At 42.5% G+C, this 141,486-nt stretch overlaps 3 protein-coding genes, 2 long non-coding RNA genes and 1 other non-coding gene across 9 annotated transcripts; 2 read left to right on the forward strand and 4 right to left on the reverse strand.

Annotated features, from left to right (window-relative positions):
- The first annotated feature begins 2,341 nt into the window (after positions 1-2,341).
- On the forward strand, positions 2,342-42,657 carry SLC7A10 (solute carrier family 7 member 10). The gene is made up of 11 exons (XM_068202495.1): positions 2,342-2,473; positions 24,549-24,753; positions 30,871-31,022; positions 31,751-31,876; positions 32,814-32,967; positions 35,005-35,128; positions 35,224-35,327; positions 36,351-36,447; positions 39,917-40,066; positions 40,321-40,498; positions 42,318-42,657. Exons 1-11 carry the CDS (start codon positions 2,380-2,382, stop codon positions 42,458-42,460), a joined length of 1,527 nt encoding a protein of 508 aa, XP_068058596.1. The 5' UTR covers positions 2,342-2,379; the 3' UTR covers positions 42,461-42,657.
- LOC137481048 (uncharacterized) lies at positions 8,851-12,215 on the forward strand. The gene is made up of 2 exons (XR_011003272.1): positions 8,851-10,433; positions 11,390-12,215. It is a non-coding gene; the product is annotated as an uncharacterized lncRNA (long non-coding RNA).
- On the reverse strand, positions 11,828-15,174 carry LOC137481047 (uncharacterized). Its single transcript, XR_011003271.1, has 2 exons — positions 14,506-15,174; positions 11,828-11,924 (listed from the first exon to the last, which is right to left on the reverse strand). It is a non-coding gene; the product is annotated as an uncharacterized lncRNA (long non-coding RNA).
- Positions 42,658-51,665: 9,008 nt separating the features above from the next.
- Positions 51,666-78,234, reverse strand: LRP3 (LDL receptor related protein 3). Of its 2 annotated transcripts, none has more exons than XM_068202496.1 (7): positions 77,762-78,234; positions 72,774-72,821; positions 64,420-64,558; positions 56,012-56,220; positions 54,641-55,727; positions 53,369-53,501; positions 51,666-52,497 (listed from the first exon to the last, which is right to left on the reverse strand). In XM_068202496.1, exons 1-7 carry the CDS (start codon positions 77,826-77,828, stop codon positions 51,691-51,693), a joined length of 2,490 nt encoding a protein of 829 aa, XP_068058597.1. In that variant the 5' UTR covers positions 77,829-78,234; the 3' UTR covers positions 51,666-51,690. The 2 variants fall into 2 exon arrangements, with proteins under 2 accessions (XP_068058597.1, XP_068058598.1); XM_068202497.1 differs by lacking the exon at positions 77,762-78,234 and adding an exon at positions 76,066-76,087.
- Positions 78,235-104,297: 26,063 nt separating this feature from the next.
- TRNAT-AGU (transfer RNA threonine (anticodon AGU)) lies at positions 104,298-104,371 on the reverse strand. Its single transcript has one exon. It is a non-coding gene; the product is annotated as a tRNA-Thr (tRNA).
- A 15,247-nt stretch (positions 104,372-119,618) lies between these two features.
- GPATCH1 (G-patch domain containing 1) lies at positions 119,619-134,771 on the reverse strand. 3 transcript variants are annotated; one of them, XM_068202500.1, is made up of 20 exons: positions 134,640-134,771; positions 133,378-133,512; positions 133,094-133,179; positions 132,548-132,708; positions 132,095-132,192; positions 131,904-131,962; positions 131,330-131,575; positions 130,395-130,542; positions 129,600-129,679; positions 128,384-128,588; positions 127,293-127,580; positions 125,365-125,546; positions 124,898-125,025; positions 124,509-124,642; positions 124,012-124,181; positions 123,153-123,360; positions 122,324-122,434; positions 121,731-121,855; positions 121,075-121,220; positions 119,619-119,907 (listed from the first exon to the last, which is right to left on the reverse strand). In XM_068202500.1, the coding sequence occupies exons 1-20, from the start codon at positions 134,710-134,712 to the stop codon at positions 119,886-119,888; spliced, it is 2,805 nt and encodes a 934-aa protein (XP_068058601.1). In that variant the 5' UTR covers positions 134,713-134,771; the 3' UTR covers positions 119,619-119,885. The 3 variants fall into 3 exon arrangements, with proteins under 3 accessions (XP_068058601.1, XP_068058599.1, XP_068058602.1); XM_068202498.1 differs by having other exon boundaries at positions 123,153-123,363; XM_068202501.1 differs by having other exon boundaries at positions 123,153-123,363; positions 134,677-134,762.
- Positions 134,772-141,486: the final 6,715 nt, after the last annotated feature.

Here is a 141,486-nt window from a genome sequence, read left to right on the forward strand (position 1 = left end):
CTCCAGTGCCAGCTCTTTTAGCCTTGTTCAAAATGCACACAAGGTGAAACTGGATAGCAAGACAAAATGCTTTAAGGTTCCTCTGCTTTTCACAACTTTAATGGTTTCTTGACTACCTCTCCTAAGGAGAGATGTCTGGTGCCTTTCTGTTAGGTTTTTCCTTCTTATTACTTGTTAAATCAATATAGTCACTTAGTTTTTCCTCTTGGCTTTCAGTAAGGAAGAACAATTACAGGACAAAATATTCCTATCAGCAGGCAGAGTACACACAGGTACAAATATCTAGCATTTTCCCTGCCAAAGCCCTCTAAACTGGCCAGAATATTTTTTTATAAATCCTGCAGCTACTGATCTGTTGATTTGAAGATAATTAGAGTTAATGGAATTCCAGCATTTATTTTCATCATCCATAGCCAGCATGCTCTGTTGCTCACTCATCAGTCCAAGAGGGCTGACTGGGATTTCTATCTTCCTTACAATACCACAAAGATAATACACACATTTCAGAGCGAACCAACATTTTTACCACAGCCAAAGAAAACAAGCAGAGTGACATCCTTCTAAGTGTCATTCATTTAACAGATTGTGTGGTTTTTCTGTAAAGGTTAATTAAGCCTAAATTCCATTAGGTTCTTGAGACTCAGTAGAGTTAGAAACACCATTCATTCACATATTTCTTGACTTTTGTACTTTTTTAACAACGTTCAAACTAATTTTTTTAGCTTTTACAAAAGAAATAGACTATCATAGAAAACTTTCCCAAAATATAGTACAATGTCTGTATAAGGCTAACATGTAGAGACTTTCAGCAGTACCTACTAGAATATACATGAGATGCTAAGAAACAAAGCTATGAGGCAATTAGGGCACCTAGAGGAAACACCTAATACATCAGGTTACTTTTGAATTCCTGAAACTTTGTTTCCAGTCTTTGCATATATTTCGTAGTCTTTAAAAGGAAAACACTAGTACTGTTTAGATAGTCCAAAAAGGAACCCCTCTTGTAAACTTTCTTATAAAAAATCACATAGTAGTTCAATAGAAGGACAACTTATAAGTGGTTAGTGATGCAGTTCGTTCAGAAACAGAGCAGTAGATCAACTTAGGAAAGAAGCCTCAGCCTCTGAAAATCAGTAAGCCTTTCTATAAAAGCAGCATAATAAAGCAGAAGTATAAAGTAAAATCACAATTATCAGCTTTCTATGAATAATCCACGGATTTTCTCAAAAGGCTTACCAGTTGTCAGGTCATACTTTTCATTGTAAAGACAAAGAAAATCAGATTGATGTCACCACAGAAACCTCCCAACTTCCTTCACTGAGGTGAAATCCAGAAACCCTGTTCCACCCCGCCACAACCAATTTCCACTGCCTCACTGTCTGCCCCACTGATGCACGTTGTCAGTTACCACATCATCTTCTTAGGAAATGTTTCTAACCTGTGCACTTTCAGACCTGCACGGGGGTCTTAGCTGAACATAGAAATGGCCTCAGGAAGGTGTTCATCTTATAAACGAGTAACGAACTAGGCATTTCCATCAATAAACCCTTGGCTGTTACAGCTTGAGAGAGGAGCCCCGGATCCCAAGCTGCGATTTAGCTTTTTGGTATCATATGAGAGCAGACTTCATTCATTGACATTCTTGCGAAGGCAGTTTGTTCACAGAGCAAAAGATTTGCCGAACGCACATCCCAGCATTTAAGCTCCATCCCTGTGTGAGGAAAGGAAACGTTTCTTTCCTTGAGCTGCCCGGCAGATAGCCCCAGCTGTAGCTCGTCAGCAGCCGCTGCCGGCCGGCGAGCCCCGCGGGCGGTGGGGCACACAGCCCCTCAGCCCTCAGCCCCCGCGGGTGCGAAGGAGCCGGTGCAGGATCCCTTCACAAGTGTCAAACAACGCGGGAAGAAAGAGCGGAGAAACTAACGCAAAAAGTACGGAAAACAGCCAATCTTGGGCATCCTGGTTTTAACTCTGGCAGTACCGATGACAAGCAATAAAATGCTTGTTCTTTACGTTATCGCACTACCTCAGCTTACAGAGCCCCAGGGGAGGCGGTCGCCTCGGAGCCCGCGCGGGGCCGGCTCTGTCAGGGGGCCCGGGCACGGCGCCAGGCTGGCTCGTGGCGCCGGGCAGGTCCCGCTGCCCGGCACGCCGAATGCCCGAGCCCGGCGCTGAGCCCTCGCCGCACAGCGCTGGCTCCGCTGTCCCCGCGGCTCCCTGGGGACACGCCCGCAGGTGCCGGGGGCGGCCGCGCCCCGAGTGACGCGCGGCCCCCGGGCACCGCCGCCCTCAGGGGTCCCGCGCCCCCCCGGCCCCGGCCCCGGCCCCGGCCCCGGCCCGCGGGGCGGCGCATGCGCGCGGGGCAGAGCAGCGCGGGCAGCGATGGCCGGCGGCGAGCAGCGCGCGCCCGGCGGCCCCGAGCGGGTGGCGCTGAAGAAGGAGATCGGGCTGGTGAGCGCCTGTGCCATCATCATCGGTAAGGGCGCCGCTGACAGCCCTCCCGCCCGGCTGTGCTGCCGCCGCGGCGGGGGCTCGGGACCGGCCGGCGCGGGGACAGGCGGCGGTCGGCGATGCACGGCTCCGCGGGCAGGTGTGCGGCACCGGCGCGGGGACGGCGCGCTGCTGCACGGTGCGGCTCGGCCGGCGGCGAGCTGGGCGGCGAGTGGCTGTGACACACGGTCTGTGCTGAGCTGCCACTTGGAGTAACCCCCTCTGCCCAGCCGTTCAGCTGAGCGCCAGATCGTGAGGTTTCCTAAAGTCTTTTCCCGGTGCCCGGTGAGCTGCTGAGGCTCCTGCGGCGCTTATCAGGCTAAAGCAGATTGATCCGTTTGTTCCTCAGAGTGCAGGTGGCAGCGTGGCTCTCGGAAGGCACTCGCGGCTGTCCCGGGACCCGCAGTGGCTGCGGCGCCAGCTGGCAGCGGTGCTGTCCCGCAGCAGCCATCGCTGGCAGCGCGGTCACCAGCGGGGCTGAGCCTGCCGCTCCCGTAGGAGTCAAACTGGGAAACTGGGGCACGGTGTGCTCAGCACTGTCCCTCGCTGCGCTCCCTCACGGCCGCCTTGGCGCTGGAGGTGTGGGGGCAAGCGTGGGGAGGGAAGATTTGCCCCGGTCAATAAAAGCAGCCTGTACTAACCCAGTCAGCCTGAAAACCCCGTAGGAAGACCCAGCCGTTCCTGTCACCAAGACATGGGGACAAGACTCGCAGTGACAGTTGTGTCAAGGTCCGTGGCAGCACCCATGGGAATACACTGTTCAGTAGCAGAATTGGCTGGGACACCCCGAATGTCTCTGTGATTGATGTCACCAAGCTTGAGGAGGAGGAGTAAACTGCATGCTTCCTATAGGTGATCATGATGCCCTACTGCAATTTTATGGTCTTTGTCATCTATGCCTTTATGTCCAGTGTAGGTGGATACGGTCTTGCAAAAAAAAATTTAAAATTCAATGCCATTGAACAGGATCATTGTGAGCAAGGCTGTTAGATGAAAGGAAAACATTTCAGTCCATTCCCATAGTGAAACACTAAAACCTGTACCTGCAGTTTTTGGGTAGATGTGTTCTTCATATCCAAAGGTACCTTTCTTTTGAATCCCTCAGCATATTTAAGGGGAAAATCTCGGTTCTGGATCTCAGTGGAGCACAGATGACCTTGTGTTAGAATGAAGAATTGAGTGCTGCACATTGCTGTAGGTAAGGCACTTCCAGGGTTAGGTATTCTCTGAGTTGCTATTGGCCATAGGGAAGATTTATGGCATCTCTGTCATTTGTTAGGTATTACAGAATGGTACCTTGAGACTGCTACCTTTCTCTCCCAGTCAACCTTTCATCAACCTTATTTGCAATATCCTGCAAGCAGAATTAATATATGTCATGCCTGTCCAAAATAAATCTTGTGAAATAGCCTCTCATCTAATCAGGGACATTTGAGCAGGGAAAAGCACTGACATTTATGATAAACTGTAGTACTCTCAAGTGGTCTAAGTGTTAGAGAAGGTTATCTGCTTTGCCACATAAAGCCTAAAAATTCTTCTGCAAATTCCCCCATATTTTCATAGAAGACATTTGAAACACAACCATAGGATCCTGTTTTTAGTTTGATTTGTTTGTGTGCAGATGCATGAAATTACATCACGTATCAAAGTCTTCTGTAACAGAGTGGTATGTAGTAGGAATATAGTCTAGCTTTGTAGGTGTCACTGCATAAAACATGACAGCCTCAAATCAGAGGACACTGTAAATTACATCAGACTGGCTTGCAAGCCATTGTTAAATGAAATCTTATATAAAAAATAAAGTAGTTGATCCAAGTTGATATTAGGCAACCAGTTAACTCACAGATTTTCTGTTTGATAGAATTTAACATAGGCGAATGATTTATTTCCAAGTGTTTCAATAGCATGGAAAAAGCAGATGCAGTCAGTGTGTCAAGAGTCTGTGGAACAGACCAAAGGACAGACCAGGACTTTTATGTCAGCCATTATATTGGATTTCCTGGTTTTGAGTGGAGGAGGGAAACCCATTTCAGGGGTTTAGACACCAGATTCTGATGCATCCCACAGCAAAGTCATACTGAGAACATACTTGAGAACACCAAGAAAACCAGAAATCGCTTTTGAAAAAACCTCATCTTGCTCTGTATGGACATAAGGATTATGCTTTCTTATTTTTCTTTAAATGTTCTTGCAGGTACTGAAAATGTATGAGCATATTTTTATATTATCAAAAAGAAGTTTGATGCTGTGATCTGCCAGCATTATGCTAAATGTTCTGGTTTAGCTGACTGTTCTACAATTCTAATCAGCTGCAGGATGGATAAAAGAGAATTATAATCTTCTAGTAATTAAGAAGAGGAAACATGAGGCAGTATTTGAAAAATAATGTAAAATACGAGTTTATAAATGTGTGATTAATAAGTTTGTGGTTGCCTTCTATACACTAACTCTGCTTCTTTAAAATAAGGTATTATATATGAGTTGCAGAGCTGGGGAGTCAGATTGTGCTGGGGAGCACTCAGAAAGCAGTGACATGGAGTGAAAGAGAAGGCTTGGGGCTGGGAGCACCTTTGTCACCATTACACTGTATTTGAGAGTATTCCAGTGATGGCAGGATGTAGTCTGTAGAATTTGCAGTCTCTTAGTACTCCATCAGAGTTGCAACCAAGAGAATAAAAACAGCCTCTCTGGGTACATCGCATCATCCAGGTTAAACATGCCATGGCTGTCAGAGCTAAGGAGGGGCTCAGCCTGTCCTGTGGATATGGGGCACATCCTGGTTCAGGGAGCAGGGAGGGCACAGACAGCCTGTATCCTGCCAGTTGTCCTGAAGCTCCCATACCCTGTGCTAATCCCTGGAAAACAGGTCTTCCTTTTCAATCTTCTCGATGTGTTTTGAATTGTAGGGCAATTTTCTTACTACTTTTGCAACAGAGGTATTCATCAAAACAATAAATTGCTATGCTGTCTTAATGCACTCACAAAACTCATCCTTTCAAATGTTTATCCTCCTCTTATAGAGGTTTGAAAGGTTTTGCCATAAGAAATATCATTCATCTAACAAAAATCTATGCAGAAAAAACCCCGTAATAAACTACAACAAATTAGGAATATGTCTTTCCTATATCCACCCCACAGAACAGTCTCCTGATTTCTTCCAGCAGCCTAACTTTTGTACAACAGAAGTCTATCTTTCATTACTTCATTTATATTTTTAACTTGTTTACAAACAAGCCTGATTAGAGAAGAAGGCTATTTCCAGTTTATTTCACACTGAGGCAGAAGACAGCTCTTCTGAGTATCCTGATGTAAATACAGGTACTAAAGACAAAACCCTTTAACTCTAAATAGAGACTGGTAGTTAATGACTGTGAAACTGAAGAGTGTTTAGTAGTAGTAGCAAATCTTTCTGGCAATTCATCTCTGTCACAGAAAGAACACTTTTGGAAAGTGCCTGAGACATGCTGTAGAAGCACCCAAACTGCTCTCAGACGTGGTTACGTACAGTGAAAACAAATCTCTCATGGGCTCCAGACATTAATAATCTAATGCACTCACATGCACTGCAAATCAAGCTTGCCAATACTTAGATGAAGTGATACAGCTTAAAAAGTAGTGACATACATGTGTTATTATCTCCTAGATAATATCTTATAGATAGTATATCATGGTTTGAAATGCACACTAGATTTTATTTAGCAGACACAGAAATCAATGCTGTATTTAATTGAACAGTTATTTTATGCACATGCACATGCTGGCTTTACATCTCACTTGTAGAACTGTGTATGTAATTAAGATTATTGCATGTATATTTTCTTAGAGCACGGGCTTCTTAGCTATACAGTGCCTTCCTTGGAGTCTTGCCTGTGTGGATAAAAAGCTAAGTAAGAAGTTCCATGACTTGATGTAATTTCTATCACATTCCATTGTTCTTTAGAAAATACAAGAACTAGAAAGTGCAGGCTGATTAATGTCTTATACCAGCCTTGTTCTTTGGGTCTGGACAACAAAATTCACCATTCTTATATTAGAAATGTATATTTAACTATATACACAAATTGTATATGTAACACATGTTAAAAGGGTTGTTTGACTGTTTAATACAGATCAAGTAACATTATACAAAACAAACAGTTAAACACTCTTAAAACCTTTATTTGTGTGGTTGTAAAACTGCATGAAAGTAGCCATAGGGTCATACTAGCATTATGATGAAATCTGTTGTATACTCATGAATGATTTAATATCAGGTTATATGAGACCTACTAGAAGACTTACAAATTCAACTACAATGAAATATGTCAGCTAAAACTAAATACATCTCCTTATTTTGCTGAGCACAGGCAGTCAAGTTATCTGCATCAGCTGACTTGGCATTGTTTAAAATATGCTTGTGGTACTTACTCCACTCACACACAAATTTGATGTAAGATCCCTTATAAACTGGTTCCTGATTTAGTAACAAAACTATATTCAGCTGACCAGTGAGCAGTATGTTCAGTTTTTGCTGGTTCTGAAAGTAACTTTCTGGAATTTATCTGTCCACACTGCCCAGGGAACAGCACAGGCTTACTTCCATCCTAGCTGACATCAGTCAGCCACCCAGTGGATGCTCTCAGCAGAATGCCTACAAGCTGAAAAGCCTCCTTCCATCAGAGATGCTTCCTTAGTCAGAGTTGTCCTAGTATGGAGTGCAATTTCCTGCCCACACCATGGTAATCCATCAAGAAAACAACTGAGTCGCCTTGGTTGTCATTATATCTGCCTGTCATCATACTTACATACAAATAATTGCATATGCATGTACCTGGAAGCTTTTATTTGCATAAATATCACTTCCAAGTGCAGCACTCCAGTGTGATTTTGCCTCCTTGTCAGTAACAAAAAACCATTTGCCAGCCTTCCTGTGTGTCAATTAGCTGTCTCCTTACTGCTGTGCCTCCTGCCATTCTGACACCCCTTTAAATCCCACAGATAGTCTTTGTTGGCAGAAATCTAGGATTCAGCAAGCTGCTAGCTTAACACTGGGGAGAGAGGACATGTGGAACTGGGAATAGCCTTTATATTCCTCTTTTTCAAGTGGAAATGGATAGGTATTAATACACAGTGCTTGCTGTATCCTCTCTGGTCATGTTTCATGTGCCACCATTGCTTAAGTAGACTGGGTTTTGGTCATTGAATCAGATCCATCTGTTAATCAAGTAACATTTCAAATCATTAGGAGATCATTACTAGTCAGACCCAATGGACTTCACTGGAGTAGTACCCAAGTTACAGGACTGCAGCAGAAAGAAAGATGTATGAAAAAAAAAAAGCAGAGAACCACCACCTACATTACTGGATGATTTTTCCTGATTTCTGTGATCCTGCCTGGAGTCACAGAAAACAGTGTTGTTGCAGCAAGAATTTTCTCCCTCTCTGAATCCGTGCGAGAGCATTTCACTCTTATAGCTAACTGAAGTTTCAGGACACACTTTTGTTTGGTGACTTGTGAGAGTAATACAGATTACACTTCAATGCTTCTCTCTCAAAAAAAATTGTTTCTAAACACCTTAGAAAGGAGTCAGCCTTCCTTATCTTGCACGCTTTGCTAACTAATATTTTGAGCATTTAGTTCCACATGGAACTTTCTGATGTAACACACAAAGTATTTACAAATGCACAACTGTTTTTTTTCAGGGCAATAGTTCAGGATCGAGCTCTGGACTGCAGAGAACTGTAATTCAGTATCTTGTCCTCTCTTAAATGCAAATTATGGTTTAGTAAAGTCAGCAGTCAATCTTTGAGATAAATGGCACATATTCCTTATTAGTGAGAAACCACAAAAACACTTTTGAGAGCCTTGAGAGTTTTTTCCATGTAGCTCAGAGGCTTAGGCTCAGATTCAAAACTACTGAAAATTACATGTCCACATTCTAGATATACATTTAAGCTGATAAGTATCCATAATTTAGTATATAGTACCCAATAGGAAAAAGGGTTCATATGACTGAGAAAGATCCAACCCTGCATTTGGAAAAAAACAAAGCTGGAGATCACAGAATTCACAGAATCACCAGGTTGGAAAAGACCTTCAAGATCAGGAGTCCAACCCAGCCCCACCACCTCAACTAAACCCTGGCACCCAGTGCCACATCCAGGCTTTGTTAAACACATCAGGGATGGGGACTCCACCACCTCCCTGGGTAGACCATTCCAGAACTTTATCACCCATTCTGTAAAAAACTTTGTCCTAATATCCAACCTGTATTTCCCTTGGCCCAGCAGTTTCCCATCCAAAATGCAAGTTGCATTTATGGCATGATATTCTAAGGGTGATACCATATGCCCACGTTCTTCTGTTCCAGCATACAGTTCTCCATCACAGTTGTTAGGGGTAGCGTTGCACTTGAGTTTAGGGAGCTGAAAAGGAGCTGCAGTTTCACTTGAAAGTAAAAATCATGGCAAAGTTCAAATTAAGGTTGGTAAAAATTCAGGGAGATTCTGCAACTTCTCTGTGCTAGCAGCATACCTCTGAGACTAAACTGATTTACAGAGGAAGTCTAAAAAGGAGCTGTAATTAGAAATTCCTGGCAGAGGAAGAGGGGGGAAAAGAGCCCTAAAAGCCTTAACTTTATATTTTTCTTTACTGAATATTTCTGGAGAAAGAAAAGGGGTTTGTTTGTCCACAAATGTGCCTTTCTGCTGCAGTCTGTATCAAGGATAATTCAGCATATGAAGTTCCACATGTACAATATGAAGAAAGAAAAAAAAAAGGCTAAATTTGTACTTTTCTGCAACAATTGCCACACAATTCTGTTTCCAAGTCATTAGCTATCAAGTATTCACTGACTGATGGTTTTGGTTTGAGTGGGTTTAGTTTGGGTGAGTTTTACTAGTTTTTGGGGGTTTTTACCTTCCTACCTTGTAAAAAAAGTAGAAAATTCTGATTGAGACACAGTGACTGATCACAAGGCTGAAGCAATGAGCTCTGTGCAGTGAGTGCCAGGAGTTCAGATACCCTACAACAGAAACCCCTTCCTTGACAGATGAACTAACAAAGGTAGCATCCTTTGGTAAGTGTCTCTCTCCTGATCTGGCAGTACAGTGCCTGCTTTCAGCAGTGCCATAAATCTCCACTCGTGTTCCCTTTTCCTGTGCCTTGCAGCTCATTTCCTTCTAGCATAATGTAGCCTTTTCTGTTGAGAAAGTCTGCTCTGCTTTGGCAGGCTCACAACAAGCAGAAATGGTTTGGTGGAGGTTTAGTTTTTTTTTTGTTTGCAGCTTTTCATGTGCCAAACTTTTCCTTTTGAGACCCTGTTTTTTGTTGTACTGTGGGGGGAATCTCTACTAGCTGCCACACTTTTTTGTCATCTTGATTGCAGCATGATAAAATGAGAAGGCATTTGTCAGTACTGAAGTGCCCCAAATATAAAACATCCTAACAATGATGTATTCTGCTGGTCCTTAAAACCCCAGAACTCTCCCAAAGAGTTCTTTAGCAGATGTTCCATGGCAAAGAGCAGGGAGCCAGCAATCCAACATTGACTGAGCATCTCAACACCCTAAGTCCTTTTAAAATGCTTGTATCCCTCTCTGTATAGTGAGAAAGCATAGAGAATATGCAAGCCCTGTTGTCCTGCAGAGGAGAGATATGTGTAGTGACAAACACATTTATTCACATCAGCCTCCACAAAATCTCTTTATGCAGTATTAGTTTATTCTCCTAATGTTTTCTTCTGGCTTTTGCAAGTCAGGAGTGAAAAGCAAGATTTGAAGAGTGATTGTCTACAAACTGTTCCCATCTTCAGGAACTTGCAGATGCTGTTTTTCTGATTGCAGGGTAATGGATGAACCAGTGTAGTGTTAGGGTGAGCTGTTTAAATTCTTGCTTTTAGACATGGTTCATCATCTCTTGCAGGCAATAGAGGCAAATTCCACTGGATCTCAGAGCAAGGAAAGTGGTGAGGGCCACACTGGTGATGTTTAAGTCTGAGGGATTTCTGTATCATTGAGTAATGGAATAACCCCTGGTACTGAATTGCTCTGATTGATTTAACACTTTCTTTAGAATAGTACCAAAACTTACAGAAAACTAAAATCTTTTTGCATCTGAAAATCAAGTTGAATTCTTTTTTATCTGATTCTTAAATAATGGCGTAATCACACTTCAGATGTGGGACCAAAATATCAATAGTGTAAACCATACCATTTAAAATCAGTAAAACTTTAGAAAGGTTACTTCTAACTCCAAGAAATAGGTCAGTGATCTGGATGAGTGGCAGTTTTTCTGCTGTGAAAAACAATAGCTCTTTCATCAGTTATATGAAGCTGCTTAATCTGGATCAGGCCAAACATCTTAAAATAGTATACCACAAAAATTTAGGTTTGAACAATGTAAGGGCCTTATTTACATCCACAAATACCAGGAGAAACCAAGTTAAGGAAGAATCTCATTCTGTTGAATACACTGGGTCAGAGAGCTAAAATCCACAATGTTAATGTGATCTGTGGCAATGAATGTCACAAGGCTGCCCATCACAAAATTTCTAATTCACATGTAGCACTGGCCAACACACAGGCACATTAATTATTGTACATTAACTTTGGGTTAGAAAACCACACAGGGATGAGCAGTCAGTATAAAAAGTTGCTCTTTTGCAGAGATGCATCCAGACAAGTGGAAGACAAAAGTTGAGGTCTGAATATTGAAACGCCTTCTCTGTAACACAAGGAGTTTTGTGAAAGGCCATTGCCCTTGTGTACACGTATATGACATTATAAGCTACAGGTGTGACAAAAAACATCCTTACTTGGCTAGTCTCCCAGTTCCTCAGTGTCTTCCTTGGTTTTGCTGTTAAAGTTTGTAACTATCCTGAGAGAAGGAGAAAAAGCTAGTAGCAGGTGCCACATATTACAGGTTTTTAATGGTACTATGCTGTGAGATTGCTCCTGGTCAGGCCCCACGAAGAAGGCTGATGGATCCAGAAGAGTGTTTCTTGCCTCCCTGCCCACCTATGCCTTGGAAAGGATCAATATGTGTTTCTCCATAAACCTGAAGATAATGACTGCCAAGGAATGAGGACTTACAGCTTTAAAGTGTGTGCTTTTATATCATAAAAATTCATCCTTTTGTACAAAACACACAAGGGATCATTTTTTCTTAGGGAGTTGCAAGAAAAAGACTGATAAGAATGAAAATGTGGGGTTGAGTTCCTTGTCTGGATTATTTCAAAATTCTTTAGCAGCTCTCCTGAGAGCTTAATAGGACAGGATTTACTTGTTTGTTTTAAGGGAGGTCACCTCTGATTATATTTCATTTTGATTTCCTCGTGGCTTATTTTTTTCTCTGCCCAGATTTTGTCCTGTTTTGATAGCAGACTTATTCTTTGGTATCTGGGGTTTCAAGCCTTGTTTTATCACTAATTTAAAACAACTCAGATAGTTCTGATGTCCTGAAAGGGATAAGAAACTGTATCAGAAATGTCATTCTAGGTCTCCGTAATACAAGTTTATTTTTTTCTGATACTTCTAAATGCAGTCTGAAAACTTGAAAAACCATACATTTTGGAAACATACATAATCAAGTCTTTTCTGAGAGTCTTGAAAATAGTAATAGCCTTAGTTAGTACAAAAGAGTAGAGAGTATCCAAGCTTGTTAAGCTTGCAAACACTGTACTTTGACTCAAGTAAATTTAAAAATAGCTGAATCAGTATTTTAAAGAATAAAGGAAAGAAGTGTTTGATTCTGGTGCTGTCCTCACATGCCTAACCTTCAGCTTGAAAGGGATTTCCATGTGTGTGATAGAATTAAAATATTTGTAATTAAAAAAAAAGCTGACAAAAAAGCTGACAAATCACATTTTTTGTACTCCTGTTAGTAGATCTTGTTGCAATTAAGCCATTTCTTATGGTAAACTCTGCCAGAAACCAGTAGGACACAATGTCTCCATGTTTTTTGGTTGTGGACAGGGCCAGTTCCCTAGCAACACAGCAAGATTTAAGGAGACTTTACAAAAGGTGCCCAATCCTGTACATATTAAAGTGCATGCAGAAGGAATAGCTCTCCTTCACATGTTTGTGCTCCTGACAGAAAATTAAAGTCCCTTTTCTTAACTGGTTCCCAAGTCCCTCAAATCCTACTGAAGGCAACAGGAGTGGAGGACTTCATTGCCTCATAGGCTTTAAATTAAATAAAAGCAGCTAGCTGCAGAACACATCAATCCTTTATTGCCCACATACCTGTGTGAGGTTGGCAGTCATTTGAGAATGAACCTCACTGTGTTCAGCTTGCACAGCAGACAGCAATGCCAACAAGTGTCATCTGTTCTCATTAACTGAATTAATAGGGCCAGTCCCATTCACTCATTTTACAACAAATCCAAAGATGAATATACTTGTCATTGACCAAACATAGCCAGGGGACAGGAGCAGCATCCTGGCTGCCCTTCACAGCAGGTGGGGATCATCCTCTGTATTTCAGACAGGGAAAGGGGCACACAAAGGGCAAAAGGAGCAAATTCACTTCCAGCCACCAACTCACAGACCCTCCCTGAAGAGAGGTCTGTGCATATAGCATCTATTGAAATCCTTTTGTTTCCCTTTGAGGCCTTCCAAAATAGTCTGAGGAGCTCTTGGCTGAGAGTTAGCTGCTCTGAAGCACTACAACTGAAAAACCAAAAACCAAGGAGAAAACTTCTGTGAAGTGACATTTATAAAGAACAGGCTTCAACCATAAGTCTGATACTTTAGGAAACTAGGGAAGGCGAAAACAAGGCAGATCTCCAGTCTCTTGCCAAACTAGACCAGAAGGTGTCAATTGTAACCTGGGTCCCATGCACTGTGATGGCAGGGATGTTCAAGTCTGTATTAACATCTATTTTGCAGGACTAGCTAATTTAATTCTATGTTTCTGTGTACTCAAACTATTCTCTGAACATGTTTTTCTGTACAATGGGCAGGAGTGACATTCTTTTGATGAATTTTTTTATACAGGTGGTCAACTGCTTAGATAAACCTGTTACATCAAGACATCAGTGAGCAACATGAAGCCTTATAATTCTGAAAATACTTAATTTCAAAAGATAGTTGTGATATTTGCAAATACAAGATTCATACATGCGTAAGAATATTATATAGCAATATTGCTAACTCTTGATCATATTACAACAGGTCCGTAAATTCCCAGATCAAAGATATTTAAGAACTGCAAGAAAAGCTGCCATTTCTTTTGGAAATCCAGGAGTTTCTAGTTCTCTGCAGTAAAATTGTCTAAACATGTTATTTAAAATAAATTATATATTTAAAAATAAAGTTAAGATACAAGTCAGCACTGGTTCTAAATACATGAGGACAGCAACCCAGCATCATAAGTGGTGTCTGTCAAAGTGTATACTGGGCTGATAGGTGTTTGTAAAACTCATTTAAACTCATGTTGAGCTGTTTACCAAAGTGCATTTTGAGTTAAGTGCAAGCTTTAAGTCAGGTATCATTGTGCAATAGCTGTGCATGCCCCAGGAAGCATAAATACCTTTTTTTTTTTTTTGCTTTTAAATTCCACCTCAGTTCATTGACCATAGCCTATCTTTGCATTCCTTGATAAAACAGAGATAAAGCCACTTAGAGATGTAAATGCTGAGATTACCGTGCTAAGAGGCAAAACTAACTACACAGAATATGCTAACACAGATTTACAGCCAGAAGAATGTAAACTTGAGAGCTTGAATGATTTCCCTTTAAGAAGGTGTGAAATCTGCAACAACCCCAAGCTTTGCTAAGAAGTTCATGTCTTGTTTACATCTGCATCCAAAATAAGGTTGTGTAAGATCCTAGGCAATAGCAGTTCTAAACCAGTCTTTCTTTTCGATAACATAACATGAGCTACAACACAACAGTTGATGTATTTGGATGATTTGTTACTGCCATTTTCATATAGCTTTGTTTTAAATATGTATTGTCAGGAATTTCAATTCAGGAAGGCACTGTGAACATTTTAGCCTTTTACTGTTCAGGGTAATACTGAAGAATAAGCTTTACCTTAAAAGTTTAGCATTCTGAAGTTCCCATTATTCCCCTTCAGAAATCAAGGATTAAGTGATGCCTGGTTTAGAGATGCTCTTAATGGATCCCAAGTTTGCAGAAGCTGTGTAAGCACAGTCAAAAATCCACCAACTAGCCTGAGTCTGAGGTCACTTTTGCAGGGCTCACCTTTGTGGAATCAGAGCAGAAGGCATAAAACCCAGTCATCTGAGAGAAAATCAGAGGCAAAGGTGGGAATTAGGTTTTGCTTTATTTGCAGTTGAGCAATCAAGTTCAAGCTGTGTTTTTTCTCCAGAGCTGCTCATTCCTGTAATGCTGCCCCATAAATCCCCACACTGTCCCTTGGTGGTGCAGAGCACACATGGGTTTTTGGCAGCCATAGCTGAGGGTTCCAAGGACACCAATACATGCAAACAGAGTTTTAATTTGCAAGGAGGAGCATTTTTCACAGCAGAAAGCTGCAGAGGTAAGCAGGGAGTGTGGAGCAATATGGGGGTCAGAGAGATGTGCCAACTTCCAGGTTGGTTTCTTCCTCTAGAGCCTAGACTTGTCTAACAAAAAATCCTTCTGTGTGCTGTGTAACTCTCCAAATTGCATCCTGATGTTTTATTTAATCTTTCTGATTCGGGCAATGACACATCCATGAGGACTGACAGCTTTCAGGAATGGACAGCAAGAGGCTTTCGCTCTGGAAAGCTGCTGATGAATTTTCCAGACTGAATAATCTGTTCACCGTGATCAATCACAATGAGCAAAAAGAATAGAGTTAGGGGGAGAAAAAAGGAAAAAAATCCAGCATTTTCCAGAAAACAAATTATGCTTCAAAGATGGTGCAGGGGTCTTTACCACTGGCGTGAGTAGGGCTGAAGAGCGGCTGCTAAAAAGCTGTGTCTGTCATGTTGTCCTTGTCTGAGGCACAGCACTCCCTGACACAGCTGAACTCTTTGGCTGTTTTTACAGCTGAGTTGGTGAGCTTTACAGCAGCATTTTGGAACTGCTTTTCTTCTTGGTAAATACCAAAAATGATTGCAGGTGTAGAGGGCCCTGTCAGAGCGCTCCCAGAGATGTAGCTGTCACTTGTGGGATTTCTCAGCTGAGGGACAAACATTAAATCAGCTGAATGGGCTGGCATCTGCCCCTTAAGCCACCACAGAAGGACCAATCTCCACTATCAGTTACTTTCCTTAAAATCAGAATTTATCAGTCAGACAGTGTCCTAGAGAAGACCCCATGTCCTCCAGCATGCTTGCAGGGCAGAGCTTTACACACTGCCCATTTCTACATCAGGGGATTTTAAAAACACATTTCTGCCATTTGCAGGTAAAATTGCAAGTCAGGATATTGACATCCAGAGAGCACAGAAACCAGATGTTGGACAGGTAACAAGGGCCAAAACAACATAAAGCTGCAGTGTTTACAGAGAGCAGTCAGTGTGCAGTGCTGCACTTTCTTACCAGGGCAATCCAGGCATTATCAAGGGATCCTCCATATCCCTCTCACAACACCAAGGTAGGTTTGGCATTCAGTTTCTCTCTGGAAATTAGTAGGAGGGTTGAAGCCTTCTCTCCTTGGCTTCAAGGGTCACAGTATCTCTTTTATGTGCTGAAGTCCCACAGTCGGGGGCGGGGGGGTTGAGCCTCTGTTCCCCATAGACCCAGGTCCCACTGCCAGTGGGGATGCAGTGGGAAGCACCAGAAAGGACTGCTCTGCAGCTGTCTGTGGGCTTCCCTCATCCTTACCAGGCAGCACTGCCCTGCAATAAACCTGCTCTAGGTCCCTGATGTCAAGGAATAAGGCCAAAGAGGAAGGTGCAATGTGGAGCTCAGCAAAAGTGGCAGGTTGTAATCCCCTCCTGGCACAGCTGTACCGCTGCACGGACTGCTCTGAGTGCAGCAGCATGTGGGAGCTCACAGTGGGAATATCCCACTGAAAAAGTCACCCAGTCCCCAGGAGAGGGCTTTTCCTGATGTTTCTGCCTTATCGTTGCAGCATACAGAGAAGGGCAAGGGAGGCTGAGGTTTCCTCCTCATGGTAATGAAATGCAGCCCACATACCCCAACGCTGGCAAGAGGAGAGGAGAGCAAGTCAGAAGTTAAGGAAGTAGAGAAGTCAGACCAAGTACAAGAGTCAGAACAGAGGAGCAGGAAATAAAGCGGTGGACTGTGTGCCTGAAAAGAGGAGACAGAGCCTGCAGCCTGTGAAAGGATTAGCAGAATAAAAGGCGTTTCAGTTTAGAACAACAACAAAATCCTATCATACAGGCTTTAACTTCTTCTTTGAAATAAACACACTGTAACAGTGTTACTCGAATAAAACTGAGTAAAACCATGTACTAGCAGATATCTGTCATCTTTATTATTTCATGTGCTCCTAGGAGGCCTGACCCCAGCACCTCCTGGCCATTTATCTGCCTTAGTGCAGATCTGTGTTCTGCACACATCACCTGAATGTTTGGTCTCCAGCGGGCCAGGACTGTCACTGACTGGTAGGGACAACCAGGTTTCACTCTCAGTTGTAGGCCCTGCAATTTTGGACCAAAGGACAAAAGGATTTGTAAATTCTTCTGTCATACCTAGTGTATGCCCACATACATACTCAGGAGAGCATGAAGCTTGCAAGCCAGAGAATTAGATCAGAGGTTCCAGTGCTGGTTTTGGTTTTTGGAACATCTGCATTTGACTCAAGTACTATAATGAGACTATCCCCACATCATATCTCCTTTAGTGAGGTCTTTATGGTACAGATGTGCCCTTTCTGCAAGTAGGCAACACATGCCAAAGGAACCTCCTTTGAATGCTGTTGTATTTTGTGAATACCATGTTACCAAAAGAGAGGCTGAAAAGTTTCCTTGATTAAGTTTCTCTTGTTTAACCTGCTCCTATTGAAGAAAAGTAATTGACAAATTATCACTAATTTTACAAAAAGGTAGGAATTTTAAACCACCACGTTTCTGTGAGTTTAAGCTGTTGGGTACTTTGGCAGAGGTTGGATTGCTAATTGCCCGAGCTTGGTCAGTCTCCTGTGGCAGGCTTCAGCTGAATAGCAAAGCACTGCAGTGCCATAAATGCATCCTGCAGGATTAGAGTACTGCATTCCTTTAAGGCTGCCTTCCACTACCAGTGGAAAGGGAATCCAAACAAACCATCATCATTAAGCAGTTTATATACCTTAAGCCAGAGCCAAATGTGTGGCTTACTACTTTTAAAGAACTATTCAAATGGCTCCAGATATATTAAAGGTCCTGTGAAGACTGAGGTTAGAACAAATTTACCTTGATTGCTCTTCTCTAGATTGTGATTTTTTCATCTAATTGCAACCCAGCTGCCTAACACACTCCCAAACTCACAACAATACAGCTGGCATGCACAAGTTGTATCCACGTGCTAGTTCTGTTTATCAGTGCTCTTCACAATTTAATAAGTCTTATATTTTCTTAAAATAACAGATGAGGAGGAAGAGGTTGTTCTCTCTCTGGGGAAGGATACATGCCATCATCCTACAGACTGCTTGATTACTAGGGAGAACAGCCACCCAAAAATTTGGCACCCACAGTAACAGTCACTAAAATTCAGGATAAGAATGATATTCCATCCTTGCCACAGCTCTTCAGGTTCTCCAGATAGCAGATATTTCCAGTCCATTTCCCACCAGATGGGCAAGTCTGCTTTTTCCCTGTCCTTCATGCAGCTGGGTGGGGCACAGCTGTGCCTTGCTGAGCAGATATTGATTTTTAATATATAGAAATTTAAATTATTTACAGCTTTCCACAGTACCTCATGCAAGAGCAAAATCTAACCCTAATCACTGGAACAGGCTGTTGCACACCTTGAAAGGCTGCAACAGGTATCATTAGTGAAGTTATGCCTGAAATATTTACTTTCCTTAACTCAGTTTTCTGTTCTGTCCACACCTTCATTGTTAGAAAATTTTGGTTCTTCAGGCCCTCATGAACAACACCTGCATATTAGTGCTCAGAAGGTAAATTATTTTCTTTGTACATCAGAAATTCAGGAAAACACTTCTGTCAGTATTTGAAGCAGCCTGATTTTTTAAATCTTTAAAGTTGTATGTAGTATAATCAGATTATAAATTCTTAACACAGTAAAATCCAGTTGGAATGCTAGAACAGCAGTTTATAATGGTCGGTCATGTTCTTGCTTGCTAGGAATTTTAACATAAATATTTGAAGTCAGGTTTTAAGTTTGTTTAATTTTGTTAAATACTAATCCCTGTAGACATTAAATTGTCACTGTTATTTTTACAGCCATTTTTGAGGGGGATTTTTTGGAAGCATATTAGCAGAGCAGCCATAATTCATTTTCCGCTGATACAGAAGTTCCATTTTTCTGCTTGCACATGAAGTTAAATGGTTATTATTTTAATGCCAGGCTTTATAGATCCTTTTATTCTTTATCTGTTTTTCATTAAGAGTTTTCTGAATGCTATTTAAAAGCAAAAAACCCCAGGAAATTGCATCAAGTACCTTAACTGCCACATAGCCTAAATTCACGTTTGACTAGAGGTTAAGAAAACGCACTTGAAGTGTTTGACAGTTTTAATTCCATTGAGTTCCTACAGCCTAGCAATTTTTTAGACCTATTGTCTTGATTCAGAATTTCATTTAGTCTTTGTATTTCAGTAGGAGGAGGGGACACTTATAATCCTTGCATTGGATGCTGCACTTGTGTGGTGCAGGCAGCTCCTCTCCCGGCACGTGGCTAAGCCAGAGCTCCAGCTCAGCCAGGGCAGAGAGCAGCAAGTTTATTTACTGTGAATAAACAGAGTCATTGGGACTGTCTGTGCTGCCACAAAATTCCCAGTTTGCACCAAAATTATGAGCTTTAACTTCTTGACTGGCTTTGTAGCTGTGTCATGGCCCCAGTTCACAAACGGGCAGTGGCAGTCAAAACCTGTCACTGACATCCTCAGCTGGGAGTGTTTAACTCCTGGCAGCCAATTAACTGGCAATTAGCTGTACCAGCAGCTGCTTCATTTAGCAGATTTCTGCTACATACATACATAAATAAATATCCATGATGAGTTACCTCGTCACCATTATTGACATAATCCACCTCATATTTAATTTGGATTTAAAGTTTGTGAAGCACAATTCCTTTTGATTAAACTTCTTTGTTGCTGTTGCCAAACAGGATTCTCAATTCTTTACAATATTTTGTACTGAAAAAAGATATATTTATTTATAATTCCTAGGCAGGATGAAAAGCTTCAGTGTTTGTTTGTAAAAGAACTTTTTTAAGCAGTGACACAGACTGTCATCCTGTTGGCCTGGGTAATGTCTACCTAGATGTGGGGGTCCTGAGAGGATGTGAGAACTTTTTGATTATTATTCTATTCTCAGTGAAAACTGCCTGTATCTATTGTTGAGGATACAATATACCAATATATCAAGAGAGAGCTGTACCCGAAATCAGGTTGGTCTCAAACATTTACTTTAAGAGAAAAAAAAATCCCATTTTCTACATCTTGCACACATTGACACCGAGTAACGGGTGCCAGACTTGCCCTTCATAGTAAATATACCCAGACACGTACTCAGACCATCTGTCACAACTGCAGCAATAAAACTCCCACTCTACAGTTGGGGATATCATCTTTGATGATGCTCACTACTGTGGTTGAGCTGTCTTACTGGTTCCTCTTGTGATTCAGTAACCATGGGATGCGGCTCCACAGCAGCGCTGAGGGCAGCAGGACACCCAGCTAACACAGGCATTGCCCCTGCCTGCCTTTGAGCATCACTCCTCCCCACCTCAGCTCCTGCACTGGGTGTGCAGTGCCATCTCCTGAGGACAGCCCTCCATGAAAGCAGGAGTCTGGCAGGATGCACACTCACGAGCCGTGCACAGTTCTTTAGCCTGCTATGATCCTTCACTGAACAACTGCTCACAAAATGATTTACCTGACTGTGGCCAGAAAGAAATAAAAAGGCACAGAATTTCTTTGTTGTCAATACTTCACTTTGTAGGGGAAAGAGCTGCTTAGACAAATTACTGATCCGTTCAGGATTTCAGATGTACAACAGATCTCTAAAGAAATGTGCATGCAATAAAAAGGCATGAGTGATATTTTTCTTTGCTAGCTATACAGGAAATTGCTTGGTTTTACCCAAGCAAGACCAAATACGGTCTCTACATATAATAAATCCATTTTTACAGAACTGATGGATACTTTCAACCGGCTGCAAGATCCACTGTTTTTATGGTCTGTGTGTATTGTGTGCTGCAGATAAATAAAAATGCCCTAAGGATTTTGCATACTAAGTGAATATGCCAAGTATTACCAAGCTCCTTTATTTTCTCACAAGCACAGGGATACTGTTTTCCTTCAAAGTGCAGTTCTTGAAGTGTTATGGTGAGAATTCAGCTTTTGTTTAAGAAATTAGTTTCATAGTTATATTAAAAGACATCAAAACCCCATACCCACATTCCCTCTCATAGTTCAAAAGCCAAAGGCAAAATGAAAACACTGGATTTTTCAATAAGCCAAATGTCCTAATTTTCACATCATTACCACAGTTCCCAAATGGTTTAGCTCTACATGGGCTGCTTACCTCAGAGCAAAACTACATGCTGCATGTGTGTGACTGGTCTGGGAAAGCCATTCCAGGGCCAGGTCACAAAAGATCCTAACCATAATTAGATAAACAACCGGAGATTTGAAAGGATGGGGGGTTTGGCATTCTCTTCACAGAAAACCAGGTTTGGGATCCACTGAGGCAGAGATGGAGCATGGCTGACAGGAGAGGCTGGACCCACTTCACACCCATGTTCCAGCAGCTGGTTTGGGTTCACCTGACCCAGGACCCACAGGTTTGGTCTCTTGGGCTGAGCATGCAGCTCACAGAGGACAGGCTGGGCTCCTCATCTGCAGCTCTGTCTGAGCTGGAAACAGCCAGAACTTCCTTTGTTTGAGGAGAATACTTTCTGGCTGCAACTATCTGCAGGAGCAGGACAAGGACCCGACAGCCTTCTGGATGGTTCTGCCATGCAAACATTCTGCTAATTTTACTACCAGCACTGCTGGATGTGTTACTTGACTGGAGAGATAAAAAGACACAGACATTTTTTCTTTTTTTTTTTTTCTTCTTTTGTATTACCCTCCCCCATTTCCTATTTTTCTAGTATATGGAAACTGCTCTCTACATTGTCCCCCCCCAAAAAAAAAAATCGTGATGCTGGATAAGATCTCAGAAGTGAAATATATATTCCAGGATATTTTGCTTGCCTTCTGACTCATAAGGGTTGGTAACATGATTTTTAAACAAAAGCTGAGGTTGTCATGGTATTTTTTATACCAACAATTCCATATTATTGTGAAAAGGAGGAAAAAAGGCAACAAACAGTAAGAAACAAGAGATGACAAAATATCATGCTATGTATGGGAAAGAGTGCATATTGCATTTTCTCACCCCTACAGCTGCTCACCAAATTCCCTCCAGTTCCTGCTGACCAACACCTCCTGAAAACTGCTTCTCATCAGGCACTTTCTGACGTCTTAATTTCTGGAGCATTTCAGTATCTCCACCATACCTATTTTTAAACTTGTCCTATACCAAGTGAAGTGAAGGTACTTTTTGGGCACATTTGCCACATTCATGGCAGATTTTCATACGAACATTTTGTTATCAGAAGGGGTGTAGCACTTCCACTCCTACTGATACAGCTTTTGCACGTGTTGTGAGTGCAAAGTAATATGAACTATATCGTGGCTTTGGAAGACAATTTTGCCTTATTCTTTATTCATTCATGAAGGATATGACATTTTTTAAAATTATGATTCACTACTTAATTTACAAAAAAAAATTAGTAGAGTTTGTGTGAAAGAACCATCCAGAAATCTGTCTGGTCTTTGTCCTGCTCCTTCAGATAGTTGCACCCAGAATGTATGCTCCTTAAACAAAGAAAGTTCTGCTGTTTCCAGCTCAGACAGATTTGCAGACGAGGAGGACTGCTTTGGCAGTCTTACCATAACAGGAGGCCTTCATTCTAAGCCACAGACATCCCCTCCCTGCAGCCATTTGGATTTGAGAAAGAGCCCTGCTGCCAGTGCCCCTCACTGCCCAGCACCCAGGCTGCCAGGGGCGAGCCATGCCCCTTCCTGGGGGCAGAAACATGGAACACAGACAGCTCTGACAATGCCAGGTGCAAGCATTCAAAAACCACGTCAGTGACTGTTGATTTAGCCCGCACTGTGCCACATCAGTGCCACCACCTTCTCCCTGCAGTTACACCTCAGCAGGAGCCAGCTCTCTTCCCTGGGCTCATCACAGCATGGTCAGATCACACTGCTTCCCGTGGTGCTGCTGATGCTTGCCTCTCCATTCCCCAGCCTTCCCACCCTGCTGCAGGTCTGTCCATCCCCCACAGCAGCTGAGTGGACGCAGAAAGCCCAGCTCAGCCCCTGGCCAGCACAAAGGCTCAGGGGAGCACCCTGCCAGCACCCCGAGCACAGCTCTGCAGAGATGCTGGAACGTTGGGTTTCTTGTCCATTACCAGTTTGAGGGATGCCAGGCTGTGTTTGGATTTCTTCATGTACAGACAACATGGAAAGGTGACCCAAGGGGTAGGGGTGGAAACTGAGAGCCTGTGGAAGGGTGAGCATTTGCATCTGCTCTTTGCTGCCAAAAATAGCAGCAAACCTGAGCTAAAGTGAGCAAGGGTAGTGAGCAGGAGGAGGTGGCATGAAAGGAGCCAGCAGACCCTTTTAGGGGTTATTCTGTCTTTGGGCATTTGTTAGTACTGGAGTGGCCATAAAGGAATATGATTCCATCCCAAAGAGGCAATGGAAACCTACAGCTCTATCTTGATAAAAAACAGTATGTCTGAGCTTCAGCATGCTCCCCAGAATACCACCAGCTCCTGCCAACAGTGCAGTGTTTTCAGGTACGTTGATCTGTGGAAGGGCAGGTGCACAGGTACGTATGCTGGCAGGTAGCAGGTATTTTTATGGGGCTTTTATCACTTAAGGTCTTTCTCCATCTGCGTGAGTACAACTGTTAAAACTGCAGCACACAGCAGTACCAAAGGCTCATAAGGCTTCCCCTCCAGACCCTTCCCCATCCTCGTGGCCTCCTCTGGGCACTCTCCAATGGCCTCATGTCCTCCTTATGCTGTGATGGCCCAAACTGCCCCAGCACTGAAGGCGAGGCCGCCCCAGCCCAGAGCAGAGCAGAGCAATCCCCTCCCTGGCCTGGCAGTGCTGGGCCTGATGGCCCAGGACAGGGATGTCCCTCCTGGCTGCCAGGGCACTGCTGGCTCAGCTCCAGCTGGCCACGAGCAGCAGCCCCAGGTCCCTTCCTGCAGCTGCTCTCCAGCCTCTCAGTGCCCAGTGCACCGCAGAGCCAGGGCTGCCCCGTCCCAGGGGCAGAATCCAGCCCTTGCCTGAGCCAAACCTCACATGGCTGGGGACTGCCCTTCTCTCCATTTGTCTGGGTCTCTCTGCAGGGCCTCTCTGCCCTCAAAGGAGGCAACAGCTCCTCCTAATTCAGTGTCATCAGCAAACTTCCTGAGATTACTTCTTCAAGTACAATCTTAAATCCATCTTTGGTGGCAAGCATACCTTTTGGGCCCATCGTTATAGACAATGCTACTCTTTTCTTTTTTGACCTCCCAAACTCCCTGAAAATTTGCCTTATCTTGTTCAAATTCCTCTTAGGAGTGGATGAAAAATCTTCATTACAAAGTCACTTCTTACTCCTTTCAATAATACCCTTGGGCATGGCAGGTGAGAGCAGGCACTTTTGCAAGCTGAGGAAGTTCAGGCCAGAAAACTCATGGATCCTCAGCTGAGACTTCAGCAGAGCTGAGCTCACATTTACCATCTTTGATTGCTGATAAATGGCAACACTTCTTCCAGGGCATAATCAGACACAGTGCAATCATGCAAAATCTGAAAGAGGGGCACAGGGGTGGCACTGCTGAGTTTTTTGTTTGAGTGGGGCTATGTTACCTTGTTTTGAATAAATAAAAGCCAACTATTTACTTTCTTTTGCCTGACTGCTAATGTGTTGTCCTTTGCAGGTAATATCATTGGCTCTGGGATCTTTATTTCCCCGAAAGGAGTTTTGGAGCACGCCGGCTCGGTGGGACTGGCTCTCATTATTTGGGTGCTTGGTGGCGGTGTGGCTGCCCTGGGCTCGCTGTGCTACGCTGAACTGGGAGTCACCATCCCCAAGTCGGGAGGGGATTATTCCTATGTCACTGAGATTTTTGGTGGGTTAGCTGGGTAAGTACCTTATCTCTATAAACTAAGTTGAAAGCACATTTATATTGTGTATTGGATGTGGGAAAGCCATCTGACTTGGAAGAGACAACATTTGTCAATAAAAATGCTTCAGCAAAATCAATCTTTCTGTTCTCTGTTAGAAATACCAAATTGTCCCTACACAGACCTCCCAGTGCTGTTTTCTAAGGGAAGGTGACAGATCCTTTCACTGCCCTCACTGCCTCAAAGTCCGTGACAGAAAAGAGTGATGCTGTGTCCAAGTGATCTTCCTGTGTGCACGTCATGAATGATCAGTGCCTTGTGCTGAAGAGCTTTACCCATCAGGGAGGCCAGGCTGCTTACCAGAAATAAAGCAAAGCTGCTTGACTTACTGTACAGAATCACCAAGTGTTGTAAATACAGAGAAGGGGGAATGCTAACTCAGGGAAGGGTCTCTCTTTGAAAATAATCCCAATGGAGTAGTGTGGCTGAGTGAGGAAGGGACAAGTGAGAGGAGGTTATGTTTTTTTATTTGAGTGTACACTTTTTCATGTATTCAACACAATAAATTAAGCTGCCAGCCTGTACTCATAGACTGTAGAGAAGCACCAGAATGTTCTGAGCAGCTCTCTCATTGTGAGTAGAGAGGCCATACCACATGCTGGTGGTTAAAAAAAATAAGCACCAGCACAGAAAACTAGAGAAAGAGTAAGGAAAGAGCCCCCACCAAACCAGAGTATTCCTTCTCATGTGAGATGGAAAACGAGCTTGTAACAGTTCAGCTGGCTGCTGAGCAAGGACAAATGAGAACAGGCATAACACAGGCAGTCTGTCACCCGTCCCAAAGGCTGTCCTCTCACGCCTGCCTCAGCTCAGTGCCACACAGGCACTGGGCACAGCCAGCTCTCCAGGCATGCCTGCTCACAGGTACATTTCTGATGCTTGTCAAACTTCAGCCATTGCCTTATGCTGGCTCATGAAGTCTGTGTTTGTTTAGTTGATGGAATCTCTCCTCTGACTGCTTTCCTGCTTTGCACAAAAACTTACCCTGACATCACAGAACAGATGGAGGAAACAACAGCATTGGCTTGGCAAACCAAATCCCAGCTCCACTGAGGTTTACTCTCTCATCCTGCTTCCCCAGGACACTGCAGCAGGCAGGCAGCAGCTTCCCCATTGCCTGCTGACAGGAGCAGTGTCTGCAAGCAGCCACAAAGGAACTGAGAGCCTAGAACCCCGCAAAGTGTCACAAGTCCTATCCCTGGAGCACCTCTGTGAAGGAGGCCAACAATATGAGAGTTCCACAAAACCAAAGGAATTGTGCTTTCTAGGGGAGAAAATGAAACTACATAAAATCAATACAACTAAAATTTAATTTAATTTAATTGAAATCAATTTAAATTGTTCCTCAGCTCCCTCTGCCACATTCAGAGAACGTGCCTGGTCCCTGCAAACACCAAGCTATGCAGCTGCTGTAACAAACCACATACCAGCTGATTGATCACTCCCCAGCATGGGGACAGTCTCACCTCCCAAGGCAGGAAATTCTGCTTGGGCAGCACTCACTTGGTGTCCAGGCTTGTAATGCACAAGCAATATCAAAAAAGCACAACCTGTCACCTGAAGGGAAGTAGTGCTCCCATCCTTCCTGTGTAGAGACATTAGCTCTTCTGTCAAGAAAAGAAATAGTCCCACTATTATGACAAAGGGTTGCATTAGGTAAAAGCCATCAGGTAGGTTTTGGTGTAAAAAGGGGGACTTGGGTCATATTTTCCAGTAAATCCAAGCTGGGATTGTGCCCTGCTGCACTTTGCTGAGCCACCACATAAAGGCTGCAGCCTTGGGGAGCTCTGACAAACACCTCCAGCTTCCCCACTTGGGGAGTGCCCATTCAGCACTGGCAGGTGCACAGGCAGCCTGAGCTTAAAGGGGCCTGCACTGTCTCCCTGGGATAAAAACCACTGCTGCTCTCTTTTGATTTAATCCTTCTACAGCTGAGTACATCAAACAGCACACGAAGTTTTAGTGCACCTGCCTTTCCCATGCATCTGACTTTCCCAGTGACCAATTGGATGTTTTGGTCTATTCATAAAAAGGTGTTTGTTGTAAGAGCACCTGCTGTACCCACCCAGACCACAACAACTCCACTTCTGTAGTCTTGTCCCTGTCTCCCAAAATACTCCCATTTATTATGTTTTCCTGCATAGAAAGGCACAAAGAAATAATATTTGGTTGTGACAGCCATTGGAGTACTACATGCCCCAGCTTGTGTCTGGCAGTATTGACAGCTGGATGCATAACTTTCTATAACTTTTTATTACAAAAGCCACATTGCTAGGTGTGCTGTAAGGAGGTGAATGGAATAACAGAGGCAGGGCCATCTCCTGAGCTGGCAGGAGCTGTGGCTGCAGAGCAGCAGCCCTATCTCAGCATGAAACACTGAAAAGAGGTGGTGATGGCAAACCTTGGCTGGAGACAAGCCTGAGCAGAGACACTCCCCAGCTCCTCTGGCCAAGGGAGAAGAAAGAGGTGAGGAAGGGTTCCAGTATTACCAGGCTCCGGTCTGGTACCAGAGAAAGACTCCTGCTTTCCTCTCTATTTAGGAATAACTTTGGTTTTAAACAGCATTTGTGTGTGAGCACACACACAAACTGTAGGGAATGTGTCACAGCCGTGCTGCAGGAGCCCTCGGAGCACAGCTCTCCTCACATGCATGTGGGCCTGCAAGTCTGAGTCATAAAAAGAACATTACCCCAAATGATAAATAAAGGCCTCAATAGGTATTCTCGCAGAAGACAATGAATAAATTCAGCTTCATGAAAAGCCCTCCAGTGAGTTTCTGATCCATACAACTCCTCCTGAATGCTCAGCAGGAATGCTGCAGCTAGCACAGCTGCTTCACCAGCTGAGCCTGGTGACTGGACACACACCCTTATCAAAATCAGTCAGTGGAGAGTTTTCAGCCAAAGCTTTGAGAAGTGTCATTCTAAACTGCAAGTATAACATGCTTCAAATGTACTTCTAGTTTTTTTTTTCTCATTATTGTGAAGTTTTGAATTTTCCAAAGGCAGCGAGCCTTTCAGCAATGTAGGATGGCATTAACAGTGTTCAAACTGGCTCCAGCGTAAACCAGTTCAGTTTTTCCTGAACTGTACCGAGGTGAGTTGTACTACAGCACCTGTTTCAAACTGTTTTCTTTTGCTAATGATGCACAAGTAGGGTACACTGGAATTTTACATTTTCACAGGCTGCTTTGAATCATTAACATATCTAATTCGAGATCCTCGAGGAAGTATAGGCACATCCCAAATAGATATTTGAGAACCAATTTCACCAAGTCCACTCAACTATTTAGGACTCAGATGAAACCATGTTTATTTCTTTCCACATGTGAGGAAATTAGTATGAAAAAAATTCAGTTTTGGTCCAGGGATGACTGGCACTTCACATGAATGCCACACCTTCCCAGGGGTAGCAGATGGCTCCACTCTTGGCTGTTTCTAAGACAGGGGGATGGGCTCAGAGTAGACATTATCTCATTCATATACACACTGATGGGACTGTGTGCCATTAACTTCAGTGAGCTTTGGATCAGGCTCAACAACCAAACACAGCACAGGCCATCCAGCCAGTAGCTAGAGCACAGGCAGAGAGGTTATTTTACCAGCTCCTTCACCACCAGCACGTGCAGGAGCTCAGATTTCTCATGCAAACTCCAATGTTCAGGGAAAAAAAACTAAAATAAAACTAAACTAAACTAAACAAAGGAAAAAAAAAAAAAAAACAAAACCAACCAAACCCAACCAAAACCAACCAACCAGTTACATCTTCCTTTTTCTTTACATTCGGCTGTCTCAAACCTGTTATGAAGATCTGATCACTTCTCAGCTAGCAACAAGAGAAGATTTGACTTCTCTTATTTTTGTGATCACAGCTACTGAGTGACTGTGAAAGGCTGTATGGTGGAGTTCCATCTCCATCTCCAGTGCTGTAGCTCAGCCCTCAGGGCAATAATTCTGCCACTTTCCATCTGAAGAACCAAGTAACTCCAGGTGTGCCATGCTGTGTCATCTCCACACCATCTCTCCACAAGCTGTTTTCCCCAGGAACAGCCATTCCCAGCCAGCTGGGCCTCCAGGTCCTCACCCTGCCCTGGCAGCTGCTGGCACTGTGAGGACATGGCATGTGCCAGCGTTGTCCCCTGCCCCTCACTGCTGGTTGTTCAGGGGTGCGAATGTGATCTCAGTGACCAGCCTGGAGATCTTTTTCTCAGAAATAGGTTTTGATTAAAACTTACCTGGAGAAACACCATAAAAGTGGGCCTACACCTTAGGCAAGCTTCCTTCTTGTTTTGCTGCCAACTCTCTTTTGAGCTTCACATTTGGAAGTGCAACTTTGTCCCCCCACTGCTAAAATTATGCATTTGCTTTAACTTGTGTTGCCAATCCTGCATTTCAGTTCCATGACTGTCATTAATCCATTCCATCAAACCATGTTCTACCCAATACCAGCTACACCACACTCCATACTACAGCACAGAAACAAGGGCCAATTTTGCCTGAAATAGTCTTTTCAGTCTTCTCCCCACTGAATTCTCCCCTCAGTTCTCAGCCTATGTAATTTGTATGGGTGAAGATAAACTTGACAGGGAAAAACTGCTGGTAGCTTCTGCAAAGGCCCTGCCAGTCAACAGCCACACAAAACACCTTGACCTCAGGCAGCACCATCAGTATCCTAACCATATTCAGCAAATTGTTCTTATAGTCTTTAGGTTCTATTTATTCTTCAGTATGGACCAGCTGAGTTAACTCAGCAAGCAGGATCTGCAGAGCTGTCCCAAGCTGGGTCCATCATCAACAACGCCAATTAGCACAAAGCAATCACTGGAGAAAACTGCTCTGAACTACAATGAAAAACATTAGAAATTGGAGGGGGGACCACCCCCAAAACAGATTCACACAACAAAATAAAGAGAAATTAAAAAACTACTGAGTTTGTTGTAAAAAACTACAGTGGCAGCTGGAAAGGTTCCCAGCTCTTACGTTGGTCTGGTTCACCAGATTAACTGTGGTAGCTAATTAACTGCCCCATACTTCTCAGGAACAAGAAGGCAAAGTGAAGGATAGGACTGAGAGACATTTTCCACCTCAGCTGAGGAGCACCCAGCAAGCAGCTCTCCCTCCAGGTTATTGACACAAGAGAGAAGCTCCCTCAGCTGTGCCAGATTCACAGGGCTGGAAGCAGGGAGCACACTGGGTGGGTGCAGCCCCTTAAAGAGCAACCTATCTAATATAGAAATTATACTGTCTTATTTGGAAATATCATTTCAAATCCTCATTTGTGTCACACATCCCTGCACATTATATCTGTGCATGTATGTGAATGAAGGACTGTGTGTGTCTGTGTGTGCATATACATGGCAAGAAATCTTCACTTTCTTGCAATGACTACTTCTCACTATAGAAATAATAATACTTCAAATATTTTAAAGACTAACCTGATCCACTGCTGCCTTTTAAACTTTTTTTTTTCCTTTGCACAGAATGAAAAACCAAAATATCTCACACTTTATATTTGCACAATACCTCGTTGGGTGCAATGACCTCCAGCCACAGCCGGAGGCAGGCAGCCAGCCCAGCTGTGTGATCCATCACAAAACACTGCAGCACTCATCTGCCCTGGCCTGGGTCAGAGAGCCAACACCAGCGGGGACAAGAAACCCCCACCAGTGACCAGCAGGGAGCTGGTACCAGTCCCAAAAGTACAGCTGCTGCCTATGGCTGCAGCAAAAACCCTTTACAGGTGCCTGCAGTGTAGGGACTACTATCTGCTGTGGTGACATGTCAGTGCAGGAGCAACAGAGTTCCCTTCACCTAGACACAGAGTTAAATCAAACCATGCCTGCTGGCCATCATCCTCACTCTTCCACACATTCCTAAACCGTGCTTTGCTTTACAGTGTTTCATTAAAATACAGATTGTGCTGAGAACCTGGGAGAAGGGCTGAGGAGAGTCACACTGGCATGTGTGAGCAGGACGAAGGTGCTCAGCCCTGACACGTTGTGCACAGCTGAGCCTGTGTTACCTCCTCCAGCACAGCACCAGCGCTGCTCTCTTGTGCTTTTCCTTGTCTTTCCAGGTTTCTCCTGCTGTGGAGCGCAGTGCTTATCATGTACCCAACTAGTCTGGCTGTCATTGCACTGACCTTCTCAAACTATGTCCTGCAGCCTGTCTTCCCTAACTGTATTCCCCCCTATAATGCCTCCAGGATCCTCTCCATGGTGTGTTTACGTAAGTACTTGCTTCTTGCACACACACAGATCTTGCCCTGCTTTTACAAGGGACCACTTGAGGGGCCACTCCAGCCAGGCTGGGGTCAGGACCCCAACTCCAAAGGCCAGTGGGGAGGTCCCAGGAGAGGCACTGTGACTGGTGCGGGATATTCTGTCCCTTTCCACTTGCCTGCAGCAAGTGCAGTGGCCAGGAGGGAGGCACAAAGGCACCTGAATCCCTGTGGGTCCAGGGAAAGTGGTGGCAGGTGAGCATGTGGGATGGGGCAGTGCTGCAGAACCATGGGCACCTGGCACAGGTGACCACCACCCTTTGAGCCCTTCCCCTTCCTATCTTCTCTCACATTCGCAAACGTGAGTGTGCAGAAGGCAGCGTGCAGCCAGCTCTGCTTTAGCTACTTCTGGAGCTGGCAGAAGCAAACCTGAGCTGCAGGACTGAAGATTCGCTGTTTCTGTGAGGAGGCAATGATCCCTGCACACTGGGCACTGCTCAGGCACAGTTCTTGAGCTGGGGAGAGCCCCAGCTGGCAGCACCTAGGGGGCTGATGGCTGCCAGGGATGCCCCTGCAGCTGGGAGTCTCCTTGGGAAAGGCAGTGCTCCTCCTCACCCTCGTTACTGGCCATGCTAGAGCTCCCTGCAGGAACATGAGTGTGGTTTTCAACATTTTGACTGTATGTTCTTAAATAAACATAATTTCATTTCACTGAATTCAGTCTTTTGCTCTCCAGTCCTCCTGACGTGGGTGAACAGCTCCAGTGTGCAATGGGCAACGCGCATTCAGGACATATTTACAGCAGGAAAACTCTTAGCCCTGACCCTTATCATTATTGTGGGCTTCATACAGATCTTTAAAGGTACTCTGTGAGACAGCTCTAACATTGGTATGGTACTGTTGATAGGCTTGATTTTTCCCACTTACTGCAATGTTTCCTCCTTACAACCTGACCTGAAGGCGTGCTGGGTTTTGCCAAGCTGTGGGATTGCATACTGACACAGCTGTGGAAGTATGACACACAGGAGAAATCAGCTCTATCCCCTTAAAAAAAGTCCCTTTCCAGCCCACCTTGTAGGATTTGATAGAATAAAGGAGAGCAGCTCACAATGTTTTGGAATAGTTACTTAAAATATTTAATCTGTTGTGCATTCCTTGAATTCCAAGTGCTTTGGATGTCAAATTAATAAATAATGCTTTGCCTAGGGCAGGAAGATATGTGCTTCATTTCAGGCACTAGTCCAATTTCCTACAAAAAGCCACTTATAAGATTAAACATAGGTGAAAAATGTCTCGCTGGTTCACCAAGTTATTGGAAGGCCAAACGTACAAAAGACTTAAAATATTTTTTTCATGTATATGGTGAGTCATATAAAGGATGAAGAAATATGACATGTACAGAGAGCAGAAAACTTGTTTTCCCAGTGCTGCTAGTCTTAGTCTTGACAAATCTTTCAGGCCCATAGACATTTTATTTTCAAGAATATCTACTAAACAACACCAAACTCTGGTAAAAGAGAATGGCATTAAGAGCAGGTAGGAATTTGCACTGCCAAGGATCCCCCTCAGCCAGTGCAGGCTGACACAGGGTCTCATGAGTTCTGGTGAAGGGTGCCAGGAGAGCAGGAGCCCTCACCAGGACACTGCACAAAGCACTGCAATCGCTATGTCAGCCCATGGTGACATGAACAGCACGAAGTCTCAGTTCTAATAAAGAATAAAAAGCAAAAACTTATCTATTTTAAAGTGTGTGAGGTAGGTAGACATGGCCTAACATCTGGCTTGCACTCTCTATGCAGGAAACTACAAAGAGTTGACACCAAGCAATGCATTCAGATTTTGGATGACTCCCTCCGTGGGGCATTTAGCATTAGCTTTCCTTCAAGGGTCCTTTGCATTCAGTGGCTGGAACTTCTTGAACTATGTAACAGAGGAGCTGGTTGATCCCTGCAGGCAAGTATCCACTTCCATGGTGCTCCCCTTGAAGTGCTGAGACGTTGGAGCTGTCTGGTAGTAAGAGTCATTTCATAAGAGGCTGCAATGTCGTTCCATGTCTGTGGGACTGGTCTTCCTAAAGGAGAGAGAGTTTTGTTTAGAACAGATAGCAGGCAAGTTACAGTATTGTAAATGCAGGTGAACTCGGTGGGGAGAAATGCTGATGTCTGACTCCAGTTCAGAAGGCTGAATGATTTCTGTATTATAACTATACTATAATGCATTAATATACTATTTAAAGGAGATACTAAAATTACATACTATTTTTTAACTACTATATTTAACTCACTCACAACTTGTGACCTTCTCTCAAGAGTCCAGCCACAGGTGGATTGGATTGGCCATCAGGCTCAAACAATCCTCACTAGAATCTAATTAAGTAATCACCCCAGGTAAACAATTTTCTAAACACATTCCACACAGGAAAAACAAAGAGTAGAAATAGAAATTGTTTTCTCTTTCTTCTCTCTGTGCTCTTCTATGAAGAAATCCTAAGAGAGAGAAGAATGTGTCTACCACATTACAGAAACACTGAAATTAGGTATTAACTGAATCAAAGCAGCCTATAGACAAAGCAGTATCTTTATGTCACTATTCAATCATATTCAACCTTCCATAGCAGAAAATTAACCATGGATGAGATACCACACAAGTATCTACAGGAAGAATCTTCTTTGTCATAAAATAGTTGAATTATCCTGGAAGTTGCTTTGCTTTTTCACCCAAAGCTCTCCCACACACACCTGAAGGGGATGATTAGTAGTGCAGTGAAAGAGGCACTCTCTGCCCCAGCAGAGAGAACTGTGGGCACCAGCCTGCCAAGGCAACTTTCCCTGGGTCACTGCTGATCCTGGCTATGGGAAGGGCTTGGAAAGGATTTATCACAAGCAGGCTGCGAAGGCTGGAGGGAAAGGGAATTTTAGTTCAGCAAAGCTCAAATGTTTCAACATTTCTGAGCTAATAAAGTGGAATGGCAAATGTCAAGAGCAGCTCTTGGAGCATTAGTTACTTCTGGGCATCCAGTGCACACAGCAATGAAACAAGAAGAAATGTAAGCTATTACAGCTTGGATGGGAATGAATTAAAGCTACAGCCTTACGAGCATCTCTGCACACCAGTGAGTGGCAAAGTGTGTGCCCAGAGATCTTGGCAGGAATAAAGAAAATGTGGTCATGTGTTTCCTTATTAAATAACAATATTTTAATCGGCCACCATGACTTCAAAGCTCAATAATAAAAAATTTATTACTTAAGTAAGGTAAATATGGCCTTAGTTGAGAAATAAAGAGAGAAGGGAGCAAATGGCCTTTTTATTTTTTTTTTAATTATTGTTGCAGCCTTAGTGGAGAAATTAAAGTATTAAAAAAAATTGGATAACCAAAACCACTTCCTACTTTTACTAAATCTATTCAAATTCACAGGGTTAAACAGGCTTTCTAAAAGCTTTTTTTCCAAGTGTGACACACAGAGAAAAATGCATTATGTTAGATACAGAACAGCTCAGGTGTCCACCTCTAGGAAGGTCTCTGGGTTGGAGATCAAGTTCATCTCTACTACTGTAAACTGTATGACCAGACCAGGTTTAGGGTACACAACCGGCCAGGGCAGCAGCTGAACAACAGGATCCCCTTCCTCTTCAGAGCAGGTGAAAGTAAAGCAAAGCAAGATATTTTATTCCACCAGCATTGCCTGTACCCAGGGCTTTTGGGAAATGGATGTTTCATTTTTCAGTAACAGTCTGTCCCAAACCCAATCAAGAGCCCAAAGGGATCTCATGGTATCTTTGTCCCCTGGAGCTCCCTGCAGACACGGCATTTCATTTTAGCCTTCTCTAACCTGCAGTGGGTCAGAGAGCTGGTGGAAGCTCTGCTTCCCTCCAGAGAAACAGCCAAGGAACCCACCCAGCTGAGTGACCACCCCGGGGCCCTACACAGTTGTCGTGGTCTTGCTGTGCATGATTGTGATTTCTTATCTACCCTCCTAATTCTTTTATTAGGAACCTACCTCGTGCCATATTCATATCCATCCCATTGGTGACATTTGTGTATACGTTCACCAACATTGCATATTTCACTGCCATGTCTCCCCAAGAGCTCTTGTCCTCCAACGCTGTGGCTGTAGTAAGTAAAGCATTCCCTGCATGTACCAAACACACTTTGATTTCAGTGCTGTGCTTTGCAGTGTATTTCAGTTTCTCTGCCTTCTGTTGCTTTAGACATTTGGTGAAAAGTTACTGGGCTATTTTTCCTGGGTTATGCCAGTCTCAGTGGCCCTATCTACATTTGGAGGAATAAATGGATACCTTTTTACCTCATCAAGGTTAGATGGAGTACAATTTTATGAACATTATCTAATTTGGGGAGGGGCTGTTTTAATTGCATTTGCTAGAGAAATGCTGGCTAGACATTTTGGATGTTGTAGAGCATGAGTTTTTGTTGGGTGTGTTGGATACAATCAGTTATGAATTATTCTGTTTCAAATCAACAAATGTAATATTGAATCATGAAATTTATTGCAAATTAATCCTCATGAGTTATTTAAAGTGTTTGCAGGTGTGGAATAATTCACAGTAAGAGCCAAACACATTTTTAGCATGGAACCAAAATAATTTTATATTGATAAAGTTCCAGTAGCTCACAGCTAAATTGTGCTTTGCTCAAGGAGGAGTTTTAGGGCCTGGTGCTGTACTCAGTTACAGGCATTTTAATGCTGGAAAATCACCTTTCAAGCAAGATGCTTTGCATGCCTACTGCTGATAGCTGGGCCAGAACCTGTGAAGTCTGTAAGATTGTAATCAATAAAGTCTGTTTATAATAACTGACCTGTCTGAATTTAATTAAGAAATTATAAAGTTTTTTAAGGAAGAGCTGAAGTACCTTGGGAAAATTATTTATTCCAACCCTTTCATGGGTATGATGAAATGTAACAAAACAGAGTGCATATGTAGCAGGCTATACACTTAAAAGTGAAAATCTAAGGCATGTTAAACCTTATCCAAACCCCTTTTGCCACTGTAAATACCCACACAACCTTCAGAGTATTCATCCCTCGCTGGGTAAAGAGACAACGCTGGCCAGCAGATAGCCCTTGGAGGTATTTTGGCATCTCAGAGCAGGTCTGTTCCCAGGTGACATTAGCTGTTAAAGGCCTTGTACACTGCAGGGTTTAGTTTAAATGCCTTTCCCCTGGGGACACAGTCTCTAGCTGTCTCTGCAGCTGCAGCCACAGCTCCTTTCCATGAGAAGAGCAGAGCAGGTGGTTGAGATAAGAGGTGTTATATGACTAGGGACTGGGAGGCTGTTGCACACCCAGTGGATTCATCATTACCCTTCTTATTTCCAGGTTGTGTTTCTCTGGTGCTCGGGAAGGCCACTTGCCAAGTTTGCTGGCCATGATCCACGTCAAGAACTGCACGCCCATCCCTGCCCTTCTCATCTGTGTAAGTTACTATCCCTGCTCTGTCACCGCATAACCTGCTTTTAGAAACACTAAACCACGGAGAGGTGAGCTGGAAAAGCCCTTGAGGGGTGGTTTTACCCCAGAAGAGGATCAGTGGGTCACCCTGAATGGCAGCTGGTAGGTGCCAGCTGAGCAGCTCTATCTGCCCCAGAGAGAAGCAGCCTTCAGCCTCGGAAAAAATTCCTCCTCCTCCTCCCAGTCCCCTCCGCACCTGAAGGGGTTTCCCTCATAACCTGAGTTGCAGATTAAGTCATTAACTCTTGTCCTGCAGCAAGAGACAGGGACTGGCTTTTGAAACAGAGATACTTCATTTAAAAAAAGACAAGCTCCTTAGACCAGTGCTGCCTGCTTCCCACGAGCATTTGAAAAACTCCATGGTCACTAATCCCACTCCAGCAAAGCTGCTTTAGGTCCTGCCCCAAAGCCAGAGATATGGTGGATCCCAGGGAAAGGACAAAGTGCTCCTAAAATTACTTTCAACAACCAAGACACCTTGTGAGGAGGAGCCAGGCAGTTCTCTGAGGGCCACAGGTATTTCTTTCCACAGGCCAAAAAATTAAGCAGGGACAATGATTACACAGTGGCCCTGAGGCACATCAGGCAGGTCCCCTGCAATGGGCCAGCTGCTAGGAGTGCTGGGGATCCAGTTCCTGGCGTGTCCCCATGGGAAAAAGATCCCCCTCACTTTTTAGACAGTATAAATTTCCACAGTACTACTGACTTAGGGAAGTTATTATTTGAAACAAAGAGCTTTGTATGCCTTTATTGACAGTGCCACTGGAACGTGAAAGGGTTTTATTACAGTGGCATAGAAGATGACAAGGAGGAAAATTATTCGTGCTGCTGCTGTCCATGGCTGCAGGGCCCAAGGAGAGGAATTCCCCAAAGGGCATTTGCTTGAGATCTTGGCTGCATCAATGGCTGCCAGCTGCAGATTTGCCACTGATATCAAAACTCGAGGGTTTGACCCCAGATGCACTAGAAAGATGCATGTTTACAGGTCTCCTGGCTCTAACAGCAATTCTGGCACCATACCCCCATACAAAATTTCACCAAATAAGTATTTTTTCCACCATAAAAAGCTCATTCTGCTTTTATGACAAAATATGCATTTTGTTGAGGTTTTATGGCATTCCTGGGGCTTAATGCCCCATCACAAACATCTCGTGCATTGCCCATTGAAGGTTTGGGGTAAACTGCCCTGGGCAGCCGTCATGGGATGGGATCCTGCATTCCACAGGGGCAGAACTCCTTTGTCCTTAAACATCCATCAGCTGAAACAACAGCTGAGTGTCAGAGGCTGTTTCTCTGTGGAGCAGCCCCAACAAGAGCAGCCTGCCTGTCGAGCCTGCTGATCCATGCCATGCCATCCCCCTCGGATCACAGCGCAAATCACAGAACCAGCATGGCATATTAAATCATCATTTGAAGTGTTTTAATGCAGCTCAGTGCACATCAAATGCTGCTAGGAAATAGCTGTTTCTTAACAAATAGAAAGATACTAATAGTATAGTGTAGGCAGCTACAACAGCAAACAGGGCCACAATTTAGGCAAACCTAATTAATACATCAGGTTCCTTGTCTCTTCCATTGAATCACACCGAGCTCTCTGAAGAGAAGTATTTTGTACATCAAGAAAGGCTATTGCAACACTACCAGTGAGACCTTTATTTTACTGATTTTTACTCCCAAAAATCGAGGGGCCAAGCTAAATGTAAAATTTGGACTGCAGTTTTTTTGCAAGATGGTGGGGAGTGGCTGGCCCCCTGCCAGCCGTGGGGCTGTGGCCAGCCACCCCCTCTTCAGCCACCAGGCACTGGGGGTGGCACCCGCACTGCGAGTGGATATGGGTATGTTATGTGGCAGCAACACAGGATGGTGCCCAGTTTTAAATCCATTGTGTGGTGAGACAGTTCAAAGTGTTGAAATCCCCCTGCCAAGCCTGCAAGTCTTTGAATAAGGGAACAGAGGGACCAACGGGGATGTTTGGCTGTGGTGGTGCTTAATTCCTGGTGCTGGAGGTGCAGAAACCTTCCCTCCTGGGAGGAATTTACTATCAATTCAGCTAATTAAGAAAAAAGGGACAGAAGCACAAAGGGAGCCTGGATCAGCACAAACCAAAATCTTGAGTAATCTCTGGATGGATTTGGATATTTAGTTTCCCTCAGGCTCTGGGCACCAGCAGACAGTGTTCACTGGACTGGTATTTCATGCAGGTGAGTGCTCAGTCCCTGTGGTACCAAAGAGCGGGTGAGGGGCTTGAGGAGCAGTGCCCTGGCCCCAAGTCAGCTCCCCTGGGTCTACAGTACTGATGTCTTTATTCTGGTCCTAAAATCACAAGCTAAAGACACAAAAAAAAAAAAAAAGCTAAGACACAGGTGCTAAAATGGAGTTACCTTTATAAGGATCCTGAGGTGCACAACTCGCTCGGTGGAAAGCGACGAAGATGCACACGCAACGTGAAGTGCATGCAATTTCTATATGTTCAGCAGATTAGCATAACTGACAAGAATCCCCAATTAGAGGCATAAATGATGAGGTAATTCCCCCTCAGTTCAAACCTTTCTGAATTTCTGCCCCCCCACAATAAGATAGGAACTAAACTTTGTTAATGAAAATGAGTCTTGGAGAGCTAGTTTCAACCTTGGCTTCCCAGATAATCTAAACTTGGACCCCCAGCTTGGAGTCATGGGGGAATTTATTTTGTCTTTCTGTCTATTAGAGTAGGTAAAAAACTAGCTATGAGTACTTTAATATGCCACAGCACTACAAATGTATGTGTACAGAATATATAGAGAACATAAAAGCAAAAAAGGTGAAAATCAATTCCCTATCAGTATTAGGCAGACATGGAGTTCAAAAAAGCAAACAAAACCATGGAAATGTCCACCATCCATCTGCCAGTTTCCAAACATTAGTAATGCTCATAAGATTCATGACAATGACCAGCTGTGACATGAGCCAGCACGAGGAAGGGCAAACTTCTAATTCTTTATAATATACAGAGCACCTGCAACAACATAGTGCCTGAAACACAGCATGTTAGGTCTAAGAAACCCTTTCACCTGGAGTCCTCACCACAAGGTTCAATAGCTTTTAAAATACTTCACAGAAAAAGGTGGAGTGGGAGCTTTGCCAGCCTTCCCAGCCCTGCCTGCCTAGTCATGGGCAGCAGAGACACCTTTGCCAGCACCCCAGGGTATTTTTAAACAGACCCTCTGGTCTGTGGCTTCAGCATGCCCCAAATCACCCTAAATATCCATTTAGCCCCAGCCCTGGTGGCACAGTTCTAGGATAAGGACCAGAGCCACAGGAAGCAGCACACGCCCAGCAGGTGCCATAAAAAAGGGGGATTTTTAATACTTTAACTGGATTTTTGCTTGGTTTTGGTGTTTTTAAGCTACCTTTTCTAGTAATGGCTGAAGAAGGCTGTGCTCCTCTCTTTGCAGTGTTTGGCCACCCTTATCATCATGCTTGTTGGAGACACATACACGCTAATCAACTACGTGTCCTTCATTAACTACCTCTGCTATGGAGTGACCATTATAGGCCTGATTGTTTTACGCTGGAAGAAACCCAAAATCTTCAGACCTATCAAGGTGACACTGTTGAAGCTAAATTTCTTGGCTGCAATAGGGTGGGGTGGGAACACCTCCCAGACCATGTCCCACAGTGCCATTAGTGTAAAAGAAGGATACACAGGCAGCTCTTGTGAATGGGCAGATCTCTTGTTGGGATGGGCAGAGAGGACAGTGGTGGAGGGAAGGGGGACACTGGGGGCCCAGAGCCCACCACAACCACTCACCACTGCTGCTGCTCTGCAGTCATGCTCTGCTCTGCTCTCTCCTGGTAGGTGAACCTCCTCATCCCCATCACTTACCTGGCGTTTTGGGCATTTCTGCTGGTCTTCAGCTTGTACTCTGAGCCGATTGTCTGTGGGGTTGGACTAATTATCATTTTAACTGGAGTGCCAGTGTTTTTCCTTGGAGTCTACTGGAGAAATAAACCAAAGTGTGTCAATAGGCTAATAGGTAAGCCAGCACTATGTGCCTCCCTGCTTAAACTCGGACACACTGGCACCAAAACAGCCAGGAAACTGCCTGTAGGAGGCTGGCCACCACTCTCAGCCACGGGCAGCCCCTGGGCACAGAGTGGCCAGGCACTGCTTTGCTTTGGGCAGATGTTTTGCACACTCCTGGGTACATTTGCCTCCTCTCATGCCTCTGTGACCATCCACTTGGCTTGCTGACAGCAGCCTGTCCCAGCAAATACACAGGGGTGTCACTTTACACACATGGAGACTAAATGAGCAACCACAAAGAGACTGAGGAGTTTGTGTGACCTTTGCCCTGCCTTCTTCCACCGTGCCACCAGCACTGAGCACCAAGCCCTGTGTGACATGATGAACTATCTCATACTCCCATGTTTCTTATAAAGACTTACATTACCCCTCATATAAAATTGAAACTGCAAATGGTCTTTTATGTTTTGGTTGTGCTTGATTTTTAATCACTTTGCTCCAAGGTGAGGACTTTCAAACAGGTCCACTGCAGCCCTCTGCTCTCACTGGAGGGTTTCTGTCAGCTGCCCTTGGCTCTGCTGCCAGCAGCTCCCCATGGCCAGTGGTCACAGCAGCCGGGCTGACACAGTGCCAGGAGGGCTGGCAGCCACCCCATCCCAATCCATCCCATCCCAATCCATCCCATCCCAATCCATCCCATCCCAATCCATCCCATCCCACCCCATCCCAATCCATCCCATCCCAATCCATCCCATCCCACCCCATCCCAATCCATCCCATCCCAATCCATCCCATCCCATCCCAATCCATCCCATCCCATCCCATCCCATCCCATCCCATCCCAATCCATCCCAATCCATCCCATCCCATCCCATCCCATCCCATCCCATCCTATCCCAATCCATCCCATCCCAATCCCATCCCATCCCAATCCCATCCCATCCCATCCCATCCCATCCCATCCCATCCCATCCCATCCCAATCCATCCCATCCCAATCCCATCCCATCCCAATCCCATCCCATCCCATCCCAATCCCACCCCATCCCATCCCATCCCATCCCAATCCATCCCATCCCAATCCCATCCCATCCCATCCCATCCCATCCCATCCCAATCCCATCCCATCCCATCCCATCCCATCCCATCCCAATCCCAATCCCATCTACCTGCCATGGGCAGCACTGGCAGCTCTGTGAGGGGCTGGGGAAAGGTGTCCCTAAAGCTGTCCCGTCTTTAGCTGTCCCTAAAGCTGTCCCGTCTTTAGCTGTCCCTAAAGCTGTCCCACCTTTAGCTGTCCCTAAAGCTGTCCCGTCTTTAGCTGTCCCTAAAGCTGTCCCGTCTTTAGCTGTCCCTAAAGCTGTCCCACCTTTAGCTGTCCCTAAAGCTGTCCCACCTTTAGCTGTCCCTAAAGCTGTCCCGTCTTTAGCTGTCCCTAAAGCTGTCCCGTCTTTAGCTGTCCCTAAAGCTGTCCCACCTTTAGCTGTCCCTAAAGCTGTCCCGTCTTTAGCTGTCCCTAAAGCTGTCCCGTCTTTAGCTGTCCCTAAAGCTGTCCCATCTTTAGCTGTCCCTAAAGCTGTCCCGTCTTTAGCTGTCCCTAAAGCTGTCCCATCTTTAGCTGTCCCTAAAGCTGTCCCATCTTCACTTGCCCCGCTCCAGGAGCACTCTGCTGACCGGGCTGGAGGGAGAAGGGCTGGAGGGGGCAGTCAGAGGGGCAGCAGGGCTGTGCAGCCTCCTTCCCGCGTGGCACTGCTCCAGCATCACACATTTGTTAGAAGAGCTCAGGCGCCCCATGAAGCACCACTAACCCCTGGTGATTGCTCCTTGCAGAGTCCCTGACGTGCTGGGGGCAGAAGCTGTGTTTTGTGGTGTACCCTCAGTGTGGAAGTGCTGAGGAGGAGGCCTCCCCAGCCCACTCCTGGCGAATGGTGAGCGAGACAGCACTGAGGAAACAACAACAGCGTGGCCTTTGAGGCTGAAGTGCCTTCTTGTTTACATGCTGATTTTTGAAAAAAGTTTTTCTGGAAAAAAAAATTGGTTTAGAGCACCAATAGTGAAGCTCATAAAATGAGCTACATCCCTTATGGTCTCTGTAGCTTTTAGTTATTCCCTAAGAAAAAAAAAAATGAAAAAGAAAAAAAATGAAAATAAATAAAATGTAAAATAAGGAGCTGGTTGGTTTTTTTTCCTGGCAGCGTCCTTGCTCAGCAGGGGAAAGCAGCACAGACACAGCTCTGGAATACTGATTGTAGTCACCATGAGGGTCCACCAGAGACACACAGATTTAGGCATTTCAAAACTAGGGCAGCTCCCAACACAAAATCAAAGTACAGAAATCAAGAGAAAGCAAGGAGACCTCTTGCTGTCCCTGGGTGGGGGGAATGTCCACGAAGGCACAACCCAAAGGATCACCCCTCCACACACCTGGAGCAGCACAGCATCCCCAGCCCAGCTCCACAGAGCAGTGCAGCCGGGGCTGCGCCGAGCACGGGCGCAGAGGAAAAGCCACAGCACCAACAACCAACCACCTGAACCACTCCAGCACCACTCTGACACAGAAAGAAGCACGCTGAAGTAGTGATCTAAATCTCTAGCACCTCAGCTTTGCAGTGATCTAAATCTCAAGTGTCTCAGTGATCTAAATCTCAAGTGTCTCAGCTTTGCAGTGATCTAAATATCAAGTCTCTCAGCTTTGCAGAGCTCTAAATCTCAAGTGTCTCAGTGATCTAAATCTCAAATGTCTCAGCTTTGCAGTGATCTAAATATCAAGTCTCTCAGCTTTGCAGTGATCTAAATCTCAAGTGTCTCAGTTTTGCAGTGATCTAAATCTCAAGTGTCTCAGTTTTGCAGAGATCTAAATCTCAAGTGTCTCAGTTTTGCAGAGATCTAAATCTCAAGTGTCTCAGTTTTGCAGTGATCTAAATCTCAAGTGTCTCAGCTTTGCAGTGATCTAAATCTCAAGTGTCTCAGTTTTGCAGAGATCTAAATCTCAAGTGTCTCAGTTTTGCAGTGATCTAAATCTCAAGTCTCTCAGTTTTGCAGAGATCTAAATCTCAAGTGTCTCAGCTTTGCAGAGATCTACATCCCAAGCCTCTCAGCTTTGCAGAGATCTAAATCTCAAGTCTCTCAGCTTTGCAGTGATCTAAATCTCAAGTGTCTCAGTGTTGCAGTGATCTAAATCTCAAGTGTCTCAGCTTTGCAGTGATCTAAATCTCAAGTGTGTCAGTGATCTAAATCTCAAGTGTCTCAGCTTTGCAGTGATCTAAATCTCAAGTCTCTCAGCTTTGCAGAGCTCTACATCTCAAGTGTCTCAGTGTCGCAGAGATCTACATCCCAAGCCTCTCAGCTTTGAAGCAGTGCTGTAGAGGTGGAGGGGTTCCTGCACCCCCCAGGAACTCCTGCAGGAAGCTCAGCCTGATGCAGGTGCCAGCTGGGGAGGAGGAGACATGGAGAGGGCTGCAGCAGGCTCACAGTGCAGCTCAGGGAAACACGGGAGAGGACCCTGATGCTCCTCCTGCCTCTTGACCTCTCAGGTGCTGTCACGCTGCTCCAGAGACCAATTCCTTTTCAGCCGTGCTCAGCCAAGTAACAAGCCTGAATCACTCACACATCAGATGCTCCTTAGAAAGTGTTTTGCATATTTTATTTGTGCCATACACTAGGAAAAAAAAAATCTCGTCCATGCACTTATTAATATATAGAGAGATTTGCTGCTGTAGCGATATGGCCACTTTCACACCAGGGAATCTTCTGAAAATGCAAAATGTGAGAACAGCTCTGAGCTACTATTCTTTCACAGTATTTGAAAACAAAACCTATCACATTCAGTAGCCTTGGCAACAGCCATCTGAATGCAATTTTAAAAGTATCTTTCCATGGCCCTGGCACAAAAAATTATGGATTCATCGTCTCAGTTAATTATTCAGAAATACTTTTGCAGTATAATAATAATATCTATATATTGAAATTCTATGAATCTCCATCTTTCAGATGGTAGACACTAAAGAGAAACACAGCTTACATACTTCTCTTTGTATAAAGCTGTAAACTGTAAGAGATTAAAATACATATTTAGCTAGAAAAAAGGTGTGGTTTTGTGTATATATATGCACACATGTAAATAAAGCACATTTTAAATAGTAGTATGAATATACAGTTTGATAATGGAAATTATAAATATTCAGCTTGCTTTAAAAAAAAACTGCAGAGCAGACCTCCCTGTGGCTAAGCAGCACCTGAACCTTTGACTAATGTCAGAGGCTCTCATGATTAAGTCTCCTTTTCCATAGCTCAAAATCCACTTTCTGAGGTATAATTTCCAACAGATTAATTCTTCCAATACCTTTATTACCTAGTGGGAAAACTAAATGTATTACAGCATCAGAAATACCGCTTGCTTTCAGAACTGCTAAGTTTTGGCATGGCTTTATTTTTGTTTGTTTAAACAATTAAGGTATGGAAATCAGCCAGCAAGGAAACTTTGCAGCTCTTGTGACAAGTCTGTATGGTAATGAGAAAAGTAATAATAATTGTAATAGTAGTAATGCTGCAACAGCTACCAAGGCTTCTCTTGGCTGTTATTTGAGGAAATCAAAAGCAAAATTAAAGAACAAATTCCTCCTAATTGTTAACTGAGTTTGGCTCAAGTTTTCCCTGGTTATACTGACATGCTTTAAAAGTAACAACATTTGGCCTTAAATCAGAAGGCTTAATTTAGAACAGGATGATTTACTAGACATCATCTTTGAATTACATGCCAATCCCCAAAAAGCGTTCCACAATGTTTCATTTTTAGGAACAGCTTCATCTCTGCTCCCAGCATCACATACATTAAAGGCTTTGCAAAGGTTAGTGCCTAATGTGTAGAATTTCTAACCATAAAAATCAATGTACAAAATTAGAAATTCATATGCTAAATGAAATTTAGCAGCACACTCAATCCATATAAGAGAGATATTTCCTAAAGAAAAAGCAGCTAGGCCCAAAGGAGGCATAATTACTGGTATTTTAAAGCTCACTGAACAAAAAGCCTTGAAACAGCTGACACTATCAGCATGTTGAGAGCACTGTGATATTTGATACAGAAAGGCAAGCTGTTTCCAACAGAAAGGAGTTTAAATAAAGCTTGAATAGCAATGTAATACTACATAAGCCTATATATTACGTGCTATTATATTTATGTAGCATAAAATACTAGGGGCTGTAATGCAGAAAATACTCTGGGGAGTATCACCTGTAAGTCAGCCTAAGGCAAAGTCAGTAAAAAATGGATTGGATTATTCTTACCTGATGTATCACAGGATTGAAAACAGTGGCAACAGATAGATCATCACTGTGCCACGTGCTTTGCAAGACAGAAGTGGAGAAGATAAAATTCCAGGAGCTGAGTGGGCACTGTTGGGAAGCACAGGGAGAATGAGGCAGAGCTACTTCTGCTGGCTTGGCCACCGTCAAGCGTTTTCAAAAACTTGATAAAGGAATTGATTGTCTTCCATTCACATTAGTACATAAACCAGAAGAGTTTGATCTCAGAAGGACCAAGGGATGAGACTCACAGAATATTCTGAGTTGGAAGGGACCCACAAGGAACATGGGCTCCAGCTCTGAATAAACAGGCCCGCATGGGGATTGAACCTTGGGTTCAGCACTGTGCTGTTTCAGTTCAGAGCCTTCCTCCAGCTGAAGGACAGATGAGTCCCTGAGTATTTAACAGTACACCTGACCTGGGAGCATCTCTACAAAACACGTATCCAAAAACATGCAGACAAGGTTCATTAGCCACACTCCATCACCTCTGAAAGCACAAGCCCTGATGCTGGTGGCCCCAGGACAGGGGCTGGTGGCCCCAGGAGAGGCCACATTTGCCTGGTGAGCTGCTGTGGTGGGCTGGGGAGCCCAGGACAGAGCCACTGCCACAGCCCAGCTCCAAACAAGCTAATGCTGTGAGAGAAACGTGCTGAAGAGCTGAAGTTAAACAAAATAACTCATCTTCAAAGGAAAGGCAACAAACGAACAACCAACCAGCCCCCAACAGACATGCTGTCCACACTTCACATTTGGAGGCCTTTGTCAAGGTATTTCTCATGTTTCACTTACTGTTAAACCTTGGGAAAAAATCATGTGGTTTCCAACCCCTTTGTACCAAGAACCAAATCCAAAATTGCCACAGTTATTCACCTGCTGAGGAGTTCTATGAGAAAGAAAATTGAAGGGTAAACTTTGCTTAGAATTTGTCTTTTCCTAAAGCTTTAGAGTTCAGAGAGTTGTGTGCCATCTCCACTTCTAGCTGTGAGCACAGGCAAAACAAACTCTGTGTTTTAAACCTCCTGTCCTTGGTCCTTGACACCTCTCACCAGTGCTCTATCTCCAGTGAGAAACTTCTGCACTTGGAAAATGGAAAAGGAAAATCCAAGAAGATTAGAAAGTGAGTAAGAAGATGCTGAGAGGCCCAAACCAAATTTGTCGTAAAGTCCTGCAGTAAGACACAGGGATAGAAGGGAGGGAGATCCAGAGGGCATCATAAAGCAGGGAACACATAGAATGAAAGGGAATAAAATGAAAACCTCAGCCTCACCTCAGCCTCAGTAACCATGTAACCCCCGCAGCCAAGAACACAAGAGCCAGCATCTGAAGAGGGAAGAAGATCTCACTGAGCTGTTTGCAGGGGTGACAGACTGACAAAGGACAGGACACAAGGTGTGCAGCCTGCAAGGCTCAGGTTCAGACACCTATTTGTACTGGATTTAAATCCTAGCACTTGCCTGGGAGACTAAAACTCAACTTCTGGCCAAGTCCAAAAATCCTTAATAAGCAGTTTTTCGTCTCAGAGAAAGGTCTGATTGAAAAGTACCAAATTCCCTTCAGGCTTCTCAAGTGTGCCCCTTGGTTTGTTTGAAGAGCTATCTATTGCACTGCACAGGCTGTCAAAACACCTGCTAACACTCAGGTACCATGTACGACTCTATTTCCATCCCATGGGTTATTCTCATTTCAGCCTCACATCAGGGTATGATGGTATGGTTTGAAACATTAATGCTTCTGCCACTGTAGCTGAACGAGCATTTCATGGCAAAACAAAACAAAACCAAAGCAAAGTCCTTCTGCTAGGCTAGAAGGCAGGATCCCTCTGCATCAAGCTGGGTCCTTCCATCCTTCATGGCTGCAGATAAACCTGGGATCATCATGAAGTCTGTCCAATTCTCTTCAATAGAGATAAAGATTTCCAAGTCTGCGAAACACAGTCAGCACAAAATAACTCAGCCTTCACCTTCTTCTGAAAAAAAGCAGGACAGAGCCAGCAGTAGCTCAAAGATATGGGAAAAGAGAAGCATCAGCAAAACAAGCATTGGCCTCAGAAAAGGGAGAGGCTGTACTTCAGGAATAAATTTTTAACCACCCTAACAGTCGTACACTTCAGGGTTTCTTTTTTTTTTTAGTTGGGAAATATGCATATATACATACCAAGGGCAGCTGTATGCAACAGTGAATTTCCTAGAACCAAGAATTCACATGTATTCTTTAAGAAGTGATATCCCTTTGACCAGCTTCAGCTACCAGAAAAAGCAGATGACAAAAAACCCCCAGAAATACAAAACCAAACCAAGCCTAACTATACCCTCCCCCAGCAAATTCATGTCCACACATGCAGTCATGGCTTGACACGTAAGAGTCTGAGTCAAACTAAGATTGTGGGGGTAGAGTTCAGGAATCCTCAAGCTTAGGTGTTAAGAGTGACAGTCAGAAACCTACAGGCTCTGGGCACGTCATATTTTATTAAAAATTAAGAGATCCAAAGCAAGGCAAAGCACAATGATGCCCAGCATCTTTCTTGCTTAGTATCTTGCTCAGTCCAGGAAGCAGCAGTAGACACTGACAAATGACGCCACACCTGAATCATATGCCTGCACACACACTATGGTAAAATGTTGTAATTAAATTAATATATATAACCCAAATTAAAAACAAACAAAAAAGCCAAAAAGCAGAGAACAGAAATAGAGAACAAGTATGCTTAAGGGATGTTGCAGAATAATACACAAGCTGGAAGGTACCAGAATTCTGAATAGAAATATTCTCTGCTTTAGCAGCAGTAGAGAAAATATGAAGGGAATCGCTCTTCCCCTTTATGATCCCTTTATTAATTCTTTTTAAACCAGTAGGTATTCTCTGTTCAGAGGGTTTTTTTTAGAAGGGGGGTTTTTCAGAAGGGTTGTTTCAGGTTTCTTTTGGCTTGCTTGGGACAGGGGAATTTTGTACCTTGTATCAACCAAACAACTTAAAAACTTTGTTTCCTGTCTACAAAAATCTTTAAAGAGTGCAGAAAAACATTTAACAAAAATTTGAACAAGTTCACTAGCTGATTAACTTAAGGCTGTATAGACTTTTTTCGAATTTTAAGAAGTTCTGAAGACAAGGAGGCAGTTTACATGAACCAGAACTGAGGTGCCTTCAAGGATGGTTGATTCCCTGTTTAGCACTCACGAGAGATGGCAGGAGGGCAGACACACACTAAGGCAGGCTTTGTGATTTATGCAGCTATTGACACTGCAGGGCACTGCAGTGCACCTCTCTGTGCTCACAGTGCAAACACAGAGATTTGTTCTGTAAAATTCACTGTGAATTTGTGGCTCTTGCCTTCCAGGGGGTGAGCTAGCAGAGAAAACTGCCCTGCAGCATAGAGAAATCAGTGCTCACAAAGAGCACCAGGCTTGTATTTCTCATCGATGCAAAACTGTATATAGTCCAGTAATGAGGGCTGTGAATACTTCTGCATGGTTCAACATCAAATTTTCACTAACTTGGATTTTTTTTAAGTTTTTAAAAGGAAAACCTTCTCAGTAAAATTTTTACTGAGTTACCAAATGAATCAATACACAAAATATGTATGATACACATAAGAAATAATCTTAGCTGGTCAGGGCTGCTCCCAAAATACAGCAGTACTCTGAAGTACATATTTCAATTTTATGAGCCTTATGATGGTGATGGTTTAAGGCATGGCATGATCAGCATTATTTTATTATAGAAATATTTTTATGTAACAGAAATAAATATACATGTATTTCTAAGGTCCTTCATATCTACACAATATAAACCTTTAATTTTTCTCCTAACTATACTAAACTACCTTACACATAAAAGGCTATGGATTTAAAATTATCTGTAGCCTTTGATGGAAACAACTACTCTGGCAGTGCAATGACTACAGTATATGGCCTTGCAAAACTGGAATGTACCCAAAATGTTTACAAATGCTAGGAAAGCAAGATCTCTTTCAAAACTACATTTTCTTTGATGAAATGAGTTCTGATCACAGAAGAACCTGGAAAAAAATACTGAGCAGTATTTATTTAATGCAACTACAACTCTTGCTATGCATTTTGCCACAAGCCCTTCCTGGTATTAATGCCCTTAAGAATTTGAATCTCCTAACTCTGGAATGCACAGTATGAAACCAATTTGCAATAGAAGAGGAAAAAAGAAATCACTTCTGTTTAATCTTTCTGTAATACATTTTAGTAGGCCAAAGTCCTATTCCTTCTTTTTTTCAAGGCACTCCCCCAAAGAGAGTCCTAATGAAAGATCCAGGGCAAAATACAGCCCATTTAAAGGAAAAAATCTTTGACACTTGGATGTAAACTGTTTACTGCAGAAGTCTGTTTGCCTGTACAGCCAGGAAAGTCCTGTAAGCAGCAGAACTCAGGCCCACAGATGCCAAATTTCAGAAGTTCAGTTAATAACACTGGACTGCTTGAATTCCTGCAACAACAAACAGGTTTTGGAGCACTTGGATATTTACAGAGCAGCAGCAGCATCAACTTCCTGGTTATGTCCTTTATAAAGCATTTTTGTGTGTCACTGGTCACGGGGAATTGAAGCAGAGCTCCTGTTAGAGTAGGGAGAGTCTGGCCACCACCCTAGCCATCACAACAGGACCAAGCCATCACACAGCAGAGTTCTGGCATTCTGCCGGGACTCCTCGTTAAGCAATGCCACCTTCTTACAGGTAAATAACTTGCTTACTTTTAAATACACTCTAAAAAACAAAAAGGCACCACTTTACATTTAAGTGTGTACAATCTACACAGGATCAGCTTTAAAAATGGCACTGATGTATTTCAGTTCTTCATAGAAAAAAAAATAAAAAAGCAAACTAACATTCTTTAAAAATAAAAGATAAATACAACCACTGGCTTATACATCTGCACTTACGTAGAAGATTTACAAGCAAATAAAATCTCTCTCTGTGTGAGACAGATTTTATTTCAAAATAAACCATAAGTCTGATCCTGACCAAGCGTTCAGTGTTTCCCAGTGCAGCCCCAAGGAGCTGTAAAGCCTCAGTGTCCTTCAGGCACACTCAAAGTGGTACCAGCATACTCAAAGAGTCCCTGGAAACACCAGGGAGGAGCAGACACAGGGTAGAGAAGGAGGAAACAATTCTGCAACACTCCCAACATCGCCATGAAGAAAATGCAACATATGACAGTGCAAAAAAGAAATATTGCTGCAACTAAGATTCAATGCACTCCACTTATACTGAACACTGCTACACTCTCATTACAAAGCTTTAGTAGCTAAAACACCTGGTTTCATTCTGGGTATTCCATACAGAAACTTTGGATTTAGTGGATGCTTTAAGGTACATAGGGCCATCAAAACATTTCTGAAGTGAGCAAAAGAAGTGAGCAGTTTCTATAACAGAGGAAGCTATAAGGGATTTTAATTCTTCCTAAGCATGTTTAATTAAAATTATTAAATTTTAATTAAATTATTATGCCTAAAACGACAATGTTATTTGTAGCTTAGTACTCGGAGTTACAATGACTGGTGTCTGCCCCAGATTCCAACAGAGTTCTCTAGTTCAGTAAGACCACTGAAAGGCACAGAAACACTGAATGCAGAGTACAAGTACAAAAGAAATACCAGAGGATGGAGATGCCTCCAACCTGCAGTGACACATTCCTGTTCTCCTAGCCCCTCACATCACATACTGGCCTACTTTTGCCCCACTGCAGTTTCAGGAATAGCAACAGCGACATAAACTTGTCCCATTTAGCCTTGTACTGCACTCACTGTGGCATTAAAGCACACTCATTTTAGAGAGAAAGTTGGGAGCACAGACATACCACCTGTCATCGAAGCGCACTGCCACAAAAACAATGAAGCTACAAAATGTACATGGACAAAACAAAAAATTTTATTAGCAAACAAGTAAAGATTCATCATCACTGGTATTGTTTTCAGAGAGGGAAGTAGATGACTGTAACATTGGCACTTCCACAGAATGGCAACAAGCTGCATGAACACCCAAAGGCTCCTCCTGGTATGAGTTAGGGCAACATTGGTTTTGTCCATTCACTTGGATATGAACATTCATAGGGCTGTCTGGATAACCAGACTCCCACTTTTTTAAGGGTAATCTACATGGATCTTCACTCAGTGGATGACTTCCACTTAAACTACTGTCCTCTGGGACAGTCCTCCTGGATACTGACCCTCCATGGATCGTTTCTGTAACACTTTCAGATAAAGGATCTCTGAAAGCCTTTCCTGTATCTGCCTTACTGGGCTGCTTAAGCTCTCTGTCAGAGTCAGCACTTAAAGATTTATTGGTGTGTCCAGCCTCAGGCTCTGTATGTGCTGCTGTGCAAGTATTCTGCTGGAAGATGTTGGAAGGCGATGGCTCTGTCGTTTCAGTCTCTGGCTGCAAGCTGCTACATCCAGCTTCTTGTGGGCCCCTGGCTTGGCCATTTGCCTCTAAACTAGGTCCTTCTGGGGAAGGGGGGGGACTCCGAGCCGCCCCATCAGCACTGCTGATGATTCCATCACCCAGGGTAGTCTGTGAGGTGCGGGCAGGTGTCAGCAGGGGGATCTGTCCTCTCACCCGAGGTCTGTGGAAGAGTCTGCTCCAGAGCCTGCCCAAGCGGCGCCGCGAGGAGCTGCGCCGGGACGAGTGGCGTCTCATCTGCCGCCGCATGGCTGTCCGGATGTTCTGCAGCACAGAAGCCTGCAACACACAGGGAGCAAAACAGCATTTCACACATACTCTAAGGATTTCTAAACCCTCTTCTCCCCACGAATATCTCCACTTTGCCACAATACTCAGACTTGATCCCTGTGCTTTCTTCTTAAAAGTGTATTTTCTAACAAACTATTTGAGAACACCAAAGACAGCTCTGCCTGTACCAGAAGACTCTCATAGATTCATATAATGGTTTGGCTTGCAAGGGACCTTAAAGATCATCTCATTCCAAATGCCCTGCTGTGAACACCTCCCACTAGACCAGACTCATCAATGCCCCATCCAACCTGGCCTTGAACATTGCCAGGGAAGGGCAGCCACAACTTCTGTTGTGTTCTGTTTCCTTTATGAGTTTCAGCTCTGCTTGTCTGCCCAGGAAGTTAATTTTCCACTGGAGTAACACACTACAAGTGCTTTATCACATTAGGAACTGTATCTCAGATGGCTTGCCAGCGTAATTTACCTGTAAATGAAAAACAATCATTTTGGAAAATTAAGAATTTTCTAAAAATCCTGCTAGAGACTTTATTTTCTTATCGTTTCAGGTGCATTTACAGTTTCAGCTTGAAAAGCCCTTTTCTTCTATTTACTTTGTGACCTTTCTCTCTGTCTCTATTCATTCTGTCTTGATATACAGCAAAAGTGTTTATCTCATTGCTGCTCCCCAACAACTATATTAAATGTGTTCAAAACTACCGCAGCAGGAACTGTGGCTATTCAGCTCCATGTAACACATACACATTTTTATATTATTTCCATGTAATTAGCACAGCCACTGAAATACAGTTCCAGATTGACTTTATCTAATTTACAGTAGTTTGGCTGCTGAAGTATTTATTGGCACGTGTCTGCATACTTGTGATGCGTTGTACACAGGGAAGTCCTCGACGGGGGGAATAAGTCCTTGTGCAATCAGCTGTCCGTAGGAAGGTGGAGCTTCCCGCCGCACAAACTCTGCCTCCAGTCGCGTCATCTGAGTCTCAAATGCTCTGGGAACAGAACCAGAGAGAAAACAGAAGTAACAGTTTGTCCTGCCTCCCTGACACTAATCTATAAAAGCACTGCCAAAGGGCTCATGCTAGGAGTAGCACCACAAACCTTCCACTAAGCTCCATGAAAACCTTATCAGGTTGCAAAACCAAACAAAAGGACTAAGAGTACAGGGTATAAACACAAATCTATCAAACCAGCAAACTCTCTAGTGCAGTCTCAGGTTGAACTGTGGCAACTGAAGTTTTTACAACTGCATAACAACAATAACTGTTGTGGCATTAACAGCAGTAACTTGTTCAGCAAGGGCCCAAAGGTTATTTTTGGAAAAGACATTAAGTACTGGAAACAATCACACAACAGGGGCAGCTTGCAGTTGCAGAGAGGTTTGCCAGTCCTGCTGGAACAGAGGAACTGAAGTTCCCACCTTAGCACAGCAGCTCTTTTGCAGGTCCTTAATCATGCAGATTTGATCAGGAGAGAATGTAAAGCTCGCTGTTTAAAACACAGTGCCAGCAGCACAGCACAGAGCTGGTGCACATGATGAGATGGGAACCAGAAAGTCCCTTATGACTCCCACAAGGCAGAACCCCACTTCTCACAGGCAAAGAAACACACACACACACTACACCTAAAATGAGGCATACAGAACCACAGGAAAGGGGCACAGCTTATACCATGGACAACTCCCACTGAGAACAGGCCCCACCATAGCAGGACATCACTTTAAGCAGAACTGAGAACTGGAGTACTTGGGGAAGGGTGAAGGGTTATTCAATTCAGATTCAGTGAAGCCTTCACTGTAGCAGTTCAGCATTCAGTTTTTGGCAGGGGCAAGAGGTTTGTTGCAAGGGGATGAGAAGGAAAAGGCAGATTAGGTTAGAAACAGATTCTGCCATACCGCTCAATAAGCACATCCTTCTCACAGACCACAGAAGAGCTGATATTTCCACTCACTACTTCCAGAAATCTTCTCTAAGCCTAATGCAGTGACTACTATTTAGCTGTCATCAGGTCCTTGGATTTGATTTCACAGTATTTTGCAAATTCTCTGGTTAAGAATCAACTTTCTTTTCCTTTTAACAAAATGGAAAAAACCACCACAGCTATGAAAACATCAACAAAGCAAGACACTTACCTGTACTCCCTGGTCCTCAGAGAATATAATTTAAATGCACAACCCAGTGCTATCACTAGCAGCAAGCCACACACGAGACTCCCAATCAGAGCAGCTGTGATGACCTTCCTGGGAACAATCACCAGGCAGTTACGTTCATCACTTCCATCCTGGCAGTCTTCTTGGCCATCACAGCGCCAAGTCTCAAAGATGCACAGATTTGTCCCACAATGGAAATTTCCTGGCTGGCAAGTAAAGCAGTTTTTTTCATCTGAGCCATCTGGACAGTTCTTCTGGTTATTACAGCGGTCAAGTATGGAGTAACAAAGCCCGCTGTTTCCTTCACATGGGTATTCATTCTTCTGGCAAGCAGGACAGTTCTCCTCATCCTTGCCATTTGGACAATGCCACCAGCCATCACAATGCTGCTTATCTGTGAAACATTCCTCATCACTTCCACAAGGGTGCTCCCAAGGAAGGCAATAGCCTTTCACCTGATACGTTGCATTGAATCCATGGCCAGTGCTCTTGGAGCGGGCATGGTACGAGACAGTGAGCTGGCCCTTGGATGACTCCACACTCACTGAATGCCTATTGTTGTGGTGTGAAAACGTCTGCATTAATTTATCACCTCTCTCTCCGATGCCATCATACACCTTCACATAGTCATTGTAGCCTAACTGCAAATCGAGCTGCAACAGAACATGCCGATTATCCTGGGTGTCCACATACCACGTGCAACGAAGGTCTGACCTGCTGTGGTCAGCACGGAATAAGTCTGGGGAAGCAAAAGATCCATAAAAATTACCCAGCCTTTTGCCACAGGAAAGATCAGGACAATTATCTTCGTCCGAACCATCACCACAGTCTTTAACTGAATTACATCTCAGCTCGTTCATCAAGCATTTGGTGGAGTGCGCTGCGCTGCACTGAAATGTTCCTGAGGGACAGATGCTGGATGGAGGGTCTGTTGGAGGGACAGTGCAATTCTTCTCATCTGAGTTATCACCACACTCATCCATGGAATTACACTTCCAGGTACTGGGAATACACTTCCCATTTGCACAGTGGAATTCATCTGACTGGCACACAGACTGACCTATCTTTCCTGTGAAAGAGGACAAAGAGAAAAAAAAAACAGTATCAAAAACTTCTGGAACTATCTGAAATCACTTTTCAACATCTACTACCATGCATGTCACAAGCTAATTAGTCAGGCCAGTACACTTCAGCAATACAGTCAAAAAGCCACATGCAAATAATACCAGTGTTATCACCAATACTTTACAGTCATCAACGGCCCAAGATGCTTGTCAAAAAAAAAGTACTACTGTCTTCCAAGTTTTGCCAGAGAGAGTATGACGTGAAGCCAACGAACCCATAAGATTTTACCTCTAATATAAGAAAGGCGAAATCCCTGAGCCTGTCCTGAGCTTGATGCATCTGAGTGAAAAAATATCCACACATGGTCCCTTGCAGAGATGAAAGATGGAGGTATGGAAGATCCACACACTTTGTACTCCTCCCTCTTGGAAGATGGGCCAATCATCAACCAGTCTACTGCACACTTCTGAGAGTCTTCCAAATCAAAATTCTTGAAACTGTTAAGAACAAAAGAAAGCACAAGTTACAAAGAAGACATGTATCTGGAACAAAACCTAACAGAGAAAGAACAAATTCTAATGACCGAGTTTCTGCATCAAGCAGTGCTGACATAAAGGTATCACATTCAAAGACAATGAAACATATACCACCTTGAGTATACAGAAACAAAGCACATCCTCTAATTTGGAAAAGCACCCATCTCACAAGCATAAACATCATAGCAAAGCAGCTCCAAAAGCTGAAAGAATGAGTCCTCTTTTACTCAGTCCTTAAATAAAACTGCTTCCTAAAATACAGAGGTGAGGAAAAGCAAAATTCCAGAACACATTATACAGAAAGATTAATTTCAGCAGTCATTTCCAACTGTAAAAGCTATGATACTAGGGATGACAGGGTTGACTACTGTCTTGGAAAAAGAACAATAGGAAGCAGTACAAAGGACCCTAAAGGGCTAAGTATGAGAGACAAATCCACTCTTCGAGCCATGGATGGGCAAGGAGAGATCAGGAAGAGAATAGGGGTGGAAATGGAACCTAAAATCTAACATCATTATCTTTAAATTCAAAGATTAAAATATTCCCTTTCAGGGAGTGCAAATGCAGAGCAAACAAGACTGTAACACAGTCAAATTTCTAGCCCTTCTGCTGACACAAGCCAAGTGATTATCCAATAGCAGCTTATCTGGTGCAAAGAGGAGCCCTAACTGTTTGCAGAACACTGAACACAGCTGGATAATATGCCCTAACCTGTGGCTCGAGAACCATATGTGGTATTTGTTCTCTGATGAATTAGATTGCATTTCTGTTCAGCAATCTGCAATGACAATAGCAAATTGCAGACTGCACAGAAAAGCATACTCATTAGGAAAGGGCACACTGTTCAGAACACTTAGAAATGAATTTTGGTCCTTTTCTATGTAACTCAGCTACACCAAATTAACTTGATAGAAGTTTGTGCATACTCCATGCAAATATCTAGACAGAATTTTCAGAAAGGCAGAAAAGCTGTTGCAAAATACAGATCTCCTTCCCTAAAGGATTTTTCACAAACATCAATGGCAAATTCTTTGAAAAAGATACATGGAAAAATAATTTTCTGATATCAATGTGTATTTACAAATGGCTGTCAATGCCTGCCAGATTTTGACCTTTGAAGCTGAAAGGGAAAGAACAGCAACCATGTAAACCAGCTAATTAATTTAGGCAGGAGACTCAGCCTACCCACACCTCTAGGTCCTGCCAAACACACTGCCTTAATAACTCTCAAAAAAATGTTATCAGCAAGAGCATGAGAAGTAAGAGAACACTGAAAGTGATAAGTTAAAATGGAAATTAAGAGATGACAAACAACTTATGTGCAAGGACAATCCATCCAGAAATGTCCTTCCTCTTCTAACTCCTTTTCTCCCACCAACCTCTGCGTGTCTTCCCAGCTGTGAAGAAATATTCCCACAGCACTTAATTCTTTGCTATAAGCAATTCTCATCAAGCAAGGAAGTTTTAGATGACTGTGCAGCCAAAATAAAAAGATTTAAGTACTCAGCCATTCAAAGATAAACCAGAGTATTTCTGTTACAGGTGTTCTGCATAAAATGCTCTTAATGACCAAGAAGTGAACAGCCACTGCATCATGAAAAGGAATTATCCAAAGCCATCAGGGAAGCTATAGATACTCACATAAAGTTTGTTTGTTACATGAGATGTGAGACAGCATTACTGAGCTGCCACATCAGTTTTGCTTTCTGTAACTCATTTTGGCACCACACATCATGTAGAGTTTCTCTCATCTACTTGGAGGACTGTTCATAGGAATTTTTTTATGAAAACTTTTTGAATAAGTGTTAGAAATACCCATCTGCCCAACAACAGAAGTTTTTAAGAAAAGGGAACAGGCACTAAATCAAGAAACAGAAACTCAAAACTGGGAAGGGGGGTGGGAATGACTAAAAAATTTCTGTTTGTATGTTAGAAACAAGTTCATTTACTACATTTTTTGATGCTGTACTGTTGTAGTTATTTTAGATGCACCATGATGAACCTTAAAGAGGCAAACAAATTGTTCTCCTATCTTACTCAGTTCCCAGCACTCCAACTGAGTCCCACAGCCACTCACTTTCCTCGCTCTGCTGAAAAGAGCTACTTTTGTCTATCAAGTAAATAACTCAGCCATAGCACGGTTACACAACACAGACTGCACAACCCAAGGGGAGAATTTGCCTATACAATAAGCTGTCTATAACTTACTTTAAAAAGTACTTCTTTCTAGAAAAAAAATAAAAAAAGAAAAAATTTTAATACTTTCAAGGAAGAGTACAGAAAAGTCAGCTACATGCACATACCTTGTTCACAAACTCCTTTGCAGATGACAGAAATACCTCTCAAGAGCCTGCATTCATGTACAATTAATATCTTTTACTTGTACCTTGGAAGTCTAGTATTATACATTGCTAATAAACAGCTTTTTTTGTTTGTGGAAAAGGAACAACCTTTAGTTCCAGCTTCCAATACAGAAGCACAGGCATACAGAGGATAACTGATTTTCCTCAGTGTCACTTCTGGATCTCAGACAAATTCAGAGCAGAATCCCACACTTCTTCACTAGCAAATCCAAAACTTCAGTCATAGAGTACAAGGATGACAAGGCAGAATAGGCTTGCAAGGAAACACTGTGTTTAACAGATTCCTTAAGAACACCAAGCCTCTCAGAGATACACAAGTTACTGAAAAAAAAAAGCCTTGGTATTCAAAAAGGGCAATACAGAATATTCACAAGAACAAATTCTGTTATAGAAACAAACATCTTAATCCCAAGTGCCTAGAAGTTTCAAACACAATTTCTCTGTGTATGTTCTAGTTCTAATGTGAAATTTTATGTGTAATAGATACCACGGCAGTTATAAAATTTCTTCTGCTAAGAGTCAAAGCAAAGTCAAAGCAATTACATTCCCCCTTATGCAAATTAATCAACAGATGTATTTTCAACAAACTTTCCTTTGATTAAGACAGTGTCATTCCATTTCAGCACCCTTTTAAGTTATACTGCCCCTACTAGAAGCAAATTTTTCCTCTTTTACATTGATGGTGATTTTACACAAGACCAAAAGCATGATATACTTGAACAAGCCCTCACCACAAAAAACACTACCTTCTAAATAAAGATGAAAACAATATGAATTCATATGTTTGCACTTGTAATTAGATAAAATTTGGCTTTACTTCATAATGCATTTGTGACAAGGTTTTGTGTTAGAGGTTTCTGCCATTCTACTCTGACATTAAGTAGCCAACTGATTTTAGCCAAGACTCCTGAATGCTGCACGCAGCCTCTACTGCTTTAGTTCTTTCATCATCTCTAATTAGATCTAGAGCTGCTACCCACAAAACATTTATTTATTCAGCTGAGCTTTCTCAAACTGGAATGCAAATTTTTCTATCAAAAGGGTTGAATGAGTATTGGTATACAGTGGAAATACAGGAGAAAGACTTGTGCTTGTACTGCTTGTAGGACTACACAGACACTGTACAGTCTTTGGAAAAGTACTGAAGTCTGTAGTTACTGATCTTGAGGGAAGTCTCAGACCTTTCGTATCAAAAAACTACATCATTTTTTGTGACTAAAACAAGAAAGAGGAGCCATACTGAAACAGAGGGTACTCATATGTAACTCACATGTTAAATACGTAAGCCATCCACATCTCATGCAGCACCAGCCAGTACCACAGTATTTTTAAATATCTTGGGCAGGGAAGCACAGGATTTGAGAAGAAAAGCAAAAGACAGTTGTGCTCTGTCACTAATCCTCTCCAGCAAAGCTCTCTGACAGTTGTGCAGGACTGGAACAGGGACCCAGGCGTCCATCCTACCATGCAAGCTGCAGGGCACAGGGTGTGAAAATCCAGCCCTTGCACTCCTCAACTACAGCCTTACCCCGCTGCAACCCCTGCTCCAGACATCCCCCTGCACTTCCAGAGCAATGCTTCCAAGAGCTTCACTTCCAAGCAATGCTCCCCTGCTTTGGCATCTTGGCACGTGGTGATAAAGGGAAGGAGAACCTGGCTTTCCTCCAGGTTTTTTTTCCTCTCCACAACCAGAGCACACAGCCCTGGCTCACAACAGGGCAGGGAGAGGAAAAGGAGTAAAACATTGATATCTCCAGCACTAGAACTACACTGTAAACAAAATGCAACACCCATCACAGAACATCCTTTAAAATGGCCTGGCCCTCAGGCTGCTCTCACTGCTATCTGTGGACCTCCAAAACAATACAGGAACGTAGGAGGAGACTGGTGCACAAGATCAAAATCACTGGACAAATTTTGCAGGTTTTGTTTCTCCTGAAAGATGCTCTTGAAATGTCTCTTCCACATTTTTATACAGAAGTACAACAATAGCCAATTAAACTATTTACTGAATACTGAAGGTATTCAGAACATGAGGATCAGAACAACTCAATGTGAACTGAGAAATGCACCCCTAAATCTTGTTTTTACTGAATTCTGCAGAAATCAGTAAACTCATCTGATTCTTTTTCCAGTGCATGATACTGAAATAGAGGTTACCTCCAACAGTGAGCAGACCTCCAGGAGTTTACAGGAAATTACAGTATCAGTCATAGATATCATTTTTTGCCTATGTACTCCCATGAAGTAACAGCCTAAATGGTATCTTCCTATTATCTATTTTTACATTGCTGGAAAGTACTTCGTTAAACCAGACTACCACAAACACACATTAATAACCTATATATATGAGAAAAATGTGCTTCCTGCAAAACTAATGCTTAGCAGAGCTTAGTTTTTTTGCCATCTGCACTGAAAGGAACAGTAGCAGCTAGGGAAAAAAAAAGTACTTCTATAAATAATGTAGGGAATTCTCTACAACCCTTTCAGTAATTTAGGCACGAGGGACTACAGATTAAAGAGAAAGAAAGCTTTCTTAGTAACTGGGAAAGGACAAACATGGGATGCAAAATCTGAATGAAAGCAATTAGCAAATAAATTTTAAAAAGTAAATGTTCAATTTGGCCCTCTACACTCATTTTAAAAATTGGAGAAAAATATTATGGATAGGTCAGTAAAGCACAGTCCCAAAATAAAACCAACCGACCAATTAAGCAAGAAAAGTTACTTCTATTTGCCAACTTCTCACAGAAAGTGCAGACTGTGAGCAACTGATGACTTAATTGGCTCATTAAAAACTTCTGCTTAACCACTGAAGCACAAGGACCTGAAGTCAGGAATGCTCTATTCTACTCCCAGCTCCCAAGCACCAGCTAACTGCATAACCTTAGATAAGAGACACTGCCTAGTACGGGCTATTTCTTCAAAGGCTGAGCAAGTAAATGGCTATTGTGAGGTTGTCTCCAATTACTGTCAAGTTCTGAAACACTATGAGTTTGGTAAATAAGCTGTGAAGCAGTCCCATTAACTCTTCACACAATTACAGACCAGCAAGAATGTATGAACAGACCTCAATTTAATGCAGGAATTGAAACTCAAATGGTATCTGACAACTTCTTTTTTCGAAGCCAGTGTTATGAATCACTGAAGTGAAAGCCAATGCAGGTGATCCCCTCACCTCAATTAATAAGAGACAGCTTGTGTGGGTCACTAAGTAGACTGCTTTTCAACTCTGATCTTGAATTCTGAATATCAAGAACATTTTACTTGCAGTCCCCTAAATTCCAGTAATAAAATAATAAATTTACACTCCACCCACACCAGGGTTAATTACAACCATCAAGTAACAGCAACTGCTAAACAAAAGTTTCTTTCATCTTTTTCTTAGATATGAGGAAGCATAAATCTATTAAGCCTGTAAACGATGGTACAAAGGCAATTACTGCATATGACATCTTTATATGATCTTACATGGTTTTTTGTAATCCTCTGTGAAAAGAAGCATAAAAATAGAAAAAATGGGTGGAAAAATCAAGTCGTTTCCAAAACAAAAACTAGCAACTGAACACCTGAATTTAAAGAGACATAACATAGTCCTGAAAAACAGAACCATTCCATCAGACACAAAAACCTGAAAGAAAGATCTGAAATATGCATATAGAGTGGTATAAGCACAAGGAACATATACTTCCTGTTCATAGGAAAGCTACCTCAAGGATTTCTAGAAAGTAAACTACAAAGCAAAACAAAGGGCGAGGAAATGTGAGGATATGAAGAAAATCAATATACACATGAAAGACAGACATTAAGACACAGTTTCTAAAGGAGATGGCCACAGAAGCCATCATCTTACATACACAGGTGGATCTGGCCACTGCTCTACTGAAAGCTGCTGAAAATAGGTTGATAAAGAATAACCACCAAGTGCAAACAGTTTAGAAATAAAACATATTTTCAATTGCAATTTTATCCCTTAATGACTCCTGCTGTATCTCATCACATATATCTCTTACATAACACTGCTGTCTTGTTGTCAACAAGAATTCAAGATCAAAGGAGTGCATACTTTGTAACACAACCACAAAGGAGATGGGGGCTTTTTTTGAAAACCTTCAAAATACAGATGTTAGCACAAGAACTGTGTTTGATTTTCCTAGGAAAATTTAAAAAGCTACTCTTATGCCCTTACCAGCACATTGCTAGAATAAGAAGCATATCCAAATGGAAAGCAGAAAACGTGTTTGCATTTGAAACCTCCTAGCCTAGGTAAGTCAGCTCCTTTTTTACATCTTTGGCATTGCAAGGGCAACAGCCTTGTAAGCAAATCTTCAGATGCTGTAATATTTTGCATTTCATACACTGGAGTGAGTCATTCCAAGTACATTTATAGTCACAAACAACACCAAAACACGAGTCCCGGGGATGTAAACACGTAGTTTCTATTGTTTGCAAGTGCAGAGGAGGGCAGGATATGGCTGTGCATTCAGTGATAGAAAACAAACCCATTGAGAAATCTTTCAAGTCATACTGCTGTGCATACATTGAAATTGTACACACATTATTACCAGTTGCCACACTCCATGTTCCTTTGTTTCTCTAGCCTCTCTTACAGTCACACTTGCAGTAGGGAGTCCCAATTCCAGCTGGAGCTCTGAGACATTTTCATAGCATAAACTGTAGCATTATTTCTCCAGAGTCAAGTCCTATGTCTCATTTGTATGCTTTCTCAGTTTCCAGCAAACTCTGCTTTGAAACAAATTCCCCACGTCCAATGTAATGTAATGGGGTTTAAAAGCATGTTTCTATTTATGAATTTCAAATGCTGGCAGGTATTTACTTTCAGTGAGAGTTCCTGTTTTGAACTACGGATGGTGGAGCCTTCCTATTATTTCATCTGTGGCAGATTTGTTTTCAATTTCTGAGCATCTGCAGTTGAAGAGGTTTTGCAGTCCTTTTAAGCAGCTGAGCAAAGAATGAGCAGATGGTGTCAAATGTAACAGCACTAAAAACCCCCCAAAAAAACTTTTCCTAGGTTTTATTTTTTAAGTAAGAAATTCTTGGTTGATGAAGGATCCTACCACTAGCCCAGAGAAAATTAGGCACATTCACAGTATGCTCATATTATACCCTAAACCTTCTTAACAAGGCATTTGCAGTATATTTTAGTCCTTATTGAATAGCATTTTTCTAGAATTGAGCTGAAATTGTACCACAAATGCTAACTATTATTTGACTTGTTGGAAATAAATATTAAGCAGAAAAGCATGTGTCTTTTGGTAAACAAATAACAATAAGCAATAATTATCTTCAACAGTCTATTAAACATAGTACCATTTTGGACATTAGTGAAAATGCCATTTTTTCTCCAAGAATTTTACATGCCCACTCAAGCTGTTCCAGGTTTTATAGTCTTCACCTACTCCTATTTATAAGCAATGTAAAGAAGGAAGAGGGGACTATATAATGTGAGTAAATATATTGCTGTTTCCCACTCCCTCCAATGTCAGGGGTATATGAAATCTCACACAGGCATTGTGAAGATAAATACTTTAAAAGACCACAAGTGACATCTGTAATCACAGATGTCAAAAGTAGCCTAGAGAAACAAGACACAATGAAGCATTTTTTAAAAGAGAGAGGTGCCCTATCTGGAACCATGTTCCAGTGCAAACAATTTCAGCTTTCCTTGATCATCCAGTGGCTCTGAAGACAGCCTCACATTGGTGTATCAGGTAAACGCACATTTTGTTTTGTTTCAGCAAAGCAATCCTTTACCTCCACAAATACCAAACCATACCTAATTGTTATCATATCTCCATGATCTCCTTGGATGTACCAGCTGCAGTTTATGGCTGGAGGATAGTTGGATGGCCAAGAAGGACTATAGATGACTCCCCGTCTCTCTGTGTGCTGTTCCAGTTCTCCACTGCAAGCAGCTGTTAATAAGGGGAGAAAAATAATTCTGTTAATGCTTTGCCTAATCAACAATTCATATTGGCTTCAAGAGCTTTCATCACTTCCTGGAGACTGCAGACATATCAGAGTCAACAGTTTTATCCTCTTAGTCTTTTCTTCCCTGCCCTGTTTTTTAATTAAGACACCCACAGCAAGTGTAGGTAAGCATAACCTGCATTTCAATGCAGGACCAATCGATAACCTTGTATGAATCTACCACAGGCTACAATCAATATTACTGCATGGATCTGCCAAGAGGATGTAAGACAGAAATCCTTCTTACCAGCCCCCCAAAGCCTAGGTAGGTCACCCAGCAAGTGAAAAAGATCTGTATTAACTGTAAAGTAACTAGCAGCTCATTTTGTTGGAACATGTTCCTAGACATGTTGTTTATTCTCTTAACCACATGAAGAGTTTGTAAGGGTTAAAAAAATACCACCACCCACCACACCCCCACCTCTCCCACAAAAAAGTAAACTGCAGTTCAGTTTTCACTGAACATTACTGAAGTACTCTAAATTCCTTCTGAACCCACATAGATGGGAAAAAATTTCAAGACAGGGAAAGGAGCAAACGAGGCCAAATAAAGCTCAGCATTTTCAAAGCACATTTAGTTCTTCCTATGGAAAACAGCAGGCTACATCAAATACTTGTAATTTGTAATTAAGCAATCCAAAAATTAAAATTAAATGTTCCAAGGACAAGTGTTCTGATAGGAAAACGTACTCCAAGCAGACTACAAGAGGGAAAATTCTCTGTAATACAACAGCTATTCTGAATATTCTCCAAAAATATTGTTTAAACTATTTTTAAAACAAATTACTATCTAGAGCATGACTTGCGGACTGCAGCTGAACATTTCAGTTTTGACAGAAGCTCACATTCTTGTAGCTGAAAAATACAGCAAGGGAAAAAAAAGGTTGCCTATACCTTGTCACCTCATACACATTCAAATACACTGCATTATAAATGAGAGATTTACAGGATTGTTTGAAATCCAGCCACACAAGTACACCATTTCCAGTTCCCAGCTGGGATCAGATTTAGCTGCACTGGAGGGATGGAAGGAAGGAGTACCAGCACAGCTACTTGGCTGCAGTCAAGTCAGGCGGGCAGGGCTGCCTGCAGAGCTCCTGGCTGGGGCTGGGCTGCAGCACATCCCCTCCAGGAAACCAAGGCCTGGCACTATTCTGTTCCTTCACAGTAAGCACTTTTAAAGTCAGAGCCACAGAATACAAAAAGCATGAGGTGAGTAACTTACCTGAGGCAAAAGATAAAAATGCTATTACTTTTACTCTCCAGGTAGAGCATTCTGCTGAAATACATGTATATAATTCCTACTAGTTTCAAAGGCCACAAAAACATACAGAATACATAAATACATGAAAACATATTTTTCCAAACAAATATTTTGCAGTAATGAAGTTACAAAAACAAGAACATTTTTGTTATCACAATTCTAAAACCAGAGCGGCTCCATGCCCAATGCTGGAAAATACTGAGCTGCAGTTGCAATTATAGAATTATAAAAGCAAATGTAAGATCCACAGGACTTTTCAACTCCAGTTCTCAGTTTCTTTAGGTCTAGAATTGTGCTCCGCCACATACTTGTTACTGCACCAACATATCACAGTAGCAGAAGAGGACCAAGAGCTAGCAAACACATAAAGGAGCTTGAAAGGCTGTATTTCCTAACTGCCAGGTTAATAACACTTCAAAATGGGAAGGAAACAGAATCCACAAGGTGAAAGAACAAATACAGAAGACAGCACTACCCAGAGGCTTCCAGTAACATCTGTGCAAATATTTCTGCTGCCCTTGTACCGTATTATGTTCTGGATTAATATTCCTTATTCGTAGTACTTGCAATCAAACAGAGTTAAAATTACACAAAACTTACTTAGTTTCCATTCTGAGGAAGTCCCACTGACAGGCTGATGGCTTCACATAAGCACTTCCATTCACACATCCATCAGTGTAGTTAGGGGAGCTATTATTCTCCCAAATACTTATTTCTCAGTTTTAGGAAGTAATTACTTCTCAGTTTTAGGAAGTAATTACAAAGACTCTGAGCAATAGTTACTTAAGTATCCCAATCTTTTTGAATTAATATCACTACATATTTTTCTTTTGGAATAACTTAGTTTCCTAATGTAGAGGATCTGCTGTAACATCACAGTTCAGGTCTTCAGTGAGAAATGCTTTTTCTTACTAACACTGCACATCTGATATAAATGTGAGGCAAGAAAAAAACAAGCGACAAAAGAAACAGATTCTTCCTTTCAACAGAAGAATTGTAGCTCTGCAAATCTAAGGACACAGCGAGGAAAGGGCTGCACTGATACTATATTGCCATTTTTGGTGGTTCATCTGACAATGGCTATTGCTGCCAGTACCTTACCACGGCCTTATCCCCTCTGACACATACCAAGGTTTTCAGACTTGTCCTACTCAAAATCAAAAGGACAATTGCTTAGCTCTTGCAAAGGGTTCTGATTTGAATGGACCACAAATCTGAATTAGTATCTGCTTCGGTTTAAGACAATTTAAAGGAGAAGCCCCTGGGTCTAGCTATCTCCCTCCAGGGGTCCAAGTAAGTAATGAATGTAAGTAGATTAAGTGAAAAAATAACCCTTTACTAACAAGCAGAACAGCAACAATCAGAAACTGTGGATGCGACAATGCAGTCCGGGAGAGAAACAGATAACTTTCCCAGGCATTGTCCTGGGGAAGTTATGGGAATCTCGGAGAAATGAATTAAAACAATTCTTATCTCAAGCCTGTACACTTGGTGTTTGTGAACATGTGGAATGTTGTACATCATGTTTATGGACAAGAAGGTGTCGTTCCTAATTAAACCAATTGTGTGAGGGGTGTTGTTTGAGAACCAGTCAGGTTTTCAGTGAACGATCCTGCCTATAAATATCTGAAGTTCCTAATAAAGTTTCACTTCATGCCTCCTGAGTTTTAGAGTCAATGACATTGCTTCTCACCGTTCCTAATCCAACGACGACAAGAAACAACAGCAAATAACGACTAAATACAAAACTGCTCAACCCTGTGGACTGCCCAAAACAAAAAGAGACCCCAGACAAAAACTGCCAGGCACAGCCCCCAGGGTGGTGCCCTGGATTTCCAGCATGCGGGTCAAAGGACAGAGGGGGAAATGGGGTCAGGCTTTTCTCCCCCGCCCCCACTCCGTTCTCCTATCTCTCACTTGGCTTATCTCCTGTGGGCTGGAGCCCTGACTGAAGTTCTCTGCATTCAGGGGGCTGCAAGCTCACGGAGGGAACTTGTCTTGCTGGAGGCAGGGGCAGTCAAGAGAGGGCGGCTGGGCTGGATGCCCCCGGCTGGGTGCGGCCAGATGGCGGCTGGCCGCGGAGCGGGCTGCCCTTTTCTCCCGGCGCGGCTTCCCATCTCCCGACACCGGGGGAGGGGACGGGCCGAGCCTAGGGCTGCTGGCTGCTGCTTCCTCTCGCCGCCGGACCTCCGAATTCCCCAACTCCAGAGGAGAAAACACCGAGCCTGCGCCTAGAAACGGCGGCGCTGGAGCTTCCCTCAGCTCCGTTATCTCCGAGCCCGCCACCGCGAGGGGCAGAGAGGCTGCTCGGGCAGCCTTGGAACTACACGGGTGCCAAAAAAACGAGCACACAGCACCCACAGACACACACACAGCACCCACAGGCACACACACACAGCACCCACAGCACCCACAGGCACCCACAGGCACACACAGGCACACACACAGGCACACACACACAGCACCTACAGGCACACACACACAGCACCCACAGCACCCACAGGCACACACACAGCACCCACAGCACCCACAGACACACACACAGCACCCACAGCACCCACAGGCACACACACACAGCACCCACAGGCACACGGACTGGCACACACAGCACCCACAGGCACACACACAGCACCCACAGCACCCACAGGCACCCACAGGCACACACACAGCACCCACAGGCACACACACACAGCACCCACAGGCACACACACAGCACCCACAGCACCCACAGGCACACACAGGCACACACACAGCACCCACAGGCACACACAGACACACGGACTGGCACACAGCAGTCAGAGACACACGGACTGGCACACAGCAGTCAGAGACACACAGACTGGCACACACAGCAATCACAGACACACGGACTGGCACACACAGCACTCACAGACACACGGACTGGCACACACAGCACTCACAGACACACGGACTGGCACACAGCACCCACAGACACACGGACTGGCACACACAGCACTCACAGACACACGGACTGGCACACACAGACTGGCACACACAGCACTCACAGACACACGGACTGGCACACAGCACCCACAGACACACGGACTGGCACACACAGCACTCACAGACACACGGACTGGCACACAGCACCCACAGACACACAGACTGGCACACACAGACTGGAACACACAGACACACGGACTGGCACACAGCACCCACAGACACACACACACACCACTCCCAGCCATGGAACCCCAGAGATACAGGAACGATTTTTGGGCACAGATGATTACGGGGTGCACCATCATTACAAATAACACCAAGACAGTGTTGCCAAAACATAATTACAGTGTTTTAACTATATGCCCACGGTCCCCTAACCTGTCGGAGCAACATGGGGACACACACATACACCCCTCCCAAAACTCCTATAGTGCTTACCCGAACCTCACTTAATTGCCTCATGTTTTTGCTGCCTTTTTCCCCACCAACGCTCATTACTACAGGCCTTGCAAACATCAGTCGACCTCCTCCCCAAAGCAGTCGCCTGCCCCTCCCCTCCTTGTGCACTGACTGCTGCAAGGAAGAAAAGGTGAAGTACCCCAGCACAGCTTTCAGCAGCTCTTTTCACACACACAAATTTTGAAAGAAATACCTTTACTAAACACAGCCTTCAGTGTTGAAAACAAAATGGTAAAACCACACAAGAGCAGAATTTTATACTGTTGGGGCTTCAATATTATTAAAAAGGTCCCAATTCCCTCCTCAGCTCCTGGCCATGAAGTCTGCAAAATCACACACATGCCTAAGTACTGTGTCAATAAGTTCTTAGGGCTTCAGCGTGACACTGTGATTCCTTAAGGAAAAAAAAACAAAAGCCTGTTCAAATTGCCAAAACATCTAAAGGAAAGGGAAGTTCCTAAATAGAAAGGTAGAGTCCTGGATTCTGAAGACCTTATCATCAGTGACAACACAAAAGAATAGCAGTGATAACACTTTCTCAGCAATTCCACAGCCTTTCTGCACAAACCTAGAAGAAAAGTGAAATCTAAATTCACTAGAAACTCCAAACTGCTTAAATTTCTCAAATTTAGCATTACTGAAGAAACAAAAATACCAATTCCTGGATTGGCCAACCAACCCACCAAAAATCAGAGATGGTGCTTTTTAAGAAAAGATAAATTATAAAGGCAGACAATAATAAATTTATTCCATAGTTAAAAAAAAAACAAACCTTAAACAACAACAACAAACAAACAAGCAAAGAAAAAGAAAACCCCAAACTTTAAACAAATGCCAGAAGAGATCTGAGTTCAGACTTTCTGTCAAGAGCACATAAATCTTAATGAGGCTTTCTGTAACAATCAAATGGATTTCTTCTACTGTAAACAGCAGTAGATTCCCTCTTCCAGATAAGTATGCCACAAATACGTGCAATGACGTTTCCAAAAACTTTACATTAATAATATTACTCTTATTTTTGCAAGAGCAACTGTAATAAAACAGACATTAAGCTTCACAAAAGGATGGCACTGAAGGTACTATGCTGTGCTGGAATAAATTTTCAGACAATCCCAGACAAAAATAAATCCTGCAGCTTCACATTCTTCTGCACACATCCCAACTATCTGCTGCAGGATAAAAGATGTCCTGCACTTGCCACAAGGAACCTCCTCACAAAACCAAGTGCTTGGCAATACACATTTCCTCACGTAGCTGTCTCAGAGTCGGCAGGAAACCCTCCCCAAGTTCTCACAATGCTCCCTCAAGGAGGGCTAGCACACATGGTTTAATGCAGATCCCTTATGCCTGTGGAAAAAGAAGACTCAAGGCTCCCCTTTGCTTTGCTCAGTCTCCAGCTGGCTTTTTCTGCCCCTGACCAGACCAGTGAAGGCAGAGTCCAAAGGTTCCACCTACAGATGTGACAAAATCTGAGCTCACACTGCTCGATCAACAGACCGACCTAGCTTTCTGTGAGCACAGGTAAGAGAAGCTACACATGGATGGATCCCTCTGCTGCAATGACCTTTGTTGATCATTTTTATCCCAAGCTCCAGTTACACCATCAGGAGACAAGGTAACTCTAAACTGTATGAAGACAAGAAAACATGAAGGCTACAATGCTCTGAGGTTTCCAGCATACTTGTGGAATAAAAGCCAGATGTTACAACTCTATTTCTAGTGAAAAAAAAAGTGTAAAAAGCAGCAGAGCCAACTGGAAGCACTTCTACATATTTTAGGCTGGGGCAGTATCACCAGTCTAAGTGAGCAATTGTGTAATTACTTAATTTGCACTCTGTAAACTTATGCATCATACACAAAACAAATGCCAAATTCCATCAAAAGCTAAAGAACCATCCAGGCAGAACATACTAAGACATAAATGACACTCTGTACTTTTTCCAATGAAAGAATGGAAAATTCTGTGCTGCAAACAACACATCTCCTGCATGGTTTATCCACGCTTTGTCTAAGCTTAATTCAAGCAGGTTACCTAATCATAAAATTACTACTTTCTCCTGATTTAAACCTTCTCTCAAGCCCCAATTTTGACTTGAACACTCAAGCTCAAACATTATTCGATCTACTGTCCTAGAATTATTCTTCTGTTTTCCAATATCCTTTCCTCCCATCTCTCTTATTTGCTATTTTCAGTTTTAACATAAGTTGCAGCCTCTCTGGGAATAAAGTACATTTACACGTATGACGGTAGACTGACAGTCACAAGGGGGTCTTCATCATTAAGAGGACCCTGACTGCAATATTCCCATAATGTCAGTAAGTCACAGCACTGCTAGAGAAGGAAATTACACTAAGTGCTGTGATTCTGGTTGAATTTCCACACTGACATTCATGACACATTTTTCATATTCCTGTTTTAGCTTCTTCAGGAATGAGCCACTCTCCCTGACTTGGTGCTCTCAGGCACACTTCCTAAACACAGAGTTTTCTCCTAAGCATACCCAGCACTACGAGACTTGGTGCTCTCAGGCACACTTCCTAAACACAGAGTTTTCTGCTAAACATACCCAGCACTACGATCTCAGCCTCAACCTTACAGTTTTTATCTATCACAATGACAATGATGCAGTCTATAATCCTGTTGTGGTTTAAGCCCAAATGAAAATAAGCCCCACGCAGCCACTCCTGTCCCCCAACCCCGTCAGGTGAGAGAGATGAAATGCAGATTAGGGGTTGAGATAACAATGTACTGTTACTGGAACAATTTACAATTTAACAGCAACCAGACAGGAACACAATCAGTGACAGCAGCAGCACCAGTGACAGCGGCTGTGGCAGAGGGCGATGTCCCAACGCGCCCGGAGCGGCACAGGGCCAGGGGTGACCGAGCGGCAGCGCGGCCTCCGCTCGCCACCTTGGCCCTGTCCCCGGGGACAGCCACCCTGGCCTTGGGGACAGCGGGACAGCCACCCTGACCTGGGGACAGCAGGACTGCCACCCTGGCCTGGGGACAGCCACCCTGGCCTGGGGACAGCGGGACAGCCACCCTGGCCTGGGGACAGCGGGACAGCCACCCTGGCCTTGGGGACAGCGGGACAGCCACCCTGGCCTTGGGGACAGTGGGACAGCCACCCTGGCCTTGGGGACAGCCACCCTGGCCTTGGGGACAGTGGGACAGCCACCCTGGCCTTGGGGACAGCGGGACAGCCATCCTGGCCTTGGGGACAGCCACCCTGGCCAGCGATTCCTCGCCCTTAGGGACAGTGGGACAGAGATTCCTCGCCTTGGCTGGCACCACGACAAAGCCCAGGAAGACTTAAAAGTCCTAAACTTCCTAAGATGTCATCGTTAATCTGTCTTAAACAAATGTAATTTCAAAAGTCACTCTTTCATTAGAACATCTCTCTGTATGGGGAAGAAACAGTTAACAGCTCAAATGAACAGTAAATACAGGTAAGAAAAGTATGTCTTACCTAATGAAGTAACAGCACTTTCTATTTTCCCAGTCAGGAAGAGATTCACTGTGTAAAGACAGAAAAACAATGTTCAGACAAATTTTAGTGGTACAGGGTGGCAGTCAATACTTAACCAGTCCTAGGTGTTTGCTGGGGTGTTAGCACAAATGCATTGCAGCTTCCCAAAGAGAACTTTGCTTATCTGCACAAGCAAGTCATGTAATCAACTATTATCCTTCACTGTAGCTAAAACAAGTCAATACACAATGTAAGTTAGTATCTCTGAAACATGCTACCAAAAGAAACAACTGCCAATCTATTTTAAATTATCTTCCATAGGATTAATTTTAACTGCGGAACACAGAAGAACAATCATACTAAAAGGCAATTATTATCCTTACATACTTCTCTGAATAAAGCAAAGTTTGTTCCCCCCAGGTAAATGTCACCCTGAAAATCAGCTGCTAAAGCTAACATGATTGCCTTGACTAAGCAAAAGCAATGAAGTTTTCAACAAGGTCCACTAATACAATCAAAACAGGATGAGGCAGTACTTGCAATACATATCTGACTTGCAAATTAAGTTCCAAAGACTCTTCACTTTCTCAAAAGTCTTCTCTCACAGTGTATACCATTAAAGTGGTCTGGAAAGAGTAGTTATTGCCAAAGAAAATTTGTCCTGTGTCATTGTTGCTCCAGAGGTCAGCATTAACACATAGTTCCCTATTAGTTTCCCGACACATTCTTTCAAAATTACGGTGTCCCACTGACTGCTCTCATTTCAACAGTAATCTGTAATCTACAAAGATAGCCTATTAATAGAAAGACAAATGCTTAAAAATTTTTAAAAGGTTTAAAATGTTACAAAAAACTTAATTTACAACATCCCAGCCCAAGCACTCACTTTGGCTTTATTTTGCATATGTTAAATCCTAAATTTTTAATAGGTAATCTCTTGGCAAGAATTCAGTTGAAAACATCATTTAAAAATCAACAATAGCAGAAGAGAGGAAGAGAAACCGTCCTTGTTCCCAACAGTCATGTAGGAAGCAGCTGACAATTAACACTATTTATGGCTCAGAGTCCATTGTCTTCTACACTGTCTAAACACATCCCAAAACAATGACCCTTGCCCTGACTACCTTCTGTTATAACTTAAACCAGCACAAGAGGTACAAAAAATACTACAGGGGTGGAAATAAAAACCAATCCCTTAGCTTTCCAGCTCACGTTTTTCAGTCACCACACTGCAGCAGCCCCGGTGACTACAGCTGTCCCTCCATGACTTATATCTGGCTATCCACAGTTTGAATATTCTCCTTTTGGGAGGACTGCTACAGGCCTCAGGCTGAGGCCAAGCCCTGCAAAACAGAGAGAAAATGCTCCTGGGGTCACTGGTCACAGACTGCAGGGCTCTACCCCAGGGACAAGGGCAGTGACTTCCCCCTCCTTCTAGGCAGTCTTGGGACTGAGCTGTTAGGAACACACAAAACCAGGAGGGCAACTAAATGGCAGTGTATGTAATGCTACAGCTTGAGGAGAAACACACCTGAGCCACAGATTTGTGTTAATAAGAATCATTATGATGTTCAAAGGACCCTAACAGCACTGATTTTATTACATAATTACCTAACACTAGTAACATTTGTTATATGATAATAACAATGTGCCATGTAATTATTTCTCCTTTCACAGTGCTAGTTTGCTCTGTTTGGTGAGTAAGAATACCTAGGAGCAAAAATACTATCCTGTACCAGGAAACAACACAGCCCTGTTACCTCTGGCAAAGCAGCACATCCGTTTGTGACAAACTCTGGGTCACAGCACTAACAGCAACACAACGTTTCCTCATCCAATATTAAAGTGCCACTATCTGTAACCATAGTAATATAGTCCTAAAGACTGAGATGAAATTAATCCATGATTATGTCACAAATTTATATTCATGAGAAGTAAAATACTAGGTTTTGCTCCAAAGAAAGTACATGAATATACTCTGCATGACTAGTATCAGCACAACTGAAAGCAGTGTTTGAGGATACAATGTATGGATGAGTCTGGGTCTGTACTGCCATTGTCATCTTTCTTTATGTTTCCTGCCTGAACACTCCCAACTGCCCTAAGAGAAACAAGCTCTGAAGCAGAGGTTTCTTCACACTGATTATAAGAGGCCCCTATTCCCTTTAAATGGAAATAAGTAGGATAAAGACAAGGGGCATAAAAGAGTGGAATTAGCCAACTCAGAGCCACATTACTGAAGACTGTTAAACAGAGAGCCCTAGTTTACTCCCACAAATGCAATTATAGGCAGCCTTGTACCCCACACCTGGCAGATACCTACAAAAAAGAACCCCCAAAAATACTAATTTATCTCTGCAAAAAACTTTTACTGGCTGCAGCTGCAAGTTCTTCACTCTCATTTTCAAACCCTTTTATACCAAGAAGTCAGCAAAAATAGTTCTTTAAAATAAAATCTAAGTCTCACATCAGATATTTTCCCAAGCAACTGAATAAGCTTACGGTTTCCAATACCCATTTTGCTCACTCAAGACCATCAAATCAAACCACAAGAGCACTGTTAAACCAGCACCTAGCTCTCAAAACTGTCAGAGGCCCATAAGAAAGAACAGCCATTCGCTGCTGATTTTCTTGTCTCTTGTCAAAATAAAAAGAGGTGAGAGACAAGAGTATTTGAAAGTTTCCTAGATGCCCTTTTTCTTAACTGTTGAGCAGTTATGGGAAAGCCAGAAAAAAAATCCCTGAAGTGGTTCAGTTGGCTTGAACTCCACGTAGGAAACTTACTGTGCCATTCATTTGGATTGCTAAATAATTCTCAGGGTGAGGTTTTCAGCTTGGAAAGTGGCTATTTGGATCAAAAGGGAAATTTACATCTTGGCACCTCCAAACCAAATGACAGCTAACAGGCTTTCCCCACAGTCAGAAGGAGAGACATCAACTTTACTGATTCCTTCTTATTTGATAACTTTCTATGTCCTCCAGAATTTCTCAGGAATGATAAACAAAATGGCTTCACAAAAGAACAGTTGAAACAAACCCAATTCCAGTCTTTGGAGCAGCAGTTTACAGATGAGGTCACACAGCAATGGTCAGTGGCAGTGCATTGATACAGACACCAAACACCCACACACAGGCCATGGGAAAACAAGGAAAGAATGGCAAGAAGCAAGAACCAAAAACAAGGATGAAAGGAAAGGACAGACAAGCAGGAAGTAAAATACAAAAATAGTTAAAGTAGCAGCATTATATTCTTATGGGTTCACTGAAGCAAAATACCTTACAAGCTTCCCACCTCTCATGTTTCTCAACTTCCACTACTGTCAGTTGTGCAAGGAATAGGAATAAAACATTCCAGCTGAAAAGAAGAGCCAGACAGTGAAATTCTAGAAGTCATAGAAAGCAGAAATCTACTAAACTTTCAGCCTGACATCACCCACACCTAAACACAAGAAGTGTTCTCACTTCAGCTCTCTAGTTTACATAACCTTTTATTACCTCATTAGTCATTTTAACAATATTTAAACCACGCTATTTATGTCAACTAATAAAAGGTTTAACAAAGGTGTGACTGGGCCACAAAAAAAACCCAAACAACTAAACAAAATTTTAAAAACCCAAAACACCCCCCAAAAAACAATAAGAAACTCAAAGATACAGGGAAAACATGTATCTTTCTCTAACTTTAAAAAAGCAGTGTAGCAGATATTATCCTCATGCTGTGCACATCTCTGAAATCCCGTTAAGACTCTGAAAAAAAGAAGAGTTGTACGACCTGGATGTTCAAACTGTTTTGTAGTTTAGCTAGCTTTTTATATTGTACTTACATTAATTAAAATAGATACATTTGAAATAACCACAGCAACCTTTAAAGTTCATCTTCCTACATTTTTCTAGGTAAGCACTGATGTTAAGGAAGCACTTTTACAAAAACAAGCAGTCTGTTTTACAGAACCACCAGTCTGGCCACAAGATATCCCTTTCTGATCGTTTGCATAACGAATAGTAACTGTCACTTGGGATTATTAAAAATTAACTCTAATCCACTTCATTAGCAAAGAGATGTGGGTTAAAGCATTCTGGATCAAGGAGCTGTGACAGTTTACCAAGAGCGTCTGGAGGGCTCAGTGCAGCCCCAGCAGTGCTCAGCTGCTCCTGACTACGCTGCCCCACCAGAATCCTGTGGCAGGGCGCAGGAGCGGAGCAGTCAGCTCCAGCAGCTCCTAACTTCACGTGCCCCTGCTACACACGCGGGGCCTGTCGCTCGCTCCTTCCAGTCACAGCCAGGCGCCAACGCTTCTGCCTAACAAAAACCATCTCCCCTGACTGAACGGGCTGACAGACTGGCAACCAGCAATACGCTTCATCACGTTGCCATAAATTAACACCTGCTGCGAAGCAGAGCGGAAAGCAACGGCTTCAAGCAGAAGGAAGAGAGCAGAATATGGCAGAGACACGGAGGGAGAGAAAATGTTTCTTCCCGCTGCCACTCAAGAGAAGGGCCGGGCAGGCGCGCAGCGGGGCCAAGCGCCGGGCAGTCCCCAGCCGAGCCCCGGCGCCGCTGCCCGCACCGCACTCCGCACAAGCTCACGGCCCGAGGAAGAACCTGTGATGCCTCCCAAACTTTTTTTTTTTTTCCCCCAGGGCTGTGCGAGGTTATGGCAGCGCTTCCAGAGCCAAGGGCAAGGCGATGGGTGCCGCTGGATCTGGCGGCGCTCCCCGCGGCCCCAACACCGCCGGGCAGCGGCCGGGCACGGCAGCCCGAGCGGGAGCCTGAGCGAGCCGTGGCCGCGCCGGCCCTCGCCCCGTTCGGAAGCGGGGTGACGGGAGGGGGCTCCGCCGGCACGATTCGGTGTGTTGCAGCCTCGTCCCATCCCGCGCCCCCCGCCCGCGGTCCCTTCCCGTAGGGGAGGAGGGGGCCCAGCAGTCCCCAGAGCCGATGCCGTGCCCGGACGTGCCCCGCCGCCAGGGAGCGGCCGGGCCGCACTCACCCAGGCAGATGGCAGTGAGCGGCGCCAGCGCGCCCTGACGGAGCTCCGCGGCCGCTGCCTTCTCCATGGCGGGTCGCTGTCGCCTGCCCTTCAGCGCGGGGGAACCGCGGCGGCTCCGCACCCGCCGAGCCGCTACGCCGAGCCGCAGGAGTCGGCGGCGCCACCGGCCCGCGGTGCCCCCGCCCGCCGGGGAGCCGGGAGTGGAGCGGGCGGCGGCGGCGGCCCCATGGCCGGCCCGCGCTCCCGCTCCGGGGCAGGTGGCAGAGAACAGACCGCAGCGCCGCCGCCGCTGCCCCACGTGACAGGCCCGCCGAGCAGCTGCGGCGGCCGGGCCACACAGCGCGGGCAGCGCGGCGCCGCCCCGCTCCGCTCCGCTCCGCGCACACCTGGGGGGCCGCCGCCAGCGGCCGGGCGGCGCGGGCGGAGCGCGGCCGGGGGCGGAAGGGACGGCGAGGGCCGAGCCCGCCCGCGCAGCGCCGGCCGCCGCGCTTCCTGTCAGGCACGGGTCTCCCCGCTCTCGCCGCGCCCCCGGCCATGGTGCAGCCAGCCCGCGGGCCGGGCCGCGCCCCGCGCAGCGCCCCGCGGGGGCCGCCCCGCTGCCGGGCGGGTGCGCGGAGCCGCGGGCCCGTGCCGGGAGCTGCCTCGGCCCGGCGGGTCAGCCGGATGCCTGTTCCCGGCAGTTTCCTCCGGAGCTACGCTGAGCTGGCTCCGCTGCAGCTGCCGGGAGTGAACGCTGTGATCGGCGATGGGCGCCTGCAAAAAGCCTCCCCAGGAGCCCGGCTGTCCTTAGAGCTCGCACAGTCGCTTGAGCCGTGCCAAGTGCTGGGAGCCAGGCCCAACCCTTCCAGGCCTGCCGGCCGTGAAACAAGTCATCTGGTCATCAAGCAGATAACGTATCCACAGCAAGGCAGCCGATTTGGATTACCATAAACGACGTAAACCCATCCTCTCCCACTGAAAATGGACAAAGCTTAATGTCCAAGCAAGACGACAGAAGTTAACTGGGAACTTCATGAAGAGAATTGCTAAACAGGGCAAGGGGACAGGTAGCCCTGCTCAGGTTGCCCTAACAGCTGCAGTGAACCAGCTCTACCTCACGTGCTGAACTTTTCCTTGTTTTCCCTTTTGCAGATGCTCACATACTGCCCCTGAGAACCAGAACCAGTGCTTTAGGCCTTTTTATTTCAACAATATAAAGCGTGGCCATAGTAGTGCGTTGGGTTGAGATCCTTACCCTCGCTGAGCTACAGACCTGTGCCTTACCTTTTCCTTACCAACTCCTTTGTTGGAACTGTTATAATTGTAATTTCCATTTGCCTATCACTCTGGCATTAATGAATGCCTAATGGACGATTGGCCTGGGGATCAATAGTATCATGTGGGGTGTACCTGGAATGTGAGAAATGGATGTCATAATAAATCTACTGCGCTAAAGATGCAGAAATAGTAAGCGGATCAGTACAAAGTTTACCTGTAGATGAGAAGGCCCCACATTCAGCACAGCGGTGAGCTGCCTGTTCTTCAGATACAGCCTATTTCACATGTGTCTGTGCAATTCTAAATAGCATAATAAATCACACAACAATTTTTCACAACTAAATTCTTTGTAATCTAACTAGACAATTCTTAAACCTCTAATGGACCTATGATTGTAAAATCATTTCATCTGGGGTTTTGAGCAGTAATTCTCAAATTATGGGTCTGTAAAAGCAATAATGGAATGTTTCATAAAAGAATTTTTCCTTGGTGAGTCTATTACTGTAATTTAAAAAACATATATAGCCACGTCTGCATTCTGATTTAACCCTTTTTATGATAATTATGAGTAAATTGCATCTTTCATTTCCATTAAATAACACCCTTGCATCTCACCAAAACAGTGGACTGTATAGGATTGAAACCAAAATGATGGATACAGACACTTTTAACAGATTGTGTCCATGCCACTAACTTGTTAAGATAAAATCCACTCAGTTTAGAGTTATACTTTGATGTTTGCATAGGACTAATTTAAAATTTCGACACCTGATTTTCAGTCACACACTTTTGAGTTCACATAAATATATGTATATTCTGGAAAATTATATATGAAGGTACATATGTGTATGCTCCAGCATCTGCTGGCCTAGGGGAATTAATTATCACATCACAACATCCACCTTGAAAACACAACCAGCAGAACCCATCCTAGGTGCTCTACTTCAGGGTGATTTGCAGACTATTTTAAAATCACTTTAAAAGAGTCACACCAAACTGAATCACTGCTCAAGCCAAGTGTCAAGCCTTCATATCCCATTCCAAAACATGATACGGAGATGGCTCTAGGAGTAGATGCTATACATTGTGTATGCTGGAGCTTTAGGTACGCTCATTCATTTTAATGCTTTTGACAGAACTGGATCACAAAAAAGTCACATAACACCACCGAAATCAAGTTTTGATAAAGTCTTACTGATACTACAATTTTTTAAAATATGCAGTAGAAAAATTAAGACATAGAATGATACAAGGATTATGGATTCCATCAATATTAGTACTAAAAACATTAAAATAACTTGGAACCTTAGCCTGTCCATGTGTGTAATACTTGTCTTATTCTGATTACATGTCATTTTATTACTTTATTCACATCAGTTCCCCCTGTATCTAGTTTTTGTAACTAATAAAAGCTTAGGCTTCTTTTACAAGCATTTCTATCTATGGATTAATTTGGTTGAGATTTCTTTAAACTAAGACTATAATTTTACCACTTCCACAAGTAATTTATTTGCATTTATCTCCTTTTCAGCATGTATCAGTTTCAATGCAGGTACAGATTTGCGCAGATCAGCAAAACTGTGATCCCATATAATCACCACTGTTCTCTTTTGACAGCTGGCATTAAAGAAAAGTTGGGTAGAAAATATTAGGTGTGGTAAGACATTATTTGTCTCAGCCTCACACTATTCATCTCTGGTTTTATTGCATCACTGCACAGCACTATCTAGCTGCATTTAATAAGGTTTACATTTAGTGACAACTACACTCTCCCTGAAAGAGAAGAAAATTCTCAAGGGTACTTTGCTGTACCAACTTTAACACTATTTCTGCCTTGATCCATTATAGATCATTACTAAACCTCACAGTGATCTATTTTCCTTCCTCTTCTTTAGGAATTTGTTATTAATGAATTCTGTGTAGAGCTGAAAAAACCCTGTTATAATTCACATTCATTTTATAAAATGTGATGGGAATAAATATGAGCAATTTGGTATCACAGGAAGGCAAATACAGATTGTTTGATGGAGAAATACTGTAAGAACATCACCAGTATATAGGCATTTTTCCAGAGAGTGCAAAGCTGTGATATTCCTCTATGACACTGAACATTCTATGAAATCCTGAGTTTGTATCAAGCAGACCAGATTATGAGCAGCAATTACATTAGGGTAATTGCTTGAAAAACAAAATAAAATTATTCTCTCTTGGAAGGGTTCAATTGTCTTTGTAACTACTATCAAGGCAGCTTTAATTGCATATTAGGTTTTTTTTATACTTGTAACTTAGCTCTCTTAACAAAACTGAAGGTCCACACAACCTCTCCATTAAGTAAATTATGTCTCATTTATGTTTAATTGTGTTACTAAGATCAGATTTTTGAAACATGCAGCATAATTACAGAGGAGGATTAGAATTGTCTGTGTTTCAAATACTTACAGAAATAATTGGAGGGAGTTTATCAGGGTTCCCTGACAATTTTTTTAAGCTGCACTTTATCAATAAGCTTCACTGGACAACAAGTCATTCCAGACACCTGAAAGAAAAAGCCAGGCCACAACCAGCACTGTTTTATTTCTCTCTTCTTTGTGGCTTTAAATATTTTCAGTGTGATTCGGTTTTTAAAAGTATAATCTCAAGTTGCTGGTTTATGTCAGCAATTATGTCAGCTGTTTCAGGAGGCTGCCATCCATCAGAGGCCAACACACACCCACTCATTCCCTGCAGCACACTCACATCTGTGCCCTGGAATCTTCTGAGCACTTGCCCAGTGCCACTGCACAGCACAGGCATCCTGCATTTTCACAAGGACAGTGAGCTCCTACACATTGATTTCACTTGTGAAAGGCTATTTCAACATCACACCACATCTCCTACCTCCCTGGTGACTTATCTTTTAATGACTGGATCTGGATTGATTTAAACTGCGGTGATGCTGGGTTTTATTATCTACTCAGTAGAAAAGCACTGCAAGACAATAGTGAGACCCCATATCTACTTAGATGCTAAACCGTTTTCTCTCTTCTGCTAGTTCCTTCATATGATGACATGAGTTTGGATGATTTAGTTTAGTTTATGATAAATCCCTTTGTGCTTTGGTTATATTAGGGGCTTACTCTCTCTGGTAGCTGGAGTCTTAAAGGATTTACTATTTTCCTTGACATACAAAATGTTTGGTAAATGAGGACTAAAGTAACTCAAGAAGTAAGTCCCTTCTGCTTGTAAATGATAGAAGAGTAGTACCAAAATAAGGCTGAATCACATTTGAGGTGAATTAATGTGTTTTCAGATTCCCCTTCACCTGCAAAGATTCACAGAAATAACAGGCTCAGCGGGGCCTGAGGTTGTCTTTATTACTTTACTTCTTTTCTACAGAAGGAAATGGAACAAACTATCAATACATTCTTAGTCAACATATACTAGCTGCATGAGTTACTAGACTTATTTTAGAATTTAAGTAGGAGATCAAACAGATTGGAATTAGAAGCATAAAAGCTCCTCTAACTCACACAATGAATGCACATTAAAGCTATCTCCTAGGGAGAGAACAAATATCTTTGCTCAGAATAAATATTGTTACCAGAGCAGATGAAAGTAACCACCTGAGGTTGCTCAGCAATGTGCTCCCAGCCTCCAATTCTGTTAGAAAGAAAGAAAAAAAAATTAGAAATTCATTAAAGTGTTACATACAATCAGGCTTATCTAAAATGGACCATGCACAGAAAAGCTAAACATACAATCAGGACTGAACAGACACTTCAGATCACTTCAGTGACTGGTTTTTGTACTGTGGAGAAGGGTTGTAAGCTACTGCAGTGCAGATGCAGAGGCTGCAGAGCAGCTCCCAGGTAGCATTCCCCCTCCCAGCCCAGAAAATGCTCTCTGGTGTAATGTTCCCCATTAGCTGGGAACACTAATAATTTTTAGACCTGTCTTCCATCCATTCTTACAACTGGGAAATTTGTGCAAAGACTTACAAGTTAGCCAGAGCATGCTGTTCACCAAGCTGCCACCTGAGGAATGGTGCAGCAAGTAACTCAGAGCTGCTGCTCTGCCATTTCACCAAGAAGCACTGGGTTAAAAATCACAGCAATACTGACAGAACAGTTCTGAATCAGCCTACAAGCACTGCAGCAAGTCCCTGTAAACTGAATTATAGTTGCAGTCTATACTACACAGTGTACTTATTATAGACTGCCATTTTACTTGCACCCAATTACCAGCTGAACAGGAAAAGCACAGTAGAGGGTAAGGATAACTAGGCTTCTCTTGTTTCATGGACAAATATTTTTTTTTCTTTTTTTTTTTTTTCCTACTACTTGTGTTACCAATAACTAAACATTAGCGTCTTTGGCTAGTCTTCATTAAAATTTGGCCCAGATACTTCCTTAAGGGTTTTATTTGGTCCTAGAAAATGCAATTTGTGTTTCAGCTGTCTCAGGGATTGTCACTAAGACTGATATATGGCTTTGTTGCCCTTATTTGTCTACTACAGTTATATTTTTAAAGTTCCAATGGTGTGTTTTCAAGTATAAATTTCTCATACACCCATTCTGCATGAAGTGTGCACTTCTTATTCACTGCAATACCCCACATAGTTTTAAAAGTCCTAATGATTTTAAAGTATGAAAGTATCCTTGGAATCAACTAGAATAATTATTACTGACAATTCTAAATTTTCTTCTCGACTTTCCCAATACATATTCATAGCACAGTGGTTTTTGTGTTCATAAAAGAGCAAATTACATCTTCTTTCCTAAAGCTCTTCTTAACATGAGTAGACTGATAACATAGCAAGAATTTGGAACTGTGCCTCAGTGAAACTGTTCCACAGAGAGAGTGAAAAAGGATATAAATGGAAATATAAGGAAATAAATAGGAAATAAAAGTAAATAAAAGGAAAGACAATGTATTAGTATATCAGGACAATAATCTGTTTGGCTAATTTCACTAAAAGATACAATAAGTTTAAAGCACTAGGAAAGAAGAAATGCCAACCTGTGCTAAAGTGTGATGTCTGATCTTTACACAGGCTGAGCCAACACCTACCAGGAAGAGGACACAGAACATGTCAAGTCCATCGCTACTAAGTCATGAGGTGGATTTCCATGACACAAAATGCTCTGCTCTCTTTGGTTTGTCCACTGGATCAACAAATACTGTCTTTCTGGATCCTCAGTGATCCTGCCAGCTACTGACAGCAACAGCTAGAGTGGTAAAAAACTGGTAGCATGTCATCAAGGATGGTGGGCTCACAGTTGGAGATAGGAAATTACACCTGCCCTGAAGGTTTAATGTTTTCATATCTGTTCCATGCTGCCTAGGCTGTTTTTATTATTGCACATTGTATAAAATTTCTAAAAGTAAAATCTATCTGAAGCGTACAAGTGAAATCTGATTAATATAAAACCCAGTAATGTTTTCACAAATCAGCATGCTAATTCAGACCACATTACAGAGAAGAGAAAAAAAAAGGATAATCGTAAACCATGGAACAAAACTACTGTCAGAGATTTGTAGAATAATCAAAGCTACTTCAACATTCAATGGAGTTTAAAACCATGAAAAGTCAGATTTTCTTGTGCATAAAGAAAACCCTGTAATCCAATATATCCTTTAACTATGACACAGTCTGTGCAGCAGAGCTGTGGATCCTAGTTGAATGTTCCAACCAAAGCACGAAAATAAAAGGAAGAGCCTGTGATAAATGGGTTGAAGAACGAGAAGGGAAAATCATTTCAGCAACTGAACAATGAGTGAACAAGACTGGCAGCCCTGTGGATTCATACGCACATAGGCTGTAAGTATGCCTAGAGAGAAGGAAAGAAAGAAAAAAGCCAGTGAGTATGAGGATAATCAGTGATTTAGATGATCAAAACTGTTTTAAGAGCACATTGGTACTTGTTTTGACAAAGCTTTAACCATACGTATTGTTAGGATACAACATCATCTGTAAACCCGATGCCTGAGGCAGTGAGATATTTGTCAAAAACTGAAAGACAATATCGAGAAAATTTCTGCCTGTGCACTTCCATGATTGTGAAGGTTGAGTCATCTGAGATCCCCTTTCATACTTATCAACCTCTCTCACAGGATCAGTGGACTCCCCTGAGCTGACATGCATTCATTTATCCCTGAGGGCAGCACCAGAACTCCCCAGGAGAGCATCCCCTCCCAGGATATCCATGTGGCTGTCAAACATTCCAGCTAGTTCCTCAGTTGAAGATAAAGGTGCCAGATAGGGCAGACAACTAAATTAATGAAAAATGTTATTTTAATAAAAATTAGGAAATAAAATCAAAGAAAACTGCAGTAAAACCACTTAGGATAGTATCCACGAGTGCCTGTAGTGGCAGATGAACAGGACTGTTGCAAAAAGGTACCTACTTAAAATCAGAATTACATGAAGGTAACTACAACTTTTCTAAATAAATAATTTCTGTACAGAGTTCTCACTCTGTGAAATCTCAGACCCAATCATATTTCAGAAGGCACAGGGGAGAATCCTACAGCAGGCAACAATAATAAAATCAATTTATACATACATTGCTCCACATGTTGCTCTATATTTATATATTACACATTTATGAATTCTTTTAAACAGGAAGCAATCAAGCTGCTAGAACCACTGGGGTCACAAATCCTAAATTAAAAGTAGCTAACAGAAAAGTTCTTTGATCTTGTACAGATTTGAGAGGACTCCAGGGTAACACAGTATGCACAGCACAGAAAATCCCATGATCCCAGATTGGTGTATACATCTACAGCAATCAGTGTTCAAATACCCTTCATTAGGGCACTTCTTCCCATGGCAGCATAGTGATTGTTTTGTCCACGTCAGGGGAGGTGCTGTAAAGATTAAACCAGTTTTAAAACCTATTTGAATAAAATACCCAAGTATACATTTATACTTAAATTTGTATTTACATTGTCAGACTCACTTACAGACTTTTGAGATGTTTATAGATTTTTCAATTACTATCTCACACAACCAGTTGTTTTGGGAGTTAACTGTAATCAGCTTTTATGAATCTATCATTATTCACAGACCCTCTTGGAACAAATGAACAAAACTATGTGTATGCATTTGTTTTGTTGACTACAAAAAATATGGCAGCCCACATATAATTGTCATGTAACTTAGGAAGACCTACTCCTTTTAAACTATTCCTTTACTATAGTAATTTGCTTTCAGAAATTACAGTAATTACAACAATTGTTGTTTTTTAATCTTACTTATTCCATGCTCTTCTGCTCTAACTACAAAAAAATAGGAGTACTTATGTCCAGAAAAAGGGCATTGTACTAGATTGAGCAAAGATAGCGATTCAAATAGATAATATTTAATACCATTATTTCATTAGCCAGCATGGCATTGATCCTTTTCCATGGCCACAGGTGCAGCAATCACAAATCCAACTCTTCCTGCCTGCCCTACTGTAAAGAACTGGTGTATAGTGATGAGTTAATTTGTTCAGCATTAAGTTTGCTGAACTTAATGGCAAAGCAGTGTCCATTGATTACAGTGACACAGAAGGGAAAATCACAAGGGCTTCCTACTTCTCAAAAGCAAGCCACACTAGCAAATATTTAACTGTCAATTAATGTCAAGCAATTTTAAATATTTCATCCTGTGTCTATACATCTACTAAAAGTACATTAATCCCAGTTGGAAACACAAATATTCGTTGCAGTGCCCACATTTAGCTTGGCACCAATCTCACTGTTTATGCTGGTAATTTACTTGATGCATCCCAGCACAGAAGAGCTCAGATTTCTGCAAAGCCTCTCAAGGGCACAAAAAGTGAACACAAAACCCATGAGTGATAGGTAAATCTTGATGTGCAAGCATTCACCATCTTAATATTCCCACAATGTAACTTAGTTTCAGAAATATTTGTATTTACTGTGTAACATATGCTCCTCTTCCTTATGGGCGATTTTCACTCCCATGGTCATTACTAATACTATTCCAGAAGTTCTTCACAGGGAAGAGCAGATGCAGAGCAAATATGTGGATCAATTTCAGATTGTACAGTACCAACCAAGAGCTCTGCAGCCACATTAGCTGTGATCACTGCCAGGCAGGCCTAAAACCAATAGTGCCAAGGCAGCCCCAAATCTATTTTATGCTCTCCTAAGGGCCCCACATTTAGAGCTGCTGAAAAACAGAAACCAGCAGCAGCTGCATAATCAGTTTATGTGAAAACATTTGGAAACTATTAAGTCAGAGATTCAACCAGACAACATCAAAAGAAGTGACTAAATCCTTCTCTTACTTACAGTCATGTGACACTGAATTTGGACCACAATATCTAAACAACAGTGTTATGGTAATGATGCCTTAGGTTTTAGCACGTTTTTTGAGAGATGTGCCACCTCATAATAGCCTTGGGCTCTAATAATTCCAAATTTGTGTTTGCAACTACTAATTCATTAATTCTCCCGTAATCTTCTGGTTTTGTTTCCACAGACCACAGCCAGAGAGAATGCCAGAAGAAATCACAATTGACATCATGGGAAACAATATTAAGGAGAACATGAAGTTCACCCTGTTCTTAGAAGGGCAGCAGGTTCTGGTCATGGCAACCAAGTTTATTAATTTTAACCAGGTGTCCCAAGTCAACTGTTCACCCAGTGCTTCAGTTTTCAAAGACAGTAGTCAAAGAACTGCAGACCAGAGACCTGCATATCTTTTCTGCTTGTTAGAGTCAAGAAATAAGTCTTCAAGGTTTTTTTTTCATTCAATATGCAAACTGTAGAACTCAGCCAGTATAGATAATATGAAATAAGGATTGAGTTTGGTTTGCTTTAAAGGTAGGGAAATAATAGGACATTGGTACCCCTATCAATTAAGATAGTGCATCAATACATATTTATTACATAAAGATAACTCAAATTACCTTGAGAAGCACATAATAAAAGAGCATAACCCATAAGAAGGAAAAAAAAGAGTGATTCTGTTCTGCCTGAAAATGACATGCAAATTAAAATGTTAATTTAAAAAAAATTTAAGTCTAGTACTGAAAAAAATAGCCACTCAGGGCTGGCCAAACAGGCCTGAATTAGCATGTTATTTGACAATTTTTGTTACTGACAATAAGTAATTATTTTAATAGAGAAGCACTATATATAGTATAATTAATCAGAAATAAACATGCATAGTTAATTGAATAGTTTATATCAGTAATTGCTTCAAATATTAAGCCATACTCATAGTAATTAGGGACACTATAATAAATTAGGCCTGAGCTATGACCCTCTAGCATCTTCATTCAGCAAGATATGTCAAATGAAATAATATGTATAAATGGTCATGTTATTTGCTCTTATGATAGTTATAACTCTTACGATATTTTTAACTATTATTTTATCACTGGACAAAAAGAGAGAAATATTTCTGATGTATATAGTATACATACTAAAAGCCACATTTGTTTAAAAAAACTTCTACAAACAATACCTGGTCAACCCTTACATCATTTTTTAAATGCTGTAATTCAGACAATTTCAAAATATTTCTCAAGTTAAAGTACTAACAAGGATTTTTTCAGAAAAAGCCATCACCCAACAGTTTCCATAGACAACAAACAGCTAATTATAGGGGCTAATTATGTTTAGTCATTTGTAAGTAAAGAATAACCATAAATACTACAGGAGATAGGGACAGACCTTGTTGTTTTGATGGCATTGCACAGTTAACAGCACAGGAAAGGCTCTACCCACACAGCTTGAATTGATTCATTTTTTCCTGCCTTCATTATGAATCAGATTCTTTATTGCCTTTTTATTGAATGAAAACCTCACTATGGCACAGTCAGTGGAAGCTTTGCCATCGACGTCAAGTCACTGCTTGACTACCTCTCCAAATAATATTAAAAATAACTTTGTATATTTAAACCTTAATCATAGCTTAACTGCAGTGTTCTGAAAGAAAGAAAATTCCTGTTGCAAAACCACAAAAGACAGATGCCTCCCCCAGGTGTCATCTTTCAAATGATGTAAAAGAGAGAAGCTGCTGGCTTTCCGATAGCTGCAGTATGCATGGAAACATGCATGCATGCCTTACAGTATGTGAAACAGAGCTGCCCACAACCCCTCACACATGTATGCCCATGCAATCTGTGCAATGTCTCATCTCCAGGATAAGAAAAAAGCCCTGAACCTGCAAGAGTTGTGCTGCAGGTTCCACAAGTCCGTCTGCACCTCTCAACCTTTATCATATGAAAGAGATGTACAGAGACTGCAGAGAGACCATAGCCATTAATAAATGCCTTCAAAATATACTAAATTTAAACTCATTTGTGGATTGAAATGTTCTTTGGCCAAACAGGAATGCTACATGTAGGAGGCCCTATGTCATGGTTTAGGAATGATTTCGTGTTCCCAATGAAACACCCCGGACCACGTGCCATTCCCTCACTTCTCCCTCCCCATGCAGTGGGACAGAGAGGAGAACTGCAGGCACAGAAAAATCATGAGTTGGGATAAGAATTATTTACTAGAAAGAGCAATGAAATGGGAAAATGAACAGTAACAAGAACACCAATAAACGCACGGACAAAACAGATGAGCTATTCACGCGCAGTCACCATGCAGAACCTTGTGCCACCCAACCACACTCCAGAAAAGCAGAGAGACACAACACCACTGCAGATGGTGTGAGGTGGTATGGGACAACCCCAGGGTCCGGCCGGGATATTCACCCTCAAGGTGAATATCATGTTTCCCCATGCCTCTTCATCACCCACCAAGTGCACCCAGGACCTTGAGCAAAAGCAATCCCACACATGGGTTTGCCTTTGCCTGGGGCAGGACAAATCCACGCTGCCTTCCCTGACACATTTCTCATAAGCATCACAGGGACTTTATCCCCTGCTAAGGTATGGGGAGCTTTTGACTGAGCAGGGCCAGCTCCACTGGCAGAGCCTCTAGTGAAAACTAACCAGGTGGCCTCTGCTAAATGTGGGTCCCAGTGTCCAAAGGTCCCACACCCACTGCCTTCAGTGTGCCTTGGAACAGTCCATTGCAGCATTCCACTTTGCCAGAGGCAGGTCTGTGACAGGGAATATGAAACGCCCACCCAGTCCTGGGCTCTCTGGCCAGGGTGTCCATGAGTCCACTTCAGAAACGAGTCCTACTGCCTGACTCAGCTCTTTCTGGGTGCCATGTCACCACAGAACTTGTTTTTCAAGGACTGTGCCTCAGGCAGTGGTGTGAGACAAAGGATTCATCTCCAGCCATCCAGTGGTTGTTTCCACCATTGTCAGCACGCAGAGCTTGCCTTGGTGGCTCTGACAGGAGCATGATGCCATCAATTTGCCAGCCCTCCCCTTATTTATGTTTGCACCACTGTCCCTCACACCACAGAGGCTTTACCCCTTTGGCCCTGCTTGACTGCAGTGCACGTTTCAGACATGGATAACCTGGGAGATGGAGTCTGTGGTTAAAGCCACCCCTCGATCACAAACCCATCTGGATGTTGCATCTTTTCCCTGATGGCCAGAGGTGTCATGGGCCCACCAAGCCAGAAATAACTCAGCCTGACCAGTCCAGATCCACCTGAGACCCTTTAACCTGGCAGCCCAATCCACCTGTCTGCTGGTGTGATGTCCTCCAGCAGCCCTACAGGAAGGGCTTTGGCCATGTTCTCCACCCAGCACTGATGTTTTGCCACAGTTCAGCAGCCCTCACGGCCTTCCCCTCTCTGCTGCCAATTCCTCTTTTCCCACCAGTCCAGCCGCTCCCACTGGGCATTTGCCACCACCCACGAGCCAGTGTAGAGGCAGTGCTGGCCACTTCTCTCTTTCAGTGATATCCAAGGCCATCTGGAGGCTTTCAGCTCTGCAACCTGACTTGATCCACCTCGTCCCTCAAGAGCTTTTGTGGCTCATGGGGTAGGACTCCATGCAGCAGCTTTCCATTCTCAGTTATCTCTGTGGCACAGCAGTGAAGAGAGCGCATCGCTGTTCCTCTTCTGGCAGCTGAGTACATGGTGGGGCCTCCTCAGCACGTCACCTTCTCCTCCTCTTATGATGCTAACCTGAAATTTTCACCTTCAGACCAGTTCCTGGTAACTTTCAAGATCCCTGGGCAACTGGGGTTTCCTGTTCAAGGTTGCTGTGTGATCAGAGCCATCCACTTACTCCACACGGCATCAGGGCCAGGATGTGTGGCAGGGACTTCTCCTCTGAACATCCAGCCCCGCACTAGCACTCGGGCTGCCAGAGGAGCTGTGCTGTAGCTTTAGGATCAGTCAGGGTATGGGGCTGGAGCCTGAGAGCCCTGGGCAGGCTCTGTGCAAACCCTCTCACTCCGCGTGCTCCGGCAGCGCAGACTGGGACACTACATCATTCCTTTTGTTGGATTCGTTTTTTTGCTGGCTTGAAGCAAGAAGTTTTTCTCCTTTCCTTCCCCAGCCTGGAGGCTGCACTGGGAATCTTCTCAGTGGCTTTTTGTTTGTTCGTTTGTTTTTGGTATTTTTTTGTTTTGGGCTTTTTTTTCTTCTCAGCCTGTCCGGGGAGCCGGTGGAGGGCCGCCCTGAACCAATCTCAGGGAAGCTGAACCAGCAGGAGAAAGCACAGTGAAACCCAGCAGTCAGCCTCGCCTACTGCCAGGCAGAGACTAACACCAGAAAAGTTCCACCTGTTCTGCCCGAGAGGCTCTGCGAGCTCCTGTTCCTCCCGTCCCCTCACACCAAGCAGCAGCCTCCATCTTTGCCTCTCGGCCATGCAGCAAGGTGGGGATGGGCTGCAGGGTTCAGGTTTTCTTTTCCCCTGTGCTTTGTGGGTATCTTGCTTTGTTAATAAAGGGTTTTACTTTGTTTTCACTTTAATCCATGGGTATTCATTCCTCTTGTTGGCAAAAGGGGATTATTGGAGCCCTGCTCTTTAGAGGAAATGCTTATTCCAGGGCGTTTTCTCCTAAAATTTGTCTCTAAACTGAGACACCCCTCTCTCTTGAGCAGGGGAGTGCTTGCTCCCAGTACCAGGGACTGGTCTGTACTGGCAGGGCATGGGACACTTCTTTAAATTGCTGGACATATTTGGACAGTTTTTACAGCTGAGACAAAGGCCCACAGGAGAAGAGAAACTTTCTTCATCTCGCCAGAGCGGGCAACCAAATTATCTACTGTCGGTTCTCCTTCTGTCCACACCATCGCTGCCAGTGAGCTGGCATATGGCAATGGTGCACTCTATAGAAAGTGCATGCCACAGTATAGAAACTATATGCTACATGAGTTGTGTACACTTCATCTGGATCTATAGGGGACTGCTTGTTATTTGAATCCCTAGAGACTACTTCCCTGTTGGAACAACAGTAGAATGGTAAACTGAAAATAAACTGAAGTGTAATGGCTTCACCATCTAAAAAAATATGAACACAAATTGCCAAGATAGGCAAATAGACATTTAAAATATAGTAAGTGAAAACACCTGTACAAAGACAAAATTCTGCACATAAGCCAAGCACAGTTAATGAAAAAACATTTCTCAAAGTGGTCAAAGAACACCTCCAAAATAGCCTTACTTCTCCCATCAGTCCCACAGAACCTCATGTTTTGTGGCTATGGATTTCAGCCTTTTGGATGAAAAATTTTCTATTTTGCTGCAGGAAGGCACAAAACTTGCAATTTATTAGCTAGCTATGCTTCCTGCTTGAACAAACTTGTGTGTCATTATGAACCAAAATAATGTCAAGCATTCAAAAATTCTTTCTTTTAATCTGGTGTACTTATGAGCTAGGCTGTCTGGAGAATGGAGCAACACAGGTCCTAATGAACCTAAATTGCTCAGTGTCCTCTTGCTTTCTTTCCTCCTGGCCTCTGTTGCAATTTTTGTCTTTTAAGTGACACTAGGGGATATCTACCATAGCTATGTCCAAGTTCACAGGCCAGTTTCATTTCTGTAAACAGCTAGGCTGCAAACATCAATAACAAAATGCATCAGGGACTTCTCTGCTGGGTGATGGAGGCAAATAACTTTTTTCTCAGTAAGACACTCTGATTACTTTGCTTACTTTGTAAGAACAGACAATGAAAACCTTAAAACAAGTGTACAAGCAACAGGTATAAGTTCTGCAAATTACTTACAAATTAAACCATCCATATCAATATTTTCTACAAGCAGCAAAGGAATAACTGGGAAATGACATTGTTTTCCAATATGCAGATTGCAGTATTCCAAACAGTTCTCCCCCTCCCTCTCCCCCAAAATTCAGAGCTGACACTGTGGCAAATCCTTCCATGATAGAGACATCACATTATACAGCCATGACACCGTGTAGCTGAACGTGCCTACTGAAGAACGACACATCACAGCACAGCATGTCAGGAAAGACCAAAAAGCAGTCCAACAAACTGGGGTTAACAGGCAGTGTGGCTTCATTTGATGTTTTTGTCAAATGTTTTCACCCAAATCTTTGTGAATAATGTGCAGGCAGCAATGCCAGCTCCCAGGCAAACTGGAGATATCTTCCCCCAAGCCTGTAGTCAGTGTTGCAATAAACAGCCACTAAACATTTGGCAGCCTCTAACTTCCCTTCTTTAGGCAACTGCCACTTTGATAAAAGATATCTCCAATAAGCAAATCTGCCTGCAGGAGTCACTTCACTTTTCCCTATTCACAGACATGGAGGAATGAAAAATTAAATTTGATCAGGTCTGTATTTGAAAGTTCAGAACCCTGAGCTGGAAATGACCAGAGGCTGGCAGGGTATTCTGGCAAAATATTGCTGCCTGTTTGCCCTGTGCTTATGTTCTGCCCTAGACATGTGCTGTTGGCCATGGTTATTAGAGAGGACACTGGGCCAGATACACTGTCAGTCTGATTCGAATCTAGATATTTTCTTATGTTAAGTAATACTTAACTGTTATTGTGGTAAGTTCTGGATACAATTTCACAGAGCAAGCTGGCTATGAAATGCCTAAGAAAATTATTAATCACAACAGCACAGGAGTTAAAGATCTTCTGCAGCAATTCTGACACTTTAAGAATTCTTTAAATTTTCAGATACTGGCTTTCTATTTCACCACTTCATATTTTTATATAAATACTAAGCTGCTAATATATTATTTCACTTACTATTCTTCCATAGCAGCTGATAGAATACCAGGAGCTGATTCTCAAGAACAGGTTCATTTCATGTTTCTAATTCAACTATTAATCAATAACAGATACAGATCACATTCTGGCAACTGTCTAGGGTAAAAACTTATTAAAAATATACCTATCAGGAAAACTTAAATTTATTCCCTACAGAGCCTTAGAGATACTGCATAGGCTGTGATTAAGTCAAAGAAAGTATGGCAATATATAACATTTTTCCATCACCTTATGTGCAACTTATTTATTGTGTTCACACAGTATGTCAGTTAGACACCAAAAGAGAAAACCTGCAGAAGCAGCAGTTGAAAACAAAGCTAGAATCTAAGTTGACGTATTTCAAAATTTAATTTCTGGGCCTTAAAAGTCATTGGCTCAATTCAGAACTCTATAAAGCAGTTTAGTCTCCTATTGAAAAACTAAATATTCTCATTAAAACACATTTTCCAGTGATGCAGCTGCTGTTAGACAACAGGAGGAAACATGTAGGCAGGCAGATTCCTTGCTCCTGTCTCATCTCAATAAATTTGCCACCATTAGGATATATTATGAGAAGCTGCTAGAACACAAAATTCTCATCAAATTACATACATTAAAAGATCTTTTCTTTATTGTTCCCAAGTTAATTTGTAAGGCTTTCATGAAAGATTGGAATTATAGTATTTTCTATTCCCGATGGAAAATGTTTCATTAGACTAATTCAAGACAAGGCTTCACTTTCAACTCGTAACGTGTGAGTGTCACATGAACACCAGTAAACAGATTCTGGCCAGAGCACTGCTTCAGGCTGGACTCACCTGACGAGTTCTTTTGCCTTGTATTTTGAGTGTCTTGCATTTAAACCAAGTCAAAGGCAGGCATCATAAAAATACATAAAGGTAACAGAGTTGATTATATAAACCCTGCTTTTCTAAGCTGAAATTTTTTTGCTGAGGTTGAGACTGCACTGTATGGCTGACAGGAGGCTCTGGTCACAGATTATGCATGAACAATCTAGAACCTCCTGACTTCTTCATGAATTTGTATCTTGTGTATTTTGTCCTTGCTCACAGAAGCTAGAAGATTAAGGAAAACATGCACAATGATTAAGAAAACACAGTCCAATTTAGGAACAATTCAAGAAAATAATGGTTAAATTACCTATGTGTTATATCCAGAGATGACCCAAACAATTGCTGCTGAAGAACTTATACCATTAACTTTATCACAAATTTTCAAAGGCACTTGGATTTGCTCTTCATGCTCAAATAATTTAACAGGATTCTTGCTATTGGCAATTAAATTATTATTTGGTTCCACCTTAATATGATTTCAAAGATTCATTATAGCTCTAAAAGTGTAGAACACTGTGTGCTTTGTGGATAAAAAGACCAGAGAACAGTTAAAAATTCTAGGGATTTGTGTCTGTCATATAGATTGGTCAGGGTAATATGCGAGCTCCTGTAAAATCCTTTTACAAAATGTTATAGTTTATCATACTTGAAAAGATTCCCTGTCTTTATCAGGTGTTAATTTTGCAGAATCCCAGAATCAGTTAGGTTGTAAGAGATCTCTGAGATCACTGCATCAAGCTTTGGACCAAACACCACTTTGTCAACCAGACCAGAGCACTGAGTGTCACATCCAACTGGTCCTTGAACACCTTCAGAGATGGTGGCTCCACCACCTCCCAGGGCAGTGCCTGCCAATGTTTAAGAACCCTCTCTGTGAAGAAATTCCTCCTGATGTCCAACTTAACCTCCCTGGCATAGCTTAAGCCTGTGTCCCCTTGTCCTGTCACTGGTTGTCTGTGAGGAGAGCCCAATGCCCATGTCACTACAACCTCCTGTCAGGGTGGTGTAGAAGTGACAATGTTCTCCCTGGAAACATCCCCCTTGAGCTCCTTTGCTCAAGACTGATCCCTCCCCAGCTCCCTTAGTTCTCTCACACACTTCTCATCAGGCTTATTCTCTAGACCTTTAATCAACTTCCTTTCTCCTCTCTGGACTTGCTCCAGCACCTCAATGTCCTTCTGGAATTGAGGGGCCAGAACTGGACACAGCGCTCAAGGTGTGGCCTCACCAGTGCCTAGCACAGAAGGACAATCACTGCCCTTGTTCTGATGGCTACACTATTGCAGATACAGACCAGGTGCCATTGGCCTCCTGCCCACCTGGGCACACCTGGGCTCAGGTTCAGCCGCTCTCAATCAGCTTCCCAGCCACTCCTTCCAGTGGGAGTGGAGCTGCAGGGGATTAGTGTGGCCACAGTGTACAACCAGGCACTTGGTCTTGTTTAACCTCATGCCAGTGGTCTCAGCCCATGGATCCAGCCTGTCCAGGGCCCTCTGCAGCCTTCCTGCCCTCCAGCAGATCCATCCTCTGACCCAACTTGGCATCATCCATGGATACACTCAATACCCTCATCCACATCATCAATGAAGATATGAAACAGCACTGCCCCCAATACTGAGCGCTGGAGGACTCCAGTACTGACCAGCTGCCAAAGGGATTTAACTCCATCCACCACCACTCCATCAGCCAGGCCATCAGCCAGTTTTTAACCAAGAGAAGATGATCCATGAGCTGCCAGCTTCTCCAGCAGAATGCTGTGAGAGACAGTATCAAAGGCTTTGCTGAAGTCCAGGCAGACACATCCACAGCCTTTCTCTCACCTATTGGCAGGTCCCTTGGTCATAAAAGAAGATCAGATTGGTCAGGAAGGACTCGCCCTTCCTAAACCAGTGCCAGCCATTTCTGATTCCCTGGTCATCCTGTGGGTGCCGTGTGATGGCACTCAGGATGATCTGTTCCATAATCTTGCCAGGCACCACGGTCAGGCTGACCGGTCTGGAGTTTCCCAGAGCCTCCTTCCATCTGTTCTTGTTGGATTGGCATCACATTGGCACCTCCAGTCCCCTAGGACCTGCCTGGTGAGCCAGAACTGAAAGATAATGGAGAGCATTTTAAGCTTCCATTTGAAGGAGGCAATGTTATGTTCTGTAATGGGAACATAAATTGGGTATTCACCCTACTTTCTCACAGACTGCGGCCATTTGGTTTACATTTGGCATCAATAAATGTCACAGTTGGAAAGATTCTAAAGTGTTTCTTAAATACTCATAACCTACATGTTACACTTAACCCTTCTCAGCTAATGCCAATCATATATTGATATCATAATCACACACCTTCATGTAAAATGTTGCAATATTTTGAGAGATTAAAGTATTTTGCCAGAAAAAATACTGACCTGTAAAAACATTTATTACATATATTTCTGTGGATAAATATAAAATAATCTTAACAGTTAATAAGCACCTTCAAAAAGAAGGCTAAAACAGTCCTACATGCTAAATTTTCAATGAACTCCCCTATTTAATAATTTCAAAAGATTTATTTGCAAGTTGTTTTTCTGTCTCATCAATGAGATGAAGTGAGTCAGGCCCCTTTTCTCAGAAACAGTCTAAATGCATCTGTGAATGCTGCCAGCATTATTGAAAAGGCTTGGTCCCAGCATGACCTGAACTCACTGAGGAGAAAAACAAAAACATGATTTTAATAACATCGATTTTATCTGAGAGCTCAGAGTGCTTCATACTACATTCATTAACTCTCCCAGCAACTTTGTGAGAGCAGTAGGCATTATGGTAATTTTGCAGATGGCAAAAGAGATGAAAAGTTAAGAGCGGTGTGTGCAGAGCCAAAGAGCAGCTGAGGGACAGGGACAGGTCTCATGATGCACGGGGCTACTCTGACCAGGTGCTCTGCTTGTTGGAAATTAAATAGATCACGGCTGAGTATATGTGGATTTCAAACACAACCTTGCAAATACCAGTAGCATAAGGGGGCCTGTAAGCACAACATGCTGTATTTTAGAGCAGTTGATAATATAATTATATACAGAGTACAACTGCTTTACCTTTCTGGATAGTGATGTGACGACAAAGCACTTGGGTGAGCAATGGAGGGAAGGGAGAAGGAAGTTTATCCAGCTTATATTAAAAATAAAAAAGCAAATATTTATGCTAAGAGAGCTGTTACTGCCTGTTACCTGGCACACCATGTATAAGCTTTAATGCAATTTTAACAACATTCACAAATTTGTTACTACAATCCCACTTTAGAGTTAAGCAGCCTTCTCTGGTCTATTCCCACATATAAATGCAAAAGAAAAAAAAATCCCCATACACATTCAACATATATATTTATCTTAAGAGTTAGTGATTTGTTTAGCAGTTTTAAACTACCTTAAAAAAGCTTTGGAGAAAGTCAAATGATAAACAGTACCAAATCTTTTTGGCCTGATTAGTATTTAGATGTTTTAACAGAGGTGTTTTTAATCAAATGCATTAAAGCACTTTACACAATCCCCATTGGTGAGTATTTTCCTTGGGTTGCTCCCCCTACTCTCATCTTGGGAGCTAAATATTACCTGTAACAGAGGGAGGACACCTGAAGCCTTAATCCTGGGGAAAAAGAAAAACAATTGTCAGGGAATAGTTTCACTAAGGTTGGTGGGATTGACTGAATAGTCCAGTTGCCCACTTTGGCAAAGAAAACAAGTGAGTGATGTAGTGCTCAGCCAAAATCAAGACCCAGTTCCATAAGCATAGACACCCTTTCCATTTCCAAATTGAAATCTGCCCATATTTCCCATTTCAGCATACTCGAAAAACCCAACCTTTTTGGAGAAAATGGAATTTTGCCATTCGTTAGACAGCACTTACCCTTCCTCCTCGCAATGTGCACAAAGGTGGTGTAAAACATTGGAAAAAAGGAATGAAGAAAGCAGGTGGACTTACACCTTTTTAGGCTGACATATTGCAGTTTGAAAGGATCCTTCTCCCCTCCAAGGAAAAGACTGGTAACAAATCTTGGAAATAACTGCACACTGAGATGTTACAGCAGAACAGGCACAGTGAAGTGAGTGTCACATTTCTTATTAGTATTGATTGCTAAATAGGAAATACAGCAAATTGCTCAGCCCAGCAGGCCCTTCAACCACACACTCTGGGTAGTCAGAAAATTCTCAGTGCTCAGATGAAGGCATTTCATAAAAACATATTTAAAACATCCAAGGTTGAGCCAAAACAAGCAATTGTATGATGTTTTTATATATCTTTCAATCTATGCAAAAAAATATGCCTTGGTTCACTCAATTTACTTAAATGTTGTCTTATAGGATTAATTCCCATGTAAGTATATACATCAACCTTGAAATTTGGGGATTTCAGAAGGTGGGGCTTTACAGAAGCTGGAGCTACATATTTCTGACTAATACATAAAAGCAGAGTCTTGCAAAATCCAGACTAATCAGGTCTGATTTAGATTCTGATTTGGCCCTTCTTCTTTCAATATTTTCATAGAACCATAGAATATGCTGGACTGGAAGGGATCCATCAGGATCATTGACTCCAACTTTTGTCCCTGCACAGACACCCCAACAATCCCACCCTGTGCCAGAGAGGATTGTCAAAACACTTCTTGAGTTATGACAGGCTTGGAGCTGTGAACACTTTCCTGGGGAGGCTGCTCCAGTGCTTGACCATACACGGGGGAAAAATCTTTTCCTGATAGCCATCCTAAACTTCTGATTCAGCTTCACGCTGCTTCCTGTCCCTGGTCACAGAGCAGAGGTTGGTACTTGCCTCTGCTGCCCCTTGGGAAGATGTTAAAGACCCCAGTGAGGTCTGACCTCAGTCTACTCCAGGCTGAGCACACCAAGTGCCCTGAGCTGCTCCTCATTGAGGGCTTCCCCTCCAGACCCTTCCCCATCCTCACGGCCTCCTTTGAACACTCTTGTCACCAGAGGACACAAGGAAAATGACACACCGCAGCTTTGGTCACGATGAAGAGACTAATTTATTTCCTCTGACTCCAATCATTTATAGTTCTCAAAAGGTGCCAGTGGATTGGAGGGTGAACGTGCCACCTCTCCAACGACACTGGACAAATTACCAGTACATCAAATTTCTCCACCTCTATGAAAGAATGCAAAACAAGAGGTTGTTTACAGAAAGTTGTGTGAGAAAGTTTTCTACAAGAATGTAAACTCAGAAGGCTTTTAGAAAATCTTAAAAAATCAGGGTGACACACTCTCCAATGGCCTCATGTCCTCCTTATGCTGTGATGGCCCAAACTGCCCCAGCACTGAAGGCGAGGCCGCCCCAGCCCAGAGCAGAGCAGAGCAATCCCCTCCCTGGCCTGGCAGTGCTGGGCCTGATGGCCCAGGACAGGGATGTCCCTCCTGGCTGCCAGGGCACTGCTGGCTCAGCTCCAGCTGGCCACGAGCAGCAGCCCCAGGTCCCTTCCTGCAGCTGCTCTCCAGCCTCTCAGTGCCCAGTGCACCGCAGAGCCAGGGCTGCCCCGTCCCAGGGGCAGAATCCAGCCCTTGCCTGAGCCAAACCTCACATAGTTGCAGATTGCTCTCTAATTTCTCTAATTTGTTGAGGTTTCCCTCAAAGGAGTCAAGTTTGAGTTTTCAGGCTTTTTTAGGGTGCCCATATTAAAGCAGGAAGTGACAAGCCCCTTCCAGTGCCATCTTGGCTGGCTCATCATGCCATTCCTGCTGATACGTTACAAAAGAGCATTAACAATTTTTATACAAATGCCTAGAACTCTTTCTATTGGTGGTTCTCATCTACAAGCCAAAGAACAGAACCTAGCTGGAAACTAGCAGAGTAACAGCAGGTAGAAATATTCAAAGCAAAGGAAGCCCAAGTAATCTCTCTCCTGTGCAAGAGCTGAGAACAAGTCTGTTTCGTTGGCTGCATTCACTGCAGCTTCTTTTCCCAAATCGTCCTTAATTTGCACTTTCCCATTGTCTAGTTCTTGTTTTCTTTTGGATAATATCAATCTATGGGAGGTTAGTCTGAAGCTACTTCTACTTTTTAAAAAATATATCACAGTTTGCAATTATGGTTTACTTATATTTCTGACATATCAAATACTATCTAGCCTACCTTTTTACTCTAAGTGCTACTCAAAGAAAGATTCCTGCAGGTAAACATTATAACCAAAATGTTCATCCTAGACATTAAGCCTTATACATTACATTTGAGGCTACCAACAACTGTGATTTGGGTGCTGAGTCCTAAAAACTCTGACCCCCAAATGTGGCTGCCAATCCATTTACTCCCATCACTGCTGTGTGAGTGCAAAAAAAACAAAACACCTGAAGGATATGGTTGCTAGGCTGGAACTTGTACTAATGGATTTTGAGCCTTTTATCTTTAGGTTTAGGGATGGACTCTGCCTTTCTTTAGAGTAACACAAATTTGGAATATTTTTGCTGAACCTAATTCCCAACCCTAACAGAGCAAGGTTTGGCTTTTGATTTTTCAAGAATTCTAGGAAAACCCCTTTGTCCCTCTGCTGTGTCACTAATGACGTGGTAGCATAGAGTGCTTATTGCAACTTTCACTTGGAAAAGCCAGACTTAATGTGACAGTAGCAGATAAGAAGCGAAATGCAGGTGTCAGTGCTGATGGACAACAAAAAGCCTCAACAGCGACCACTGAGTCAGCAGGCACTCCAGCTGTAAGGGCAAGAAAACCAGGCAATAACAGCTTTGTTTACCCTAGGGGCTACTGATATGTGGCAATTAGAAGGAAAAAATTGTGAGAGGCATTTTCCTGACTCTACGTGAATAAACACTCCTGGAAAACAGCTTTGCCATAAAGCAAACAGGAGACAGCCTGAATGTCCAGATCCAGCTGTTTCTGTGTGTCCGTGTTCACACACACACCCACCGCACACCCACGGGTGTTGAATTGACACACACACCCCGCTCTGTTTGTTGTATTTACACACACCCCGCTCTGTTTGTTGTATTTACACACACACCCCGCTCTGTTTGTTGTATTTACACACACCCCGCTCTGTTTGTTGTATTTACACACACACACCCAGCAGGCTGTTTGTTGTACTTACACACACACCCTGCTCTGTTTGTTGTATTTACACACACACCCTGCTCTGTTTGTTGTATTTACACACACACACAGCAGGCTGTTTGTTGTATTTACACACACACACCCAGCAGGCTGTTTGTTGTACTTACACACACACCCTGCTCTGTTTGTTGTATTTACACACACACACACACACACACCAGACTGTTTGTTGTATTTACACACACACACCCCACTCTGTTTGTTGTATTTACACACACACACACAGAGCAGGCTGTTTGTTGTATTTACACACACACACAGCAGACTGTTTGTTGTATTCACACACACACACCCTGCTCTGTTTGTTGTATTTACACACACCCTGCTCTGTTTGTTGTATTTACACACACACCCTGCTCTGTTTGTTGTATTTACACACACCCACCCCGCTCTGTTTGCTGTATTTACACACACCCACCCCGCTCTGTTTGCTGTATTTACACACACACCCCGCTCTGTTTGTTGTATTTACACACACACCCCGCTCTGTTTGCTGTATTCACACACACCCTGCTCTGTTTGTTGTATTCACACACACACACCCTGCTCTGTTTGTTGTATTCACACACACACCCTGCTCTGTTTGCTGTATTCACACACACCCCGCTCTGTTTGTTGTATTCACACACACACACCCCGCTCTGTTTGTTGTATTTACACACACACCCCGCTCTGTTTGTTGTATTTACACACACACACACAGCAGGCTGTTTGTTGTATTTACACACACACACCCAGCAGGCTGTTTGTTGTACTTACACACACACCCTGCTCTGTTTGTTGTATTTACACACACACCCTGCTCTGTTTGTTGTATTTACACACACACACAGCAGGCTGTTTGTTGTATTTACACACACACACCCAGCAGGCTGTTTGTTGTACTTACACACACACCCTGCTCTGTTTGTTGTATTTACACACACACACACACACACACACACACACAGAGCAGGCTGTTTGTTGTATTTATACACACACACCCCGCTCTGTTTGTTGTATTTACACACACACACACACACACACACACACACACACAGAGCAGGCTGTTTGTTGTATTTACACACACACACCGCTCTGTTTGTTGTATTTACACTCACACACACACACACACACACAGAGCAGGCTGTTTGTTGTATTTATACACACACACCCTGCTCTGTTTGCTGTATTTACACACACACACCGCTGTGTTTGTTGTATTTACACACACACCCCGCTCTGTTTGTTGTATTTACACACACTCACTGCTCTGTTTGCTGTATTCACACACACACCCTGCTCTGTTTGTTGTATTCACACACACACACACACACACCCTGCTCTGTTTGCTGTATTCACACACACCCTGCTCTGTTTGTTGTATTTACACACACTCCCTGCTCTGTTTGCTGTATTCACACACACACTCACACTGCTCTGTTTGCTGTATTTACACACACACCCCGCTCTGTTTGCTGTATTTACACACACCGCTCTGTTTGTTGTATTTACACACACACCCCGCTCTGTTTGCTGTATTCACACACACACACACACACACCCTGCTCTGTTTGTTGTATTCACACACACACCCCGCTCTGTTTGCTGTATTCACACACACACACCCTGCTCTGTTTGTTGTATTTACACACACACCCCGCTCTGTTTGTTGTATTTACACACACACCCCGCTGTGTTTGTTGTATTTACACACACACCCCGCTCTGTTTGTTGTATTTACACACACACTCCGCTCTGTTTGTTGTATTCACACACACACCCCGCTCTGTTTGCTGTATTTACACACACACACCCTGCTCTGTTTGTTGTATCTATACACACACACCCTGCTCTGTTTGCTGTATTTACACACACCCCGCTCTGTTTATTGTATTTACACACACACCCTGCTCTGTTTGCTGTATTTACACACACCCCGCTCTGTTTATTGTATTTACACACACACACCCTGCTCTGTTTGCTGTATTTACACGCACCCCGCTCTGTTTGTTGTATTCACACACACACCCTGCTCTGTTTGTTGTATTTACACACACACCCTGCTCTGTTTGCTGTATTTACACACACACACCCCGCTCTGTTTGTTGTATTTACACACACTCACTGCTCTGTTTGCTGTATTCACACACACCCACACCTCTCACCCACGGGGCCGTTCCCCTCTCACCGCGGCGGAGCCTCCGTCCCATGCGGGCCGGTAAAACAGCGCGGGAACAAAAAGACGCCCTGCGGGCGCAGGCACCGCTGGGATTCGAACCCAGGATCTCCTGTTTACTAGACAGGCGCTTTAACCAACTAAGCCACGGCGCCGCGCGTTGAGCGGCCGCTCCGTGCAGCATTAATGGAGCTGGAGCGCGGGCCGGGCGCGCTCTGCTCCGGCCGCCCCATGGCCGCGGCCCGGCCCCGTGCGGGACTGCGAACCTCACACGCGCCCGCCCTGGCTTTGCCACCACACACCTAGAGAGCGGAGGAGAATGCATCAATGTCGGCTTTGCAGACATTTATAGGTGAAACTGCCTCCAGAGCTCCAGCCCTGCCTCATCCTGCAGTGCCTCGGCTGGCCACGGTTCGTGGTGTAATAGATACATATTATAATACCGTCTTTGTGCAAATATTAAAATGGATTCTACATGTGTGATGTTAAAGTAACTTTGTTACAAAGATATAATTTTTATTTCTGCTGTTAATTAAGCTTAGACATAGCAGTGCAATAGCTGGTAGAAGTGTGCTTGTGTTAAAATGCCTGCTGGGATGGGATAACACCCAACGAACACAGGATGAGCACACCCGTACAGATCTGCCAGCCATCAGCACTCGCCCTCTGAAGGCAGTGTGCACCAAGGCCCACACTGGACCTGATAAAAAAGGACTAAAACCACAACCAAGGAATCTGCACGCTCTAAAAGGCAGACACGAGGAGGAGCCAGGCTAAACAATTCATGTAAACCAGTTTGGGGAAAGGGTACTGTGCCTGAGGGTCTATGAATGTGCTACAGGCTGATGGAAGGGAAAAGGTATTTAAGGGGTGTCCTCGAAGATAACAGGGTGCTCTTGCCCGAGTGCCCAGATGCACCGGCCATAATGACCTTTGCTCTGCGGTCCTTGTCTGCTGTTGCTCTCTATGAAGCTTGTTTAATTTTCACGGCAGAGTGCCGGTGTTTCTCACCCGCACAAGGCACACGCACCGCACCCACCCCGAGGCCGCAGGCCCGGCCCAGCCTGCCCGGCCCGCAGCGCCTCCCCCGTGCACTTCCGGCCACCGCCGCCAGGGGCGCTGTGGCTCCCGGCCGGGGCCGCGGCTCCCCCGCGCCTGCAGGGGGCGCTGTGGCGGGAGCGCCGGCGGGAGGGGCGGCCAAGGGGCTTCCTCGGCACGGCCGCAGGGGCCGCCGTGCCTCAGGGTGGCGGAATGGCGGCGGGAGCGGCAGAGCCAGCACCAGGGGCAGCAAAGGCTGCGGAGCCGTGCCAGAAGCTGCCGGCTGTCGCGTTAAAATGTAGCCAAAAACCTTAAGCCGGGGCAGACAAACAGCAGGGCTGGCCGGGAAGCGCTCCCTCCGCGAAGCGATTGGGGTCGCGATCCCCTTCGCAGCGAGGTCGGTGTTGGAAAAGGTCCCGATCCAACAGCTGCTCTTGCGAGAGTAAGAGTAGGTGGAGTGAGTAGAATCAGTGCAGGATGCAGACGCCGCAGTGGCAGCAGGGCTGGCACCAAAACCACCCCTGTGCACTCGGACCTGAGAGAGGGAGGAGCTGAGCCCAGCCCCTGAGCCCCAGCCAAAATCTCGAGGGATCTCTGCCCTTCCCAAGGGAAAGCCTTCTCTTAGCCCAGCCAAGAGACTGCAGTCAGCTGCACGCCTCCTCCTCCTCCCAGCCTCATCTTCTCCCAAGTATCATCATTGCCATCTCTTCGGCAACAAATGGGAGAAAATTCCCTGAGGGATAAAAAAAAGTAAAAATCCTAACCTCCAACACACAAGTAAATGGAAAAAAAATATTTTATTGATTTAGAAAATTAAGGAGATGTCTTGTTCAAAAATTAAAATACAGGCACTTTCAGAATTGTCAGTTCAACTGTGAATAAAAACAAAGGAGAGAGTTCAGTGTGCAGAGCATGCTTTCAGGTTCACTACTCACAAACCTATCTGTATTTATATGTCCCAGGTACCTGGGTCCCAGGTACCAAAGGTACCCAAGCCACAGGTACCTTTTTCCCCAGAGGACTGCTAGTTAGTTACTTGAGGTGCCCAACTCAGCTGGCACCATTAGGGTGTGACCCCAGATTAATCTGGTGGCAGCAGTACAGGAGTCATCTTCATGACAGCATTCAGATCTGAAGTTGCAAAAGAAAACAGCCAGCTACATCACAATGTAGAAATTCACATGAGTCCCTGGCAGTGAGAGAAGAGCTGCTCAGAACAGCAGTGGTTTGCAGTAACACTTATTTCATGTTGTGGAGGGACCAAGAGTTGTGTCTTGTAGCGAGCGCGGGTCTCCAGGACGGTTTGGATGGATGAGAGATCTCTGAAGTCAGGTCTTGGAAGATGTGGTTTATTAAAAGGGGTGAAAGGCCCTGCTTGGAGTTGCCAGGCGCAACTCGTGGCAGGCCCAGGGGCAGAGGGAGAGAGAGAGGGAGCGAGGGTTGCAGGTGAGGGTCCCAGGGGAAGGTCCAAGAGAGCGTCCGGTCCCTCGGGCACACCTTATCAGGGGGCTTCAAGGTGGGCTGGAGCAGGACTTGGGCCAGTGGGGTCACAGATACCTGATACTTCAGGGGAGGGTCACAGGTGTGGGATGAACCATACATTGGGGGTGAGACAGAGCATTCCATTTGACCTTTGGACCTATCTGCAGGTAAAGGGCGTTGTTTAATCAGAAGGGGGGTTGCTTTCAGCCTGGCTATTCTATTGTTTTCTAGTTATTCAGTAGTCAAGGTTTGTTATTTCAAATCTAGTTCTCATCTCAATGTCTGTATTTTCCAAATATTTTGCCAGGCAATCATATTTATAAGGTTTTCCTATTTCATCTTCCCCAACATCGTCTGATCCAGAAATGAAACTAGGGCAGTAAGAAACAGCTCCCCACTACTTCCACGCAGACACAGGTAAACTGGGCAATCTGATTATTTCTCTTTATTCGTCCAAGCATCAAAGAGACATCTAGTTACAGGTGCTGCATTGTCTTGCTGTAGAATCATAAGTATCATCTGCTTCAAACATGGTAGTTCCTGTGCTCCTTCAAAGCAGCTGAGAGTATCCATGAGATTTTTTAGGTGTGTATTACTGCCACGCATGCTCTGGGCTGTGGGTACTAACAAATACACATTTTCCTAATTATTACAGATAAGTACAGTATTTACTGAAGGAGGTTTTTTTGACTAATTAATGTTAGGACAATATCTGTGAGTGCTGAGTTAATCTTCTAACATGCTGCTGTGCTTTTACTCCATTATGTTCTTCTTATTATACTTCTTGATGGACATATCAATTAAGCAAATGTTCAAGTTGCCTCATTAAGTTCCAATTTACTTATTTAGAGGGACATAAATGTCTCATAATTAAACATGTTTTCCTGCAAATGATGAATTAATTACTTACATGATTAGAGTGGTAACTCATGGTTTATCTGAGATGTCCTACAGATAGGTGTTGAGATACATCACCCACTAGTATGGACATACCTCTCTTTTTTGGCTAAAAAGAGAGGAACTAACAAGCCTCAAATGCTTGGTTCAAGGAAACAGGTTCATGACATTAAAATTCTCCTGTCTTGATATCCCATATTTTTAAGCTTTTGTCTGAGGTTGCTGTGCACAAGTAATGACTACCAGCAGCAAAGCAGAAATCTGATATTGCATTGCTGCCCCCTGCCACATGAAGAGCACAGGAAGGGTGAGCTTTTGTAACCATTACAAATCTCTCAAAGAGCATCTTGCAGCTTTGAGATCCCTGTCTCCATCCAGCAAAGCATCAGAAGCATATTCTGAATTTTAATCACCCCAACAGTTCTGTGAACTCCCTGGAGCTGCTTACAACGTCACAGCCAGCACAGACTTAGAGCCTTATTGAAAGGTCATTTTGCAGGACTGAACCCAAGTTATTAAGGAACAAATGACCAGGTGGTTTCTCTGTTAGAAGCAGTTTAACAAGAAACTGTTCTGCAGCTACAACTCACCTGTATTTTAATACATTACAAAAAACAAACAAACAAAAAAAAAAAAAACCACACCAATTTTGATTAAAAAAAAGCATCCATCTATCTCTATGCATAAATTTCAACTCAAATATTCAGAGGGAAAATATTAAAAAATTCTTGATTAAAAAAATCAAAGCAGTCAGAAAAGAAACCTGGATGTTCCAGAACTCTAGTGCTTCCTGAAATCTACAGAGGGGAAAAGCTTATGATCTTCTCTTACAGGAAACAGTGCTGTAGTCACTGCCATTTAAAAGAAACCTTGCAGTGTTCCAGATTGAATTTCCCATCCAAAGTAATTCCCAATTCCTCAAAGACAATTTTATTACAGTGTCTAGTGGCAGACTCTCTGTGATTATTGCTTTAAGAATGCAAAGCTAAATTGGTTGAGTTTATTTAATGCCATCAATATTTTTAACAGTTGATTTGACATCTCTGTTGTTGCATCCTTCGTTCTAAAATGGTAACAATGCCCTAAATTGGCATAAAGGTTTTCCTGTTGCTGATTTCAAAGTGAGCTTATTGGGTGAAGGCTCAGGAGATCTTACTGAGCAAGGCTTCTGCCACTGGGAATGTCTTTCTTCAAAAGCATATGAGGAAAAATGATACGGAAAAAATATCTCCTGATAGTGTCACCTAACAGAATTCTAATTGTTACAATCCATTTGTTGCATGTTTTATTTTTAAATCTAAATGAACTATCATCAGGCTCTGATTCACTGGAGCTAACTTTTCATTTGTAAATGTAAAGGCTGCTTACATATTCTGAAACCAATTCTTTAGCAATGTCAAACTCACTGACCTGAGTGGAAGCCTCACAGAACTGAGGTCTCAGTAGAAAAATTACCTTCAAAAGAAAATTATTGGTCAAAAAATAATCACTGTTGGTCTAACTTTGGCCATTATCTCCTTTTTGTAAGCATATGCTGAAGAATGCTAGGTTTAATGTCTTTACAGATGACTCTTTGCCTTTCTCAAGTAAGGATTGTCAAACTGAATGGAATTAATTAAATTTTTTTAATAAGAATTTTTTTTAAAAATCAAGAGCTGCATTAACAAGATGTAAAAGTAATAAGTCTTGTTTTACCTTGGATATGTGCTATTACTGTTGGATGTGTTGCATCAGAAACATCTGTGGTGTTTTCTTTGTCTCAACCAGATACCCCATACTTCCTGTCACAGGAAATATTACATGAAATTACAATGTCTTCATGTTCCACTGTCCACTAAAGGGAAAAGATAAATTTTTAAAGGTCTGAGGGAGTTTTTTGGCAGATTTCCTATAACTTATAAGCAGATTAGGAAAGAAATCCTTAGTACTTTGTTTTGATAAAAGCTGATTGAGGTCTTTAAAGCAATTTTTTCTATTTTTTCATTAGTAATAAACTTAGAATTAGACAAGGACATCCTGTTAAAATCTTGAAATGTTAATTTAATCAATCTTAAACAGATCTTCTGAGATGGTTAGTATCTTACCCATTTGTATATGAAAAAAGCAAGAAATGCTTATGTTCAGAATTACCTGAGATCGAGCAATTAGCAGCACCAAAACTAGGATTCAAATCAAGCCTACTTACCCTAATTATATTTTATTGTGCTAACAAAGAATGTTTGTTTTCTTATTTATCAATAACAAAGCAATAAATGGAAATTTTGCAGTTGTACCTTCTGCAAGATGCATTTAAAAGGATATATACAAGTCTTTTTCAACATTTAATTCTGACAATTGCTTAACCTTCTCACACCCACTAATTAAAAATAGATTCTTAAGGGCTACAGCAAAAATTATTGCAAAGCTTAGTTGAAAAAGGGATTATTTATATTTCAGACAAAAACTAAGAGCAAAAATGTCATATATGTAACTTTCAGTGCAAGCAGTCAATTCAATTTCATTTCATCATTACAATACATTTAATTATTTCTAACATTAGAATAAATATAAAACCACTATGAATACATTTTTTAATGAGTGTGAACTGTTGGCATCAGAAGGCTTTTTGGGGTTTTCAGTGGTTAGGTTGCTGGGTTACCCTCTACCACAAAAGCTGTTCTGCACAAACACAAAGTTGCATTAGACATCAAAGCTTTTCAATAAAGTTTCCTAAAAGTGGCAGGTTTCCATTAAATGGGCTGACAAAATTTTTCCCATCACGCAGTTTATTAAAATATTTCCAGATATCTAAAGTAATATTTATATTGAAAGTCACTAGATATGATAAGCATTTTAGCAACATTTTGGCTGTTTGTTTTTATGAAGTGCATAAACTGTCACATATATATATATTTTCTCTGAGGAATTTGATTCATTAACATTCTAAAAACTAAAAATATTACTAAATATATTACTAATCTTTTTTCTCCATGGGTATAATTCCTACAACCAACACAATCTCTGCTCCTAAACAGAAATACGTAAAGCACAAGACTACATGAAATTTATGAACTTGCAGCCTTTTTCATTGGAAAATTGTTTCACAGATCTTACTCAATGTATTTTACTTTCTGCTCAGCAATTTAAAAAATATACAAAATTGTAATAGATACCATAGCATTTGTACCATTTAAAATATTTTAAAAATTATCCAGAAATAGTACCACTGGAGGGACTATGTTTCTTACTTAAATATTAATAGATGCTGCAGTTATTTTAATTATTATGTCCACAGATTGCCACTGGATCAGGATGCATTTCTTCTTTAATTGAGAAGACAGGCTTAATGGAAAGGCTGCATAACAGAGAAAGAGAACAACTCTGAAGGTATAAATCTCACTGACAAACAAATCCCTGCACTTTGGCTAATTCAGTGTTGTTCTGTATAGAAGTGATGTATATTTATATATATCTTTCAGAACACAAGACAGTGAGACTTCCAGCCCTGTGTAACTCAGAAGCAGATTTAGACAAGTCCTTTGCCCTGAAAGGTGCCATAATCTATCAAACTATTCCACCATGCATTTAAAACAACAAGATTACTTTTGGACTCAAGAGCCATAATAGGCAAAACAGAAAAGCTTTAAGAGATCCTCTACAAATTTTAGATGAGAACAAGGTGAGATTTGTGGTTGTTCATGTGGATGAAGGAAGCTGGCAGTAAACAGTCTGCTAGCAGAGTATGGGTAGCATAAAGGAAAGTGCAAGGGTAGAGAAATGTAGGAGCATAGAGGAGCAAAGACAAAACTGGAATAGGCTTGGAGCTGTGACCTCTGCCTTGGGGAGCCTGTTTGGGTGCCTGAACACCTTCTGGGGAAATAACTTTTTCCTACTAACCAACCAAAACATCTCCTGATTCAGCTTCACGCTGCTTCCTCGGGTCCTGTCCCTGGTCACAGAGCAGAGGTTGGTACTTGCCTCTGCTGCCCCTTGGGAAGATGTTAAAGACCCCAGTGAGGTCTGACCTCAGTCTCCTCCAGGCTGAGCACACCAAGTGCCCTGGGCTGCTCCTCATTGAGGGCTTCCCCTCCAGACCCTTCCCCATCCTCACGGCCTCCTTTGAACACTCTTGTCACCAGAGGACACAAGGAAAATGACACACCACAGCTTTGGTCACGATGAAGAGACTAATTTATTTCCTCTGACTCCAATCATTTATAGTTCTCAAAAGTTACCAGTGGATTGGAGGGCGAACATGCCACCTCTCCAACGACACTGGACAAACTACCAGTGCATCAAATTTCTCCGCCTCTATGAAAGAATGCAAAACAAGAGGTTGTTTACAGAAAGTTGTGTGAGAAAGTTTTCTACAAGAATGTAAACTCAGAAGGCTTTTAGAAAATCTTAAAAAATCAGGGTGACACACTCTCCAATGGCCTCATGTCCTCCTTATGCTGTGATGGCCCAAACTGCCCCAGCACTGAAGGCGAGGCCGCCCCAGCCCAGAGCAGAGCAGAGCAATCCCCTCCCTGGCCTGGCAGTGCTGGGCCTGATGGCCCAGGACAGGGATGTCCCTCCTGGCTGCCAGGGCACTGCTGGCTCAGCTCCAGCTGGCCACGAGCAGCAGCCCCAGGTCCCTTCCTGCAGCTGCTCTCCAGCCTCTCAGTGCCCAGTGCACCGCAGAGCCAGGGCTGCCCCGTCCCAGGGGCAGAATCCAGCCCTTGCCTGAGCCAAACCTCACATGGCTGGGGACTGCCCTTCTCTCCCATTTGTCTGGGTCTCTCTGCAGGGCCTCTCTGCCCTCAAAGGAGGCAACAGCTCCTCCTAATTCAGTGTCATCAGCAAACTTCCTGAGGGTTCCTTTGAGTCCTGGGTCCAGGTCATGAGTGGAGATGTTGAGCACAGGGCTGAGGATGGAGCCCTGCAGAACCCCAGTGGTGACAGGCCCCCAGTCTGATGTCACCCAGCCACTGTCACCCTTTGTGCCCGACCCGTGAGCCAGCTGCTCACCCGTCCCACGATGTGTTTATCCAGCTGTGGCCTGGACATTTTGTCCAGAAGGACCCTGGCAGAGACAGTATGAAAAGCTTTAGTGAAATCCAAAATTATTACATCTAGTGGCTTTCCTAGATCAACCAGATGGGTTACTCTGTTTTAGAAGGAAGTCAGGTTTGACAAGCAGGACTTTCCTCTCATGGAGCCATGCTGGCTATGACTAATGACTGTCTTGTCCTCCAGGTATTTTTCAATACCTCCCAGTAATTTTTTTCCATGACATTACCAGGCGCCGAAGTAAGACTGACAAGATTGTAGTGTCCTATTCTTTTTAATATCAACTAAGATAGAGTTCTTCCCCTATCATACCCAGATTTCTATTTACCTCCTTCCCCTCACAGTTTTCACAAAAAATTTCTTGAAAAGAGCTCTCCTTAGACTCTCACATCCATGTCCATACCTAAATCCTAGCACGTCTTTCTTCATAAATTATATGGCTTTCCATTATCATTCACATAATTAAAACTCAGGCTCTCAAGGCCTGCCATTTCTGTACCAGTTGTTGCAACATAATTTTCTTCATAAATGCAGGCTCCTGTACTTGTATTCACGTGCAACACTCCTCCACAGTGTCTTGGTTTGAAAGATGGGTGTCTGCCAAGGAAGGCAGGAACCTCCCTTGGAATGCAAAATATGACCCTCTTCCCCCTAAATTGTTATAACTTCAAAATTACTGTGCTTTCAGGCAAAGACATGGGAAAAGGAGTAACGATTTGTTACTGCTGTGTTCCTGTATAAGAAGGCAAACAAACCACAACAAGGGCAGGACAGAAGCCAAAGCAGAGAGCCCAGCCAAGGCTCTTTCAGCACCTCCCCTTGGTGCCGTTCCGGGCACAGCCAGCCGGGGCACTGCTGGCTCCCGGCTGGGCAGGGGTGCGATGATTCCTCCGCGCCAATGGCGGCTGCAGCGGCAGAGGGGCACACCCAGGTGACGAACCAAACGTAGCAGAAAACTTCACAGCCTTGGCAGGAGCCACGGGGCTCAGCTGGACACGGGGGCTGGGTTAGAGTGTAGCAGAAAAGCCCAAGCCAGCAGCAGAAATTAGAGGGGCTGGGCAGTGGCAGCCGGGCTTCTCCACAGCAGCTGCTGCACGCAGCCGGGGGACGCGCCCTTCGGGAAGGGGAGAGGGTCAGGGCCCCAGGCTTTCCCTGAGGAACCCAAGCAGATGCTGAGGGTCCTTTCCAGTCAGCTTGGGTGTTAATAAGGTCCCAGTTGTTTTGCTCTCAGGAGCGAAACACTTACTCACAGTAGGAGAAAACAGTAATGGGCTGGACTCCACGATGGCAGCAAGTTCTTCCACCGTAGCAGCAGCTCAACCATTCCTGTTCCCTCCAATCCCAAGGGTGAGAGGAGCCAAGGCCAGCCCCCCTGCCAAAATCTCATGGTGTCCCTGCCCTTCCAAGAGAAAATCCCTGAGCTACAAAAGTGCAGCTACATCCATACCCCACCTTAGCCCATACCCTACCTTAGCCACTTCTTTTGTCTCATAATAACTGGTCATTACCATCTCTTAGCAGCAAATGAGACAAAATTCCCTGAGAGAAAGGAAAAAAAAGGAAAAATTCTAACCTCCAACACACAAATTCCCTTTCAATGTCTCTTTTATGTCCTTCCCTCTGGTTTTTCATTGATTTCTGATTCTCAGTCACAAATACAAGTTCTTGTCTTCAAATACAAAGCTCTGTGATTTATTCTCAGATATTCATCTCCCTTCTGCCTTACCTCTGATGCCAGCCTTTGTCACTGTCATATATTCAAAATTTAGGGGGTTCCCTTTGCTATCCTTCATGTTTTGAAAGATTTATCTATAAATAACTGGAAATCTCTCTCATAATAGAAAATCCCACTGATGCCTTGGAGTGGCTACTTAAAACAGAGGCTAGACAGAGTTAAAAGAATAAAGTAGGTATATATTAAAGGCCTTTGTCAGGAAAATTAATCCACAAACACCAGCGGTTTATGTCCGAAAAGGAGACAGAGGAGTCCTGTAACTTTATTCAAATAAAGGGAGAGGCCATGGGTCATTCCCCTGGGGTCTCTCAAATTTTATGAGGACACAGCCTCCTTTTTATCCTAATTTTCTGGCCACATTTTCCTCTCTCCCCATTGGCTGAGGTACTTGATAAAGGTACAGCTTTGTCTTTTCCCTGTGTCAATTAGTGGAATTCCTTATGGAATTTATGGTTCTTCCCATTGTTTGGTTGTAAAGACAAATCTCTCCCATTCATCAATCAGTGGAATCCTTCCCATTGTTTCTTTTATCTCTCAGTATCTAGCTCTATTTACCAGCAGACACACAGTTTGTTTGTAAAGACAAGCCCCTCATTCCTCCACCGTCAATAGATACACCTTGGGCAGTGCAAAAGCCTTGCAGAGACTACACCCAAGATGGACAGTGGTCATGAGTTTCTTAGATAGATATAAGTTTGGTCTACTTGCATATCAGAGGTTAATTGTCCAATTACTGCTTCAGAAAATGAAGTCATATTCCCCCCAATTCACTTTTGTTTATACTTTTCAAGGCCTGAGGCAGATGGTGACCTTGGTTTTCAGGCCTGGAAGGACTGTTTTGTCTGACCAAAATATGGAGCTCAGAGTCATACATTACTGCAGTACAGGATCTGAAAAAATATAAAAGCTAAAACTTAAGGCATCACCACTTAAATGTCATTTGGTTTTGATACAGCAGCAATCAACAGACTGCTGAAGTGCTGAGGTGGTGACCCATAGTGAATTACGGGCTCATTTATCATAGAATCATTTTGGTTGGAAAAGACCTCTAAGGTGATGAAGTTCAAGCAATAACCCACTGCTGCCAGGTCCACCATTAAACCACGTCCCTTAGTGCCACATTTACAACCCCTCCCTTTAGACCCCTCTGGGGATAATGACACCACCACTGCCCTAGTAGCCTGTTACAATGCTTGACAAGTCTTTGTATGAAGAATTTTTTTCAAATATCCAAATTAAGCCTCCCATGGGGAAAGCTGAGGCCATGGTACCTCTCCATCACCTTTTATCTACTTACCCTGTCACACACAAGTGATTAATTTAAGTGATTTCAGGAAAAAGGCTATCTTCCTGTTGTATCTGTACAACACTCAAAACATAATCAGTCCTAACCCTTAAATAAAGCTTTGAAGTAAAGCATCAAAAGAAGCATGGCCAGCAGGTCAAGGAGGGGGATCCTGCCCCTCTACTCTGCTCTGGTGAGACCCCACCTGAAGTACTGCCTCCAGCTCTGGGCTTCTCAGCACAGGAAAGGCAGGGCGCTGTTGGATCAGGTCCAGAGGAGGCCACCAAGATGATCAGAGGGCTGGGGCAGCTCTGTTATGTGGAAAGACTGATAATTTGTTCAGCCTGGAGAAGAGAAGCTTTGGGGTGACCTAACTGTGCCTTTCCAGTACCTGAAGGGAGCTTGCAAGAAAGATGGAGAGAGACTATTTACAAGGGCCTGAAGCAACAGGAAAAGGGAAAATGGCTTCGAGCTAAAAGAGGGTAGGTTTAGATTGGTATTAGGGGGAAGTTCTCTGCCGTGAGGGTGGTGACGCCCTGGCCCTTACGTGGCCCAGAGAAGCTGTGGGTGCTGCATCCCTGGGAGTGTCCAAGGCCAGGCTGGACAGGACTTGGAGCCCCCTGGGATAGTGGAAGATGTTCCTGCCCATGGCAGGGGGTTGGAACTGGATGATCTTTAAGGCTCCTTCCAATCCAAACAGTTCTGTTTCTGTGAAGTTCTTTAGTAAAACAAATAAAAATATGAATCAAATTTTATAAGTAGATTATGGTGCCCACCTGACTGTAAGCATCCACCACAAAAACCCATGAGGACTGCTGACATGCAGAGTAACTCACATTTCAGTGTATCACAGGATCAGTCATCATACCTTCACCTAGGTAAACCATCTTCCATTTCCATGATTAACCTAATTTCTACAATCAGATTTTTGTTTGTGTAAGCACAAAGAGATTTTAGAATCAGTCAGAAAGTAGGCAACATAAACTCCCTTTTTGATATGTTCTTTCATTTGTCTTCACTATGAGAATAAAATCTTGTATCTGACTGTAACTACCCTTTTTGACACCAAATGTCAGATCTAGAGCTGCTCCCTCACAAGGACTTTCACTGGAAGGAGCTATCCTGCTAACTTGGCAGCCCTTGGTAACAGACAAAACTTGAAAGTAAATTTATTTTTCACTTTTTCACTTATTTTCTCAGTGTGTGTCAATGTACTGACACCAGAATTATTAGGAATGTCTCTAAGATCAAAGAAAAAAAAGATCAAAGCTACTGTGTGTTCTTGTTCTATCGAGTCAAAAAAGTCTTGCAGTCAAAAGTGCCCTTCTAGACTTACCCCGTCTTTGCCTGCTGCATGCACTATTAATCTTTGTTTTCCAAAAGATATGTGCACAGGCAGTTCACAGAGGTACTGTTTGTTGTCAAGAAGAACTTCAAATGCTTTCTCAGTACAGCCAGCATTTGCTATCTGCTCTTTCAAAGGGGAAAAAAGAGAATGCCAGAGTGAAAATTGTCAGGGCTAGCCTAGTCCCCCATGATCCAAATCCACCATACTCTCCTGAATTCTAACTGCTTCAGCTGTTCCTGCAGGGGAAGAAATTAGGCTTAATGTGTTTCACAAAATCTTGCCTATATATTGCTGTCCGAAAGTTCCCAATACTCAGGGAAGTACTTTTAGATAGATTCTGAAAAATAAGTATTGCTCAACAAGTGTTAAAGAAAACTTCCTTAGAGAAAAATTGAAGAGATAAAATTTCTTAAACAGAAGTTAGACACTTTAGACAAGTGGCACATTATAGCCTTTTCAGCAAAAGGAACATTCAAGGATCTAGTATACTTAAAAAAATTAATGGATTATCTTCTCATTTTCTGGGGTAGAGTTCTGGGTTGATTTCAGTTTACTTACACATAAGAGAGCTGAATAGCATTTTGCTGAAGACAGAACAATAAAAATTCCAGGTCGGAGTTCAGACAAAGCAGGAAAGTCTGGAACTGTCAGTCTGACAGTTATTCAATTGTACATGTCACGACTGACACACTGAGACATTTATTTTTATATCTCCAATCTACAATATCTGCTTACAGTTGCCACGTGTTTATTTACTCACCATTAAAAGATGTGACTTTTTCCTTCTACCTTTCCTGGTTTCTTTGAGCTAGCCATCCACAGCTCTTTGCTAACATAATGCTGCTAAGCTGAACCTTCTCTGGACTTTTTGTGCTTTGAGGCTTCTCGGGCCTTTTCAGTATGCCTGGAAAAGTTTCTGGTTATGGCAGAAACCTAGCACTGCACAGCAGGAAATCAACACTTTAGATACTTTGTTAAATTATTTAATCTGAATTAATATGACATTAATGCACTACTACTCATTACCAATTCTTAGACTAAGTCATGATTGTTTAATGTTTGCAGATCTCAATGCCTGCAATCTGCTTAGCACAGATTTGCCTGCACAGCACTCACGGGTTCACATAACCTGACAGTTTAGTCCACGAGGGGGAGTAGTGTTGCTCTGATTTAATTTTAAAAGTGTTTTCTTTTATAGTTCTTTTGAAAGTTTTAAAGTTCTCATAAAACTTCTTTAGCCTTCTGATAATGTTTACATATTTGAGAGTCAGAGTTCCCACACAATTTCATGTATAAATAGAATAGTTTACGTATTTCTCTGAGGGTGGAGAGAAATGATTGATTGCTCTTTGGACCAGGGTGGTTGGAGAGGTGGCAATTCCATCCTCCAATCCACAGTCACCTCTGGAATTCTATAAATACCAGCTGTTTGAATAAAACTGGCTCTTTTTCTCTTTTGAACTTACCAAGCTTCTGTGTACTCATTTCTTGTCCAATAGTGACAGAGTAGGAAAGCAGGAACCACAGGAGAATGTATCCTAAACTCCAAAGTTCCGCTTGACAGCAAAGTTCACATCCTTGATACTACCCTGAAGCAAAGTTACTGAATCTGGTTGAGAATAAAAATGCTGATGAATGGAGGACTGTGTTTTTATTTTTCTGGATATTTGTTTTCAAACTCTTCTTCCTCTCAAAAAAAGTAATGTTTAAATCTCATGAAGTCTCTCAAGTCTTTCGAACACTTGTTTCCTCGATTCTGGCCCATCAAAACGCAGCACATCGAGCTCTTAGGCCACATGTTCTAGACAAGACTATTACAAATTTTGGCAAAGATATTTTGAAAAGTAATTTCTTCACTCATTTGGGAGTTGGCTCACGACTGTCAAGCATGTGTTTGTGTGAACACCAGCTGCATTAACCACACACAAAGTGTCAGAGAGCTTTTCATGCCTGGGCTGCCAGCAGTCCCCCAACTCCTCATGGGCAGAGGGCCCAGGCCCCCCAGCCTGCTTGCCCTTCCCAGAGCACCTGAACCCAGAGCTCCTGCCAGGGCTCCAGGCTGCCCCAGAGCTGCTCCCCACCACCTCCAGGCACCTCAGTATTATTTCATGGCTCACATTTAAATTATTCTACATCATGACAACTGCGGACAAAAAGTAGCATGAACAGTTTTCTTTGTAACTACATAAAATGAGGCAGGTTATAAATCATACATAATCTTTTAGCTTATTAGCTGTGATAATTTATGTGAAATGAACTGTGCAGGGCCAGGACTTGAACTTGATGATCCTGAGAGGTCCCTTCCAGCTCAGCATATTCTGTGATTCTGTCAAAGGTTATTGGTTTAGAGCTGTTATAGTAAATGTTATACAATTTGGAGAGGCAAAAATAACAGCCAGATACTCAAAAACTGCAATGTGAAATTCTACATTAGATTGAATAAAATACTTGCACCCAATAAAAATTTTACATTGCTTTAGTTTTAACTTCCGAAATTAACTCAGACTGAAACTTACTCTCCAGCGTTTTAGAGGTCCTAGGCATAGCAAATCATCACAATACAAAACTCATTTGTAATAATAAAGTTTATTACAATGCTTGTTTTATTAAATAAAACAGAGCCTGCAGTATTTCAGACAATTATGTCCTTAAAGGGGTCTTTTCAATGTTCTATAATCCATACATTTTGAACTCATGAAACATCATAAACATATGCACATTTACTTTCAAAGAAATTCAATATGAATACTGTATCTATAGTGCTTCACATTATACACCACTGATCTACCATCACAGAGGAGATCAAAAATTTGAGATCAAGTCACTCAATACTGAAGAACACAAGAGAGCTCTTCAATACTGAAGTTGTTTTAATCTGAAAGGGAGGACAAAAAGGAAAATGTCACTAAACCAGTTGCACACCGCTTTAGGAATATTTAATATTTCATTACTTAAGCAGTTTCTTAAACCTTAGTTGCAGAGAGAGAGATCTGAGTTGTATCAGATAAAAACATTTTCTCAATAAGAAACATGCAAATGTGAATATTCCAAAACAACTGCTTGTACAAAGACATCTATTTTGTGCAAAATGCATAGAAACATATTTCAGCTATTCAGAAACCCAAGCAGTAGTTTGGTTTTTAGTATGAAAACACCGATACATAAGTGACACTCAGTTCCAAAGGAATGGAAGGCAGAGTCCTTTCAAGTGCCACTTGGTACCTGCCCATTCTACTCCACACCTTGGCCCCAATCACTCTGCCATTAGAGCAGATGGATGTGGTATCCAGCAAATACCTGGAGACCTCTCCTTCAGCTAGTCAGAGCCACTAAACAGAAGCCAATGTGGTGACTGTTCCACACGGGACATTTCTGAAGCTGACTATGATCTGCACTAGGCTTGTTCTACTTTACTTCAAGTGTGTGCAAATTATTGTGAAATGTGCTGTTCTGATTTTCACATTTATGTTAGCACTATCTTCAAGTCTCTAGCTTATAAAAATGTAATAGCACAGTCTGAATTTAGAAGGCATGTACATGGCTCAAGTATTGCTCTGCTTGCTTCACTGTCTCTTGCTGAAGCACAGGCTAGCTTAAGCACTGGTGCCACACAACAGATCTGTCTGAATGGAATCTTAGCAGACAATGTTTCTTCCAGTGTTCCCAAGTAAAGAGAAGTAGGTAAATCAAAATATGAATTTCCACCTGCACTAGTTCAATTATTCATTCCAATTCAAAATACCTTCCAAAAATATCAGTCATCTTTAATTATAATGTCCATTAGCTCTGCTAGGCCTGTGTGTTTAGTGGTCTTTTCCTTAAGAGGTAAAACAACCTATTCTATCCTAAAATTAATTACCCTCTAGACTAAAATGTCTAATGTTTGTACTTTTTCCTCAAAGTGAGCAATATTTTATCTTTATAAAGAAAGTGGCCTATTCACATTTGTTGCAAATAGGTTCACTAGAATGACAACTCATAAACTGATGTTTTAGCTATTCATTGTAAAATTTTCAAGTGTTTGAGTAACCTTTCTGCTTACCTTCTTAGAAGTTCTTTAGGTGACAAGCCTGTGGTATCCATATCACTAAGGCTGTCACTGCTATCTGAAGTGTCTGAGCTGCTGTCTTTTTCTGATTTTTTATTCTTGTGTTTTCCTTTGTTTTTCTGCTTCTTATGCTTCTTTTTCTGTAAAAAGAACAGAAATAATAATTTATCTCCTTGTGAAAGACTTGGATTTCTGAATGTCAACAAAAGAAAAGTTTATTTCAGTAAGCTTTTCAAAGCTTAACTGAAACAGAACACCTATCAATGACTCTTACCCACTGCTCAGACTAAGATTAAAAAAAAAATTATACACCAAAATTCATTTAAGCCAAGCACTCAACTCTTCATAAAGCAGACATTTCATTAGTTATTTGTATATAAGCCATGAATGCAATTCCCAGAATGTGTCTGGCATCTTCCACATAGAACATGAAAGTACCCACAGTATTGTACCTGCAGTCACTTATGTGCATATGGAAAAAGCAGCATCATCGTGGGGTAGTTTTCTGGTTTCAAAACACCAATGAAATTCTGTTGCTTAAATTCTAGTCTCACTATATATTTTTTCTACAACCAAGCATAAATAATAAAACATTTCGAAAGGCAGATCAAAGAATCAATAAATCAAAAATCAGTATTTAAATCTATTACCTTTTCCTTTTTCCGTTTGCGTTCTTTCTTAGTCTTGTGCCTCTCTCTGGTTTTCCTATGTTTTTCTTTCCTACTAGGCCCAGAAAAAGTTGCTGGCATCTCTGTTTGTTGTTGCCAAGTAGTGCCTAAAGTACAAAGCAAATGCATAAAGAATAAAAAAAAACCCGACAAAAATAGGGTAATTTGGTTATTACATTCTGTATTATTTTTAACATAATATGATAGTTAAACAAACAAAAACCCCAAATTAAAAAGGAAATTATGTGTTTATAACTCCTATCTGCAACATCCCTATTGTAAATAAATGCCTTTGCAATCTCTTAAAAAATGAAATTGCAGGGCTGCCCTATATTTTCACATCCATTTTTATCATTACCTCTACAGACTTAAAACAAACGTGGCATACAAGCAAAGATGTTCCTGTTGGTGGGTCATAGCATGGCAACAAATCATTTGGTGATGCCTGTTTACATAATACACATTTAAGAGATAGATGGCCTATTCACAAAATGCTTTTTTCAAGAGAGATATCATGTATTTTATATACAATTTCAATGTGCAGAATTTACGCTCCAGATGCTTATAGAACCTACCAGAAGAAAAAGCTGGTGGCAACTTTGGTCCAAATTCCTCTGCTGCATCCAATTCCTGCTTTGAAGTAGGCAACGAGGAAATGCCAGAATCAGTTGAAGCAGTCACACTCTCTATGAAAAAAACAAAACTTGCTATATTTGAAAGGAAAACTAGAAAATACTTTTTCTAAGAAGTGTTGAAGAAATTTCAAGGAGGCTTTCTAAAAACCTTTAAGAAAGCAAACTAATCAGCATCCTCTATCTCTTTGGCCAACTAGGTAGCTGACATTCTGAAACATGTCAACATACTGTAGGTTTTTTTTTTTCTTTTAAATCAAGAAAACTATAAAATTATATTATTTTCAACTATAAAATTATTCATTTAATTGCTATTAGTACATTTGTTTGCTTCCCTCTTGTAACAGTACTATTTTTCCATTACTCAGAATGAATAAAAAACTCCATGAGATGTGTGAGGTTAATAAACACTAGAAGTTAAATGTTAATAGAACCAACTGTGACAGTAAGTGAACAAAGTATTTTCATTTGAAGTATGTTCTTACACTAGATGTTTTGTTCCCCCTCACTGTGTAACAGGCATATTCCATACAGCAGTTTGCTTGTAAACTCTACACAAAAGGCACATGGCAATGCTAGTGACACTGTAACATGCAAAGCTTTATTCAGTGCTGTATTATTTGCATTTTCTACACGACCAGCTCTACCAATCTCAGATGATCTGCACTAGTTAGCATTGTCCTATCAGTCCAAGAATGTGTGATTCAAAAATGGAACTTTTACAAGGTATTTATTTTATGTTGCATAAAAATGAACATCCATTAAGTACTACCTTGTAAATTAGAGGAAGAACTGTCTGCTACATCAACTTGCTTGGTGGTTTCTGACTGTCCTTCTGAAGTAGCGGGTTGCTCTTCTTCATCACTCTCTTCTTCAGAGGAAGATGATTTTTCATCTGAGGAGCTCACAAAGATGGCCTTAAATAAGTCCATGGGTGGACGTCTGCTTTCTTCCTCCTGATTCTTATCTTCATCAGCTACCTGCTAAAAATAGCATCACAACAAACTATATTTAAGCACTAAAGAAACTAACAACCTCTCTCTGATAAGGAATAACTTCAAGCACGCTGACAGGTATTTACAAAACATTTGGATGGCACAACAGCTGTGAAATAAACAATCTTAGTCCCAAACAGTAAAGCTCTGAAACGCTGAGGAACTCAGCCAGTGTCCTATGAAGAGTAGTGCAGTTTGTGAATACAGATACCCAGATATTATAAATGCTAATTCATTAATTCAAACTTCAATTACGTAATACTAAATTTAAGCAACAGGAAAACATCACCTTTCTCCCCAGAATATGCACTCTCTTCTCTGGAAAGGAGAAATAAATACATTCTGTGCCTGTGAGCAGAGTGGTGACTGAATTCAGCTCCCAGACTACTGGGCTACATTTTCTCTTCTCTTAAGCCCTACTTCAAGTACAATCAGAGGTAAGCTGCAAACATCTTGCATCCCAGAGTTACAACCTCAAGATTCTTCAAATTGCCATCTCATGCCTTTGCTGATCCTGAGCTGGCTCTTGTGCAAACTGATCTGTATTAGAACAATTGATGTATTAACCCATCTTATTTCTGGGTTGTCAAGGTTTACAGCTATTCCCTTTAAGTTCAAACCTTGTTGTAAACTCACCACAGTGGGAGGAGTTTCAGTCGTCCCAGTTCCACATTCTTCTTTTGCTGGCACTGGGGGCTGCTGCTGAACATCAGCTTTTGATCTAGCAAGACTAATAAATTCACTGATAGAATCTTTCTTCTCCTTCTCTTTATCTGACACATCCCACCTTGAAGATTTCTTTGGTTCTAAAACATCCAAAATATTCAAATCACTTGCATGCCAAATTGTTCTGCATTTCATGGCCTACTTCATTTTAAATTACTCTGCTTCTTCAGTTTGACATTTTTAAAATCTTTCTAATGAATATTTGACCTATAAATGTCATTTAGGTAGAAGAAATTAGCTTTATATCACTAACTTCAGTTTTTATGACACTGAATTTTTATTTTGAATTCTTTTGTTTGGGCTTTCAAATGAAAAAAAAAATCATGTGGCTAGGTTCTCAATGAAAAATATACCTTTTCTTTACTATTATCTCATGTATAGTTAAATTAATAAAGTAACAAACTTACTGTTGAGACTGTTACTCTCTTGGATCTTTTCGTCTGTTGCTTGAGTTACAGACGTGGTGGGCTCAGGCACAGTTAAGAAATTAAAAACAGAATACTTGTCTCGTTTCACTTTTGGCAAACCCACTACAGACGAACTAGAGAGAAATAAAATTGTTTGCTGATTATTGTTTTTAACACAGAAAAGTCCTCAAATTAGCTACAACAAGCCGTAGCTCCTAGAGTAGTCCTTCAAATGCATGCTATTTTATCAGAGGTCACCATATTTCATGACACAAATAAAAACTTTGGGCAGGTCTGTATTACCTTATGACAGAAGACATTTTCCACAAGCAAATGAAAAACTCAGAAATTATAAAAAGTTTTAAAAATATAAGTATCAATTATCTTACTCGGGATATGGATCACGAACATTAAATCTTTTACACAGCAGCTTATCAGGATGCCATTCAAAATTGTCTCTTGTGAGTTTGCCAAACATCTTCATCTTCACAGCTGTTTCCTTATCATCTATATCATTCTGAAAAAGTCAAACATTTACAGCTGATAAATATTTTTTAAATATATAATGTATTTCAATGCGTAGAATTTATACTCTTTAATTTACAGAATAATTTGCAGAATTACACTCAAATAAACTTACTGAACTGTTGTGAGATTTATGAACAGGACAAATCCATCAATATATAAATGCTCTTTAATGAATCTCTGCTCTGTATGCACCAAGTGTTTTCAAAAGCTGCTAAACAGAAGGGCAACAAAATAGTGACATATCTTCATGGGAGTTTAAAAGAAAAAAGTCAGGGCTAATGCAACAACTGCAGCTCCAATGTACTAAAAGACTGTAGGCAGCAAGTACCTCTTGGTCTCGAGGAACCTCAACTTTGTCAACATCATCTTCGTATTTGGCCCGGGTGAACCTGGATGACAGTGTTGAATTTGAGGATCTGTAGAACATTGCTGCACGGAAGAACTCCTCCTGTTCTCTGCCTCGCTCCCACTCTGTCATATTCTGGTCAAAAAAGCGCTCCAATCTTTCTCCTGTAAGATGAGGAGAGAAATGCTTAGCAGAGATGACAGCTTAATTTGGGTCAACACTTTTGAAACAAAAAAGAATGTATTAATGAATATTTAACAAGTATTTAATGAATATTTAGCTTAAGGGTAGTATTAAACTCAACTGTGTTAATCCCTGATAAATAGAGGTCGTTTTTCAAGACAGCAAGAATGACAGTATTTTCCAAAAGCAAAATTGATATTTGAAGTAATTTTACTTGTAAAACTGATTCCTTACTCAATGCCCTTTAAAGAATGTTCAAAATACTTAATGGATTTAACAGGTGATTAAAACAAAAAGTATAACCCAAAGCTTTATCAAATAACTAAAACACAGAACAAAAGAATTTAAGCCTGACTATGCTGTGGTAACTTGCTTTCTGGTCTGTGACGTGCTCACAGATAAATACAGAGTTTGCACACAGGTTTTTACAGCAACAGGTTCAGCTTCTCTCCCAAAAGGTAGAGGAAATAACACCAGCTAAGCAAATACACATACAGTAAAGCAGACCTTTAACTGTTCCAGTTATTTAAACATTTCTACATTTTGATCATTATGACTAGAGGGACACATCCAGTCATAACTGGGAATACTCAACTTTACCCAGGGAAAATCCCAGTCCTGAACAGAGGAACTATGGATTCAAAGCTCAAGTAGTCTGTCCCAATGTGGTAACCAGAAGAGGCTACTGACCAGAAAATATTTATTTTATATAATGAAAAGGACTTAAAAAAAGACAAAGAACAAAACAAACAAACAAAATCACAACTAAAACAACACACCCAGGTTTTCTACCTGTCACTATATGCTTTCCTCTGTCAAATTTCCCTGGTGCCCATTTTCTTCGTCCCTAGTAGCCCCTGTGTACCTCAAAATTTGGAAAAAACCCAACCCTTTTTTTTTAAGTTTATTTCATGGCAATTTAAAGTCATGGGCTGATGATGAACTCCCTAGATCAATTTCAGCTTTTTATGCCTTACAGAAAAATCACAGTAATGGAGAACTCACCACAAGGTATCTCAAGTACCTAATTTAATCTAAGATACACCACAATATCATTTAATATCAAAAACCTAAACAAAATGGAACGAGACTGAAACAGCATGAAAAGAGATGATGAAGCAGCTTGGATGTCTTCTGGTTTTGAGTAAGAGCTCTGCATGGATGCTGTGTTTTTACAGTCATAAATTTTTCTGAGAAGAACATAAGTGACAGCAGAGGTTTGAGTATCTGAAGGACACACAATAGAAGCTTTGACAAGTGTGGAATACTTCATTCACTTCAGGGTTCTTATCTTCCTCTGGTGCAGAGGGTAAGGGGTTTCTTTTGATTCTACTCTTACCTAACCATCTTTCTGCCTTTGTATGATCTGTCAGTTTAACTCCTTGAAGAGAAACAAACTAAATTTAAAGGCTTGTTCCACTGACCAAAGCTGAAGTGTACCTTGGCAAATGAAATAAGGGAAAGCCAGGAAATGAAGCAGAACTCAGCTTCTGCTACATCACAGAACTATGAAATGTAATGCCTAAAATCAAGACTTGATGACAATTGAATAACTGAGCAGTTCTCTTGAAATCAACATGACTAAGTATCAGTAAGATTTCTGTTAACATTGGCCCTGAAAAGAAGAAATGCTGTGGAATTCAGGAAGAGAAGTCACAGTGAATATGAAATGCACTGGGAATAAAAAAAAGGGGGGGGAGGAAAAGATTAATCAAGAAACATTTTACCTTTTTCTCCTTGTTTAAGACTCTTCACAAAATTTTCATATCTTTTTTGTTTCTCTGGATTTTTTGCAAATGGTTTGAAGTCACTAGAACCAGCATTTGCTAACTGCCCCCCCAGCAGCCTCTGCCATTTGTGAGCAGCATCTTCTGGGGAGGCCAACTGGAATCTGCTATTTGGTGACTGCTGAGACACTATTTTTGCTTTCATTTGTTGTTCAGATGCTTGTTTCACTTCTTTGAGTCTTTCTCGATCCTTCTCAGACAGATACTCCAAAACAGAAGGAGCTGGACCTAAAGCAGAAAAAAAAGCAGTAAAAGATAAAGAGAAATGGAAAATTACTAGAACTATTTCTTCCACTTTAGTAGAAGAAAAATCCCTACCACATGTGTATAAATTCAGATCAAATGCTCTTAAGCAGAAATTAACAATAAAATGACATACATGGCAAATAAAAATTTGGCCACTATTACATCTTTTATGCTACTTACATATAACTTAATAAAGTTTACTATTGTAGATACAAATGTGAGCCACAGTTACAAATTATCTTAGTATATCTGAACGTATTTCAGATAAAATGCTCTTAAGCAGAAATTAACAATAAAATGGCATACATGGCAAATAAATATTTGGCCACTATTACATCTTTTATGCTACTTACATATAGCTTAATAAAGTTTACTATTGTAGATACAAATGTGAGCCACAGTTACAAATTATCTTAGTATATCTGAACGTATTTCAGTAAAACATTTTACAGAAAAAATTATCACAGCCTATTACATTCATAAAAGGCCACAACCCTCCCAAACAAAACACAATCCAACACATCCTTTTTGTCTTTAAAATATTTAAGTAAATGAATATACAGACTCTTAAATACATAAAGATTTAAGTATTTCAATATATAAATATTTAAGTTACATCAGCAATTCAACTGCTGAGATGAAACTGAACAATGACATGGTAACTAGATTTGCTATATTTATGTTAGAAAATAACACTCATGGCCAGACCAAATTCTTACTTTCTATAAATAAACATACAAACATGCTTGAAACACAAACTAGGATATGGTCACATATCTTACTACCTTTCAGCTCAGTCTCTCCTAGCTGTTCCCTCCTCTGAGCTGCATTCAAAGCATGCCTGCTTTGGTGTGTTGGATCACTCTCCAGTTTCCCAGTTGACTCCTCCAATGCCTTCTGTAAATGGCAGCTTTCATTCCCAGCTGCTATCACAGGTCGAAAGTAATGCACTGGTCTGTAATTTCGTGGCAGGCTAGGTGGTGGGTAAATCTGGGGGGGGAAAGGGGCAACAAAACGAAAACCCACTGAGAGAGAGACAACTTTGTGTGCAATACATATAAATGTGCTTCAGAAAAAGTCAGCTCAACCTAAGAATTCCCCAGTATACACCTTAGCAGTAGAAACAGATAGTACAAGTTAAAAATTCCTTTAGTCCTAGCCAGCAAGTGGCACTGTAATACAAACTCTGGGAACAAATATATTGACAATATATTTGCAACTATGAAAACATGCACATTAAGTGACAGAAAAAATAACAAGAGCCTTAGGATGCACTGCTTTTATTTCAGAAAACACCTTTTAATATTGCTTACTATTTTTTTTAAACTGAAGTCAAATGATTTAATCAATTGGACTACTGAATACTTCCAAGTTTACTACATTTTAACGTTTTTCAAAGTGCTTTTCCCCACGTTCTTCATTCAAGCTGTTACTTAAAGGGTTATCTCCGTGCTTCCTATACAAAGGGATTTTATATACCACACACATATTCCTCCTTAGAAAGAGGATCCTGTCGTACAATTGTTTGTCATTCTAATTTATGCAAATATATAAGGCATAAATTACGTAAAGCTGAAGACAGGACTAAGAAATTAAATTGTCACCAAAACAGCAAAGTGGACAAAGCATGAGGCCTGCTTTTTACAGAAAACAGAATGTTACATATGAAAGATCTAGAACCAAAATATGTAATTTTGGTTTTCTTTTTAAGTTAAATTGAACCATTCCTCCAACTTTATGGCAAGTAGCAGTGAATAGTGTGGAAGGCACTTGTTCAAAGCCAGTACTCAGGCAAAGCTTAAATATCTTCAGAAGTCAGATTAATTTTAGGCTTCTGTTGAATAGCTCCCAGTGTTATAATTTTGTTCATTCAGCAATTTTTACTGCTGACCAAAACATTTATTTCTAAGAACAGAAAAACACTAAGAAGCAGTAGAGTCTGTACAGTTCACATGATGAATGATGTTATTCTTAATACATAAAATATCACTATCTGCTTACCTTGATTGGAGCTGATGGTTTTGATGCCAAGGAAAAACCAGCCAGGACTTTGCCTATATATTTAAATTCTCTTTCAGGCCCTAGAAAATGATCACAGATATAATATTTAAAACAAGCATGTTAGGCAATTTTTTTCTGAATGTTTTCCATATGTCACTGTCTATTATGAGTCATAATTGTAGTCAGTCTTCACCAGCTTTCATTTAAAATTAAGGGTTCTGATTCTGGATTAGTATTACACAACTAAGAACTGCTCCCAGAGTGACTGCTGAAGGTTGAACATGGCTTATAGTGAACAGTATCCATGCTGTGCACAGCTAACACCATCACTGCCATTACAGTGTACAACTAATGTGAACAGGTACTCAGAAATTACAAGTGTTTCATGCACTTACACAGTGCAGTAAAAATAAAGTAGTACCAAGATACAATTTACAAAAATTATCTAAAAATACAGAAGTTCAGCTAAAAAAAAAGTTCTCTTTTTAAGTGCTGGGTCATATTTTGTAACTGTGATTCCCAATCACTTGTTTTCTTCAGTGAAACTGAACACTGTATCTCACCAAGCAGCACATATTGTACTTTTGAAAATACGGTTTGAGGGTTTAATCTACACTGGGATTAGTGGAAGACTTTGGAAATCATTTCTGTAATTGATCTCTTCAATATAGGAGGAGGACTAGTTAAGTTTTCAGATATCAAGACTGAACATTAAAATATATGGCAAATACAGACTACATTATATATTTTTTTCTCCATATTACACTAATTTTTTAAGAGAACAACAGTTCTTACTTTTTTTGGATTTATACTGTTTCGGTGCTGTCCAGCCATACAAGCCATCCCCAGGCTCCTCATCCTTTAGAACTGTATCATATTTTGACAGTGTGTCAGTTGCATAAATATCATCATCTTCTTCCTCTAAAGCTCCTACACCAAAAGCCTAAAATACATATTTTAAATGAGAACTCAAAAGTGTAAAAACTTTTAAGACACATATCAGAACACATCTACACGGATATCCACTCATCTATATAAAATCTACAGTACAAATATATATTCACTGGGAAAAATGTACAGTTTCCCCACAGAAACTGAGGTGGAAAAAAACCCCACACCTCAGTGAGCACAAAAGCAAACACATTCCACTCCCTTGGCAGGGAGTGACAGCAAGTTTGGTATGTACAAGACAAGGACAGCAGACTAGTTCCACCAAAATAACATGTGCAATCTGACCAAGAGCAGGTTAAATTCTCAACAGAAAAAAGTAGGTCCCTTAACAGGGAAATTAAACAAGTAGCATTCATAGAAAATATAAACTGACAGTAGTTTTGTAGTTCTAGATAAGAACTACAAATACCCTGGAGCAACACAAAACCTCTCTAGCTTACAGATACAGCATTACTGAAAGTACAACAGACAAAAAAAAATAAACTAAAAACATACTGAATATTAACTTTACCTAATCAAAATAACACAGAACATTTTTCCCTCCAGCTACTCAGAGTCAGGTAGTTTTATAGTTGTCTTTTACAGTTTCAGTGAGTGAAGGCATTTGAGAGTTCTAAGGGTATTTCCACATCTTCAAAATAAGTTTTAAAAAAATCCTATTCTCAAACCACACTTGACATTTCTTACAATAATACAGTGACTAGGAGCTTTTAATTTAAAATAAAGTTTATGTGGGTTTGACTATACTAATCATAAAATGCATTAAAAAATGTCCTTACCTGACCTGTAATACCTAGTTTTCTCCCTTTACTATGTCTCAGATCACCAAGTAAATTGCTTGTTTCTTCAGAACCACCAGTGAAAAGATTCAGGTGTTCTCTTCCAGATACACCAAACAAAGCTTGTGAGGGGTCCAAACCCTTATAGCCAAGTCCATGGACGTTCTCTTTCGGAGTCAAGTCTACAGGCATTACATCTTTCGGTGCAAACGTCACATTCTCTGGCTGGTATTCATCCTCTTCATCCTTGTACAAAATAAAAGTTTGTGAGAGCAAATATGACTAAAAGTTCTGTATGTTGAGCTTTCACAACATTCAGTTAACGTGAGCCTAGGCAAGTTTGCATTTCCTGAATTGTGTATGAACCATGCCTCCTTACATAGCAAATGAAGAAATTTAGATATTAAAACCTTTCTTCACATTAAGCATAGAAAGTATTTATAAACACTTTTAAGAAGATTGGAAACTGCATTTTAAAATTCTGTTCGAGGACATTAAAGAAGTTGTTTTGTTTTTTTCATCTGTTATCACATATTCTTACATAAGTCAACAGAGCACTTTCCCTGTACAATACCTCAGAACCCTCAGACAGTCCAGGTGGTAATGCACAACCATATATCTTCACTGTAGGATCTGTAAGAGACATCATAACATCATATTACATTAATAAAAAGAGGGTTTAAAATCAGCTTTCTAATCCGTCTATGAATGTTAACTTTCTACTGACAAAAAAGTTAATTAATGCAGGAACTTCCCTGAACTTACCAGGTTTCTGTCTCCGTGGCTTTCTTTTGACTCGTGGTCCAATTCCTTGTCCTTCTTTCCAGCCCATTTTTCGTAACAGTTCAACCCCAACTGTTATTCTAAAAGGAAAACAAAAGGAAACAAAACCCAAAATTCCTTCAAACCACACCTTTCTTATTTGTTGATAAATAACATATATATACAATATTTGAACTTCTAGTTTTATATCCCACTTTAAAATCAAATCTGAATCTGTTACTATTTGCATACACACTACCTGCCAGTTTATTAATGTTTACTTGGTATAAATCTGCACATTCAAAACAAAAATCCAGGTGGAGGCCACTCAGGAAATGTAACACTGCAGGGTCTTCCAGTCTCACAATTATGGTGGTCAAACATTACTTTTCTAAGCAATACAACACTTCTGAGTGAAATCAATGGTTTGGTAAACTTTCAGGTAAATTTACTTACTTAGATGGTCCAATTAAATCATCAAATGCAGTGGTTCCTGGTATGGGAGCAACCACTCCTGCAATCTGTCTGGCTTTCTCCTTTATTCTGTCTTTAGCTTTGGACGCAAAATCATCTGTAGTTGTAATATCTTTTGGTGCTATCCCAAATTCACCAAGATCCTGGAAATATACACAAAATGAAAACATTTAGATTAAACATCCTCCAAGTTCTTACTTACTGTAATAGTAATGTAATGAAAATGGCATATGACCTTAGTATTTGCTAATTTTCTCAAGCCACTTCTGCAGTTGGTTTTGTAATAACTTTAGTGGAAATATCTGAAACAGTTTCAAAAGTATTTGCATTTTCTGATAAAGTGAAAAGGTTGAGTTCTGGTTTTATTTTTTAATACTGACATTACAGGAGCTTCTTAAGTGAACCTATGAAATAGTCTATATAACCTAGTAGAATAACACTGTATTCAAGAAGTAATTTCAAGGTTACTTCAATTTTTGCTTTCATGGCAACTATTTACACAAGTTTTCAATTCCTTTCTAAACTTACCTCTTCATCCATGAAGTCTTCTGGTCCAAGAACGGTTCTATCTGCTCTCTTCTGCCGTGATGATACAAAAGCTGATGGTGTCCATCCTTTAAAGAAGGAAAATATTTAAGTAAGGTACTTAAGGCAACATAGTATTCAAAAACACTTCAAACATTGCAATCTTACATCTTAAGGATACATCAAAGGAATATTTATAAAATAACAGTCCAAAAACTGAAGAACTAACTTCAGCAATACTATTTCAACTATTCCCAGCATAAGGAATAGCAGGAACTAAAATGTACCTTCCTTTGTACCAACGGTGTTAAAGTAGCCAGCAGAAAAGCCACCAGTAAATGCACCGTGGAAACGCTGGTATCGTCCCTTTGCATCTTTAACAGTCTGCTCTTGAAGAGGGACTGGCTTTTTAATTCGTTCACCTGCAATCAAATAAACCAGAACGTAAGACACAATGTTACATGAAGGAACGATTTCCCACTTCCTCCAGCTCTTTCTTCCTTGCAAGTAAGAACAGGATCAAACACTAGCCACCCTGATGTGGAAAGCATCACGTTTTATTCATTTCCACTCCACTGTAACTATTCCTGAAAAAGGAAAAGCATGAAGTGTTCACATCAAAATTCTTAATTCTACTGACTTCTGAGAGCATTAGATTTTTCTTGTCAAAGGAAAGTTTTAGTTTTTAATATGCAAGACCTCTGGCAGAATTTCTTCACTTCAGTAATTGCTTGAGAAATTACACATCAAAAGTGTATCAACTGAAACAAAACACAAAAGCCATAAACTTTGACACAAAAATTTACTTCTTTTAAACAATATTTCTTCAATATAATAGCACAGACTTGGGAATCACAACTGTACATTAGTCCTTGCCCTGTCCATCTGAACAACATAAGCATAGGACGGTCAGATTAGCATAACTGCGTACCCTTGAACTGTACTGGCTTTTTGGAGGGTGGGGAGGACAGAAGTAAAGACTAGCACCCGGCTCCAGGCAGAGCCAGAGCCGCAAGCCGCGGGGTACCGCAGGCAGAGGGGTATCGCAGCCAGAGCCGCAATCCGCGGGGTACCGCAGGCAGAGCCGCAAGCCGCGGGGTACCGCAGGCAGAGGGGTATCGCAGGCAGAGCCGCAAGCCGCGGGGTACCGCAGGCAGAGGGGTATCGCAGGCAGAGCCGCAAGCCGCGGGGTATCGCAGGCAGAGCCGCAAGCCGCGGTGCTGCCGAGCAGGCCGGCCTCTCCCCGCGCTCCGCTCGCAGGCGGCTCGCCCCGTGCTGGGCCAGACCCTCTGGCACACCAGCACGGCTGCGAGAAAGGCCCCGCGGCAGCAGGAGGAAGGAAGCACGTCTGCGCCGGGCGCACACGCCGCAGTCCCTCACAGTAAGGGCTGGAGGGCGTTCAGCCGTGAACCGGACCGGACCGGACCGCGCAGGCCCTTCGGGATACCCCGGGCCCAGCGCCTCACGCCGGGCCGCTCTCCAGCGCTCGCCACAACGCACTGACAGAGGGAGGGAGGAGGAGCAGACGAACCTCCCGGGGGTCCCTTACCCTCCTGCAGGGGCTGCAGCGCGCTTCCATAGCTCACCAAGTCCTCCTCCTCGCTGTCGCTGCTCTCCGCCATCTTACACGACGGTGGCCGCGCGGGTCACGGCGGCGTCACAAGCGGGAGGCGGCGCCGCCGGCCCCGCCCGGCCCCGGGACGGCTCTGCCGGGAGCGGCGCCCTGCAGCGCCGGGACCCCGCCCGGGGGGCGGGCCGGCAGCGGCGGCACCGCCGAGCGCCCCGGAGCCCTTCAGCGCTCCCCGGCCTCACGGCGGCATCGGGGTTGGCCGCCGGGCACAGCGCGGTCCTGCGGGCCCCTCTCGGAGCTCCTGGGGAGGCGTGGCGGGGCCCGCAGCCTGTCCCGGGCGCACCGCTCCCTCCAGCGCAACCGTGTTTGGCTGGAAGAGCCCCCGCGGTCCGGCTCTGCGGAGCTGCCGTGTGCGGCTCCACATCATCGCTCCGAGGCGCCGGCTGGTGTGTTTAAAAATGACCCGCGGCACATAATGTCAAGCTCCCGGTCACCTGCAGCCGTGCGGTAACTCCCTCCAGTCATCGAGTGCACCACACCAGCCCCCCTCAGGCTCAGCGCTAGGAAAAGGGCAGCAACGACTCTGACAAACAGATTTCATCTAAATCGAGGTGTAAAGCGGACTCCACCCTGAATCAAAACCAACGGAGTTGCGGATTTCATTGTACACTTAAGCAAATACATGGCAAAATTTGCCTAACCACGTTGTCTTACACGCTGTTCAAGAAGAATTTGCAGAGAAATCGGGGCAGAAGTCTGGGCGTTCAAACCTTCCCTCAAAGAGCTTCATCCCTGAACGCTTTTCAGGAATCTGAACCTCCTTGGGAAGGCCTGCATCGAGAGAGAAACGTTTACTGAATGTATTTTATACAAAGACCAGTATTCACCAGCAGGACCCAAGTGTTCAACATGTGCATTTGATTTCCACTGTTACCCCACTCTCCCCAAAAAAAACCCCAAAAACCAAACGCTTCGATTTGCGCTGAAGATTCTGTCAGTTCACAACTTTTTAAAGTATCACCAGTTTCTTTGAAATCCTTGAAACTAAATCAAAACACAGTCTTCAGAGATTCCTTCCTTTAACAGCTACGGCTTCTGTGTATTCTCCATCTCTGTATTTCTCTGCAATTGTTTACATGGAACTGGTTTCTTTCAAAGTGAACCTGCCGGAGTTGCACCTGACTTCAGGATTCCGTAGGAAATAGTGACTTGGTTCCATGCAAACAGGGAGTACTCTGTTTCATTCAGGTCTCTAATTCGCTCAAAACCAATATAGTGGAAGCCACAGACACTACCTACGTGCATTGTCTTTTCTCACCATTACTAAGCACTTAGCTAGAACACACAGTGGCAAAACGAGTTGTTAGCATACTTGTTGTTTCTCTTTGTTTAGGAAAGAATTGTTCCTGAATAGTCGATACTGTGTGACTTTGACTTAACACACCGGCTTAAATAAACCTTTTTTGCACAATGCTAACAGAAAATCTTTTGTGTGATCAGTTGAAAGAGTTGAGGTAATCAAATACTGAAGCTTTTTTCCTGTTAAGGATTTTCTCAGATTATAATCACTTTTGCATCCCAGTGGTATTTCCTTCTCCACGGTAAACTCTCGTTTACAGTCATTAAAGCAGGTGACAATTGCTATTTGTAGCTGTTACATAAGACAATAATTCCAATGTCTTTTTTTTTTTAATTGCAATGAAACTAAAATATTAGTAGAACTGAATAGCTTACGTTTCAAACAATTTTTTACAGAAATATATATGGTAAAAAAAAAAAATCTGCATTTTTGAATGAAAGTTCATATATTTGCCAGTGGATGTAAGGCTGAATTTGAGCCCTAAAGCCACAGGTGGACTTGAGGCTTTTGTTTTCCAATATATAGTTTTCTACATCTGGTTCTGTATTGGTTCATCAGGAAGATCAGGCATAGAAGTGTCTTGCTATGTCTTTTGTAATATTATTTATAACCACTTCTTCAATTAGATTTGTTGATTAGTTTTAAGTCATGCGAGTCATGGGAACTTCAGACTAAAATTGGTATAATCGATATATAAAAGAAAAAAGCACAAACTTGATTCATCGAAGGGTTTTTTTAAATCACATTAAAGAAAAAAAAAAACCAAAAACATAAGCACAGGAAGTATAAAAATCCCGTATTTTTACAAACAATAAAAAGAGACAAACTCATCTCTGCCTTATCTTGGATTCAATGGGAATGTTTTCCTGAATATTCATCGTGCCGACTCAGGGCTGTTCTATCAGTTGACAAAACAGTCACCTGAAGGTCAGCCCTTGAGGCATTGCCTTAGCTTCTCCAAAGTGCTACTTTTCTTTTTTAAAGGACTGGAAAATAAAAAGAGATAACAGATATTGTTCCTAAATACCCAGACTTTTATCTGTCGATCTCGGTTAAAGGCAAGGCATTAGCTGGGAAAAGTGGTGATGATTTTGCCCATGGTTGGTCTTAGTTTCCACATAAACTGCAATGTCTTGTTTCCAGTGTGGTTTCACAGTAGAACAGGCAAAGCATATTAGTTATTTAATAGTAAATGGGATTTCAGCAAAGATAATGCTGCAGTTAATACGTGCATTTAATAACTCTAAGGTGAAGAAGCAGCAGTGGAGCACTGCACCTACAGCAAAGCATATCGTGCTTATCTGAAGTCCTGATACTGAGTTTGTGTACCATTTCCAGATCATTTTATTGTTCCTCAGTAAATTTCTTGGTAAGGAAATCTACTCCATCTAGTAAATTTGTAACAGTCTCAAAGCAGATTCACATCACTGCTGCTCCTGTGCCTCATGCCCTATATTTGCAATCTTTTTTTTTTTTTTTTGCTCCCCACAAATACTATTTGGAAAGAGAATGGGGGAAAAAAAATCGACCTATGATGATGTTTCCTCATTCCTCACCTAGTACTTGCTTACAGTAGGCAGACATTTGCTCATTAAGAACTGCAATCTTCAGAAATAAAGGATGATGCTAACACAACTAAATCACTGCAGTGGAATTTATTGACAAAGCTAGGACCTGTCATGATTACTGACAAAATCTTTCTCTCCTTTTGATCAGAATCTAAGTTAAATATTCAAAGCCACCAACAAATGTTCCTATTATGTCAAGTTCAGAATTTAAAAACCTACCTTGAGAAGCAGCAGGAGTTGATGCATACTTCTCCCTTCACACAGTATAATTCTAACGTGCTTTTGCTGGTAAGCCTCTGGGTGTCTCTGGGACAAAAGATGTCTTGTGACATGCTATCACCATATAGCCAAAAGGTCTGTAAAATCGGAGATTAGAAACATTGTGTCTCCAGAGGGCAGCCAGATTCCTGTCTTGGGTATGGAATGATACATAACCGGTACCCCAGCAGGAAATCAATTTCCCAAACTGGAATTATTTCCTAGCAGCCAAAGAGAAAACTATTGATGGCCTTTCTTATATTCACATATTTTTTCATGTGATGGAGCAGAAGAAGTAGAGGATTAACAGAACGAGTGGAGTGATACAAACGTATGAGAAATATATACATATATATCATACATATGTGTCTGCAGTAAGGGTGTTCAGATTCTGGTCCCAATTCTCATCCTTCTTACCTTTACTATTGTGGCACAACTCAAGGTCTGCCATTGTGTGCCTGTTTCCAGCATGGTCATTGTCTACATCACCTGGCTGCTTTATCTGTGAAAATGCACAAATCCAGTTAGCACCTAGTTCTGCAAAGAACCAGGAGATGATGAGTTCTTCTGGAAAGAACTAAGAGAGGTGATGCAGAGATAAGAACTAATTCTTTCTGATTCAACATTTCATGCAGAACTGTTTTGCCAATTGACAGGGCAACTTAAAGGATACAGACACCAATGGAGAGAATGGTCTCATTTTACTATCAATAGTAAGGCAACACAAAAGTAAAATTACACATTTAATAAAACAATAAGCTTATCTCTCAGCTTTAACAACAAGCAAAAATAGGCAAGTAATTCACCTAATCATTACTCTACAAGAAATAGAACAGTGATTGAGAAAGACAGATCACTAAGTGCCTAAATACTTTACCATCATCCAGAGTCTGCAACTGCAATTGCTGGTGAGCCCCATTTCGCAGAGAGGACCGAGAGAACTCTTCCTGTCAATTGGGAAAATCCACCCATCGGTGAGGCTTCCAAATTCACCCTGAAAGGGAGTCCAGTTTTCACAGGCCCAAATCAGCCCAAGTGACCTGTTTATATTTTTAGCACAGAAACACCTGGATCTGATGGCACCCTGGGCCAGAGCCCAGGCCTCGGCTGGGTAGGTTTTCCTTAACATATCATACAACCATACAAAATATCATACAAACCTCTATTAATGCCAGTTGGGAAAGTTTCTTAAAATTATACACTTCTTGCAGATAACTACACAAGATTATGGGAAGGTTTCTAAAGCAGCCTGTTTGGGGTGAAACAGCTGCCGTAAGTGTCTTGGTCATCTATTCTTAGGTAAGTAATACTGATGGTGTTGGTCACACAGTGCCCAGGATTGTAAGTCTGCCCTGGCTTAGGCCTGCTGCTCAGGCCTCAGCACATGAAGAACATATTGATATTCTTTAGATGCAAATTCTTAAGCATTTGATGCTTTCTTACAGATAGTGTGTGCCCAGTGCACCAGATCACAGAATCGACTCTTTTCAAATATTAAAAATAAATGTTGAGCAAACATCTGTATCTATACAACCCATTTTATGAATGCATTAATCTGTATTTCTAGTCTATATTTCTCAATCTTTACAATGCAGCAACCAAGCCTTCTGACTCAGGCAGTAATCATGAGAATGTTTGTGGTATGAACCCAACTCTATTTAGGAATTCTAACAGCAACCAAAAAGCTACTGGAGACAAGATGGAGAGAAGAGCAGGGACATGGGTTTTTTGAGCATAAATCAGGTTTTGGAATGTTCTAAGCTGCAATTTACATTCCAGGGTCAGAGAGCACTCCTACTCAGTCATTATACAGCTGAGCACTACTGAGACCATACAACCAATATGTGCTTTTGCAAAAAAACCACGTTCACTATACGCACACAAAACCTACAACGACTTAGTGTAGAAACACCCTATCAGTCCTAATGCAGTCCTGATGAAATTCCCTTTATTCCAGCGAGGGGAAGGCACAGTCTAATCTGGCAGTTGTGAGGCTGCTGGGTGATATACCCCAGACACTAACAACAGGGAGGAAGCCTGCTATCTTGGACTCCTGCTTTTACTGTAGAAACTTACTAGATGTGCTGACTTTGCTTTATTCAAAGAATCCACCAGCAACGAAGAAAGGCTGCATTTTGTCACCAGCATATGTTAGAAAGTGTCATTGGTGGTGTATCATGCAGAAATCTCTGCAAATTTGTGTTTTACACATAACCATGATAGTCATAATTTTTGCTAACTGAGCCTTTGTCCTGACTACAGGCTCTTAGGATTTTATTTGGAGTAATAGCTGTAGCCTTTCAATGAGATCAGTTTTCAATAAAGCCAGTGACAGCAGTGCAAACTCCAAAGAGGGTTACATTGATGTTGTTTTAATTGGCAGATTGTATCAGCACAGCCTGCCTGGCAAATTACTCCCTTATCTTACACTAGTTTCTATATATTGCTTTGGAGTTTTATACTGATTTGCAAGATTTGAATTTTAAACCCCTTTTTGTCAGATAAGTACCTTTTCTAATAGGATAAAATTTAAAACATTTTTACACGCTCAAATCAGAAACTGAAGCACGTTTCCTACTTTCACCTATTCATATTTAATACACATTTTGATACATTCATCCAGTATTTTTAGAATTATTTGGGAAAAATAGTAAGGTGAGAGTGAGCAAAATCACAACAAACAAAATTCAGCTGCTTTCAAGACAGGACATCTTTGGATCCCAATTTCTGAGTTGCTGACTCTAATATTCTTCCTTAAAACCATGCAGTAGACACACAGTTTAACCAGCCTGCCTTGTAGAACCCTTTGGAGACCTCAATATTTTCAAATAACAGTTTCCATTAAGAATATAATTCCAAGGATATTTTTTCCTTTGATTAAAAAAAAATGTTCTCTGATTTTTTTTTTTTTTGCCTGACACAACTACACCATAATTCAAAGAAAGCTAAAAAAAAAAGAGAAATAAGGCCGGGGGAGGTGGGGAGGAAGGTAAGTTAGGCTATACCGACTGAAGTACTGCATCTTTCAATGCTAAATGTGCAGGAGGCTCTGTAGGTAAGGCACGGCTAGGAATAGGAACCAATATTGGCAAATTCCTCACACGAGTGTCCAGTAACATTTGTGAAAGCAGTTACACAGCGGAGTGTTTCACACAGGAGGTCTGCAGCACGAACAACTGCAGACCTCCGCAATGTTGAGGTCGGTCCCACAGCACTTTCCTGGAGAGAGCCAGCCCTGGCTCTCAGTGAGACACCGCTGCCCTTTCCAGGGACCCGGGCTGCGGCACCTCTTCCAGCCTTTACACAGATCAGGGTGCGGGCGGCCGGGCCCCCAGAGGGGCCAGGGAGAGAGCAGTGCTCGAACCGCGCCGGCAGGCGATACCCACCCCAAAGCAGTCAGTGCCTAGTGGCCGTGAGGGCCCCGGGCCCCACCGCCGGGATCCTCCTCGCTGCGGGCGGCACCGCGGGGCTGGGAGCGCCTCTCTCGGAGCAACGAGCCCGCTCCGAGGGGCAGCCACCCGCGGGGAGCCTCGCCTCTCCGAGGCGGTCCCCGGGGAGAGCCGGGAGCGGCCGCTCCGGCCGGCGGCCCCCAGGGGCTGCGGCCAGGCTCGGCGGCGCGGGGAAGCGCCAGGAGGCGAGC

The sequence above is a fragment of the Anomalospiza imberbis genome, chromosome 12 (assembly GCF_031753505.1).
Source record: "Anomalospiza imberbis isolate Cuckoo-Finch-1a 21T00152 chromosome 12, ASM3175350v1, whole genome shotgun sequence".
Classification (NCBI taxonomy): domain Eukaryota; kingdom Metazoa; phylum Chordata; class Aves; order Passeriformes; family Viduidae; genus Anomalospiza; species Anomalospiza imberbis.

Coding starts and splice junctions, on each gene's coding strand:
- SLC7A10 (XM_068202495.1), top strand. CDS start 2,380: ATGGCCGGCGGCGAGCAGCGCGCGCCCGGCGGCCCCGAGCGGGTGGCG. Junction 24,754..30,870: donor ATTTTTGGTGGGTTAGCTGG/GTAAGTACCTTA, acceptor TTGTCTTTCCAG/GTTTCTCCTGCTGTGGAGCG. Junction 40,067..40,320: donor AAATCTTCAGACCTATCAAG/GTGACACTGTTG, acceptor CTCTCCTGGTAG/GTGAACCTCCTCATCCCCAT.
- LRP3 (XM_068202496.1), bottom strand. CDS start 77,828: ATGGAGAAGGCAGCGGCCGCGGAGCTCCGTCAGGGCGCGCTGGCGCCG. Junction 72,822..77,761: donor GCTCACTGCCATCTGCCTGG/GTGAGTGCGGCC, acceptor GTCTTTACACAG/TGAATCTCTTCCTGACTGGG. Junction 56,221..64,419: donor GGAGATATGATAACAATTAG/GTATGGTTTGGT, acceptor TGTTCTTAACAG/TTTCAAGAATTTTGATTTGG.
- GPATCH1 (XM_068202498.1), bottom strand. CDS start 134,712: ATGGCGGAGAGCAGCGACAGCGAGGAGGAGGACTTGGTGAGCTATGGA. Junction 124,182..124,508: donor AGAGAGTAACAGTCTCAACA/GTAAGTTTGTTA, acceptor TGGATGTTTTAG/AACCAAAGAAATCTTCAAGG. Junction 119,908..121,074: donor CCTAAAGAACTTCTAAGAAG/GTAAGCAGAAAG, acceptor CCTCCCTTTCAG/ATTAAAACAACTTCAGTATT.